The following is a 122,573-nucleotide window of genomic DNA, read 5'->3' as shown; positions in this document are numbered from 1 at the left end:
AGATTCCTGCTAGTGAAGAAGCTGGAACCCCAAGAGGGCCAGCCTGTCACCCTAAGATGTCATAGTTGGTCAAGCTCAAATTGGGGTCTTGGGTCCAAGAACCGTGTTCCAAACACATTGAGGTTTAAAGTGGGTCCGTGTCGCATATACAAAGACTAGCTCTAGAAGGATACAGAGTGTGGGCAACTGTGGCTGCTTTTGAGAAGGGGAACATGGGTGGGAGGGAAATTTAATAGTCACTGAAAACCTTTTTGTACCCTTTGAATTTTGTGGCATGTATATGTTACCTAATCAAAAAAAGAATTAATTTAGTTTTAAGAATTCAATGGAGTCCTAAGTATTGCTTTGTTTCCCCTTTGCCTCGTGTTTCTGTGAAACGGTTTCCTGACTCAGGCAATCCCAGTGTCTAAATGATTCCACGGGAGCAGGGTTAAGCACTTTGGAAGTGGTGATGGCAGTTGGTTACTGCTTTGTGGTTAGAACAAGAAGAGCCTCCTGAACCTCAAGCCAGTGCTATTCCAGAGTCCCAACTTCCTGCCAACTTTGACTGTGGCACAATCTGGCAGGATAAAACCCAGAGAAACACAAATCAATGAGCAGTCAGCGATTTCATTCACTTCAGAGCAGGATACAGTCATTAACAAACCTTGATGGAAAGGTCTCTGTTAGCCAAAACTCTGTCCTTTCCAAGACAACGGGAGATGCAAAGGCGGGAATCTACTGTAATTCACTGGTAAGCCCATTCACTGTGTAGAGCCTTGTGCTAGAAGCACCGAGCGGCTCCTTGACCCAAGGAGCTGTTGCCCAGTAGAGACAGTGAAAATGTCTGTGTCCAGAGGGCAGTGTAACAGTGGAAGAGCTAACCATCTGTGGAGAGTTTTTCCAAAAATAGTATTCACTGGAGAGAATAGTATGTGAGGTATTCCAAGGAGATTTAATGCATGAATCTCATTGAATGAGTAAGATAACCTGGCTCAAATTTTCCAAGCTAGTTTTTCAATTGGGATTCAATTGAAACTAGGTGACGTGGAAAATTAGAATGTATATGTAAGACTTAAAATACTACTTCCTGGGCAGTAGTGAAAATACTTATTCTCTCACTGGGTATTGAGAATCTGTGGCATGTTGAAGGATACAAAGGTGAGATTCACTTTCCTTTCAGGTTTCTGCATATACCTCCCTATTGTGTACAAAAGCAATATTTTAGTGGCTGTTAACTGATAAATCTAGAGCTATCCTTACTCGCTATTTAGCCTACAGTAGGTCTTCTAAATGATGTCCTTGAAACAATCTAGTAATACTAGCATTTATTAGTTGCTCGATATATGCAAAGCACTGTGGTAAGTGCTTTATATTATGTTTTTCACTCAATTCTCACTTCAATCCCATGAGATACTTACATGGAAGCCTCACAGACACCAAGTATTTTTGCTGGTTCACACATGGGAGAACAAGGATTCAAATCCCAGGTTGTTATTCAGCCAGTATTTAATGACTGCACACCTGCCAGGCAAGAAAGGTAGAGGATAAACTACACAGCTAATCCTGCCCTTTTGAAGCTTGTGACCTGTGGAAGTCTCTGATTCCAAAGTCCGTAGTTTTGACGTCGACCTTATACTACTTCTCTAGATCTGTGCAAAGATGAGCCACATTTCAAAGCAATTACTCCTAGGAGAAAACTGACATCCTAGGAGAAAATTGGCCAAGCCTTTCTGCTCCCTAATCCAATATTCCCTATGCTTAAGGTCAGATTTCTGGTCTGTGCTCAAAATGCATAGTCTGAGACCTTAAGAAGTCCAAAGAGCAGTCTGGAAGCACAAGCTGTGATAGCTGGATCATTTACTAGCTGCCTGACCTTAAGCAAATAACTTAATCCCTCTGAGTTTTTATTTCTCCATCTGAAAGTTGATATATTACCAGTACATGTGCTTGTAAGGATAACTAGATAAGGTGATAAGCCCACCCCATAGGACACGTTCAATAATAAAGGATCACTGTTGTTGTTATAGGATTAGGGAGCCCAAGAAGACCTCAAGCCACTATGTTATGAAGACTTGAAATTGTGTATAGTTCTCTCTCTCTGTCAAAGGTGCACGCAATCTGATCCCTGGGTCTGGGACAGCCTTACACAATGAATAGTAGTTGAATGACTGAACGAACGAACTGAAGGCAAGGTCAGTCTCTCAGTGACTTAAGTTCAGATGGACAGGGCATTTATAAAACAAAGTCCATACAGTCCCCCTTTAAATGAATGCCCACTGTTCCCGCGGACCCCTTCAAGTTTCAGAGAACTTAAACTGTAAAATGGGCATGCCGACACTTGAGGCCCACCCGCGTAGTGTGCGATCAGAGAAAACACTGGACGCGAAAGCTTTGCAAAGGAATATCCACAAGGTGAGTGTGGCGGGTAGCGGCGACGGCCCCGCCCACGCCGCCCCGGCCCGCGCCGAGCTCCCGCTCCGCCCCCTCTTCCTGGTTTCTCCCGGCAACCCGCCCCTCCGGCGTCATGTGACAGGGGTGCCCTGCCAGGCCGCGCTCCGGATTGGCCGGGCTGCAGGACGCCTCGTGATTGGCCCGGAGCTGGCGGGCCCCCGCCTCCCGCCACCGCCTCCTCGCCGCGGCCCACGTGAGGGGGGCGAGTCACGCGATTTCCGGGAACCCGTCAGGAAGGACATAAACAAAACAAACCCGAGGCAGCATGGAGAGGGGCCGCGGCCCCTGCAGCGGGACCGGACCCAGTCCCTGAGCCGCCCGCACCCACAGGTGAGCACCGCTGCCGGCCGCCCGGGCCCCGCAGGGGCCTGGACTGAAGGACGAGCCGGGCGGGGGGCGGAGGAGGGCCGCCGGCCTAGGGAGCAGCGGCGCCGGAGCTGCGGGCCGGGCCGGCGCGGGGCGGGGGCCGGGACCAGGGCCGAGTCCGGGGCGCGCGGGCCGCGGGCTGCCGCCTGCCGGTCACGGGGGCTCCGGCCCCCTCCCCCACCCCCGGCCCGGGACGGTTATGTAAAAGCGCGGGGCGGCGGTGGAAGGGACCCCCAGGCGGGAGGCAGGCTAGGTCAGGGGTGGGCAGCGCCGGGCGTACGCCCTGCCGGGCCGCCCGGCTCTTCGCTGCCGCCTCGGAGCCCGGGGTCGTGGCTGCCGGCAACCGGCCTGTCAGAGAAGCGAGCGGGTGGGAGGGGCCGGGGAAGGGAGGGGAGGCGAGGCTGGCGGGGGAGGAGGAGAGAGAGAGGGGGGCGTGTGAGGAAGGGCCGGGGCTGCGAAGGTGTAACCGGGCTGGCAGTGGACGGGGAGGCGCGGGCTGGGAACGGGGGGTTCAGGCAGGGGTGTCTCGGGGGTAGCCGCTCCCCCTTCCCGTCCCCGCCCCAGCGCCAGGCTAGAGGGGCCTCCCTCCGGGGATTTGTTTATATGTCTTCTCACAGCAGCTTGAAGCGGCGCGGGGGCCGAGCCCGCAGCGCGGAGTGGCAGGCCGTGCCGGCCAATGGGGCAGGCGGACGGAGGCAGCCTGGCCAATGGGTGTGGGAGGGGCGGGGCAGAGGCCCCCCCCACCCCCAGTTGGTTAGGCTGTGCCGGGAGTGGGCCGGGCGGTGCGGCCATGTTAGATGGGAGGGGACCGGCGGTGGTGGGTCACTGAGAGGGGAGGAGACGGGGCAAAGGGCGAGGGAGCCGGGCCGGGGGCGTTTCGGGTGTCCGAAGGCGAGTCCGCTTGGGCCGGGAAATAGCTCAGGGGAGCCTGACCCTGACCCGCCGCCCTCCCCACCCGAGCGGAGGAGGCAGGGAAGTACCGCGGGCAGCCCAGCCGTCCCTGGGGTGGTTCCTGGGACTCGATGGAGCTCAGTCTCCGGATTCTCCCTCTTTCTCGGCCCTACGCTTCCCGACAAACCCAGCCGCCAAACCCCGCAATTGCCCTCCTCTAACCCAGGAAAGCAAACCTTTGGCTGTTTCTGAGCGGACTTGAGCGTTAAGACTACCTTAAGAAGGTACATGGCTATCTAGCGGTCTGAATTTCTGCACCAGGCCTCTCAGAGGCAGCAGCGAGGAGGAAGTTCTGCTTTTCTAGGTTTTGCAGAGAAGACTAGGTTAGGACAAGCAAGGAAAGTTAAGGGCGGGATTTCCATTCCCCCCCGACTGTCCCCCATCAGAAAACCCTCTAAAGACGAGGCCCTCCGGTGTTCGCTCCTCCTCACAGTGGTAGCTCATGTAAATGACCCTCATGAGAAAACTGAGCCTTGAGAAAAGTGTTTATGTTTGAAGGTTCTTTAGGATTTTGTCTTGTGAATGAACACAGGCGAGAAATAGGATCAAGATCTGACTTTTTCTTTTAAAAAGGCAGAATTAAGACGTCTATATAAATCTTGTGATCTGTGGTAAACTGGTTGGCTTATACTTTTAAATATTTTCCCTCTTGCCTTTTAATACAAAATAGTCAGGAAAAACACCCCCCCCCTCCACCCCCCAAAAAAGGTGGAGGGGGAAATGGCATGTGTAATTATTGATAGAAAATCACTAATTTTAATTTTTCTCGTGGTTATTTTGGCATCATGTTGCCCTTGTGAAATGCTTAATTTGGCTTTATGTTAACATCAGCTTAGGAGCTGTGACTGCATTGGTGTTGTCAAGGGTACCAGGCTGTTGATGCTTCTTTGGTTAAGCACTTAGGGGTGGTGGGAACACACCTTAGATATATCATATTGTGAATAGCAGGGACTATTCAAGAGTTGACTGTATTTATTTAGGAATTTGCATTATCTCCTATTTTTTTTAACTGGAGAACAATAATAATTGGTGAATAAATGATTTATTGATGTCTATTAATTTGACATGATTGACTCTGTTAAGAAATTGTGAAAATATAAGCTGATTATTTGATAGACTTCAGTTCTTAAATACAACAGCAAGTAAAAAATATTAGCTTGTTTTTTCTCTTATTCTAAGAACGGCAAGTATATCCAGCAGGAGTCATTTGGGTGTAATTCTTTGATATGGCTGAGACAGCAGCGTTGACATTTTTAGGCTATTAAGCATAAAAGAGACTAAATCCAGAAGAAGAGATTTCTTCACTTATGATCCCAGTCTCCGTCATAACATGTGAAAACAGACTTTTAAAAGACTGTGTCCTACTTAGTTTACCTAGTTCATGGTGGGTGGGTTCTTGGACGTCATGGTACTGAGTAAAGGAGTAACTAATATGGTTCCTGGTGGTGCTTAACTGAGTACACGTGACACAAAAGTACATTGAACTTGTATGTTGATTCTACGAACACGGCACAGATCTTAAAAGATTAAGAGAACTAAATTCACTGTTTGCCTTTAAAGTTTAGTTTTTAGTTAAGATGGACAGTGTGACTTTGAATGAATTAGTAGAGATGGTTACATGTGGGTTTCTATTTGGATGTTTTGGGCAAGAATTCTTTTCACTGTATTCAGTGGTTCATCCACTGGGGTAGATAAGCTCTTAGACTAGACATATATTAGATCATTGGTTCTGCTGATTCTAATATAAGAGATCAACAGACTTTTCTGTACATGGTCAAGCAGTAAATATTTAGGCTTTGTGGGCCATATCGTTTCCGTAACAAAGACTTAACTCTGCAAACTGTAGCATGAAAACAGCCATAGACAGTATGTTTGGGGCTCTATTCCAATAAAACTTTTGTTTGTAAGAACAGCCTGTGGTCAAATGCTGTAGTATGTCAACCCGTGTTCCAAGACATCAGTCAGTCATTGGGTTTTGAGAACTTCGATGGTCAGAACATGACTTGCACTAATATTTATTTGAGCACGTGCATAATGTACATATCTTAAAGCACAAGCCCTGAAGAGGTTTTAGAATTAGAGCACATGGCAATATTGTGTTCTCTGTTTTTATTCCCTTTGCAAATAGTTTTCATGACAAAACATTTAAAGCAAATGTTGGAATATTAGGTTATAATTAAGAAATGCATACTGATTGAAAAAACTTTGTCTTTAAGGTAGGATATCTAAGAATCTTAATATATTCAAGCGTATGGTCCTATTGAGTTTTAAAAGTGCATTTAGCATTTCATTCCTTACAAAACCATGTATAGCTGTTTTAACCATGTGTACACCATAAGCGCCTACAGACGCAAGTGGCGGACCTTTTTTAATTCAAAATATCGTGGCAGTTACTTGGTTGAGTGTTGTTAGTCACATGACTAGTCAACACACTTGGCTCATATAAATGTCATAAAGTTAATTTGGAAGCCACATTGATTGTGCCAGAGCCTGAGATGTTTGAAGGGTAGGGTACTTTTCCAAACAGAACCTTAAAAAGACACAGGTTGCTCCTTTCCCCTCCTTTGGAAAATGAAGCAGAGATATACCATAACCTAAAAATAATAATTACACAGGCAATACTTTGTCATGGGTAGCTTTCGGCTTTGTTTTGATGTGCTATTTTGCCAGTTTTGTTGTCGTGAACTGGATTTCAAGTGCAAGCCTGAGAGTTTAGAAAGGAGACTATAATGACTTATTCATTAAAACTGTTTCATCATGTGGCCTTTCACCTTGTTTCTAGTTTTAGTTAACCTGTTGGCTGGGGGACCATGAGGAACTTAATGAATTTGTAATGGTAGGGATTAATGGTGATCTCTAGCTCACAGATATTGGACAATTGCTTGTTGTTGTACTTGGAATATGCTAATACTCGGGGCTGCTTATACTTCAGTCTGATTGAAACCCCCTCTGCAATATGGATTCGCTTTTCTCTTAGCTTTTACTGCCTCTCAGCACTAATCTTTTTAGCATTTGCCCCACTTGACAGTATTTCTCTACCCATTTAACGTGGGCTTAAGGTCAGAGTCAGTCAGCTTCTTGTTCTATATCCCCACGCTTACCACTGTGCCTCACGCTTTTTAGTGCTTCTGAGCAGTTGAAATAGATGATGCTAAAACTGCTTATCTGGAAGGTAGCAAAGTCGATCTGCTATTAGCAGAGATGTTGGACTTTTCTTGGTTAGAAGGGAGGAACTAATCACCATCTGCTCAAATAAAAAAAATAAAAAAACGTTCTTTTAAAAAATTGGCTCTTCTAAGAAGGTTTACGTAGAAGCTATTTTGATGATATCTGAAAATCCCTTGAATTCTTTTGCTAACTTTTTTCAGTGTAATTGTGTTAGTTAGACTTGTTGAATACTCCTTCCAGGCACAAAAAAAACCCTTGTCTTTTGTGCTTTGGATTTGTCTTTAGCTCTTGGCACACTGGTTCTCCAGGTGTTTGGCAAATGTGAACAGAATCTTATTTCTTAGAGGTTTGGGGTTATTGCTCACCTATACATCAGAGACTCCTGTGGGTTAGCGCTGTAAACCATTCTTGCTAATAATCCCGTTTCAGCGCTGTGGGGCGGGCTGCAGTTTGCTGCAGGTACTTCAGCGGTTACTTTGTGGCACTGCCCATCCATCTCCAGCCAAGCCTCGTGTGCCTTTTCTCCAGTTCATGGCCTTCCTTCTAAAACCTGGTGTTTGGGAGCTGTCCTCCCTACACAGCTTTCTAAATTAGTCACCTCCCCGCTAATTCACAGCAGCTCTGCTCTTCCAGTCACCCTGTCCTTTTAGCTCCAAAACCACCGTCCCCTCTTTCGTTACAAAGTCAAGTTGTTGCTTATTTATCTTCGGGAGTTGTTGGCTGTAGGTTTCCCAGAAAGCTTTGTGAGCTTGCTGACTTCTTGTCTTGCTCCAGTTTTCTTCAGGCTCTTGTACGTTTATTTTCTTCAGGAAGATCTTCTGTCGGTAAGAGTTTAAGGAGCTCCTGTTATTTATAGAGGAATTCCTTCTTTGACTGCTATGTGCCATTCCTGAGGCAGTTTGCTTTGCTCTCCATTATGTGTGCCACTCACTGAGAATTTCAAGCATTACAGAAATCAGACTTTCAGAAGGTAGGGCAGATGTGCTCTTGTTCAAACAATTCACCGTAGAATCCCTTCCAACAGCGAGGCTTCTAGCATTCTACTTGAGTTGGGTAAGGTGAGGAACTCGACAGGTTTGGAACTGCTTTTCAGTAAGGGTTTTGTTCTTACTATTGAATCTTCTATTGGAGCTGCCTGCGGACTAGCAGAGGAGACAGACAGTATGACATTTGGAACAACATATTCTGGAAATGAAGAGGAGGGACTGCGAACTCTGCATGGGAAAGCTGGGGAAGCTCCCCAGGAAAGGCAGCGTAGGAATGGGGTTAAGATCCGGGAAGGAAGCACCTAGTGAAGGCCAGGGGTTTGAACGGTGTGCAGGATGTGTGGGATGGGGTTAGGAACGAGGGGGCTTCCCCTAAGGCAGGGGCGGAGGTGGGAAGCAGACGGAAGAGGAGGCGACTGCTCTATGCGATTTCGGAGAGAAGAACTTTCTTGCCTTCCCCCTTTCCTCTCATCCTCCTGAGCCTGCTGTCAGGTCTCTGGTCTCGTCTCTGTAGCTCTGACTTTGGTTGGCTGGTCTCTTTTTTCCTAGTTTTTAGTTTTACTTTCAGTCTCTCATCAAGTTCTGATGCACCTCCCTCCCTTCTCAGTTGTAATCTGTCAGTGTCAACATACTTTGCATTCTGACCCAGTGCATTTCTTGCCTCCCTTTCCCCTCCTTGTTTGACTTTTCATTTTGCTTTATTTAAAAAAAAAAAAAAATTCTTTCACACTGTCTGCTTATATTACATATGAACAGCAATATATATCTGAGTTGACACCCTCTTGGGAAATCTTGTAAGTTCAGCTTGTCTTTGATACCTATCCAAGTACAATACTAATTATCCATCTCTATGAATTAATTTCCTTTGGTGAAGCATTTTCCTTTGTGTTCAGAGATACCATTTCTCAGAGGCTGCAGTACAGAATATGACTACTTATATGCTGTTTCCTACTTATTTTGCACCATAAAATTGTTACTGTGATTAGATCCAATTCAAAGTTCACCTTTTCCCTAGCTTTCCCAAACTTTCCTAGGTTGAGATGGTAGTACTATTGTCTGTAGTTTTGAAGTATTTTCTAACTCTCTTAAAAATCAGCTTTATAGAAGTATAATTTACATAAAATAAAATTCACCCAACTTTTAGTTTTGACAAATGTATGCAGCCATCTAACCACCTCTGTAGTCATGATGGAACATTTCCATCACCACAGAAAGTCCCCTCATGCAGCGTGCCCCCTTCTCCCCGACCCCAAGTACTGATTTACTGTCTATCTCTATCATTTTGTCTTTTCTGGAATTTCACATAAAGGCAGTTACAGAGTTGTTGTTTGTTGAGTCTGGCTGCTTTTAATTAACAGGATGTTTGTGAGATTTATTCATGTTGTTTTGAGTATCAGTTGAGTACTTATTGTATGGATGTGCCACAATTTGTCTATCCCTTTACCAGTCAATGGATGTTTGGGTTGCTTCCAGATTGTAGGCTAATGTGAATAAAGCTGCGGTAAACATTCATGTGTGGTTTTTTAAATACCTCTTTTAACATTAACTGCCTTTTATTTGGAGGTCAAGAGTGAACTCCCTGGAGTTAGTAGCTATAATCACAAAGGGGCTTTTTGCTAGCTCTGGTTTTGAGAATCTATAAGCTTAAATTCCCCGTTTGTAAAATGGGACTGGGTGGAGATCGGAGAGCACCGGCCAGTTAAAGGAATAACTGACTTCAGTGCAAGAGATTCAGTTCAAGTGATCTTGCCAGGACTATGTACCCAGTGTTATCACATCTAATTTCTTTCTCCCTAAGACAGTGGCATTTGATAGTAGGATTTAGAAATTTTATATGAAATTTCCAGTTTAAGTACTGGAAGTTAAAATTTAATGTTTTAGAAGTATTAATGTGTAACTCGAACAAAAATCCATATGTAAGCATTGATTTATGGCTGCAAGACAGTTTGAGACTTTTGCTTTAAATCTTCAGCTAATTTTGTCTTTTAAAGTGCGCATACTTCTAGTAGAATGAACTTGAACTTGTTAGGATTGTGTTACCTTTGTTTTATAGATTAGCATCATAATTTGCTGGTTGTCTAAACTTCCAAGTTGAAAACTAATGAATTTCTCTAAGTGAATTCTGTTCTTTCCTTAGATTGGAGGGCGGGATCAGGTTCTTGTTACACTTTGTACTTCTCTGATAGCTGGTGATTCTATTCCAAGATAAGTTTTCCCAGCATTTGGGATAGTCAGCTGCTTTTGTTTGATTTTCTCAGAACCCTGTTGAGACAAATACGGTATACATTAAACTGTGTGTGTGTGTGTGTGTGTGTGTGTGTGTGTGTGTGTGTGTATTAGAAACTGTGTAAGCTGTTATGATATAAAGATAAATTTTGTGTAAGTGCATTCTCTCGAGTTGCCCAGAATCTCTAGTGAAGCCAGTATAACTATAAAAAAAGATTAATTGTTTGAACAGTAATAACAGTAATCTTTCCGGAGAAGCTCTTTCCCCTTGTAATGTATCTGCCAGTTCCTTATTGTGTATAGAGATGACTAGTTTGCAGCTTTATGAATTAATTACTCTGCGAACCCAAAGATCTTTTGCTGATTAAACCAGCATAATTGACATTCACCCATTTAAAGCTGGGTGTTATGACCTGTACTGCCTGCATATCCCTTATTCACCCTCGTTCCAGGTGGTTGGGTTTTTGTGATAAAGTTTGGAATTTAAATATTATATATTTTATTGATTTTTTTACAGAGAGGAAGGGAGAGAGATAGAGAGCTAGAAACGCCGATGAGACAGAAACATCGACCAGTTGCCTCTTGCACACCCTCTACCGGGGACATGCCCGAAACCCATGTACATGCCCTTGACCAGAATCGAACCTGGGACCTTTCAGTCCGCAGACCGACGCTCTACCACTGAGCCAAACCGGCTTTGGCAAAGTTTGGAATTTAGATAACCTGAGATTCTGAGTTGCGTTTGGATTTATATTGTCAGTAGCAGCAACATTCCAGAACACCTTATTCCAAGGAAGGATTCTGAGAAGAAAAAACAGCCACCATTTATTGAGTGGTTTTTTGTTTTTTTTTGTGCCAGGGCTAGATACTTTACACAACATCATGAATCACAATATCGCTACAAAGAAAGAAGTGGAATTCTTGTATTTACAAATAAAAGAAGGCAAGCAAGAATCAGGAATGAAGCTCCAAATATTCAATTACAAAGGAGAACCTTCTATCATGAATCTAGAGTTTTCTTCTCATTCAACAAGCCTTTTAGGAGCATTGAAGTCAAAGAGGCAGCCAGCTTTTCTCAGGGTTGAAAGAAATGACTTTAAAACTCTCTTAGTAATCTCTCTGTGTCCCTAGCCCATAACCTCTGTATCAGCTTTTCTATAGTCTTGGCTGGGAATAGCCCAGTGGTTGGCAAACTCATTAGTCAACAGAGCCAAATATCAACAGTACAATGATTGAAATTTCTTTTGAGAGCCTAATTTTTTAAACTTTTTCTAATGCCACTTCTTCAAAATAGACTTGCCCAGGCCTTGGTATTTTGTGGAAGAGCCACACTTAAGGGGCCAAAGAGCCGTGTGTGGCTCGCGAGCCGTGGTTTGCTGACCACTGGTATAGCCCATTTCGCAGAATAGGGGGGAATTTCAAAATTGTCTCTAGTCTATATTCATGCTACTTTTGAAAAGTTCAAATCTAAGAAAGGTGACAGTACATCTTGTGGAAGATCCCAGATCCTTGCTAACATGAGTACCGAGGTTGTTAGGTATGTCCAGGTTGTCCTGTGGTGGATATTTCCACAGAATCTTGCTGTATGGCTCAAATGAGTTCCCACCTGCGCCATTGTCTTCCTGTGCTGCTCACTGTCATTGCATTATTCGCTTTTTACATTTTGTAGATTTCTGCAAAACGGCTCCTCAAACAAAATGATTCTTTAAAGCTCCAGTCTTCAGCTGAATTGACTATTTTGTTTTAATTTTAAAAATTTGTGGGGGGTAGGGGGCGGGGAGGAAGAGTTGGGGAGGGATAGAGTGTAACTTGTGGATTCCATAAATTTTAATCCTCCTCTTTCCTCTGCCCTCTCCTCCCTATACAAAAATTACCCCAGGTCTTTAAAGTTGAAATTCAAATAGCACTCTCCCTGGAAATTTAAAAGAAAACTAAGGGGTACAATTTAAAATATGTTTACTGTATGATACTGAAATGTTTGAAGCCTCAAATTAACAAGCTACTTATAAGATACTTCAGAGCACATAAAAGATGTTCAGCAAATATATATTGAATGACTGACTTATTTGCAGTGTCTTTGTATATGAAGATCATCGAACCTCATCTATTAATAGAAGGACCTGTGATCTTAGGGACTTCCTATTTGTTGTCAGTCAGCTTTTGTCTGGGCAAGGCATTGCTTTTGGCATTGGAGTGGAACATGCATGAAACATAATGGCTGTCAAAGATTTTACAATCTGGTAGAGGAAGAAGAGGGAAAACATAAAAAAAAAAAAAAAAAAAGGCAGCATGAAAGGCCAGAGTCTCGTTGTTAGAAATCCTTAGTGAAGTGGGATTGTAAGACCTCAAGGATTTGTTGGAAATTGTAAGATCAAGTGAATATTAGTGTTAAATTGATAGAAGAGTAGTAGAAGATGGGGTTGGGAAGATATTTCATTGTGTCTGAGTATCTTGAACATTATCCAAGATGATGTTTGAGAGTTGCTGAAAACATGAGCACAGTGCTAACATGATGTGTTAGTTTAGGAAGAATAAATTTTATGATGGGACATAACTGAAACAAGGGGGAGGCCAGAGGCAGGAAGAGAGATATATAGGTCAAATATTGGGTTAGTAAATATAAAATGAGGAGGCAAGTAAGCATTGAGAAAGTGTGAAGGGCCAAGGGAAACATACATGTACCCTTGCTACAAGAGAGCTGGCATGATTTAACAAAGCGAGTGGGGAGGAGGAAGACCCAAGTCAAGGCTGAGATCCATGTTGCATGCCTGGATGGCTGAGAATGATGGAATGTTTGGGGAGGTAGCATGTTGTGTCTGAGGTATGTGATGTGAATGAACATGGAAATACATGGATCTCAGATGGCAGGGTTTGTGTATTTGGATGTTTAACTATTTTTAAAAATACGTTTTTATTTTTCGAGAGAGAGGGGAAGGGAGAGGGAAAAAGAGATAGATGACAGAGAAACATTGAGTGGCTGCCTTCTGCAGGCCCCCTACCAAGGATTGAGCCCGCAACCCAGGCATGTGCCCTGACCGGAATGGATCTTGTGACCGGTTCATGGGTCAACGCTCAACCACTGGGCCATACCAGCCAGACTGCACTTGGGTGTTTAAGATGAAGGTGTAGATTTGGGTGTCCTCTAGATAGGATCTTTGAGACACTGAGCGTAGAGATGGTCTCTCTGATGATAGGCTTGCACAGAGGCATCCATTTACTGACTGACCTTGGGCAAATCTCTTATCCTTGCTGAACTTTTTTATTAATATGAAAATAGTTAGATGGTGGGAGATGGTAATGATGCTAATACTTACTCTACTTCACCAAATATGAAATGACATAGCAATGTGCCTTAGTAATCTATAAACAGCTACACAAATAACTATTTGTGAATATTTTATTGCCAGTGGTAACCAAGTGTGGCTGGGGTTATAAATGCATTCTTTGGTTCTGTCTAAAACTGTCCAATGCTTTTATTCTTGTACTCTGATCAACTTAATTGACAGGTATCATGGCGTCAGAAAGCCCCTGATATCTTACAGTGAATAGTCTTCAGAATAAAATTAGCTCTTCCAGAAGCCCTGCTTTCATGGTCTTTCCCGAAGCATTTTAACCAAGCTTCCATATGTTACTTCTGTAGCCCAGAGGTTAACATTGGGCAAAGCCTTTGGATAGGAATCGAATACAATCCTGAGAGGTCTTGTGTCTTCCTCCAAAACCGCATTCCAAGGAGAGATCGTTTTTGAGATTTAGTGTCTTAGCTCCTTAGGATTTTCAGTAAAATTACTTTAACTACTAAGTTTTTGTGGCAAAACCAAGCCTCATATTTTTTAAACTCTCGCAACCTGAGGATAAAAGGAGACTGACCCAGAGACAGAGTCCACTAGGTAGTATGGTGGAAGGCTCACATTGCTCACATCGTAAGTGCTCGTTGGCTAGGAAAATGCTTTTCCTCACCCAATCTGAGGGGAAAGCTATGCCTTCTTTCTTCCTTCCCTCTTTCCCCCACTTTCCCCCCTTAAAGACCAGCAGCAGCAGGATTGGGGAAATAAGTAATGCAGGTCTTGTGCTAATAATTCCTGACATCTTGCTTGAACTTTACTTGCCTGCTTTATAAAATTTGGCGTTTAGAAGACTGCTGTTGAAATATTTTTTAAAATTGATTTCAGAGAGGAAGGAAAAGGGAGAAGAGAGAAATAGAAACATCAATGTTGAGAATCATTTATCAGCTGCCTCCTGCAGGCCCCACGCCCCCTACTGGAGATCGATTCTGCAATCTGGGGATGTGCTCTTGATTGGAATGGAACCTGGGACCCTTCAGTCCGCAAGCCAATGGTCAACCCACTGAGCAAAACCAGCCAGGGCATAGTCACAGGATTTGTATTATGTAATACAGGGAGAGCCAGGCCCCACCTTCCCTCCAGTGTGCTCCTTGCGGAAGCAGCCCCCGCTTCCGCAGGGGTTTAGAGATTTGGGGATCTCTGCTGCTGATCCATCAAACAGGAGTAGCTTGATTTAGTAAACACGGGAAGGATTGTTTGGTTCAACTTTTGCTGAATCGTTTTCCAAAGGAAAGGAATTATTGAATGGGACGGGACATACAGAGTTTAGCAGAATGGATGGACTGTGTGGTTGATGGGCCCTGGTCTGTTAAAGAGCTTGGGCAAATGAATAATTGTCCTTCTTGTCAAACAAGGGAATCTCATGGGGTGTGCATATTGTGGAAATGTTTAGATTACCAAGTCATTGGTTCTTCCTTTGTCCCCCTCTCTCCCGCTCTCCCTCCCCTTTCTTCCCTTTCTTTCAACTTTTCTTGGGGATTAAGCTTCAAATGATTTATTTAAATTGGGGTCAGAACAGTTACCATCTCTCAGAATTGTGAATCTGGCACAGTTTAAAGACAATAAAGAAAGAACCCAAGAACTCTGTCGACATGAAAGAAATGATGAGCATGAACCAGCAAAGATTACGAAAGATCAAAATAAACCATGGTATATGAATTATATAACATTGCAAATGTGTCGGCATTTCTTACCTCAAAAAAATGTTATCCCTGGCTGGTGTGGCTCGGTTGGGCATCATTCTGTGCACCGAAAAGTTGCTGGTTAGCTTCCTAGTCAGGGTACATGCCCAGGTTGTGGGCTTGATCCCCGTTCGGGGGCACACAGGAAGCAACCAATCGATCAATGGTTCATTTGGTAATATAAACAAATTCTTCCATTTAAACCATTTTTTAAGTGAACAGTTAAGTACATTGACAATCTTGTGTAACTTATCACCACTGTCTATTTCTAGAACATTATCATCCTAAACAGCCTCTGGTAACCTCTATTCTATTTCCTATCTCTCTGAGTTTGCCTCTTCTGGTACCTCATATAATTGGAATCATATTATATTTGTCCTTTTGTGTCTGGTTTATTTTACTTAGCATAATATTTTCAAGGTTCATCCATGATGTAGTATGTATCAGCACTCCATCCCTTTTTATGGGCATGGTTGTGTCTGTACCTGTTTGAATTCCTACTTTCATTTCCTTTGGGTGTATATCCAGATGTGGACTTAGTTCATGCGGAGCTGCTGAACTGTTTCCCAGCCGCACCATTTTACATTCCCACCAGCAGCTCACACATGGTTTCCGATTTTTCCATGTCCTCACCAACACTTGTTATTTTCTTTCTTTCTTTTTCTTTTTTTAAATTAATTTATTTTTTGATAATAGCCATTCTAATGGGTGTGGCAAAAATTTTGACCGCCTACTCTGATGAATGCTGGATGACTCGGAGTGCTTTTGCCATCGTGAGGATCCAGTTACCTCCAGTTTCTAAAGGGAACAGTGGCCTACACCAGTGCCCTCCGAGAGGGGAGCCGCAGGGAGATGTTGGCCATCCTAGACAGTATCTGCTTGTTCACAAGACATTTTCGTTTACAAAGAGGTTGGTGCCTACCTTTTTCCTCTCTGTGGCTCAGGGATCAGCGGAAGCTCTCAGACTCAGAAGGGCAATGGCTTAGGAGCTCTCGGATATGTGTGAGCTTCTGGGGCATAGCAGGCAGCTTTCGGGGGACTTTTAAAGACGGGATTAGTGGTTTGAGCAGTCCCAGGGAAGAGCTTGTTTTCCCCCTAAGAAGTCCTTTGAATTTACGTAAAACCTTACTTTACCTTTTGCCTTACCTGATGTAGTAAGCCTCAAGATATTTTCAAATGGAGAATCAAAAAACCCTAGAGTAGGACCTGGTGGGAAAGGGCTATTAGGAAAAAGATGGAAACTCTGGGTGTCTTCACGTGGTACCATTGCTGCTCATAAAGCAATCATTTCCCCTTTCATTGCTCCAGAGTATTCTTGCACCGAGGAGCTGCTGTTGCATAGTTTTGAATGAGTCCTGGTATAGAAAATCTGTTGGTAAACATTATTTCTGATGGGTCACAGGCTTCTTTAAGTCTTTCCCCCTAGTTAATTTTTTCAGAAACACTAGTCTTGAGTTCAGCTTGAGGGTAGAGTAGAGGATTTTATGATCAAATAAGTTTGGGACATGGCATCTGTTCTGTTTATCTATTGGTGATTTATAACGAGCATTAGCAACACCCTAGAATTTCCAGGAAGTCCTGCATAAAGGCAATATAACAGATTTGTTTAGTATGGTATTTTCCAATACCACCCTTCTGGTGAATAAACATCTGCCATTCCTTGGAACAATTATTCCTTAGGTCACACGGTAAGACTGTTATTTTTCATGGGCTTTAATATTAAGCCTTGAGTAGAATAGAGATTTTCTTGAGCCCAACAACGTGTAAAGGCATCCAGAAAAGCAAGTTACTGCACCTTCCCCTCGGTGTCACTGCCATCTCAGCATTAATGTACCCTTATCTCTGGCTCCCTGGTATAGGCTAGTTTTGTGTCGTTATGGAAAACGCAGTGTGATGGTAACTACTACAGAAGCTTTCTTCTGTGTAATGGTGATTGCAGTAGAAGCCTTTTTGTTTTTGTTTTTGTTTTTTTGTCCCCTTTCACTTTTGTTCTTCATGTTTCTCAGTACATATTTGGAAGGTACCAAGCATTCCTGGGAAATGGGTGCAAAACTTTGGGGGTGAGGATGCTTTGTTGTGAAGTTGGGTCATTAGTTTTAGAGACTGTAAGAGTTTATCACTGAAAAGAGGTTCTACTGCTTGGGGTAGAGTTGGCCTTTCCCTCTCATCCTGTTTGCCGCTGAGAGACTGGGAGAGAGGCCACTAAGGACCTTGATATATCCCAGGTGAATGAGCTCAACCTTTACATAGTGGATGCCCTCTGGGAACGGGTCTCTCTAATACATTCAGCCTTGCTTGCATAGCTATCACAGATGTTGAGTTTCTGAGCTGGATTAGCTGTGGGACAAAAGAAATAATTGGCGTAATATACCTATTAGAAATAATCATCTTTTAGAATTATTTTATTACTGTATCCTAATTTAATATCTCATTTAATTCTCATAACATCCCTATTACATGTTAAAGGAGAATAATTATAATTCCTCAGTCCGCAAGCTAAGACAAAAAAATTTAAACTCTAAATTCCTAAGTCTGTTTAGTTTTAAGTATGGGATCAAAACTGGGATCCAGGTCTCCTATTTCCCAAATAGATGGTCTTTTTGCTAACTGCATTGACTGAAGTTTTCTTTGAGGCCAAGTGTTTAAGTACAATTTTAAATAAATACTTAGTATTTGTATGAAGGTATTATGGCATAGAAAATTCAGTAGCCAGAGAGATGAAAAAAATGAGGCTTAGAAAGATTTGTATAGTTTGCAAGTGAAAGCTGCAACTACATTTAGCCCCTTTTTAATCCAGTGTTTCCCTGATAAACTGAGCTTTTGATAGATGTTGTCTTTAGTAGATGCCAATAAATATATGTTGAATACAACTCAATCTCTTAAGTCTTCGACCCTTGCTAGGAAGGCTAAGTTTCAGGTTTCCCGGAGTATCAGACTTTTCTCTCAGATCCAGGTTGTAGACCAGGATTACACTGGCCCACTTTGTGGAATGCATCACTTGAATCATATGCCTTTTGGGGGTCTAAGTAATAGTTCTAGATTATGCACATGACCTTCTCACAGGAATTGGGGGGAAGAGTTAGGACTGAGAATACATATCAGCAACAGGACCAACCATGAAGCCACAAGAGGAGAAGCTGGGCCAGAACTGGCCTTTGGCAGGAGCAGGGATCAGTCATTCCACTTAGAATCTTAGACTGCAGCTCTGGATGAAGATGCACAACTAACTGACTTCGTAGGCCCAGGCTGGGCACTTGATGGTGTTTCTTAGGCTAGAACAAATGGCTCAGAATGACGGCCCACCAGAGGGGAGAGGCCAATGAAGAGCCAGGAAATACAAATGGCAGTCAGTGTCATTAACCTAATTAAGAGGAGCAGTGATTGATGCCTATCTCTTATTTATTCAGCAAGATATCTTTGAAATAATGTACCACTCTAACCTTTAGTTTAGAGAGTATATTAACTATAGAGGGCAGCTCAGCTTAACACACTGCAGACCAGTAGTTTTATTGCTAGCTTTACCCAGTGGCCAGATAACTTTCTATTGAACGAGTACAAAAAACATTTTACATAAATGTTAAAGGGACACTTTAAAATTAAATACCCATTGCTTTTTGAAGTTATTTATTACATGTTCTTACAAGCTAATATCTTTTTAAAGAATTCTCTTGATCCGTCGGCAATGTGTTAAGTTGACTCTCAGTCTAAGAAATGATGCTGCATCTAGACTGAATGAGAGCAGAGCTCATTGTAGGCAGTGGCTCTCAGCCTTTAGGGGGATCAGAGTCACCTGGAGGAACAGGCTGGTTAAAACAGGGCTCGGCCCCGCTTCCAGAGCTCCTGCTTTAGCAAGTCTGGGCTGGGCCCAAGCTTTTGCACTTCTGAGAATTTCCAGGTTGGCGCTGATGGTGCTGTGCCTGAGATCACACTTTGGGGACCACTGATCTAGGAAAAAAAATGATGAAAGGGGTATAGCTGTTTAGTTCCTAGTGATTAAGGCCTTCACAGAGGAGGTTTAAGGGGGCTAACATTTAAGTCTCTACCACTGTCGAGACCCTTTGCTGAGTGATTTGCAATCATTGTTTAACCCTGAAAAGCACTCTGCAAAGGAATCCTTCCTTCTCCCTAGAGTAGCGGTCGCCAACCATGGGTCCATGGACCACTGGTGGTGCAGCAAGGTCTGAAAGGTTGACGACCGCTGCCTTAGAGCTTACACATTTAAAAACTTGCATGAATAATTCTTACTTCAAGGCAGCTTTCACTTAGAGCTGAAAGAATAATGTTACACATACCACTCTATGAATATGATTGTATTTCATGTAGAGGTATGTTATATTGCATCGTTCACTGTTCACTGCTTTTCTTGTAGCTTTATGAGTGATGTAAATGTAGATTAACAGTAATGATTATACAATGGATGGAATTAAATGTTGCAGTGTTTTTTCTCATGCAGAACAGAAAGTGAATGGGAGCTTTACTTTAACATTAAGTATAGTACATCTTTTATATCACAAGAAAAATCAGCCTATGAATTTTTTTAATGTCTCTAGTTGTTAATGACCAATTCTACTGTAGAATAAATAAAGGAAGGAATGGTGAATTTCAGAATAGTTGGTACTAAGAAAGGACCAAATTCTTGACCACAAGACTTGCTTCTTTAAAGTGTTCTTTGTTAAGGTCGCTTTGAAAGGTCAGCTTGTTTCTTAACGGTGCTCAGTGAAGTTGCGGTGTGTTCTGTTTGACAGATCCGCGCAGAAGAGAAAACCAGGGATCTCAGCAGTTGAACTGAAGGCACTCCAGGGAAACCTGCCGCTTATTGTGAAAATCATCTTTGATCCTGAAATTAAAAGTAAAGCTGGAAAGGAATTTACAGACAAGAAAAAAAAGAAGTTTGGGATCGGACTTACAGGATCTGGGCTTGGAAATGCCTCAGGTAAGTCATCCAGAGCGAGTGTAAGGTTTTCTGTTTTCCCACGGCAGAAAGTCAGTGTCATTGCTTCTGTAAGTTCTCCAATTCTTGACACAGCTGGACACACTATCTTTTTAAGGCATTTTCCTTCTGACTTTAGCTAGTTTTAAAGATAAACTTTCTCCCATTGCTTCTATTTTCTGCTTTGCGATATATAGCTTTAAATAACGAGCATGGCACAGGGCACGTGGTGAGTGGAAATTTAGTGAGAGGCGTACAGATCTGCTGGCTTCATGGGAGCTAAACCAACTGCCCTGAAATTAACCTGCCACCAAAAGCCTATTTTGTTGTTCTCCGCCTTCTTTCTGTTTCACAATTGTTCCTTTCCATTCATGCCTGTTGAATTTAAAAGTAATGAAGAGGAAATGGTGTCTGTCTTCCATACACATACATCCCCACACACATATATACAGGAGTAGGCAAATGTGGTCTACAGTTGTGAGTATGCAAACGTTTATTCTTGTATTATTTACTCTATTTCCCAAACAACTGTAAGCCTACTTTTGCCCACCTCTGTATATACCTCTCACAAAACATGTTTAAGAGTGATTATATCCGTTTATTTTTTTAAATTTCTTTATTGATTAAGTAGATCCATTTATATTACTACTTCGAATTCATCAGTTCTGGTTTCAGGCAATCACTGAAACAATAAATGAAGCCCTGTTAGTCCCCACTCAGCATATACAGCTTCTTCCCTTACTCCTGCCATTATCTTTCACCCTCTCCCCTCTGTGTGTTCAGTGCTGAGGAGAGATCTAAAAATAATGAGAAGGCATGGGCTCTTCGGTGCTCTGTGTGAGGCCAAGCAGAACTATGCCTTGAGCAAAGGAAGTTAGGAACTTGCTGGGACTGTGCAGCGACTCGGAGGCAGGCAGCAGAGGCACAGAAGGGAATTTGCTGGCTGATGTTAAAAAGACCAGCGGCCTGCCTCCACCCCAACCTCCCTGCCAAGTGGGCCGCACATACCCATTCAGAGTTCTTTCCCATTCAAGTTGTAATTTGCTGTTTATCAAATACTTGAATTTGGGACTATAAGACACTTATTTTGAGTTTGCAGTCTTGTAGAGTTGGGGAAAATCAGAAAGGAATGGGGTGGGATGTTCCAATGAAGGAAAACATGACGAGAGAGTATGTATGATAAAGGTGTATGTATACAAAAATGTAAACAAGCGGACTAATAATTTTTTAATGTTTCAGCAGAAACTTACTGAATAAGAACAAAAAGGCAAAGAGGGAATATTCACTCTAGAGTGGTTTATAGAGACGTTGAAATGGAAAAGGAGGATGGATTAACTCTGGGTGCCTCGGCTTTTCCCCTTTCTTATTTATTATAGAACAAATTGCACACTTTTCAGGAGTCAGGATTAAAGCTGCTGAGCTCTAAGTCACTGGTCTCACCCAGGGGATTTGGGGATATTTGGCTGGTTGTATCTCCATCACGTTCCTGGAGGCATTCGTTGACTAGAGATGCCCACGTTCTCTTCCAGCCTGTTTTGAGGACTCACTCAGGAGTCCAGAGTTAGACTGACCCAGGAAATGGCAGCTCTCCTCTTCAGGGAGAGTTAGTACAGAGAGTTAGTACTTAGAGATGGACTTGAAGAATATTTATAGCCTACTAAAAGTATTCATTAGGTACTGTATGCTGACTGGTGGCTAAATGAGCTTTAGTTTTTAGAGGTTAAGTATTATGAACAATTGACACTCGTTTTGTTTTTACATATCTTAGTTATTTTCGTAACTAAACCCACAGCTAAATGCTAAATGTCTTAGATGTACTAACAGGAGAAGAAACACAATTGTTTTCTGAAAATAGTAGGTGTGGGGATGGGGCAAATGTGTAATGAATTGTCTTGAGTAGTCTTCCACGAGCTAAAACTAACCCTCTCTGTGTAGCCCAGTGTGAGCGGAATGGACCCGCCTTTCGGGGATGCCTTCCGAAGCCACACTTTCTCGGAACAGACTCTGATGAGCACAGACCTCTTAGCAAACAGCTCAGATCCAGATTTCATGTATGAACTGGTAAGTAACATGTGCTTGTATTCTTTGATTTGTGGTAAAAGTGTTTTGGTAGAGTTTTTTTATTTATAAAGGCCAAATTTGATTCTTGTGATTGTGAGTCTAGTCATTTTAGAAGGACGTATGAGCCCATTGAAAATAGTAAGAGGAATGGTTTTCTGAATACCCTGAGTCTGGTTTTCGATGAGGAGGATGGGAAGCAGTCTTTCTTTCATATATCTAAAGACTAAAAGACTTTTGAACTGGAAAATTTACAAATGGTAACATTGAGCAAGGCATACGACAAAATGTGAGACAAAAATTAGCAATTCCAAGCAATATCTGCTTTTTAACATGAAAGTATATGATGACGCAGCCTTTCATGTTAGTCCATTAGAGCTTAACTGAATTCTTTGTAATGGCTGCACAGTCTTAATCACATCTCTACTCATGAGGAGTATTTTATTTGCCAAGCCTGAAAGTTGTTACAAGGTCTTCCAGAGAGCTTCTTAGTCTGTGGCTGAGTTCCAGCTCTCTTTGGCTTGCTCTTTGCCTCTAGCTTTAAGTTCATTTAAGAAGGCATATTCTTCTGTGATGAAGGTGAGGTCTTTACTGTTTGCTTTGTAAATGAGCCTGTTTCTAAGGAGGTACCAATATCCTTTAGGTCAAAGATCAGGAAATATAAACTTTTTTTCAGGAAGAGTGTTTATAGTAAAGTTTAATAGGCCTTGATATTTGCACCGTACTTCAACCTCTCAAGGGACATGTTTTCCCTCTTTTTTTTTCTTGCCCAAGGAAATGATGTTACCTATATGGAATGGTAAAGTTTCATGTAAGTAGCCTTTATCTTAAAATAAACAGAGCAGAGTTCAAGCACTTGTTTATCAATTTAATATATGGACGAGGATGGAGGTGGATATTTATTTCCTAAAATATGTGTGTAATTTTTTTAAACCTTTCTCAGGATAGAGAGATGAACTACCAGCAGAATCCTAGAGACAGCTTCCTTTCTTTGGAGGACTGCAAAGACATTGAAAACCTGGAGTCTTTCACAGATGTCCTGGATAACGAGGGCACTTTAACTTCAAACTGGGAACAGTGGGATACATACTGTGAAGACTTAACAAAGTACACCAAGCTAACCAGCTGTGACATCTGGGGAACAAAAGAAGTGGATTACTTGGGTCTTGATGACTTTTCCAGCCCTTACCAAGATGAAGAGGTCATAAGCAAAACTCCAACTCTGGCCCAGCTTAATAGTGAAGACTCCCAGTCTGTTTCTGATTCCCTGTACTACCCAGATTCCCTTTTCAGTGTCAAACAAAATCCCTTGCCCTCTTCATTCCCTGGTAAAAAGATCGCAAGCAGAGCAGCTGCCCCGGTGTGTTCTTTTAAGATTCTTCAAGCTGAGGTCCCTTTGTCAGACTGTGTCCAAAAAGCCAGTAAACCCACTTCAAGCACACAAATCATGGTAAAGACCAACATGCATCTTACTGAGAAGGTGAACTTTCACGTTGAATGTAAAGACTATGTTAAAAAGGCAAAAGTAAGGATCAGCCCCGTGCAGCAGAGCCGGCCGTTGCTGAGCCAGGCTCACGCAGACGCCGCAAAGGAGAACACCTGCTACTGTGGGGTGGTGGCAAAGAGGCCAGAAAAGAAAGGGACGGAGCCTCTTCAGGGTCATGCCACTCCAGCTTTGCCTTTTAAAGAAACCCAGGAACTACTACTCAGTCCCCTGCCCCAAGAGGGCCCGGGGGCAATTGCTGCAGGAGAGAGCAGCAGCCTTTCTGCCAGCACATCGGCCTCAGATTCATCCCAGAAGAAAGAAGAGCACAACTACTCCCTCTTCGTCTCCGACAGCCTGGGTGAGCAGCCAGCCAAGTGCAGCCCCGAGGGAGAGGAGGAGGACGACGACGATGTCGATGATGAGGACCACGATGAAGGGTTTGGCAGCGAGCACGAACTTTCCGAAAATGAGGAGGAGGAGGAGGAAGAGGAGGAAGATTATGAAGATGACAAGGATGATGATATTAGTGACACTTTCTCTGAACCAGGTATTCTAATGCTTAGAGGCTTACAGACTGCTGTCTCCTCCTGTGTGGAAATAGGAAGTTTTGCTGGGGATGCTTTCTTTGTCTTAGTGTGAGGATTGAATGACTTAATATCTTGGCTCGGATATGTAAGTGGTTTTTAGCTATTCAGACAGCTCTAAAATAATCACTTTTGCTCATATTGTGGCTCATATGCTGATTTCCTCGAGGGCTACTTCTAAATTTATTTCATGCTAAGTGACCTGATTTATCACTCTCTTGAGCAGCTGTGCAACGATGCCAAGAATTGATTGGCTTAAAAATATTCCCTTTTTATGCACGAGTCGTTCTGTTATTGTTGAGGTAAGTTAGGAGTCCCTAGAATGAGGAACCAAGGGATGATGGTTTATGTTACTCATGACAATAACCAACCGAGCCTACTGGGTGAATAATGTAGAAGAGAGCTTTTTCTCTGTCTGCTGCATCTTTTGTTTGCACAGTATTTTTCCGCTGAAGAAAAATACCTGCTATCACTGAATAAGCACGAAGGAGACTGTTTTATTTATATATAGCCCTTACAAATAGAGGGAGAAAGAAAGAGACCTGTGGGGAGCTGGTCCACTCCAGCATTTACATGCTTGGGCTGTTGCTGCTGTTGGCTTGTGCCGTTTATTTATGAAAATGGCATTGCCAATTGGAACACAGTTAACACACAAAGAAGTGAAGATCTTCAAGTTTAAGCAAGAGTTATTTTCTTCAGAAATAATGTTGATACTGTAACACCTACATGAAAAATCAAGTTATTCAAAAACGTTAACATTGTCAAAGAAATGCCTTCCCGTTTGTTATGATGATTGCTGGAATTGCCAGCAGTGTAAACATTGGCATTTAATTTTTGGAAGGGTTTTGAAGGCATAGTAGCTGTATTGTAGGCACTGGAGCACTGTTATTACTGAAAGACTCCTTTTAGTGCACTCTTACTATTACACACATGCTTAGCTTGATGCATTTGATACAACCACGTTGTTTGACTTGGGTGGGGTTGCAACTAAGGAAAAGGTACATTAAGTTTAATATGGAGGAAAGGAGGTTTCGCCTTGTCTTTGGTTTACTTTTGAATGCTATATAGTCTAGATAGAACAATCGTCTTTCCTCCTCAGCAGGAGAATTTTTCAACAAACTAATAAAATCTGCTTTGAATGTTTCAAGGGAAGTTGTCTTTGTAGCGGTGGTTTACTTAGCCTCCCTCCCCTAGGAAGACGAGTGTGGTCCTGGGTCTGGCAGCTCAGCCCTGTGGCTTGAGGACATGTTTGGAATTAGGATAGGAGGCGGGGAGGAGGGAGGCCAGCAGGAGACAGGTAGTAACGGAGGGAAATGGAAAGTGTAGGGAAGGAAATCCCTTTGCCAGCTGGCGTTTAAAGGAATAGATAAATCAGTGAGCAAGGCCCTCCACCGCAGCCAGGCAAGGACCGATGTGTGCTGCCTGCCCCACTTCTGGTGTTAGCTTTTCTCTTCTTTGACTTCTAACTCCCCTGTACATTCATTCTTGAGCTTTTGACTTGGTTTTGTGTTGGGGGGTGAGTGAGTCCATGAAGAGAGGCCATTGGTAGATTGGGGGGTGAGTGGGTCCATGAAGAGAGGCCATTGGTAGATTGGGGGGTGAGTGGGTCCATGAAGAGAGGCCATTGGTAGATTGGGGGGTGAGTGGGTCCATGAAGAGAGGCCATTGGTAGATTGGGGGTGAGTGGGTCCATGAAGAGAGGCCATTGGTAGATTGGGTGAGTGGGTCCATGAAGAGAGGCCATTTCCGTTTTCTCTGTTCCAGCCGGGAACAGTGTCAGAGTTGGTATTGTCCTGGTAGGCCGCATTTCCGTGCTGGTGTTAAGAAGCAACCGGCGCTGCCCTAAGACTCTGCAGGGCTGGCTCTCCTCTTGGTGCAACTTAACATGCTGAGTGTTTGGATGGCATTGAATTCGCTTACTTTCATTTGACTTCAAGTCCAACCTCCTTGGGTTAGGATCACTTATTAGTTCTCACAAACGTTAAAAGTATGATAGTCTTAAATCAGCACAATTTGGTGGTTATAACTGGGCTTTATTCATATTTGCTAATGAAAATGTCCCCTTTTCTTGAAAGAATGAGTTAAACAAGCGACTTCAGGGGTGCACAAGTGAGTTATTGGTGAGAAGCAGGAAGGAATTCTTTGAAGCTGAAAAGTGGAATAGTTATAGTTTCTTCAGAGTACTAGTTTTAGAGTGGGTTGATTGGTTTAATTTGCAGCAGACAGTTTATAAAGGCCCTTTTGTGGTGACTAGCTCCCTGGATGCTGGTTCTTGGCACTCCGCTGCTACAGTGCCCGAGCCTACAAAGCTCTAGGAGAGGTGTAAATGGAGTTTCAGTCCCCACTCTGGACCTGCTGCCAAGTTTTAATAGAGCCTATTCTGTGGTCGGGCTCCATTGCTTGGGGTCACGGAGTTCCATGGGGTAAGATTAAGAACTGGGCCCCCAGAATGAGAGTTCACTTTGTAATCCCTAGTAAACATTTTTACCATAGACTTTACCAGCTTAATGGCAGTAATGCTCGCCAACCAAAGATGTGGGCTTGGAATTTTAGGCAATAAATAATCCTTTTTGACTTTCTTTTGATAATCATGTCAGGAAGGAATGAGATCAGTATGGTGACCCATTAAATGAAAAAAAGAGGGGGGAGGGCTGGTGGGAAATGTTGAGTGCCTCCTTTGTGTCTGGCACTGTGTGCATTAGGCATTGGCTGTACAGAGATGAGCAGAATAGACATGATCCTCATCTTCATGGGCTCAGAGTTGACTGGATCTATTTACTGTTGTGATTTCTGTCTTCTAATACATTTCTCTGTGCTGGGACTCGGCCAGAGAGAGGTGCAGGATGAGTTTCTAACACCTTATTTGACCGTAGAACTCACTTGGGGATGAAGGCATATCTTATAGTAATAGTGCTTCTCAGAACATACTTAAAGAGATAGTTACAGACATTAAATGCTCAACCAGTGAGCTGGGAATATAATATTTCTGCATTTTACTGGATCACGGTAGTCTCTGTATTAAAAGATGGATGACTTTAGCTAATAAGTCCATTGTGTGTGTGTGCGCGCGTGCGCTCGAACGTGTACTGTAGTGTATGCTCTTAGAAAATAGCCTTAACCCCGTGGTCAGCAAACTGTGGCTCTTTGGCCCCTTGAGTGTGGCTCCTCCACAAAATACCATGGCCTGGGAAAGTCTATTTTGAAGAAGTGTCATTAGAAGAAGTTTAAGTTTAAAAAATTTGGCTCTCAGAAGAAATTTCAATCGTTGTCCTGTTGATATTTAGCTCTGTTGACTAATGAGTTTGCCGACCACTGCTCTAACTGATTTAGCTCAGCGGATAGAGCGTGGTCCTGAGGACTGAAGAGTCCCAGGTTTGATTCCGGTCAAGGGCATGTACCCTTGGTTGTGGTCACATACCCAGTAGGGAGTGTGCAAGAGGCAGCTGAATCGATGTTTCTCTCTCATCAATGTTTCTAAGTCCCTATCCCTCTCCTCTCCTCTCTGTAAAAAATAAAAATATGTATATTTTTAAAAAGAAAGAAAACGTGAAAATATTAGGTCAAAGAAAACAGATTATACAACAGTAAATAAAACTGGTAATTAATTTGGGTGGGATAGAAGAAATAAAAATCTTCATGACTCTTTGAATTTAGACATGTCTAAATCCATTTAGACATTTCAACTGGAGAAGCACAGGGAAAGGGAGACATTCCGTTGGAGCTAAACTCCTTGAGTCCTGGGGCCTCAGTCAGTCCCAGGCTCTGCCCAGTCATTTAAGCCCTCCATGTGTGTGTTTCTTTGTGAGAGCGGGCTAATGATCTTTTCCTATCAGGTTCAGAAATGAAGTATCTTGAATGAAACATATAAGGACAAGTTGCTAGCTAAGGGAGCATATCATGTAGTGTTGGGGATATGGGTTCACCCCTTTAAGCCCCCACTTCTGTGGGCTCTCAGAAGTACACATAATCTCCACCCCCTGAGGAAGCTGTACATACACGTGTCCGCCCGATGCTTGGGCTGGAATAGACCTAATGTGGAACACCAGTTCTTGACGCTGGTGGGAAGATGGGAGTGTTGGGGTGGTCCGTCTGCCAGTGTTAGGTGTTCCTAGGCCTGTGAGGGTAATCACTGCGAGCCGGTGATTTTTGGTTGGCCGGGACAAGGGCTGTTTTAAAAGGCCATTTCAGGTGGCACAGTGAGGCCCTTGCATCTTTTCCAAAGCTACATGGCAAACTGGGAACAAGATAAAATCCTTCCGTTGGAAGCAAAGCATTCACACAAGTAAAAAGGCCAAAGCTATATAACAATTTTTAAAAATTGAACTTCTAGAAATTATTGTGTCGCTGAACTTGGGCATTATTTCTTATAAAAGATTGCGGTCCCACTGCCTGCCACTGTGTTCTAAAGAACCACAGGTGCACGCTAATGCCGTCCCGCACTTGTCCTCACTGCTGCCTCGAAATCATTTGCTGCTTCCAACTGATTCTCTTTTTAAAGGTCATGTGTTTTGAGGCATAATTTTCACACAGTAAAATCCACTCCCTTTGTGCCCAAACCCTGCAGTGAGTTTTCACAAAATGCACGTCATAATGTAATCACACTCAAGACAGAAGAATTTGATATCTATCTCTCTCTCTCTCTCTTTCCCTCTCTCTGTCTCTCTCTCTCTCTCTCTCTCTCTCTCTCTCTCTCTCTCACACACACACACACACACACACACACACACACACACACACCAGTTTCTCTCGTTTCTTTATAGTTAGTCCCTCCACCCCCAGCTCCTGGCAATCACTTTGTCCTTATAATGTTGCCTTTTCTAGAATGTCATATAAGTGGAATCATATTCTTAATTCTTAATCTGAACAAAACCTGTTAAAATTCTACCCCCCTACCCCCAAACGCTTGGATGTCATCACTTTCTTAGTGTCAGTTGCAGAGGAGTCACATTTTTAGTAGGGAAAGTGGTCCCTCTGCTTGGCCAGTGCAGCCCAGTTTTTTCTGGCTACCTTAGGTTTGGGGTTGTGGGCGTCCTGTGCCTGGCCCATCCCCACCACCCCAGGTGCCCAGCCCTAGTGCATAGGACACATACACGGTGGGCGTTCTCTGGGGGTATGTGCGAGTGAGAGGTCAGCCTGTATTGGGACTGATCAGTCGTTCTAGCAGCTCAGAATTACGTATTTTCGGAAATTTCCTATTAGTAAGGAAAACAACTTCTTAAAAAATGAAGTAAATGCAGATTGTTTCCAGTAAAACATTAGAATAGGCATTTACATTTTATTTGTTTTTAATATGGAACGCTTCACGAATTTGCACGTCATCCTTGCGCAGGGGCTATGCTAATCTTCTCTGTATCGTTACAGTTTTAGTATATGTGCTGCAGAAGCAAGCATGGCGTATACACTTTTAATAGCCTCTGTAGAACTGCCCTTTGTGTGCTTTCAATGCCTAGTACGATATCACCCCAGAAATGCACACAGCTTTCTGTTGGGGTGTTTGAGAGGCGTTGGTATTAAAAAGACATTTTAAGGTCACAGTATAGTCACTAAGTACCATTATCTTATGGTCCTTTTGAGATTTCTGTAGTTGTATTTCATTATTCTCTCAATCCTATGTGAAAATACAGAGTGTCACATAGTAACTTATAAAAACCAAAGAGAAACACCAACAAGATAGTATAGTCATCTATGTTTCTTATCTTTGTCTGAATATTTTATGAGTTAGAGATTTCCATTGGAAAGGGTATTGTATAGACCTGGTTCATAATCTTTGACATGCCAGTGATTAGCAATGATGTTTTCAGATGAAAGGAAGTGTTTCAAGGGACAAATAGAAGGGTCTTTTTGTTTGTCCTGGTCGGTTTATTGAGATCCGTGGCATTAAAAACTGGGGTGGGGCTTTCTTCTCTTTAAGGGTATGAAAATGACTCCGTGGAAGACTTGAAGGAGATGACTGCGGTGTCCTCTCGGAAGAGAGGTAAAAGGAGATACTTCTGGGAGTACAGTGAACAGCTCACCCCGTCACAGCCAGAGAGGATGCTCAGGCCGTCTGAATGGAACCGAGACACCTTGCCAAGTAATGTGTATCAGAAAAATGGCTTGCATCACGGTAAGAGGGTATTGTGGTCAAATGTTTTGTGTCACTTTGCGTAGATGCTAAGCCATGTTTAATCATTGTATGTAGGTGTTCACCCCTTCCTAGCAAGCTGGAGAGCGAAGCAGTAGAGCTGCTGTGTTTGCGCAAAGAGCTTGACCAGGGTTGAGAACCATTACCTAGACAGGGAGGCAAGCCTGTGCAAAATGATTTCATTTCCGGCTACTTCCAGGAAATGATCAGGAAGCTCTGATTCCTGACCCGTCACAGTTGCTATGAATCGCAGGGTTGGGAAGGAGAACGGGCTACAGCACTCACTTTCATTCTCATTCAGTCTCCAGGCCTAATATGGACGGGAGATTGGGATCCACAGGGTCGGGGGAAGAAAGGAGGGGGAGGAAAAGAGGAGAAATAGTCGTATGAAAAGGAATGGAGAGAGAAGAGTGGGAAATAAGGGTTGAGAGAAGCTTATAATCTTAGGCAGGTCAAATTTGGAATTGTGAACCCAGGGCGATGTAATTAAATAGAATTCCTTCTGCAAAAACGTGATTTTTTATGTTAATCCAAAAATCTGTTCCATACTTTTACATTAACCCATAGAGGAGGGCGTTAGTCAGATTGGTGCTCAGTACGCGGTCTAGTAATCACTCCTGCAGCAGACTTCAGTTGCTCAGCATTTTGACACTGGAGTTGGATCAGAAGTATGCATGTGCCTCATTTTCCCTGGTACCCAGGCCTGTACTTTACTGTCTCTCAATGAAGGAAAACTCAGTTTTTGCCTTCAGATCAATTTTTCTACCTCATTGAAAAGACAGGACCAGTAAATAGGTCCACAAAGCATGTGGGGAGCACTAGGAAAGTTGTGTGGTGGTTCCGAGGCCAGAGCCAGCCCTCATGCCTGCAGTGACGGGCAGGAGCCCTGGAGTCTTCTGTGAGTTATATGCCAAACCAACCTTTCAAAAAAGGCAACCTTTACTGATGGACTTTTCAGTCCAACACAAGACTCTATATAATCTGACACATTTCAGTCAGAGCACCAAAGCATCTAAAATCTCCAAAATCTTTTTCTGACCATATACGGTATTAGACCCTAGCCCTGATTTTTCTGTGCAGGTGAGCTTGCATTCCAGGCCTAAAGTTTGAGATGCTTTTCACTGCCATGCAGATAATAAGAACCTGTCATACTGGGGCTGGAAACCTAGAGGTGGGAAGGAATGGAAATCATATCACCGCCATTTCTTGCAGTCACAGGGCGGGAAAGAGAGAAGGCCATGGTTCTAGCAGAGGGTGTTAGCATTCTGAGACTTCGGAAACGTGCCAAGACTTCTGGATAAGAAAAGGGGGGGGGCGGGGGGAGATGTGGTTTTAAAACCACAGGGCTTGTCACAGGGCTGCAGAAAATGTACCTCTTGTTAAATAAGACGGTGTCATTTACTCTTCTTTTAAACCACCTGTAGGCAAATACGCGGTAAAGAAGTCCCGGAGGACTGACGTCGAAGACCTGACTCCCAACCCGAAGAAGCTGCTGCAGATAGGCAACGAGCTGCGCAAGCTGAACAAAGTCATCAGCGACCTGACGCCCGTCAGCGAGCTGCCCCTGACCGCCCGGCCCCGGTCCCGGAAGGAGAAGAACAAGCTGGCCTCCCGGTTAGCGCTGGGCATGCTCGTGGTGGGAGTGAAGGCCAGGAGGGGGGCTGGCCTCGCCGCCAGCCTATGTGGAAGCTCACGTGCCCCTCCACCAGTTATTCAGAAATGGACTTTTATAAATGCTTCGAGAGAATTATAATCTTCCCTTTGAAAGTAAAAGGCACTGTCGATGCTTGGTGGGAAAAGTTTTTAAAGGGGAGAGGTAAACGGACTCCAGTCTAGTATAACAATGAACATTTTCATCGTAGCCTCGTGCTTTATTGTGTAGTAATTAAAATTCACCCCTTTTAGCGTACACTTCTATGACTTTTGGCAAACACCCTGATCATATAAGCACCGCCACAATCAAGATATTGAACATTTTCATTACCTTAAAAAATGTCCTCATGGTCCTTCGTAAACCCTTCTCCCGCCCTTAACCCCTCCCCACCACCCATCTGTGTTTTATTTGTAGTTTGTAGAACGTCATAGAGGTGGAGTCGTACAACAGATAGCCTTTTGACTCTGAGTTCTTTGGTTCGCCACGATGCATTTGACATTCACCCGTGTTGCTGTGCGGAGGAATAGTCTGTTCCTTTGCATTGCTGAGTGTGGTCCTTTGGAGGGCTGTCTGCAGTTCACCCGTTCACCAGCGGAAGGACATTTGGGTCGTTTCCAGTTTGGGGCAATTATGAGTAAAGCCACCATAAACACTCACTCACAGGTGTTTGTGTGAACATGAGATTTCATCTCTCTAGGAAATGAATGTTTATGTTTAATTTTATGAGAAAAACGGTCTTTAGTTATCTCCAAAGTATTAAAGCATATTTTTTAAAAGTTACTACTTTCAAGTTAGCTATATGTCCTATTTTATATCCCAACCAGCAATATATGAGGGCTTTATTTTTGAATATGTTTAAAATTTTTTAAAAATCAGTTTAGATCAATTATTATATTGTGGGTTTTTGGTAAATGAGTTACTGTTGTTAGGCAGTGTTTTTTGGTTACTATTAGAAAATGAAGAGAAAAAGTTCTGAATGTTCACTTAAAAAAAAGTGAACTAACTGTTTCTTCCTTTCACAGGGCTTGTCGGTTAAAGAAAAAAGCCCAGTATGAAGCTAATAAAGTGAAATTATGGGGCCTCAACACAGAATACGGTAAACCTACAGCTTTAAGAATTTGATTAACCTCCTGTTTCTTTGCTGACCACTCTTTTTCTTAGGTTTTTTGCTTTGCCTGTATTCTGCCCAGGTTTAGGCCAGCCTCCTTGTTGTTAATCCGTTCGGTAAGCTACACGCTCTTCTTACTCATTCCTGCCCCAGTGTGAGCATCTCCATCTGGGGCTTCCCGTCAGATCTCATCTCTGCCCTGAGGAGCTCATTAATTGTGAGCATAGTAATTTCTTACTTTCATAGTGGTGCTGCTGCGTTAGCCACATTTACTGACTACTGTTTATTTTAGCCTTTGAATGGATAGTTTAGATTCTGGTTTACAGGGTTGACTGCTCATGGATTTGTCTCTGTGCATGTTGAAATACAGAATCCTAGGCTTCTTCCCATATCCTCTGGATTGTAATCTGTGCAAGGAGAGCCAGGAATTTACATTTTTAACACCATCTTGGTTACTCTTATGCAACCTTCCTAGCGTATTTTGGGAATCATTGGTTTAAATCAGTACTTCCCAATCTTTCACGTCATGGCACATGCAGCGAATTATCATCTCTAAGGCATCCTGGAATGTGAGAGGGTGTCCTGCTCATAGGAAGAGGCCTCTGTGGGCGGAGAGGACCATTCTCCTTCACCTAGAACCCTGCGTAGCACGCTAGGGCGTTAGAAAGCTCTGGCGTGGGCTGTGTTCCTCCTTTCCTTTGCCTCTAAAATTGTCAACTTCAGTAAGTTGTATCAGAAAGTGGAACAGTGGCAAAGTGATTATTATTTGTATCTCGAGATTTTCTTAAATCCAGCATGATGTCTGGCACATAGATGCTCATAAACTTTGTGTAGTTTTTCTTAATCCTTGATCCTGATTATCTTGTTTCCATCTGTGAGGGCAGAAAGAGGATTTACAACTGAAGTTTATAACTTGTTAAACGAACTGATGTTATTTATTAATGGCCCCTCTAATCAAGATAAATGAATTAGATGAACCAATAGTTGGCTTCTTGGAATGGAAATCTCCATTTTCCTACTATTCTTTCTTGCTGTTGAAGCGTTTTGAGTTGAACTTTGTGAATGTGGATAGATGGGATTGCTGTAATGTCATGGCATTTGTATGTCTTTAGAGCCCAGCTGGCTCGCCCTGCAGGGGATGTGGTGGCCCCTGGGCACCTTCTGGGTCAATGTTTCTTTGGACACATGTTGGCATCTATTGTATTTCTGTGTTGTTCGGTTAATGTATTTCTCCATAATTATATACATCTCTATGGCTGTATATTTTTGCATTTGTTAAATCAATTCACCAGGTTTGTATAGGTCTACTTTTAAACACTGTTCCATTGACCTATTTGTCTATCTTTATTTTATGTAAACGATCTTGATTACTGCATTTTATAGTAAATCTTAAAGTCAGCTAGTGTTAGTCCTTGCTAATCCTCTAATTTTCTTCTTTCCTTTCAAAGTTGTTTTGGTTATTCTAGGTCTTTTGCATGACCACATAAATTTTAGAATTAATGTATCTCCTTTTTTAAAAAAAGCTTAGTGAAATTTGATTTGGATTGCTTTGAGTGTGTAAATCAGTTTGGAGAGAATTACCATTTTAACAAAATGGAGCTTTCCAATCCATTAACTTGGTATCTCTTTCCATCTAGTTAAGTCTTCTTTAATTTTTCTCCACCTTTATCATTTTCAGTATAGAGTGCTTGAACATCTTTTGTGAGATTTACTCGGGGTATTTTATATATTTTGGGGGTACTGCTGTAAATGGAATTATTTTTGAAACTTTATTTTCAAACTCTTTGCTGATTATAAATGCATATGAAATGGATTTTTGAGTATTATTCTTCTATATTGCTAAATTTGTTTATCAGTTCTAGTAGATATGTAGATGCTCTGGGATTTTTATTGAAGCCATTATCATTTTCAAATAGGAAAAGGTTGTGTGTTTTTTAATCTGCACCAGAGGATATGTTTCCATGGACCTTATAGAGAGGGGAAGAGAGAGAGAGAGAAAAACACATTGATATGAGAGAAATGCACCTCAACCGGCGGTCAAACCCTCAACCTTTCGGTGTGTGGGACAATGCTCCAGCCAACTGAGCCACACCAGCCAGGGCTAACTAGGGAAGGTTTTATTTCTTCCTTTCTGATCTTATGCCTTTTATTTATTTTCATTCCCTATTGCAGTGTGTAGGATATTGAATACAAGTGGTGATTACTTTGCAATTTTGGGGTGGGGGTCAGGAACTTTTCACCTTTAATTATGGTACCAGCTCTAGGCTTTTTTTGTAGATGAGATGCCTCTATCATTTGGAGTAAGTTGAATTTTTTTCTAGTTTCATTGATCATGAATAGCTATTGAATATTGTCATATAAGGGATTTTTTTGCATTTATTAGAATGATCATGTTGTATTATCCTTTTTTCCTTAGTAATATATCACATATTCACCTGTTAATACCGTGAATTACATTAACCGATTTTTAAATATTAAATCAACCTTGCATTATTAATAAACTACTTGGTTATGGTGTATTTTCCTTTTTATAGTAGAGTCTATTGCAAATAATTTGTTAAAGATTTTTGTGTCTATATTTAAGAGGGATATTAGTCTATAATTTTTCTTTTTTATAACGTGTTGGTCAGATTTAGGTGTTGGGCTATACTTGCCTTATGGAATGAATTGAGCCATAATCTTTATCTTTTTAAAAAACTTTAAGATGAATTTTATTTCTTCATTGTATGTTTGATAGAATTTGTCCTTAAAACCACCTGTATTTTTTTTTGGGGGGGGGATATTTTTTTTTATAAATTGAACTCCTTACTAGAAATAGGTGTTAGATTTTCCATTTCTTCTTGTTTTTAAGAAATTTGTCCATTTCATCCAAGTTGTTAAATTTGTTGGCATAGCATTTTCTTATTATCTTTTTAATGGCTCTAGATTCTGAAGTAATGACCCCTTTTTCATTCTAGATACAATCTATCAGTCTAGCTGGGGATGGGGATTGGGGGTAGGAGGAGGTATCCATTTTGTTGGTGTTTTCAAAGAACCAGCTTTAGGCTTTGTTAACTCTCTCTGTTACATGTTTGTGTTCAGCTTCATTGATTTTTGCTATTATATTTATTATTTTCCTCTTATTTACTTTTGGTTAATTTTGCTCTTTCTCTTTAAGCTTTTTAAGATAGGGAAATTAGTTCTTAAAGCTTTAGTCTTTGAAGGACTTTGATTTATTTAATAAACATTTACTAAGATCTTAAGAATCGATACAGCAGGCACTGCCATAGGTCTTACAGCTATGAGGAAAAATAGGGCAAGTTCTTTACAGCAGTGTTTTTCAACCTTTTTTTGGGCAAAGGCACACTTGTTTCATGAAAAAAATCACGAGGCACACCACCATTAGAAAATGTTAAAAAGTTTAACTCTGTGCCTATATTGACTATATATAAAGTAATTCTATTGAATAGGAATCAAATAAACACAAAGAAAGTATTTTATAATTACTTTATTATGAAATATTAAGTAAACAAAATAGTGAAAAATTATAAAATTCTTGTCTTGTCTGCACCTACGGCACACCAGGCAACACCAGGAACAGCGGTTGAAAAACGCTGCTTTACAGGACAGTGGACATTGACACATGTCTGCAGTGTTTCACCCAAAGTGGCACATCAGCCCCAGTTGGTTTGGCTCAGTGGGTAGAGCATCGGCCCGCAGACTGAAGGGGCCTGGGTTCCTTCGGATCAGGGGCACATGCCTGGGTTGCATGTCCTCCCAATGGAGGACCTGCAGGATGTTTCTGTTTCTCTGCCCCTCTCCCTTCTTCTCTGAAATTAAAAAAAAAGTGGCACATCATTTGAAATTAGCCTGCTTGGATAAGAAAGCTTATAACTATCACTGCTTAATGTTTTCTTAAACATTTTCTAGTTCTTAATTGAGTATCTGTTATTACATAATTAAAAGAAAATTCTTCTATGTTAGTGACACACTCCAAGTATCTTGTTCTGTCTTACAGATAATTTGTTGTTTGTAATCAACTCCATCAAGCAAGAGATTGTAAACCGAGTACAGAATCCAAGAGAGGAGAAAGGACCCAACATGGGGCAGAAGCTTGAAATCCTCATTAAAGATACTCTTGGTAAGAAGGATACTGGATAACGAATAACAGTAATAGCATGTAGTGTAAAATGTATGCTTCAAGAGGATAAGAAAAAACTCAAGTGATCTCATTGTAGTTACTCTGTTACAAGTAGTTTTGTCTCTTTAAATATATATTTTATTTTTAAATATATTTTTATTGATTTCAGGGAGGAAAGGAGAGGGAGTGAGAAATAGAAACATGGATGATGAGAGAGAATCATTGCTTGGCTGCTTAGTTTTATCCTTTGAGATTTATCATTCATCAATACCGACTGCCTATTACTGTACTTAGATCTCATCACTGAACTATTTTAACTCTTAAGGAAGAAAAACTTCTAGCAATCTTAACTTTCTCTGGGGAGGAGGAAAACAAAGATCTCTGAGCAGTCAGGCCTGCAGTTCATACTGTAGTTGAGGTGCTCACCTATTCGTTTTACCCCTAATACACTCCACAGGATTCTGACAAACTTGGCTGTCTGAGCTCCATTCCTGAACAGATTATGTAACACTAGAAGCCCGATGCACGAAATTCGTGCAAGGGGCTCGGCCCCCACTGCAAAGGAGGCTGTCTTGGCCCCTACCACCACGGCGCCACCTCTGCCTCGGCTTTGGCTGTCTTGGCCTCTACCACCACCTCTGCTGTCTCTGCCACTGAGGCTGGGGGCCTCTGCCTCAACCCCCACCGCTGCAGCTTCCTTTGGCAGGTGTTCCAGTGTATGTCATGCTTTTATTATTATAGGTGGGGAGGAACAGAGGTAGGCATCCTAAAGTCAGGCACAGCTCCCTAACCAGGAGAGCAGGGGGAGCTCACACAGGCACCGGGCAGATCACTCAGATCAGGAGCATCCCTGGGGGTGGAGGCAGAGCCAGTCAGTGAGGAGCCTGAGGCACCAAGCAATTGCTTTGGCTGCATTATATGCTCTTTGTTTAACGGCTTTTGTTTTATGTTCTTTCAGTGCATTCTGTCTTCTGTTTCTTGTGCTCCAAAATGCTTTTCAGTCTTTGCTAAGTAAAGGGAGGAATTTAGTACTATGAGAAAATTTTCTTTTTGCCTTCTTAATTTTTAAAAAAATATATATATTTTATTGATTTTTTACAGAGAGGAAGAGAGAGGGATAGAGAGCTAGAAACATCGATGAGAGAGAATCATCGATCAGCTGCTTCTTGCACACCCCCTATTGGGGATGTGCCCGCAACCAAGGTACATGCCCTTGCCCGGAATCGAACCCGGGACCTTTCAGTCTGCAGGCCAACGCTCTATCCACTGAGCCAAACTGGTCTCGGCTTACTTTTTAATTTAAAGGCCTTCTATGTTGATAAGTTTGTGTATTCCCTTTACATCTAAAAGTCAGTTGTGCCAGATACAAAATCCTTGACTCATACTTTCTTTCTTTGAGTATGTTAGATATGTTTCTCCATTTTTCTCTGGCACTAAGTGTTGCTATTGGAAAGCTAATAATTGCCTAATTTTTTTCTATATAAGTTATTTGCTATTTTTGCCTAGAAGTCAACAGGATTTTTTTTTTTTCTTTTTCTTTAATTGAAGTAGTTTTGCTCGCCTGTATCTTGGCATTGGGAATTTTAGGTTGCTATTCTCATGTGCAGTGTGCTCTTTCAGTATGTAGTTTCCAATCTCTTTATTTTTTTTCTTTTTAAATCAGGCGTTTCTAAACAAGAGCGCATACATTCATTACACGAAAATAGCTTTTGAAGCGTAGAGTAGGTCATAGTGTCGTTAGCAGCAGCGAAGGAGAGAGGGTTGGTGGAAGAGCTGTGTTTTTTCTTAGCTGAAGGAAAGGTCATCTGCGCCTCCTGCCTGAGGAGGGACAAGCTTCCTCTGGAACAGCCCAGTCTCCTCCGTGCTTCCTCCTGGGCTCTGGCTGCTTCTATAAGACTTACTACCTGTGGGTTGGTTCTTTGCCTATTTTTGCCCATTTTTATTGTTAAATTTCTTTCTCCCCTTCCCTTCTGTTTCTCTTAAAAGCATTATCTGTTACATTTATTTGCTCTTGTGTTCCTTTTAGTTTTTCCTTAATTTCAAGGGTTATTATTTTTTTTAATTTCTAATTCTTTTCTGAGTTCTGTCATCTTATTTCTGTTTTTCTATTTCTCATTATGCTGTTCTTTCATATCTTGTATCATTTTCTTTAATGTCTTTGGTTCATTTTGAAATAATACTGGGTTATGGTTTTCATCCTTTTTATGGTTATTCGTGCCTTTTAGGCATACTTTTATTGCTTGTAGCAATCTTCTTATTTTCTTTGGTCTTATAGCAACTTTTTATGGGATTTTGACCTTGATACTTTTCTGTTATTTATTTGTATGTGAAGTTAGTTCTTTTTTAACTTTCAAAAGAAAGTTTTGTTCGTGATAGCTTTTCTAACTTCAAACTTCACAGAATCCCCCGTTTTTGGTTAAGGTAAAACAAATGGCATTTGCTCATGAGATGGTCATGCATGTGCAGCCACAAGAGAGAGGACACAGGAGAGAAGCAGGAAAAGAAAGTTTATCCTAGAGAGACAAGTCACTGCATGCCAGTGCAGCCATGTGGCCGGCGGCTAAGGGAGCACCCAAGCCAGCAGGTGGGGAGGAGACAAGAGAGAAGCAAACCAAAGTGCCTTTTCCTGGGGGTCAAAGTAGTGCAGAAGCAAAGGTGTGCGGGCATTTCTTTGATTCATTTTTGTCTTTTGGGCTGTAATTACTTGTCATCTACCCCACTTTAAACTGTTGATTAACTATTCTTTATGGTCATCCTTGATTTGACCCTTTTAATCTTAAAATTGTGGGCTCCAGTTTTAATTGTGGAGTTATTTTCTGGGCTGCAGTGGCAAGGAGCAGAGCACTCATCAGGGACCCGTGTCCACTGAGGGCCAGCACACTCCCTCCAACCCCCCCCCCCCTTTCTGTGTCTAAGTGTGCCTATTTGTGCTTTTCCTCAGGTCTCCCCGTTGCTGGGCAAACCTCAGAATTTGTTAACCAAGTGTTAGAGAAGACCGCAGAAGGCAATCCCACCGGAGGCCTTGTAGGACTAAGGATACCAGCATCAAAAGTGTAATCAGCCTCGGACCACTGGTCAGCAATGTCTGAGTTCGTTACGTTACTCATTGTAAATTTTCATTCTGTTTTGCATGTCAGTTTGGCATTATGTACACATTTACAATTAGGTTACATTGTTTTAAGAACTAAGTAGCATAAGTGACGCATGATCCAAAATACTTGATTACTGCATTTTCAGAGCATAAACCATGGTTACAACTGCTACTGGCATCAGAATTGGAACTCGTGTGTTTAAGCGTTTAGGTACAGATTTCAAAAATCTGTTAAAGAAAAACATTTTGGAGGGGTGAAGATATTAGTAAATGCCATATATTGTGGCAGGTTTATGCTCTGAACCACACAAAAAAATCGAGGAAGCATTTTTAAAAAGCAGTTTAGGTTGTTTTTAGAATTATTGCTTTTTGTTCTAATTTTCCACAACCATTAATGTCACTTGTATATGGCACAACCCAGCACTCATGCCCTTGTGCCATATTAGATATTCATTTTCTGAGCTCAATATGGTATATATAAATATATATAATATATATATATATATATATATATATATATATATATATATTGTCAGTGCAAGTAAGAAAAAAAAAAAGCATATTCTTTGTGCCTTGTATTTTGGAGAAACTATAAAACTGGTAATATTTTGTATGATGAAAACCCTAAGGAGGAAAAACAAGATATATAGATGGAAAAATTATGGGGTTTAAATGTTTTTTTGTTGCAACTCTTTTTCAGATTTTTTGAATGTATATAGGACTATGTTGAAATGTAGATAATATGCCACAGAGTCTATGTATTGTATAAAAAAAACAAAAACAAAAAACAAACAAAAAAAAGATGGCTCTAGAAAACTCATATTTCGGTACTTGGCCGGAAGAAGACACTTGCACATTATTGCGATTGTTTTATTTTTTGTACCAAAGACAAATGCAACTGATATGGCAAACTGCCAGTCTAAGTAAAGTTTTGCACAGCTTACATGATACTGTATGAATGTATGACTAAAAGAAGAAAAAAAGAAAATGGAAAGGTCAGGGTTAGGGATCTTACTGAACTGTGAATTTTATTTCTGTTGGGTCCAATTATCTACAGAAGGAGCATCTACACATACAAATATTATTTTGCTGTTCCTCTAGTTCGCTTCCATAGTAGATAAGTTGGTGGCCATTTAGATGTCTGTCTTTTTTATTTCTGCACTTATTGTAGGAAATTTTAATATATTTCATTTTAGTAAGCTATTGATAAAATAGTTTTTGACCTTGAAAACTTAAAAGTTATTTAGCTTATTGTAGTATACTTCCACCAAACAACCAAAATACAGATTATTTTTATTGTATTATGTACATATATATATGTAAAGAAAGAGAAAAGCTAAAAATATCTAATTCTTTAGTTGCCACTTTTCCAATTGATGTATTATTGTGCATGTAATATTTTCAAAGATCAACACAAGCTTAAAACAAAAACAAAATTTATAGATTTTTATATTTTTGTACAGGTATTTTCAAACTAGCTTCTCCAGACTTACATGTGACTTCTTTTATAGTTTCTAGAACTGAGAAATAGTAACACATTTAGTTTTTAGGTGCTCTGTTTTGCTCACATAAAACAGCTTCCTTAGTCAGTGTTTTAACTGTGTTAAAGCTTTACCTCTCGAGGAGGAATTTCTTTGTCAAGGCGACATTATAAACCTTTCCACAGATCTTTCCATCCTGTCTCTCTTACTGTTTTACTCTCAAATCTTGCGATTTGAACTCTGAAAAAAAAAACAACAACTATACTTTAAAAAAAAATCCCTACCTAACCAGAAAAAATAATACCAAAAATTTCAGACCTAGCTGCTGGGAGAGTATCTATTTCTCCATTACCCGTCGGAGGATTTATTCTTTAGTTATATTTTGTCTATCTAGTGTATTTCGTTTTCTTTGACTCACCTCACCCCCGCCCATTTGTAAGTGACAGCACATGAAGCTATAGCTTATAAAGGCTTGGATCTAACACACACAGCAACATCTGAGCAGTGCTTAACGAGCTTCTGGGACCTTGTGAACTGGGACGCACCGAATTTCCCGTGAGCTTGGTGGAAATGTACCTGCGTAGTGCATTCACACCGAGCAGAAGGAAAGCTCAGCTCGAGGGCTGAATAGAGTATATTAGTTCATTGTTTAAAGTTTTTCCTTTTCACTGGGAGAAGGCAAAGCACAAGTTTGTAACTTGGGAGTGTATGAAGTTTTGACGGAGTGTGTCTGGCAAACTAAAATGTATTCCAAAATCTGGCAGTTTTGCAATCAGGTGAAAATCACTCCGTGATAGAGATTCAACTGATGAGGTTTATAAAATTGCCCCTTTCTAGCTGCTCTGTTAGAAATTCTGGTTTTTGATACTTTTTTCCTCTCTGCAAACCAGAATTTGATTTTTTGGTCTTGCATTTCAAAAAAGATTTTGAATCTGTTTAGTAGATTCCATATCCTTGCATTTCAGTGTTTTATATGTACTACTTAAGTTAAATAGTTAAAAGCTTTTAAATAGTTGAGCTTTTTAATGTTGACACTTTATTTTGTACCTATTTATATATGTATGTATATCTTAGAAAAGCACTTTGTTAAAAAAAAAAAATTGCATTTTATATGATTCCTGCCATTTGCTGCTAAATCTGGGCTGGTCAGAATGCTGCAGCGATACTTGATCTCAATAAAAACCTGGCAGAAAATGTAGAGTGAAAGTGAAATCCTCTTGCTGTTTAACTTTATCATAAAGATGACATAGGCAAGCTGTGCAGCTTTACATTTTAACCAGGGGACTCTGTGGCATTTAAAACCGTCTAGAAATGGTTGTACTTTAATGCCAGTAATAATCTGCTTCCTCTATTGTCATTAAATATATCCGTTTAGTGTACCACACAAAGAGATCTTATAAGGGTAATGTAAAAACCCCAACAATTATACATGTTCTGTTTTTGAAATTGTGGCATGTGTTTTTGGGTGAAGACCCCTCTGAAGGTCTTCTGTGTTCATACATGGTATCCAGACAGTCCTAATGAAGTCCAGAATCCTACTCTCAGTGAAGGCATTGTGAATTCACCTCCAACGAACCCCTTGTTCCAGAGCAATGATAGGAACGTTGACTCTAGAACTATGATTTAAAAACAAAAACAAAAAAAAACACACAAAAAGCGTTCTTCCTTGTTTTCGATACACTGGATCTTTGTAGAGTTTGTCTCCATATGAAAGCATGCTGTCCAGTTGTTCTTGTTAAGATCTTGTCTGAGTTTTGAATTGGGTGCCACACTTTTTCAGTCAATACGATTGCTTGTTCTACTGTACCATATATGATTCTTGTCCCTTCCTGTATTCTTCATGATAGATTATGATGTGGCTTTATATTGTGCCTTACTTGTACATGAAAACAAAACGTCTTCATTCCCTCCACTTCCTCAGTCTTTCACTTTGACCTTTTTGGTAAGAAAATCAGAGCTATTACAAAAACATCATGAAGGAGTTCAGATGGGTACGGTTTCAAATTCCCTCTCTCTAGAGTTATTTTATATTTGTATGAAAGACCAGTTTTGAGTGGTCTTTGAATATGAGGGGGAAAGATGAGCGGTAATTTCACCACATCCCTTTTTTCTGACTTTCATGAGTTTGTCATACATCTTCTTTCTGATGCTTGACTTTATTTGCTCCTTCGCAATAGTCTGCATTTAAAGAAAGGTGTGTTCCATTCATCCGCTTGAAATTGACTCTTTCATTTTTCCAGAATTTTTTAGAAGCGTACCCGTTTTGTTTGTTTTATAAAACAGATGACAAGTCTCTTTTAAAAGAAACAGAAGTGCAGTACTTTTAAAATACAATGCTGTTCGTTTGGATTTCTTTTTTATATATAATATTCCTACAGTTATCCGATGTTTGCCTTCATTAATAAAGCTGTTAGTTTATTCACCAAAATGTCAAGAATGGATGTGCTTTTCTTTATTCCATACCTTTAAAAAATATTTTAGCTGCTAAGATTTAGTTCACTTTCTAAGAGACAAATTCAAGTTGCCTTCAGCAGGAATTAACAAAAACTTAGGTTCCCTTTCTTTATATAGTCTTCCTGAAAGTCTGTCTAAGTATTTTCTAGTTCATTATGTAACAGAATGTTAGCATCTCTCCGAATCTTGAAACTTGAATTTTGAGAATGCATTGAATTAAGCTTTCAGTGTTAAAGTAAAAGGTTTCAGTTATCCTTCTAGCGAAGTCTATTGTGGAATACCATTTCCCATGGAACTGAGGCCATTTCCACAACTTTGCACAAAACTCCAGTCTTGTTCTTCCCTCGAATCATGACAAATATGTCTCACACAGTGCCGTAATACTTGTGGGTTCTTTTGTAATCTTTGTAATCTTAATAAGGGCATTATGAGAAGATGACTCCATGTTTTTTTACTCTTTCAAACACATTGGGATGTACCAATGACCATCAGCTGTAGGGATGGTTGTCTCACGTTAAGGAATCGGCATGTGGGGAAAGATGATGAAATGTACTACTGAACGTGGACCGCCTCCACGGGCAGGCGGGGCTGTGTTGAAGCATAACCTTGAACCCTCACGCCTAGTGAATGGACTGGCATCGTAGACACTGCACCTAGGAACGGAATTCTGCCAAACTGCCATTTCCGTTTAGAGAAGAAAGATGTGGGGGTAGTCGTGAGGGGGACTAGAACCTTAAAACTACTTTCCAATAGTATTCCGGAGACGTGTCGGTGACCAGTGCAGAACCTGAGTCTGGTATTTCCGTGTGCCAAGTTCTAGGTGAACGAGGTTTGCCTCTCTCGTACCGATGTGAACACAGTGATGTGGCTCATTCAATTCCAGGTGGATGGGACGGGACTGACGACTGTGTCTTGCCCTTCGCCCTTCCTCCCCTCCCCCCTGAACCAAATAACAGAAATGTGTATGTGTGTACTGTACCTGCCTTCCCAGCACATTTTTATGACACTGTATTCCACTGCCTGCCCTCTTCACCTTCTGACCCTAGAGTTCGGCCTGTAACTTGGCGCTGGTGGTTAGGTGATGCTAGGGCTGACCGCGCACAAGAAGTCGCAGAGGAGCGGAAGGGCAAGAATTCAAAGCATTTGTTCATGCAATGTGGCCGCCTCTCTCGCATAGCCACACAGGATCCTGTTTGTAATGCTGTCATATTCCGTTGTTTTGTTCCCCTGTCCCCTTCCCCACAACTGGAGCTATAAAACTTTATTGGATTCAGTCTTGTCTTTTGTCTAGAAAGAACTTTATCTTGTTGACGCATGAGCTGTTTAACATTTATTCTATTAAATGTTGGTTAATAGTTGTGCAGTTTTTCTTTCCACAAGAAAAGGCAACTCCAATGTTGCCTTTGTGCTCTGTCACCTTCCAACCCCTTGGCACTTCTAGTCAGATACAGACTCATCTGTGTATGCAACATCCTTTGTAATTTAAAATAAAAAAAACAAAAGATGAAAAGGTTTTGAATTGTTGGCCTCATGTTTTCGCCCTTCCCGTCTCTGTGGCTTTCTCGAGGCTTACCAAGGCAACTGCATCCTCTTCAGGGTAACCCACTGCAAGGGATCTCCCGGCCGGAGGCAGCGGGGACCTTGAGGGACATGGAGTTGTTATGTAGATGTATTTATTGACAAACATTTGCATTTTTCATAGCTCAGAGCATAGTTTTGTTCATACTTATTTCTCTTCGATTCTTTGGGCAAGTGATTTCTCCGTGGGGAATAAAACATTTTGAGTCTCTCCTCACTCGAACATGTGTATGTTTAATAATTTAAGTGAGAGTACACAGAGTCTGAGCCGGGACGGGAGTGAACTCCACCATAGCGGAGTGTTCCCTCTGCCAGGGCCTCTGCTAGGTTCTGGGCTCCAAGGAGACTCAAGACCCCAGGAACTTCCGGTCTGCCGAGCGGGGCAGTTGTGACCAGGATGGCAGAACAACACAGGAGTTGTTACATGCCCAGAGGGCTCTAGGCATGTTACCACCACCCAAGTATTTGTGCGGACGCGGGTGCCACGTCCAGCGGGTGTCGGAGGAGAACTGACAGGCCTGGGTGCCTGGGCCCTGGAAGAAGCCCTCTGCTCCATTGGAGCGACATAGGCTGTCAGGAAGCAAATGGATGTGGCTGGCACCGACTCCTCCTGCGTCAGGACCTGCCCCCTGAGACCGCCCCTCACGGGAGCCTCTGCCATGGCCCCGGGAGCGGGGGAGCCAGGCCATACAGTTCTCCGGAAACCAGCGCTTCTGTGAGTGGTCTGCAGCTCCCGGGCATGGACTGGGAACCAGGAGAGCTCCTTAGCCACCAAAGAAAGCACTTTAGTGTCTGGACTGGAAGGTTCGGAGCAGCAAGAAGGAGCTACAGTCCTAGAAGGCTAGGGTGGTGCCCATGAAGCCCCCTAGGTGCTGGCCCATCAGGGAGCCCCCACCTCGCTGGCTGCTCTCAATGGCCCAGCAAGGTGGGGACTCATCAGACTAGACCCATGGTCGGCAAACCGCGGCTCGCGAGCCACATGCGGTTCTTTGGCCCCTTGAGTGTGGCTCTTCCACAAAATACCACGGCCTAGGCGAATCTATTTTGAAGAAGTGGTGTTAGAAGAAGTTTAAATTTAAAAAATGTGGCTCTCCAAAGAAATTTTAATCGTCGTCCTGTTGATACTTGGCTCTGTCGACTAATGAGTTTGCTGACCACTGGACTAGTCTTAGAGGAGGGGACCCGCCCAGACCCAGCGGACGTGAGACGGTTCATGTTCATCTCTAAGGGACCAGGCACTGCTGGGAAATAAAGGGCTTAGAATCTGGAAACCAGGAAGAACCAAAGCCCAAGTGTAGCAGTTGGAGGAACCAAAGGCTAGCCTCCGGATGGGTGGGGAAAGGTGGAGGAAACAAAACAGCCCTGGCAGTTTCATTGGGACTGAGGGTCCCAGATCGCAGACCTGTGCCTCCAAGAAGGTTTCTAGCCGGCGGGCTTAGACCTGGATCCCTTTGCCAGAAGGGGCTGTGTGGAAGGGTGGAGGAAAGGGGAGCTGGGCTTTCCTTACTTGCAGAGAAAGGCAATTGGAGACTGTCGATTGCATAGGAATTCCCAGCAGAAGCAGGATGTGAGAGGGGCCCAAGGTCACGCGGGCAGATCTGCTTGCCAACTTCGGGCTTCTTCGCTGTCCTAAATAGGGAGCGTCTGTTTTAGGATCCAGAACGTTTGACCTGAAAAAATGTCAACCTCCATCTCTTTAAAAAGTTTTCATCTTAAGATAACAGCCAGGAATTAACAGAAAATGTCCAAGGTCCAAAGAAATCTTGAAAATACTATGAAAGACACAGAAAACTTGAACAAATGCAAAGATAGACCAAGTTCTTGAATAGGGATCAGTCAGTAACACAAAGCTGTCTTGTCTTCCCGCATTAAATAAAAAATTGCCGACCCAGTAAGGACATAACAATGGGGTTAAAAAACAAACTGTAACCCAAGTTCACATGGGAAAAACTACGGGTGGGAGCTACTCGGGGCAAAGCAGCTGGTGTCCAATCCCCAACAGATAGTAAGACACACAAAACTATAATTATTAAAAGTGTCATTTTGCTGCTTGAATGACTTGGTAGACCAACAGACTAGAAATACATTCAAACTTAAGAAGTTAGTGTGTAAATGTGGCGTCCCGAACCAGTGAGAAAAGATGGATTATTCAGAAAACGGTGGTGGGTAACCCCTCTGGAAAAAGTCAAGGCTCCAGACCTCATACCAATAAGCTGCCATACATTTCAAAGTGGGTAAAGATCCAGATGGGGAAAAAAAAAAAAAAAAAAAATGGAGCAAGCAGAGAAACGATTCCTGTTGAGGGGGGTGGAGAGGAAGGCCTTCTCTAACTTGGACCCCAAATCCAGGAGTCATAAAAGAAGAGTGATAACGTCTATGTGAAACAAAAATTTAAAAACAGTGTAAGGTTAAGAAGCACTAAGCCAATTAAAAATTCTATAGACTAAGAAAAAAGCCCATAGGTAAGAGCTAAATCCTTCAGTAAATAAAGAGCTCCCAGGAATTGAAATGAGCAGACAATGAATACAAATACAAATGAGTGCCGTGCATTTATGATCAGAGAAATGCAAAGTTTTAAAAATGGCGTTTTCCGCTCAATCAGATGGGCACACATCCCAGTGTTGAACACACCGTACTGCCCAGGGGGGCGGGGGGAGCAGGCATGCTGTGGGAGTGCCAAGCCCCACAGATAGGGCCTCCGTGGAGAGCGGTTTGTTGGCCACGGTCAGGATTCTTACATGCCCACGTCCTTGGCCTGCGCTGGCCGAGTCGTCCTTGCCTGCGCCCGTTTCCTCACGTGTAAAACGGGATCATTCTACCCCCCGGGGCTGTCGTGAGCGTTGTTAGATGGTACACAGACAGCACAGGGTACAGAGAGCCTGCCCCCCAGGAAGTGCTCCAAACGTCGGTGTACTCCAGTCACACAGCCAGCGCCCTGGGCTCCGGCAGAGGCCACTCTCCACACTGTGCTGGGGGCTGTGCTGGGGGCTGTGCTGCGGGCTTCTCCCCTCTTATCCCACCAGGTGGCCTCTGAGGGGACTGGGGCACAGAGGTGGGATGTGGGTTCACTGTCAAATATGCAACATATGAGAAAGCTTAAAGAAATAGAAAACAGCCGAAACCGGTTTGGCTCAGTGGTAGAGCATCGATCTGCAGACTGAAAGGTCCCAGGTTTGATTCTGGTCAAGGGCATGTACCTTGGTTGCGGGCACATCCCCAGTAGGGGTTGTGCAAGAGGCAACTGGTCGATGTTTCTCTCTCATCGACGTTTCTAGCTCTCTCTCTCTCCCCCCCCCCCTTCCTCTCTGTAAAAAAGAAGAAAGAAAAAAAAAAAGAAATAGAAAACACTGTCAATGCCACCTTCCAGGGACATCCCAATGGATACTGTTCCAGTCTTTCTCTTCCTCTCTATGAGAGAGAGAGAGAGAGAGAGAGAGAGAGAGAGAGAGAGAGAGAGAGAGAGAGAGAGAGAGAGGAAGATCTGTAATCCTTAGAATGGCTAGTCTGCGGGCGATGGGGAGAGGCCACCGTGAACGTGTTCTTGATGCTCCCTCTTCTTTCCTCTCTGTTTTGTTTTTCCTTAGGGCCACACGGAAAGGCGAGGCTGAACTCCCCCTGCGAGTGGAGTGAGGCGCGTCCTGGTTTCAGCGCCGCCACCCCCGCTGGCCTCGGGCCGGCCTCCAGGGGGCGCTGTGGCGAAGGCCGGGCGGGCGGCACGGAAACGCGTTTGAACTTGGCCCCCGCCGCTGCCCGTAGCCGGCGTCTCCAACATGGCGGCGGCCCAAGATGTCCACGTCCGGATCTGTAACCAAGAGATTGTCAAATTCGACCTGGAGGTGAAGGCGCTGATCCAGGTACCGGTTCCCGGGGCCCCTGCCGGGCTCCAGCTGCCCTGAGCGCGGGCTCCGCCGGCCGGCTCGGCGCCGGCTCGGCCAGGCCTCCCTCTCCGGCGCCGCCCCGCTCCGTGGCGGCTCCCTTCTCTCCGGCCCCCTCGGGCCCTAACCCTTGACCCTTGGTCTTGAGCCTCCATCTGTCCGGGCGACGTTGGCTTGGCTCCTCCGGGACCCCATGGCCCTCGCCCCTGCCCAGGCTTCCCCTTTGCGTAAGGTGACCGGGCGCCCCGCTTTGGGCGGGACAGTCCCGATTCCGAACAATTTGTCCCGCGTCCCGAGGCGTTTTTAAAAAAGCCCCGAGTTTTGGACAGTCCCGATTTTTAACAATTCGTCCCGCGTCGCTTTAAAACAGTCCCGATTTTTTTTTTTTTTTTAAAGGCAGGACTGTTTTAAAACGCCGCGGGACGAAATTGTTAAAAGTCGGGACTTCTGGTCACCTCACCTTTGCGGCCCCGCTGGGCCCCTCCCACAGGGAGCCTCGCCGGGACCCCCTCACCGGGTACCTGTCACCCCGGGGGCCCCGCCTCCTGCCCCGCCGGTGGGTGGCGCTCCGGAAGCGGCAGCCTCGCCCCCTGCTGGCCAGCTCCCCTGGGTCTGGGGCCCGGGGCGCCCGAGGCCGCCTGGCCATGGGGGGCGCCGGGCCTGAGTCTGAGGGCAGGTGGTGGCAGAGCTGGGACCCGGGCCACCGGCGGAGTCAATCTAGAGGAGGGATTTGGGGCACCGAGGTCCCATAAATAGTATATAAGCCATTGAAGGTGGAAGGTAAATAGTGCAATAAACCAGTTGGCATAGGCAAGAGGTAGGAATGTGAAGACAGTTCCTCAAGTTCAGCAGAAAAGAAACCAGAGTTGTTGTTTTTTTGGTGTGTTTTTTTACAGAGAGGAAGGGAGAGAGAGAGAGAATTAGAAACATCGATGAGAGAGAAACATCCATCAGCTGCCTCCTGCACACCTCCTACTGGGGATGTGCCCGCAACCAAGGTACATGCCCTTGACCACAATCGAACCTGGGACCCTTCAGTCCGCAGGCCGACACTCCATCCACTGATCCAAACTGGTCAGGGCAGAAACCAAGAGTTTTAAACCTGGGTTTTGGGCAAATCGTTTCCATTTCCAATAAGCGTTCCTAAACATGACATGTAGATTCAGAGCTGGGACAAAAAGTCAAGAAAAGTAGCCCTCCCCATCCCCTCTCCACCCCACCCAAACCAGATGTAAAATAAACCTAACGAGTTGCCAGGAAGTGTGATTTAATGATTAAGCCAGAGAGCAAGTGAGGACATTTTAATGCAAACATTTACACTTCCCTTCTTCCGAGTGTAAACTATAAACTGTCGGGCCAGTTCTGAAATCTAATGAGAAGAGTGATCATAGAGCTAGGTTCATTACATTCTTACTGTGCTTCAGTTCCTCTGCTAAATGCCTTCTGTGCATACATGGTCTGTGCGGCAGGTAATATGATGAGGGACAGACCTGAGGCTCAGAACTCAACTGATTGTTTCTTTTCGAGGTTGCACGGCTAAGAAATACACAGCCAGAATCTGAATCCGCGTGGTCTGGCCCTAGGGCCCACTCTAAAACCTGGCTCCACTCATCCTGACAGTCCAGAAATGAATTCTAAACCTGTCCTTGAGTCTCTCTATAAACACTGCGCTCTCTGATAGAGGGTTTGTAGGATCAGATTGAAGCTCATCTTGTCATCTGATGTCAGGAATCCAGCGCCCCTGTTTCCAAAGATCTGAAGTTTGTAGGATCTGCATCCACATGAGCCTAACCAGTGGTCAAAGGCAACAGGAGGTGGGGGCATGCGTGGGGAGGGTTTTGGGATGGCAATGGGGAGATGTGGACAAATATGTGATACCTTAATCAATAGAGAAATTTAAACACACACACACAAATAGTAGCATCTACACCTTTTGATAGCCTAAGGGCAAGTTTACATGTAAACAAGTTTGCTTCTCGATTCCCAGAGCAGAAAAAAAACAAGGTTTAAAATTATTAGATTTTAAAATTTATTCTTAGAAGTGTAAAAATTTATTAATTAAAAACAACAACAACAACAAAAGGAGATTGAAAAACCTGATGAACAATATTAGCTGTTGATTGTAGTAGAGTCGGAGATACAGGGAGTGGACTGACTGTTCTCGGGGAAAGGGGGAGTGGTGGATGCGGGAAGAGACTGAACATAAACTGCACCTATGGATGAGGACAATGGGGGATGGGGAGGGGGCGGAGGGTGGGGAGGGAACCTGGTGGAGGGGGGAAGAAATGAGGAACCTTTGTAATAATATGAACAATAAAGATTGAGTTAAAAAAAAAAAAGTAGCATCTGCTTTGGATTTACATTTTCGTTGAGTACACAAACTACTCTAAAGCTTTCATACTTGCCACGTGGCGTTTTGTTAAACTTTAGGAACTAATAAGTCAAGACAGAGTTGTGTCTCTCTCTAAGCTTTTATGTTACCTGTTCCCAATCAGCTTAAAGAGGGATGAGAAAAGTGTGAAGGATGATGTGTTAGCCTGTGTCGCAGAGGTAGACAGCAGAGACCGGGCTGAGTGACGGTCGGTGGCGTGAGCCAGCTCTCCCCGTACTGATGGTGTCAGATTCTCCCGCTGCCCCGAGACCGCCCCTCATCTCGTCACTGTCTCCTAGGATATCCGGGATTGCTCGGGACCACTGAGTGCACTTACTGAGCTGAATGCTAAAGTGAAGGAGAAGTTTCAGCAGCTGCGGCACAGGATACAGGTGAGCGCGCAGACCTGAGGCGCTGAGGGAAGGGGGCAGGAGTGGGGGGCTCGGTCCTAGGACTGGCCTCTGCCTGAGAGCTGTGCAGTGAGGGAGCTGGACTGACCTGTAACCGGGTCACAGCTGGGAACTTGGGCACGCAGCGCCCGCCAGCTGTGAGAGACGGTGGCAGGGACGCCGTTGTCCTTGGAATTTTTCAGCTTAAAAACTCTGCGGTCCTTTAACTCCTTTCTTTCCTCTCCCACTCTCCACCCCGTGCCCCCAGTCCAGCACCGGTGTCTCCTGGGAGATTTCTGGGACTGCCGCTTTGCCCAGCCTCCTCCCCCGTTTTGTCATCACAGTCACAGCATATGCCCAGTACGCTCCTGGATTCGACTCCGGTGTATGTGCCGTCTCAAAAGCACTCAGCGGGAAGTGCCGGTTTGGATAACGGACGTGTTTCCACGCTGTGCCTTCAGTGCGGGTGGCGGAGAGCCGCCCACCTCTCAGAAGGTGGCGGGCACCTGCGCTGCCTGCAGGTGGAGCTGGGGTGTAAAGCCGTATGGTTTTCATATTGCGAGGCCCCGATGCCAGCCAACAACTGAACCCAATGGGACAGTCTGCTCCGGAGCTGGGGAAACCGGCTGTTGGACGCTCAGAAACAGCGGCTGCCCTGTGTGCTGTCTTCCCCGGGAGCTTCCCAGGGCAGTTTGGAGAATGGCGTGTTTTGGTGTTCCCATGACGGCTAAGTGGGGTCAGGCTCCTGGTTAGTGTTTTCGTGCTACATGGAAGACGTACATCGTCCTCTCTGCAGCCTGCACCGCTCACGGGCTGTCTGCGCTGGTTCGGTCTCCTCCTCACTCTGGGGTCTTGGATTGTCCTTATTTTCTCTCTTTAAAAAAAAACAAAAAACATTTTAATTCAGAGAAGCAGGGAGAGGGGAGAGAGATAGAAAGAAACATCAATGGTGAGAAAGGATCATTGATCAGCTGCCTCCTGCAGGCCCCCTGTGGGGATCCAGCCCACAATGGGCACGTGCCCTTGACTGGAATTGAACCTGGGACCCTTCTGTCCGCAGGCTGATGCTCTATCCACTGAGCCGGACCAGCTAGGGCTGTCCTTATTTCCTTATAGACTCGCTCTGTGTCTAAGGATGTTTGGCCTTCCGAAGTGCCCTGCAGGAGGAGGGTCCCAGTGCTGTGGACGGCCTGGCTAGACCGGAAGTGCGCTCTGGTTTTCCAGTTGGCTTTGCAGTGGGTTTCACACAGAGCTGCTTCCCCCGTAGGAGCTGGAGCAGTCAGCGAAAGAACAAGACAGAGAGTCGGACAAGCAGGTTCTGCTCCAGGAGGTGGAGAACCACAAGAAGCAGATGCTCAGGTAGGCGGCCTGGCTCCCGCAGTGGCCTCTGCCGGTCTCGTGCTCCCGGGAGCCTCCTGGGTTTGCCTCGACACCTGAGGTTGGAGACTTAACTGTGTCGTTTGTACACGGCCTGCATGTCCTCTCAGGGTGATAATTCTCACAGGGGAGGGTGCGCAGGGGCTGCTGGGCAGGCGGGATGGGCACAGATTACAAAAGCATATTGGTGCATATTTGCTTTGTTACACTGTATTTATATTTTTAAAACAAAACCAAAAAAATATTACATTTGCTATTGTAATCTAGGTCCTTTTTATCTAAGGAGAATTGGTCCACTGTAAGTGAACCTATTTAAGATGGACCAAAATTTAGAAAATTTTGAAAGGGAAACAAGAACATGTAAATAAGCTCATCTTACATAAGAAAAGCCCAGTGACTGAATGGCAGAATGACCAGAATGACTGGGACAACCTTGGCCCCTTGCCCTGGCTGGCTCTGCCCCCTGTCATCTTCTGGGGTGGGGGGGGGGGCGCCAACTGGACCCCACCAGGGCACACATTTGTGCACCAGGCCTCTAGTGTTTATTGTGACTGTGTGCTAATACTGGATTCTGTAATTGAAGGTGTGCGCTAATTCTTGGTATTGAATTGGGGGACTTTTCCAACAAAATTGTCTGAAACAGTACCTCTCCCTTCACTTTTGACTTTTGTACCATAACAATAAGAGGGATTTTATTGTGAAAGTATTTGAGGGCACCCTCGCCGGTTTGGCTCAGTGGATAGAATGTTGGCCTGTGGACTGAAGGGTCCTGGGCTCGATTCTGGTCAGGGCACATGCCTGGGTTGCGATCCCCAGTGTGGGGAGTGCAGGAGGCAACTGATCAATGATTCTCTCTCATCATTGATGTTTTTGTCTCCCTCCCCCTTTCTGAAATAAAATGTTAAAAAATAAAATAAAAGCTTTCGTGAGGGCTCCATCACCTATCCCAGCCCTACGGGAGCCAGTTCTTTCTCTTTGAAAGCCCCTGCTGCGCGCACACACACACACACACACACACACACACACCCCTGCTGCACACACACACACACACACACACACACACACACCCCTGCTGCACACACACACACACACACACACACACCCCTGCTGCACACACACACACACACACACACACGCCCCTGCTGCACGCGCACACACACACACACACGCCCCAGGCGTCCCCTTCATCCTCTGTAGGTGGTCGAACTCTGCCACATCGTGTTTGTCTGCGGCTTTGCTTCCAGTTTGAGAGCCTTCCAGCCTCCTCCCCGCCGACAGCAGCTGTTTGTGACACTCAGATCAGGAGGCGGCTGAGCCGGCCGTGGGGCGCAGGCCGTGGGGCGCAGGCCGTGGGGCGCAGGCCGTGGGGCGCAGGCCGTGGGGGTGCTGGAGGGAGGTGTGAGCAGTGACAGGAGCTAAAGTGGTTGGCTCGGTGATACTTCGTGTCAGGATGCCCTTTGCTTCCCAGGGCCACCACGAGCACTAGACTACAAACCCTGTCTAGAGAGGATCGTCATGATGTGTAGCAAGTGATGCCAGACAGTCCCTGAGTGTGGGTTGGAAGTTGGGAACGGCCGTTCATGCTGGGAGTCGAGGGCAGAGGAGCGAGCAGAGAGGAAGGCTGTGGCGATGGTGTGTGGGAGCAGTCGCTGGGCCTGCTGGGTGCCCGTGCTGGTCCCGGACCAGTGACTGAGGGCTTGTCTTCCTCCGCATAAACGTGAGCCCCTCGGCGGGCACTGTGCAGACTGCCTGCTAATAGCGGTTTGGAAGGGTCTCGGATTGTGTAAAATGTTAGGCATGAGATGGCATAGCAGCCGCTGGTCAGGCGCCGGGGACTCTTCTGAAAACTCAGCCTCGGTGCTGGTGGAGGACCGCCTGTCAGTTCACACTCTCTGTGTGACGTGAAGGTTTCAGGGGGCACGGTGGGCGTGAGCGCATGCGCTTGGTCCTGGGGACCCAGTTCGCCTTTTTCCGGTCACAAAGGCTGACTGCTTAACACATCATTGTCCCTCCCAGAGAGCGGGTACATGTAAGTAAATCACGTCCCACCAGCCTGCTGGCTCCTGTTTGTTCCTCCGCGATCTGTCTGTGGTGTGTAAAGAACAGCAGACCTTGGAGAAATGTTGAGGGAAACTGCCTTTTGATGCTTTTTCTACTTCTTACAACGTACACTGAACAGCTGCTGGGCCAGAACTGTCAGTTTGGTGCTGGTGACGCACACACGGTGAGGCACGGTCTCGGGGGCAGAGCCAGTGCGTGCAGGCAGCGCAGTGAAGTGTGGGGAGAGCTGGCAGAGCCGGGCCTCGTGTGCCCAGCTGGGGTCAGAGGTTACCTTGAAGTCTGGAGCCATACGGGCTGCATAGATGGCTGAGCCAGGACCAGACTGCTCTCTCGGGCTGCCGGGCACAGGGGCAGTGCGGGCAGTAAGAGACTATCCCGGAGGCGGCCGGGGTCCAGGCGAGAGGTGCCGGGCCTGGGCTGCTGCGGTTGCTGGGGCCACAGGAGGAGGAAGGGCGGGAGGGGGGATGGACTCCGTGGGCCACCCCTGCGAGCGCTCCCCCCCCCCCCCCCCCCCCCCGCCCGAGAGAAGACCTGCTCTGACTGGGACTGTCAGAAACTCACACGTGCCCCTTCTGATTCCAGCAATCAGACGTCCTGGAGGAAAGCGAATCTCACCTGCAAAATAGCCATCGACAACCTAGAGAAGGCAGAGCTGCTCCAGGGAGGAGACCTCTTGAGGCAAAGGTACTGTGTCTGCTGCAGAGGGCGCACCGGACGCCCTGCTGGCCGCTGTAGGAGGCTCGGCATGCTCCTGGCACTGACCGGAACATGTGACAGCAGGCGTGCGCGGAGAGGGTGAAGCATGGGTCTCCTTTGCCTGCGGGCTTCCCCGCAGCCGGGCCTTTGCTGACCCTCCTCCTCCTCTGGACTCCTAGGAAAACCGCCAAGGAGAACCTGGCGCAGACGTCCAGCACCATCACCGAGAACCTCATGGGGATCAGCAGGGTGATGTCCCAGCAGGTGCAGCAGAGCGAGGAAGCCATGCAGACGCTGGGTAAGGCCGGGCTGGCGGGAAGCTGCTCCCGGGACACGGCCCTGCCCCAGACCCCTCCCACCGCCTCCCGCCCACACTGCCTGCCATGCCCACGGTCCCGTTTCCTCTGTCATCCTGCCGTCTCCACACGGATGGCGTCGCATATGAAGTGTTATCCACCCGCCTCTTTCTTCCAACTCACATGCCTCTTTCATGCCTCGCTGTCCACGTGACAGCACGTGGCATTCCGTGGCTGCTCCAGTGATGCTTTGTTTTCCTTTGTGGGGGGATCTTGCCTGGCGACCTTCTTCCCCAAGTGGCAGGCCCAGCGTCAGGTGGACTCCTGGGCACAGCCACCCTGAGGGGACAGGGCCTCCTCGTAGGTGTCACTCAGTGTCCAAGCACAGGTGCCCCCTCTGTATAGCCTCAGCCGTGTCCCGGGGCCCGAGGGCTGCTGCAGGGCCGAGCCCCGCCTCTCCGACCCCACAGAGCGGCCTGGCCGCCAGGTGTCCTGGCTGGGCGCCCCACAGGGTGAAGGCCTGGCCCTCCAGCTCTGTCCCATACGGACCTCGGGGGGCCCGTCCCCAGTCTCGGGTTTGGTTTTGTGGCCGGCAGCTGCAGGAGGCTCTCTGCCCTTCTCCCTGGGGTGTCCACTGGGCTCCCCGCTGGGGCCGTGGCGCTGTAGGTGGGAAAGGACGGCTCTCTGAGCTGGTGCGGCCCAGGGGGGTTTTGTCCCGTTCTCCCTCCGGCTGTCTGCTCGGTCCCTGCTCTGGAACCTGCTGCAGAGAGAGTGTGTGCCGGGAGCCCGTCTGCGGGGCCAGCTTCGGGCTCCGCTCTGCAGCCTCCGAGTCAGGCTCCCTCCCTCTTATGTTTCAGTCAACTCTTCCCGGACCATCCTGGACGCCAACGAAGAGTTCAAGTCCATGTCAGGGACCATCCAGCTGGGGCGGAAGCTCATCACAAAGTACAACCGCCGGGAGCTGACGGACAAGCTGCTCATCTTCCTGGCCCTGGCCCTTTTCCTGGCTACGGTTCTCTACATTGTCAAAAAGCGGCTCTTCCCGTTTCTGTGAGAGCCCAGAACTGCCAGCGGCTGCCCTTCAAGCTCCGGGTCAGGACCCAGCCGGGCTCCTGAGCTCTGGCCCCGCTGCCAGCCGACCCAGCCCCCGGGGTCCAGGTGCTGAGCAGGCGGGTGGAGACGCTCCGCTCCGGGTTTTGCAGGCGGCTGCCTCTGAAGGACAACAGAGCAAGGGGAGGCTGTGCCAGGTGCCTACAGGCACAGGGATCCTACAGGCACAGGGATCCTACAGGCACGGGGATCCTACAGGCACGGGGATCCTACAGGCACGGGGATCCCAGAGCCACCACACTGGGAGGCTGCTACGTGGGGCACTCGGAGCCACCCTCTGGGATGTGAGGTTCCCCTCTCTCCCTCTCTCCCGCTGTGGTCTTCAAGCCCGATCAGGGGGCGAAGAGAAACGGTGGGCGGATGACGACTTGGGTCCATTCCTGAATAAACTTGACTGTACTGAGTAGAGTGAATGCATTGGCTTTACAAGACCTCCCCCGGGAACTTGTGTGCCTCTGTGTTTGGTGCCCAGGTTTCTAGGACATGGACTTCAGTCATTTATTTGTTCTTGCAACAAAGCAGCCTGGAGCCCCGGCACACGCCTGTTGTGGACAGGCTGACTGTCACAGATACAGTGACCAGCAGCCGCGGCCCCTCCCGCAGGGAGAGGAGACAGCCTCTTTACGCCAGCAGCCCGCCTGGCCAGGGCGCCGTGTGGCAGGGCTGGCCCACCTTTCCCTTTGAGGTCCGGAGCTAAATATAACCAGGAGCGTGAAGCGGTGATAGTGAGGCTGTCTGGGCCCGAGTCCTGGGGTGCCAGGGGATGGGCCGTGGCCAGGCCAGGCTGAGACGTCGGTGTCTGCGGAGTCTGCGGCGGGCCTGGCTAACCTCGCACACTCGTCCCAGCCTCCCACTATTTATAGCCCGGAGGCCCGGGAGGGGAACCTGGAGGCAGAGGGGCAAGTGGGGGGAGCACAGACTTTGAAGCTTGGCTCTTAATAATGGACCATGTGGCCATGGCAAGTGACCTGATGCCACTAAGCCTCAGTTTCCCCACTTGTAACGAGGAACCATCGTCCCAATAGATGCTCGCAGCGGCCGTTTGAGAATCAAAGGAGGAGGAAAGGAGCGAGTGCAGCTCCCGGGAGACAGCAGCGGGAGTCCCAGGTGCGGAGCTCTGGGCCGAGGGCCCGGGGGAGCCACCGGGCCTGCGGGGGGCGGGCCGGGCAGCTGGGCTCCCATTTAGATGTGGTCGGGCGGCGGGGCCACAGTTAGGGCCTCGGCTCTGAAGTGCCAGGTGGTCACGGGACCGAGCAGAGCTTGGCTGCGCTGCTGGCTGTTGAGTCAGAGTGTGGCAGGCATTTATACTTCATCGCTGACATCCTTAAACACATGTGTCTTGTTATGTTAAGCTGAAGCTGAGAGTAAAGCACAGATGGAGAGTCCCGCTCAGATTCCAGCTGTAAGAGCAGCAGATGGAGGCTATCAAGTCAGGATTTTCTTGTCCTAACATTTTCCTTCACTGCTTCCCACAAATTGTCAACATCCCCCTCACAATATGGAAATGTGTGGGCCCCGTACTCCTACACATTCTTCCTTTGACACTCTATTCCTCTTTTACTTGCCTTCTGAAAATAGTGCTGAATTTGATCTATTTTGAACTGTCATCAATAACATTTATCTTACAACTCCTTCCTATCAGCACTGGGGTTGTAAGTCACCCTGCCCATCAGGAAGCAGCCGCTCCACTTCCAGCCATGAGGGGGCACTGTTCACATTCGCTCTATGGTCTCCGAGAATGTAGGACTAACCCCATCAGTCCCTATGAAATGCTCTTATGGACTTAAAATAAATAAATAAATCAAGTGTCTGTTTTTTAAAAGCAAATGTTCAAAACTTGCTTATATGTCTCGTTTTTGGAGGACCTTTCATAAATGACTATTTTCGCTGTTAAACAGTAAGGCACGCTTGTATTCTGCATTTTAATTAGCTCACAATCAAGGAATTAAAAGTATAGAGCCGTCAGGAGGGCTTTCATTCAGATATTTACTCAGCACAGACTTTGTGCCAGGCTCTGTGCTAGGACACACAGCGCACAGACAGATTCCCTGGGCCTGGAGCTGACAGTGTGGGGACTTACAGGCTGGCAGGGGATCAGTTACTGTGGGAACATAAGCGTTTGGGGGAAGTGCAGCAGGCTAGTGGAGATCTGGAATGTAGGCATGGCCGTTTAGTAGGGTGGTTAGAGTCGGCCTCATTGAAGAGGTAAGATTTGAGCAAAGACTTGGGGGTGGGGGAACGGGACACACACACACACACACTCACACATTAAAGGGAAAGGGGTGTCACACAGGGACCAGCTAGGCAAAGGCCTGCAGTGGAAGCATCTATGATACTGTGATTTATAAGAAGAAGTACACATTTGGCCTTCGTCTTGCTCCTGCTCAAAGCCCCTGACACCGTGTAAGTCCTGTGAGGAGTGGGACCACCATGCCTGTGCTGTGTTAATGGGGCTTTGCAGCCACCGAGGCGGGCTGGCCGCCGAGAGGCCAACCTTGTGATGGAGGGCTGGAGCTGCCAGGCCCACCTCCGGCCTCGGGGCAGGGAGAGGATGAAGATGGGGTCAGTCACCGTTCCTTTGTGCGGAGGCCTCCAGGCCAAAGGCAGGTGCGGAGAGCTGGGGACACCTGCAGGTGCGGGAGAGTCAGGTGTGCTGGGGAGAAGGGGGGCACGGGAGCTCCACCCCCTTCCCGTGCCCGGCCCCGGCGTCTTCATCGGGCTCTTCCTGAGCTGCATCCTCTCACTTAAACCAGTGGCTTGGCGCGCTCTGACTCCTGTGAATTAACGACCCAAGCAGTGGCCATGGGAACCTCCAATCCACAGCCGCCTCCTCCTCCTCCTTCTTTTTCTTTAAACGCTTTTACTGATTTTAGAGAGAGAGGAAGATAGAGATAGAAACATCAACGATGAGAGGAAATCATTGGCCAGCTGCCTTCTACATGCCCCCTACCCGGGATCGAGCCCACAACCCGGGTGACCTCCTGGTTCACGGGTCCACGCTCAGCCACGGAGCCAGGGCACTAGCCTCTCTTCCTGACGCCTCCTCCCGCTCCCCAAGGTGAGCCCGAGCAGGTCCAGGCCAGCCGCTCTGTGCGGGTGAGTGTGGGGAGCCCGGCCCTGCGGACGGCACTCTGCCAGGTGCTCCCTTCGGAGATGCTCCTGAAGAAGAAGGGTGTGAAGTTGGTTCTGTTTTCGCCGATGACGGCTCCCTGGGGCCCTGCTGCCCACACCGCCTTTCCTCCAGCAAGGGCAGAGCAAAAATAGCTGGCTAATCTAAGAGATAGCGCACGGAGTCCCAGCCTGCTGTCAGGGACGAGGGCTGCGTGTGTGTGTGTGTGTGTTAATGTGTTATCACCCCCTCAGTCCCCAGCGGCCAACCTCAGGGTCCGGGAGCACGTGGTCCGAGTGTGGCCGTGGTGGCAGCGAGGCCTGGGTTCGAGGGTACCCTTCCTGGCCAAACGCCCGAGACCGGCCCTCTGTTGTCGCTCATGGGGAAGGAACACTGGGACAGCCATGGCAGTGACCCTGAGGGCGCCTGGGGATGGATGGACAGGCGTTTGGGTCGTTTCCACCTTGGGCTGCTATGAACATGTGACACACCTGTGTGAGGACATGTGCTGTCACTTTCCTTGGCTGTCCACCTGGGAGGGGGGCTCCCGAGCTGGTGCGTGGAGGGAGGGCCGGCCCGCGCTCCGCCGGCGGCACCAGGGCTGCCCATCGCTGAGCTTGTGCCTTTAGAAGCGGCTCCGCTGTTGTTGGTGGCACCAGCTGGGGCGCTTTTTAAGGAGGCTTTGGTGGGTGTTTGATATGCTAATGCCCAGCAGGTTTACACAGCTGGGAGGGGTGGCCGTGACCCTGAGGAGCTGAGACAGACGTGCCCTCTGCCCCTCCTCCCTCCTCTTCCCAAGCCCACCCCCCCGCCCCCCTGCCCACCTGCAGCCCCCTCAGCACCGGCTTCCCATTCAGCTGCTGGACTTGGGCAGAACAGCCTTGCCAGCCAGGGAGTGAGTGTGCTGCCACCTCTCCTCTAGGTGGGGCTGCGCCCACCGGCTCCTGAGGGGCACTTGGCAGTAACTTGAGTTTCAGAACGTGCACCCCTCTCCCCAAGGGACGCGGCTGCTGGGGGTCAGTCCAGGGCTGTCTGCGCGCGTCCATGCCCGGGCGGGCGGGGCCTTTGCAGACCCCTGGCCACGGGAGACGGGCAGAGTGAGGACGGGGCAGGCATGTGGAGGCAGCAGCCCGCTGGATACATGAATTAGCAACAACTTTAAAGCGGACAGACGGAAGCAGCAAGGCGCAGGCGGAGCGAGAGGCCTGTGTGTCCGGCACCGTGTCCGCAGCCGGAGGCCCTGGTCCCTGCTGGTCACTGACGCCAAGTGCACGCGGAAGGCCGGGCTGGTGGGGAGCGCAGAGCTCGGACTGAGTTGGGGGAATGGCAGGCGGGCAGCTGGGAAGGACAGGGGGAGAGGTGTCACACGTGGCCGCAGTGCCTCCTGGGTGGGGGAGCGGAGCGTGTGGGACTCTGGGCCGCGGGGTGCCCAGGGCAGAGGGTGGAAGGGCCCAGCGGAGCGAGCGGTGTGGAGCACGGAGAGCAGGGGCCCAGGGGGCGGGTGGAGAGGAGGGAAGGGTGCAGGTGCAGAGGCCAGGGAGGCCAGGAGTCCGGTCTGAGGCCTGGGTGCCTGCTCAGTGGTTGCAGGAGGCGGAGGCGGCCGTGGTGTGCACCAGCCCACCAGGAGGCTTGGCGGAGATGGCCGGGAGGCTGGCGGAGGGGCGTGAGAAAGGAGGCTTACATTTTACAAACAATAAAGCGTTTACTGGGGAGCAGTATGGCGGCTCCTCAGAGACGTGACCACAGAATCACCGCTCCGGGAGCTGCCTGCTGAGACATCCCCGAAGGGATGGACAGCGGGCACGCGGGCACACACAGTGCCCGGACGCACCCCGGCCATAAAAGACGGCAAACACCCCCTTCTGGAAGGTGGGTGTGCAGGAAGGCGGGCTTCCAGGGACAATATTTACCCCCATCTGTCAGTCCGGTGCTCATGTTTCCCCGACTTCAAACACTCCTGTCCCGGCACAGGCGTGGCCGCCGTCCCTCAGGAACAGACGGTGTGAAATCCTAGGGCCTTCCAGGAATGCGGTGCAGCGGGCTGAGTTTTAACCATTTTCTACACCGAAAACCTGGAACGCAAAGAGCAGGTCACATTGAATCCAGAACGTACCCGCCCGCCAGCCCCTCTGCCCTGGAGATGCCACTCCCGGCGCTGGTCCTTGTCCTGCAGGATGCCACTGGCACCACAGGGTGAGCCGAGTTCTAGGGCGCCTCCCTCCCTCCCTCGGGCAGCCTTCCCTCCTCTCCCTGGCGATGGGTGGGCTAAGGACGGGGAGTTAGCTGTGTTGGGGACGGGCTCTGCAATGGTTTGCTTCCTCAGCTAAGTGGCGGGTGCATGGAGGTGCCCTCATTGCTCTCTCTGCCAAGCTGTCCCCGGATACAGGTGTGCCCGAGACACTGACCCCGTCCTTGGGGCACCTGGCAGACCGGGCTGGGAGCAGCTTCAGGGAGCCCGGCCGAGCAGCGGGCCTGATGGTGGCCCTGCAGTGCCCCAGAGGCCCCAGGAGCTGCGAGCCTCAGCGCCAGGCCTGCCGCCTGCCGCCAGCAACGGGAGCCAGCCCGAGAGTGTCCGTGGAGCTGGGGCTGGTGTCCCAGGCGCTCAGAAGCTGTGGGGAGGGCAGGGGCAGGGACGTGCCCCGCAGGCCCAGCGCCCAGCGGCCGGCTTGAGTCTCCATCTTCACAGTCACTTGTGCTGTGTGCCCATGTGTCCCCCTTAGGGACAGCCGTGTCGCCTGCAGGCAGCCCCAGCCAGGCCCGCGTGGGAGCCCAGGCTTCTCTGATGATCTGGGGCTGGGGGCTGGGGGCTGGGGGATGGGGGCGGGGTCCTGGTCACCTGGAACCTCCAGCGCTGAGCCAGCAGGGAAGGAACAAGTGAATGATGCCTGACTGAATGAAGGAAGGGAAGGAGGGAGGGAAGAGGAAGAGAGCCCGGCCTCAGAGAGTGAGGGTCCTTTTCCTCTTTCATCACTGTCCACCAGGAAAAGGTCTGGCTGCCGCTCGTCACTGAAATGAGAAGCAGCTCTGTTTCCGCCCGCGCCCCCACCCCTCTGGTCCCAGGGTCATCCATCCAGCTGGGTCCAGAGGGCAGTGAGGCGGGAGTGCCCTCTCCCGCCTCTCCCCGCCCTCCTGGCAGCGCTCAGGGTCCTCCCTCCCAGCCACAGCGCCTCCAGGGTCCCTCCCAGCCACAGCGCCTCCAGGGTCCTCCCAGCCACAGCGCCTCCAGGTGCGGCCTCCGGCTCAGGGCCCACCCCACCTCTGGCTTCAAAGCGCCTCTCAGGGAGCAGCCGGGCTCAGCTGCGTGGGGAGCAGGGATGGGTTTGGGCCGGTTCTGTCCCAGCGCCGCCCCACCACCCGCCCCCTGTGCAGCCCAGCGGGGCGCCTGTGCAGCCCAGCGGGCAGGGCTGGGGAAGCAGGCAGAGGCCGCACCGCAGGCCAGAGCCGGGTGGTGCCAGCGGTTTCTGCATTGCCCTGGACGCCCGCCCGGAGCCTCCGGGAGAGTAACTCCGGTGCTGCCTGTCCTGATGGCGCCCTCCGCAGTCAGGGCGGAGTGGCTCCGGGTGTTCTCAGGACGCCGGGCAGAGGGGGTGAGGGCTCACCTCAGCTAGCTATGTCGGCAACGACCCTGATTCCAGACAAGGTCACGTTCTGAGGTCCTGGGATCAAGCCTTCCCATTCTTTATGGGGACACGGCTCAACCCACAAAATCCAGGGCGACCTGAGTGACGTAAGTCCACCCCCGAGGCAGGATCTGCTCCCAGGAGGCCCCAGACCTTTGTACAAGATGAGGTGAGAACCACGGGGGCTCACCAGGTTACCAGGCGAGCACCCCCTCATGCACCCAGAGAGCCCAGTCCATCAGCTACGCCGGGAGCTGGCCCCCCAACTAGAGGTGCCTCCCCTCCCTCCGCTTTAAGATTACTCAGTGTATGTTTTACATATTTATTTATTATATTTTATTGATTTCAGAGAGGAAGGGAGAGGGAGAGAGAAACATCAACGATGAGACAGAATCACTGATTGCTGCCTCCTGCACAGCCCACACTGGGGATCGAGCCTGCAACCGGGGCCTGTGCCCTCACCGGGAATCGAACCATGACCTCCGGGTTCATAGGTCAATGCTCAACCACTGAGCCAGGCCAGCCGGAAGGTGCTCCTCCCTCTTATTGTCTTTCTGCCCGTCTCCTCCTATGGCCGCGCTCATTCCCACCTGCCAACGTCTTATTCACTGTGAGCTCCAGGGGGGCAGGCCCCTGTGTATGCGGTAAACGCCTCTCCCAGCCGCCAGCACGGCTCGAACCGGACTGAGCGTGTGCGCGCCTGCCTGGTGACGCGGAGGCTCCCCGTGAACGCGATGGAGGGCAGGGACCAGCCGGGGAGCCGGCCGGGGGTGGGGGGAGGGATGGGGCGCAGCCACAGGCTATCGCAGAGCATGGGGACTGTGATCGGTGGGGGTTTCAACCTGAAAGCAGAGTCGCCGCCTGGGCCTCTCAGGAGATAAGGCGTCTGTGTCGGCGATAGCGGCCGGGGAGGCGCTGGGCAGGGATCAGCGCACACCCGGGCCGCGCAGGCCGGCGGGGGTAAATATAGAACCACAGGCAACGGCCGGCCCCTCTTCCCACTGGGGCGGTCAAGCAGGACGGAGCGGGCTGGTCAACCCGCCCCCCAGCCTCTCTGGCCTCCGGACACAGCCAAGGTCACCAGGCCCAGGGACAGCAGAGCCTCTGCCAGAGCAGCCCCAGGGGCCCGCGTGGCCAGAGGCCAGGCAGCGAACGCGGTGATATCTCTCTCTTCAGCACAGTTAGAAGCCCCACTCGGTGACTTGTGAACTCTGACGGCTCCGTGGAGTGGGTGTGTCCGTGTGAGTGTCACGGCGGCAGCGAGGACGTCAGGAGCCGGTGACGCACAGGAACGCGGCCCGCGGGGAGAGGCGTGGGGCCAAGGTCACGCAGCTAGAAGCAGTGTTTCACTCCCACCCCCACCGCACAATTGCACGGCCTGGGGCTGTCCGTGAGGGGTCTCGGCTCTGGGACTCTGCCTCTGCCGTAGGCCCGTCTCCTGCTGGAGATCCGGACCCCAGGCAGCGGGGGAAGAGAGCTGGTGTACAGGAGCCTGCATCACCACGTTTTACCCTCCCACAGCATGCGCGGGGCTGTATCAGCCCGTGTTACAGCCAGGGAATCCAGGCTCCCAGAGGCTGCCCGAGGGGCACGATGCAGAGCTGGGGTACCACCCGGGCCCTCCCAGGTCTCCTGCCTCCTCAGGGCCTGGTCTGACCCACAGCCTCCTGCCCCAGGCCTGCCAGTCATGGCCGGCTCCCCGGCTGGAGGATGTGGTCGCTCCTCCGGCGGGCGGGTTCTGTGCCCGGGAGGGTGCAGGGGGCATTAGGGACAGGGCAGGGGGCACCCCATCCGCACATCGCCCTTGGGGGCGGGGGCGGGGCTGAGGCCGCCTGCTCGAGGCCTGATTGGGCCTCAGGGGAAGGACATTTGCCAAATGCTGTGCTGAGCACCTGCTGGGGCTGATCAGGGGTCCCTGCAGGGACAGCCAGATATTTTTTTTGGTTTTTCAACATAAAATGTGCTCTTTTTCCGTTTTCCAAGGAGATGTCTGGCCACGGTACAAATTCAGAAAGAAGAGAGATAACCGCACACATGTCCCCTCGAGAGGACCGCTGTCCGTGGCAGGCAGGCACTCCGGGCCACGTCCGCCCCTCGGGGTCCCGACAAGCATCTCTGCCCCTTCGGAGCAACGCCCCCTCCCTCGCCACCAGGCTGCCTCCCAGCCACCCAAGGACCTTCTCTCCACCTAACAGAACGCCCCCTTCCCACTCCCGGCGTGTTTCCCCACTGTCTGCGCCGAGGCCTGCGGCCCTCCGGCCGCCTCACCCCATCCGTGCAGGAGGCGCGGGCACGGAGCTGCGGCGTCAGACACCTGGCGCCCAGGGCCCGGACCGGAGGGGCCGGCGGAGGCTCAGGCACATGAAAGGGGCAGGTGTCCGGGCCCGGCTCCGGCTCCGGGGCCTCCCGCTGCGGCCCCTGCGGCTCACCCCGCACCTGACTCCGGACCGCAGGCCCCAGAGGCCGCGGATGAAAGAGGAAAAGGAGGGGAGGAATCCCAGCCGCTGGGTTTCAGCTCCCGGCTCAGACAGCTGGGAGAGCCGCCCTCGCCCCACAGCCCGCCACCTGGTTGCTGGGAGTCCGGCACCGTTAGCTGCTCCCACTTTGAAGAGGATCCCGCAGGACCAAGGTCACGTCCCGAGGGGACGCTCAGGCGTGGGGCTCTCCTGGCTGCAAACACGTGGGGGGAGGGTTAGAGGGGAGGAGGGGGGGAAGGGGCGCCTGGTTTCTGTCCTAAGGAGCTTCGCGCGGGATGGGGATGGGGACAGGGAGCAGGTGGGCCATAGTGGCCCCAAAGGGTTTTGTGTTGTCGCCTTTTGGTTTTCACCAGGCGGGGGGGGGGGGGGGGGGGGGGGCGGCTTTTAGCTGCGATCCCTGCGGGCCCACCACGTACTCGCTGTTCCACTCCTTTACGGCGTGTTCACTGAGCACCTGCTGTGTGCGGGGCGGTGGAACCGCAGAGAGTGAGGGACAGGGAGGCTCCGGGCCCCCCACCCGGGCTGAGCTCAGGCCTGGGCTGCCCTCGCTCCCCCCTGCGTCCTGCTGGCTGGCGGAGGCTGGCCTCACCTCTGACACAAAGGCTCCGCCGCCTCGTCCCCCGGGCTGTTGTGGGGCTCCCTGTGGTGCCGCCGTGCACACGGCCAGGCGAGGCCCCGGTTCCGGGGTGAAGCGGCCTGAAACCGAGGCTGCAGTTTGGAGGAGGGAAGAGGAGGAGACAGGCCAGGCCCCAGGACCGGCGGGCAGGGCCTGTCATCCTGGCTGGGAGCTCAGGCTCCCCCGCAGCAGTGGGGACCCCGGGGCCTTGTGCAGGGAGGGGGCAGTGTCTGGTTTCAGGTTTTGGTGGAGAACAGGCTCCAGGGAAATGTGCTCGTTTTCTGGCCCCTCACACTGAGCGGCTGAAAACAGTGCATATTGGATCTTCCGGTTCTGAGGGCCAGGGGTCCTGGGATCACAGGCCAGCAGGGCTGAGTCCTTCGGGGGCTCCAGGAGGCTGTGTGACCCCCGCTTCTGGTTCCAGAGCACCCTGGCTCCTGGGGCCCCACCCCCGACAACCCCGGGCTACCTCGCCCTAACTACCCCGCCTGCAGACGTGGGCGCGTTGTGCTAGGCTTGGTTTTGCCATACAAAGCAGCAGTCACGTGTCCTGGGGACCAGGAGTGGAATGGTTGGGGCTGTAATTCTAACCCAGGGCCATGGCCTCCCTGAGCCGCCTCGTGTGGGCCGGGGCGGGCTGGAATCCGGGTGTCTCCACCAGAGCCCTGGCTCCTCAAACAGGCTTGCCCAAGACACTCTTTTATTTAAAATGTATTTTTTATTGTTGGCAGTATTACAGACCCCTTCTGTTTCTCCCTCCTCCCTCCTCCCTCCTCCCCCAAGATCACCCGTAACCCCCGGAGGTCCTGTCTTTCTCTTCGGGACCCTCCTCTTGTTCTCAGCCTTCATTTCCTCTCGTCAGTGAGCTGGTCCCACCCCCAGTCCTCATCCCCCGTCACCCTGGGTGTAAGCGGACTGATGCTTCCTCGGCTTCCAGAAGGCCTGCCTCTTTTCCTTTTAAAGTTTGGGACTTCGTTCTTTAAAACTGCGGTAGCATGTACCTAACACAGTCTGTACCATGAAAGCCGTGCTTCAGTGCACAGCCAGGGGCAATAAGCACATTCACATTAGTGCACAGCCATCCCGACCATCCGTCTCCAGGGCGTTTCTCTCCTTTCCCAACTAAAGCTCTGCCCCCATTAAACACTGTGTCCCCCCGCGCCCTCCCCCCTCCCCGCACCTCCCTCCTGCCCCCTCGTAACTAACCGCTGCTCTGCATTCTGTCTCCGGGAACTGCCTCCCCAGGACCTCGTGTGAGTGGGATCATCCAGTGTCTCTGTGTCTGGCTTATCTCACCTACCGTAATGTGGTCACGGCTCATCCGCACAGCAGCGCGCCTCAAATTTCCTCCCTTTGGAGGCTGAGTGCCGTCCTGCAGTGTGTGTGTGAGGGCCGTTCTGCAGTGTGTGTATGAGGGCCGTTCTGTAGTGTGTGTATGAGGGCCGTTCTGCAGTGTGTGTATGAGGCTGAGGGCCGTTCTGTAGTGTGTGTATGAGGCTGAGTGCCATTCTGCAGTGTGTGTATGGGGCTGAGGGTCGTTCTGTAGTGTGTGTATGGGGCTGAGGGCCGTTCTGCAGTGTGTGTATAAGGGCCGTTCTGCAGTGTGTGTATGAGGCTGAGTGCCGTTCTGTAGTGTGGGTATGAGGGCCGTTCTGCAGTGTGTGTATGAGGGCCGTTCTGTAGTGTGTGTATGGGGCTGAGGGCCATTCTGTAGTGTGTGTATGAGGGCCGTTCTGTAGTGTGTGTATGGGGCTGAGGGCCGTTCTGTAGTGTGTGTATGAGGCTGAGTGCCATTCTGCAGTGTGTGTATGGGGCTGAGGGCCGTTCTGCAGTGTGTGTATGAGGGCCGTTCTGTAGTGTGTGTATGGGGCTGAGGGCCGTTCTGTAGTGTGTGTATAAGGGCCGTTCTGTAGTGTGTGTATGGGGCTGAGGGCTGTTCTACAGTGTGGGTATGAGGGCCGTTCTGCAGTGTGTGTATGAGGGCCGTTCTGTAGTGTGTGTATGGGGCTGAGGGCCATTCTGTAGTGTGTGTATGAGGGCCGTTCTGTAGTGTGTGTATGGGGCTGAGGGCCGTTCTGTAGTGTGTGTATGAGGCTGAGTGCCATTCTGCAGTGTGTGTATGGGGCTGAGGGCCGTTCTGCAGTGTGTGTATGAGGGCCGTTCTGCAGTGTGTGTATGGGGCTGAGGGCCGTTCTGTAGTGTGTGTATGAGGCTGAGTGCCATTCTGCAGTGTGTGTATGGGGCTGAGGGCCGTTCTGCAGTGTGTGTATGAGGGCCGTTCTGTAGTGTGTGTATGAGGGCCGTTCTGTAGTGTGTGTATGAGGCTGAGTGCCATTCTGCAGTGTGGGTATGAGGGCCGTTCTGCAGTGCGTGTATGAGGGCCGTTCTGTAGTGTGTGTATGGGGCTGAGGGCCGTTCTGTAGTGTGTGTATGAGGCTGAGTGCCGTTCTGCAGTGTGTGTATGGGGCTGAGGGCCGTTCTGCAGTGTGTGTATGAGGGCCGTTCTGTAGTGTGTGTATAAGGGCTGTTCTGTAGTGTGTGTATGGGGCTGAGGGCCGTTCTGCAGTGTGTGTATGAGGGCCGTTCTGTAGTGTGTGTATGAGGGCCGTTCTGTAGTGTGTGTATAAGGGCTGTTCTGTAGTGTGTGTATGGGGCTGAGGGCCGTTCTGTAGTGTGTGTATGGGGCTGAGGGCCGTTCTGCAGTGTGTGTATGGGGCTGAGGGCCGTTCTGTAGTGTGTGTATGAGGCTGAGTGCCGTTCTGTAGTGTGGGTATGAGGGCCGTTCTGCAGTGTGTGTATGAGGGCCGTTCTGTAGTGTGTGTATGGGGCTGAGGGCTGTTCTACAGTGTGTGTATGAGGCTGAGTGCCGTTCTGTAGTGTGGTTATGGGGCTGAGGGCCGTTCTGCAGTGTGTGTATAAGGGCCGTTCTGTAGTGTGTGTATGAGGGCCATTCTGTAGTGTGTGTATGGGGCTGAGGGCCGTTCTGCAGTGTGTGTATGAGGGCCGTTCTGTAGTGTGTGTATGGGGCTGAGGGCCGTTCTGTAGTGTGTGTATAAGGGCCGTTCTGTAGTGTGTGTATGGGGCTGAGGGCTGTTCTACAGTGTGTGTATGAGGGCCGTCCTGCAGTGTGTGTATGAGGGCCGTTCTGTAGTGTGTGTATGGGGCTGAGGGCCGATCTGCAGTGTGTATATGGGGCTGAGTGCCGTTCTGTAGTGTGGTTATGGGGCTGAGGGCCGTTCTGCAGTGTGTGTATAAGGGCCGTTCTGCAGTGTGTGTATGGGGCTGAGGGTCGTTCTGTAGTGTGTGTATGAAGGCCATTCTGTAGTGTGTGTATGAGGGCCGTTCTGCAGTGTGTGTATGAGGGCCGTTCTGCAGTGTGTGTATGAGGGCCGTTCTGTAGTGTGTGTATGGGGCTGAGGGCCGTTCTGTAGTGTGTGTATGAGGGCCGTTCTGTAGTGTGTGTATGGGGCTGAAGGCCGTTCTGCAGTGTGTGTATGTGCCACATCTTGTTTACTCCTCCATCGGTCAGTGGCCACGTGGGCTTCTAGCTGTGAATGCTGCTATGAACACCAGGTGGCTGCGGTGTGAGGCCTGTTGTTACATCTGTTGGGTGCAGACCCAGAAGCAGAATTGCTGGATCCTATGATCCATTCCTATTTCATTTTCTGAGGAACCGCCATACCGCTCCCAGGGCAGCTGAGCCATGTGCACTGCCGCCAGCAACACATAGAGGTCTGCACTCCGCCCCATCAGGGCCAGCGTGTGTCATTTCCTGTGTTTTTTTAAAAAAATATATATTTTATTGATTTTTTACAGAGAGGAAGGGAGAAGGATAGAGAGCTAGAAACACTGATGAGAGAGGAACATCGACCAGCTGCCTCCTGCACACCCCTACTGGGGATGTGCCCACAACCAGGGTACATGCCCTTGATCGGAATCAAACCTGGGACCTTTCAGTCTGCAGACCGACGCTCTATCCACTGAGCCACACCGGCCAGGGCCATTTCCTGTGTGCTATGTTTTGAACAGTGGCCGCCCGGTGGCAGTCTGTGTGTTTCTTCATTGCGGTTTGGATTCGAATTTCCCCCGTGATTAGCGATGTTGAGCATATTCACGTGCTTACTGCCTGCTTGTGTGTCTTCTCTGGAGAAATGTCTGCCCAAGCCCTTTCAAACCCACTTAAAACCCACGCCTTCTGTGGCAGTGACTGCTTCCTTCACGGGTACATGGCCTGTGGGCTACCCCGTGCGGACAGGCGGCCTGGCCCGGGGCCTGACGGGGGCTGCCCTCTCCTGGGGTCACCTGTGCAGGCTCTTGGACTCGGGGGTCTCGGCGCCGAGGGGCTGTTTGGAGGAGGCCTCTTGGTGAAAGCGCTCAGTTCATTAGCCATGGCTTATTTCCTGAGGTCTCCGCTTCTCCATAAAACCGAGGCCAGGGGTTTGGATAATGATACTGAGATGAAGAGGCCTCTGGTGCAGTGCTGTGTATTCTTTTTTTTTTTTTTTTTTTTTAATATATTTTATTGATTTTTTACAGAGAGGAAGAGAGAGGGACAGAGAGTCAGAAACATCGATGAGAGAGAAACATTGATCAGCTGCCTCCTGCACACCCCCCACTGGGGATGTGCCTGCAACCAAGGTACATGCCCCTGACCGGAATCAACATGGGACCTTTCAGTCCACAGGCTCTATCCACTGAGCCACACCGGTTTCGGCAGTGTTGTGTGTTCTTGCTCCTTTTGTAACTGCTCTCTTGGAACTGGGTCCCCGAAAGCAGGAGTCACCCCCCCATATTCACCGGGTTCAGCACCAGACAGGACGCAGCGCCACCCAACACCGATCGGCCGGGTTCCCTGAGGACAAACGGAATCGGGGTCCCGGGGAGGGCCTGGGGGTGGGTTTCCGTGGGCGTCGCCGTGTGTGACGTCACGGCCAAGTGTAAGACACGGAGGACGAGTGTGAAGCACAGCAGTCAATGTTTAGTCCACCTTCTGCTCAGAGCTGTCCCAGGCACTGCGGCCCACGCTCCCTGCCTGCGGAGCTGGTGGAGACCCGGAGCCTGGAGAGTGGCACTCCCCCCGGCCCTCCCCTCCGCCCACGGGCTCCAGGCCTCTCCGCTGAGGGGTCCGCACGCTGCTCTCACGCAGCCACTGGGTCTCAGCAAACAGGCAGCCGCCCGGAGCCGGGGAAACCCGCCCCCGCTCCCCCTGCCCAGGCCGGGCTCTGAGCTGCCTCCTCCATCGCCTGATGAGAGGCACCTGTCACCCGTGCAGTGCCGCAGGCCCCGCCCTGGGGAGCCCAGTTCGAGGGAGGGAGCCGCGGGCAGGGTTTGGGCCTGTCCAGCCTCCGGCAGTTGGTGTCGGGCAGGTTTGGGAACCGCTGAGAACAGCTCGAGGAGCCAGGACTCTGGTGGAACCACCTGGAGTCACGCTCGCCAGGCAGGCCGCGCCCGGAGCTGCGTTGGCTTCCTCCTGGGGCATGAGGAGGTTTGCAGGTTAGACCCTCTCCCCGGGCCTGGCCCGGCTGAGCGTGAAGACGGTGATGTCCCCACGCAGCCGGCCGGCTGTCGGAGCAGCGGGCAGAGCGGGCCAGCGTGTCAGGTCCACTCATGTCCCACCTGGCTCTTCAGGAAGCTCAGGGGGGCCGGACTGCCCCCGGAATCCCCACTGCTCTGCCCCCCACTCCACTGCGAGGTCTTCAGTGAGTCACGTCTCTCCGTGCCTCAGTTTCCCCTGGTCCCAAGGGAAGAGTAATTGTGCCTAGCTGCTGGGCTTGCTCTGCCTCTTGCAATCGGCACATTGATTGGATTTGTCTCGGCGCCTCCTTTCTGAGCTGGGACACAGACACGGAGCTCCGGGCGGGAGCCAGGCTGCGGGTCTGTAAGCAGCTGTGGCGCTGGCCAGCTGTGTGGCCGGGGTCTGGGAGCGATTTATCTGTCCCCCAAAGGGGTGAGAGGATTAGAGAGGCTCACCTTGTAAAGAGCTCAGGACAGTGCCGTAAGCTCCATGGCGAGAAGTAAATGGGATCCGAGCACCAGCCCTTTCCCAGGAGCCCATCTGGAGGGAGGTCCTCGGACCTGGGCTGCCAGCTGCCCTCTCGGGTCCAGCGGGGCCTGAGCCCGAAGACTTACCCAGGAGCAGCCGCTGGGCTCCGGGAGGGCAGGGCTGCCGTCAGCTCCGAGGTCTGCTCCTTCTTTCAAATGCAGGTATGGAAATACACAACATGGACACCTATACAGAATAAAAAGATGGAAGCTATTCTGATTTGGCAAAACCTGTTTACTGGCCGGGAAAGATGCAAGGGAGCGAGAGGACTTCCAGTCCTGGTGCCGGGAGCACCACGCGGCCTAGCCTCTGCTTCCCCGGACACCCCACCGTCCCGCCCTGGCCAGCCCGGCTCTCCCCAGTCCTCCTGCAGGGCTCCTCCCAGCTGAGCCAGCTTCTCTCTTTCAATGTCCCGGTGTAGCTCCCACTGGTTTCTCACTGTGGCGTGTGCTTGTTTGATTTTTAAAAGAACATTATAGACCCAGTGGTGGCCCAGTAGGTTGGACCATCGCCCCTGGACACCAAAAGAGTCCTGGGTTCGATTCCCGGTCAGGGCACATACCTAGGCTGTGGGTTTGTTCCCTGGAGGGGGCGATACCAGAATCAATCCATCGATGTTTCTCTCTTCCTCAAATCAATAAACACATTCTCGGGTGAGAATTAAAAAAATCATTAAATATAACTAGTCCCCTCTGTGCCCCCCAAACCCCTTCCCCCCCACCCCCCCGCTCCTGCCTCACCCCAATTTCCTAGCTCTTCGCCACCTGGAAGCACCCACAATTCTCCTTTGTTTCTCACCTCTCTGCCCTGGCTGAATTTTCTCTGCACGTGACACTTATATAATAATTGAAAAACCAAACGAATATACTACTGATTGAATTTGGGATCGGACCGCTATGTGGCCGCGGGGTTGTTAATTTAGGGGCCTTCTGACCCTGCGCCCGAAGAATGAAACCCCTGGCTCCCGGAGCAACGCCCTTGGCGGAGCGAGAGCCCCAGCTTCCCCGAGCTCCGAGCTCTCCGGTTCTCGGGGAGTGAGCCGGGCGGTGTAGCCGAGAGCCTCAGCCGAGGGAGAGGCTGAGGTCCGCCGGGCGGTGCGGCGGCCCCGGGCGCGCCCCTCGGCCTCTTTCCGGAGAGACCAACGACGTTTCTCCGCAGCCCGCCCGCCCCTGCCCTTCGGGAGAGGCGGATGCGCTTCCCAGCTCAGCGGAGAACATGCATGACCTTGACCGTTGGTTAACCTCCGGTCCTCAGTTTCCTGGCTTGCGAAGGAGGACGGATTAGACCAGAGAGTGTAAAGCTGTCAGCCCTGGCGTTGGGCGCGCCCTGCCAGCATTGTTGCCCATTGGCGAGAGACCTCCTCAGGATGGCACAGAGGAGGGCACCGTAGAAACCCCCTCCCTTGTAAGGCTGAGGGAAAGAAATATCGCCTCGAATATTACCGCGGACAAGGGAAGGCGAAAACCCAGGGCGACACGGCAAACACTGGGTCTGATGGAGAGCCCGGGCGGGTCCCAGGCAGAACTCCCGGTGCCGTGGGGGAGCTGGTCCTGCGGAGCGGAGGGTGCTCTTCCTGCGGAGGGTGCTCTTCCCGGAGGAGGGTGCTCTTCCCGGAGGAGGGTGCTCTTCCTGGAGGAGGGACCACGCCTCATGGGGCGATGGGCAGAGCGGCTGAGGCCGCAGGCTGCTCTCCGCGGGCCCAGGCGGTGAATGCCGACTGCTGGGCTGAGCCGAACAGGGCCCCCCCGGCCCTCCCGCCCGGTCCGGACCTTACAGCCGAGGGCATTCACATCAGCCGAACCCAGACCAGGGCAGCCCTTCCCCTCCTTCCCACAGCGCACCCTCCCACCCACACCGCACCCTCCCACCCACACCGCACCCTCCCACCCACACCGCACCCTACCACCCACCCCGGAGCGCGCAGCGCCCGCACGGCCCCTCCACAGCGGCTGGGCAAGCTTCAGGCCGCCCCTCTCCGAGGCGTGCTCCCGTCCGCGTCCTGTCCCTCCCGCAGCAAGAGGCTCCTGGGCCACCCGGCCAGGGCGCACCTCCAGCCTCACGAGGTCCCCGAACTCCACCAGCCACGTTCAGACTTCCGCCAGAGCTCTCGCCGCCCCATGCCCGGTGCCCCGCCAGCCCAGCGATTTCAGAAAAATCACGGAAAACCCGTATTCCGAGGAAATACAGAGCCTGGCTCCCTCCCGTTCTTTCAAAAACCGCTGTCCTCCCAGCCGGGGCGGACGGAGGAGCTGAGGGCCAGGCCAAGGGGCCTGGCTCAGAGAGACACACTCTGCCGCCCGCACTTTTCAGAGGAAAGCTGCGGCCGCCGCGGGCAGCCCTCAGCCAGGGGTTTCGGCTGGATTTCCCCAGCCTCGGTTTCTCTGTGAGCCCTGCGCAGCGACAGCACGTACAGCCAGTGTCCTGCCTGCCCCGGGGAGCGGGGACAGCGGTGGTGGGAAGGAGCTTCTGACCGTGAATTCTCCTGGTGAGGCGCTGCGGGACACTAGCTGGTGCGGACATCTCCTGGGGGCCCTGGCCGCCCGCCGCCCCGCCGAGCAGCTGCAGCCATGCCGGAAAGGGCTTTGGTTCCCGGCTTTTCCGTCTGTAAATGGGCCGAGGCCTTTTCTAAGGCAGGACGGGTACGGTGCCTCCAGCCGCCTCGGGCCTGTGTCCATTTGCTCTCCAAGTGCTGCCCAGCGCCTGGAGCAGCACCCAGCACACAGTGGGGCTGCAGGGGGCATGGCTGGGAGCTCTGGGCAGATGCTCTTGGCCCCTGAAGTGAGACCCAGAACCGAAAAGTCACTAGACCTCTTCCAGCCTGGGTTCCCTACACCTTTAAAACAGGACCCTCCGGTCTGGGTGGCTGGAGGGCCTGCCTCCTCGCTCCATCCCCAGGCGCCGGCGGAAAGAAGCACACGCAGCGTCAGCGCACTCTCTTTAATGGGGAGGTTCTGGGGACTCACAGCCACAGGTAAAAACATAAATACGGGAGGGATGGAGGGAGGAGGGAGAGAGGGGGGCGGCGGCCAGGCAGCACGCGCCCGGGCGCCGGGCCCAGGCTCCGAGGCGGCCCCATGCCCAGGCCCGGTGTTCGCCGTCGGGGACGCGGTGCGCGCTCGGAGGGCGCTCCGGGGCCGGGCGAGGGCGTCGGGCTGAGGGCCATTCGCCGCCGGTCGTGTCCATTCGGCCGCAGACGCTCCCCGCGTGGGGACCGAGGCTCGCGGCGGGGGAGCCCGCGGTCCCTGCGGGAGGCTGCGGAGTCCGGGCGGCGGGCAGGCGCGGCGGAGCCCCCTCCGGTCCGCGCCTTCGCCGGAGGGAGGGAGGGAGGGAGCCACGGGCGCCCAGCCGGTCGGTCCGTCCCTACCAGGCGCGGATGCCGTGCAGCGCGGACACGCCCGCGTTGCCCTGCGGCACCCCGGGGCTCTGCACCGCGTTCAAGTCCCCGGCGCCGCCCAAGTTCACGAAGCCGCTGCTGGCGGCGGCGGGCGCGGGGGGCGCGGCGGGGTAGGCGGCCGCGCAGCCGTAGCCGGGCCCGCAGGCCGCGCCGCCGTAGCCGGGGCAGGCGGGGTAGGCGCCGTAGCCGTAGGCGTTGAGGCCCACGCCGTAGGCCGGGCCGTAGGGCGCCGAGTCCGCCAGGCAGGGCTTGCCGTCGCGCACCAGCACGGGCACGGCGATGCGGCGCGCGGGCGGCGGCGGCGGCGGCAGCCCCACCAGCTCCAGCGTCTGGTCCTGCCGCTGCCGCTTGCACTTGTAGCGCCGGTTCTGGAACCAGATCTTCACCTGCGTGGACGTGAGCTTCAGCGCGCCGGCCAGCTGGTCGCGCTCGGGCGCCGACAGGTAGCGCTGCTGCTTGAAGCGCCGCTCCAGCTCGTACACCTGCGCCTGCGAGAAGAGCACGCGGGGCTTCCGCCGCCGCCGCGCCCGGGGCCGCTCCGCGTCCGCCGCCTCCGCCGCCGCCGGCTGCAGGCAGGGCTCTGCGGGGACAGGGGGGTGGGGGGTCAGAGCGGCCGGCCCGGCCCGGGAGCCCGCCTTTCCCCGGGGAGGGGGCCGGGCCGGGCCGCGCCGTTCATCCGCCCCGGAGCCCGGCGCGCTGCGGCCCCTCTGCCCGCGCACCGAGGACCCGCGCCCGCGCTGGTGGAGCGCTCGCCGGGCGCCGGGCACGGCTCCAGGCCCCGGGAGGAAGGGAACGGAGCGGCCCCTGCACCGGGAGCCCCATGTGGAGCGGGAGCCCCATGTGGAGCGGAGCCGCCGGACAGTGGCCTGAGGTCCGGCCGCACAGAATGCAGAGCCGGACGGGGCCCCGGGGAGTCAGGGCCAGTTTGGCTCCATAGAGAGACAGGCCTCTCCCAGGGCGGCCACAGTGTCTCCCAGTCACGGAATCACGGACACAGAGGCCGAGAGGGCCGATCGGGAGCACAGAGGCCCGCGCAGCCGGGCAGGCGGCCTGGGAACCCGCTCCAGTTGGGTTGGAATCGGTAGCGAGCACTTCAGCCCGCCGCCCCCCAGCGTCCGCGGCCCGGCTTCCCTCCCTCTCGACAGACCTCTGGGCTCAGAGCGATCCTTCCTCCCGGCTCCCTCCCTCTGGAAGACCTCCGGGGCTCAGAGCAATCCTCCTGGCTTCCCTCTGGACAGACCCCCAGGCTCAGAGCGATCCTCCCGGGCTCCCGCAGCCCGCCCGCCGGCGCCCGTCTCCCGGGTTTGCGGGCCCCGCGCCGAGCCAGGGTGCCCAGCGCCCTCCGCGCCCTCCCTGCGCGGCCCGTCTCCCAGCCGCCCGGCGGGCTCCCTGCGCGGGGACGGCCGCTGCCCAGTGACTCCGCCGCCCCCCGCACCTCTCCTGGCGCGGGGTTTTCTAACTTTTCCGGGGCGAAGCCAGCCCGGCACAGGAGGAAATGGTGCTGGAAAATCCAGCCAGTCAGTCAGGGCGGGAGCCCGCAGTGTCCCCGCTTTCAAACCCAGGCCGGGCTCCCAAGATTCCCCTTTCCTGGAACAAAGAGGGAGAGGCCCAGGAGCGCGGGTTGTGGCCCGACCCTCCTCCGATGGTGCGCAAAGCTGTCTGGTGCGCGGCATTTCAATCTGTTTATCGGTTTTCATCTGATCCTCAAAAAACAAAACAAAAACACAAAAAACAAAACCAAAAAACACCACACACACAAACAATCCCCCCCCCCCCCACACACACAAAAACCCTATTCTCCAAAGAGGTATTTAAAAACAACCCTGATACAGAGAATCTCTCTGTCCTACACAAACGGATCGTCCACTTCAGGACGAACCCAGGAGCAGGGCTGCTGCTGCCGCCTGGGCTTTGTTAGGCCGAAAAATGAAACAAACAGAAAAACACCCCACAACCCAGCATTTCCTCTGGCCCCGATGGACCGGGTGCCAGGGCCCGCCACCCGCTGCTGCTCGCACTCCGAGCCCCGGCCGGGCTCAGGGCGGCGGGTTTGGGACAAAAGCGCCGGGAAGGAGCAGGATCTGCGCCTCCTCTCACCTTTCCTGTCGGCGCGGGGGTCCTTGGCGGCGTCGGGGTCGCCGTAGGCGCGCGGGTAGAAGGCGGCGGCGGCGGGGAAGGCCGGCCCGCACTTGGCGGGCGCGGGCGCGGGCGCGGGGCCCAGCTCGGCGCGCAGCTCGGGGAGGCCGGGCGCCGCGGCCTCGGGCCCCGCGTAGGCCTCGGGCTTGAAGGCGGCCAGCATGCAGGAGGCGGGCGCCAGCGTGGCCTCCAGGCTGCGCTGCTGCTGCTCCAGGTTCAGGATGTCTTTGACGGAGAAGGGCGTGGGGGCGAGCCCGGGGCTGGGGAACATGGTGGCACCGCGCGCCTCACCAGGCCGGCGGGGCGGCCGTGCGCGCTGCTGCCCGCGGCCCCTGGCGGCCTCCCCGCATGGTGCCCGCTGCCGCCGCCGCTGCCCGCCCTCCGCTCGGCTGTGGGTTGTGGCCGGCGGCAGGTAGTGCGGGGCCCTGGGGCCGGGAGGCGGGACCAGGCCGGGGAGGGGGCTCAGCGCGCCATTGGGCCAGGGGCCGTGTTGACAGGAGCGATGAGCAGTTTCGTGTCACCTAATATAGTCATTGGGCTAAAAAAAAAAACCAATCCCGCTCAGCTTTTAAAGGGGCCTCACACCCTGGGAAGGCTCTCCCTTTGCTCCCAGAGTTCGCCTAAAACCCCACCAGACCCACTGGCAGGGAAGAACTCCATTCTGCTCCGAATCCAATGGTCCCCGCACCTAAAAGGCAGGGAGAGTGAAGGCCGGGGTGGGAGGGGCCAGGGGAGGGCCATTTCCAGGAGCCCTAAGGGCCTCATTGCTGAAGGACAGACCTGGGGAGAGTCTGAATGAGACCACAGGGGAGTGCCACCCTGGGGTGAGGGCAGGACCGGGAGGTTCCGGACAATTTGGGGGTTCTGTTTGGAGTGGTTTACAGGACCAGCCACAGCCCCGCAGTCCCCCTCTTCCCAGGGGGCTCGGGGTGGGCCAAGCAGAAGGCCAGAGGGGGCTTGTGGTGTGGGAGGGGCACCCTCACAGCTGCAGGGGCACCATCACTGCCAGTCTCCTCCCAGAGAGAGGACCCCCACCCCTCAATGAGACAAACCAGAATCCCAGCGGGCACACAGCTCCCAGGGGAGAGGGGTGTGCTAGGGGCTCTAGCTTCATCATTACTGCCTCCCTCTCTCCCACTCCCACCCTTCAGAGCAGCGAGGGCCCGGCCTCTGCCAGGCCCAAGGCCACAGGCTCCAGCCCTGGCGTGGCTCTCAGGCAGGCGGGCGGGCACCTCTGAGCACCACTGGGGGTGGGTTTCTCTGAGTTGCTGGGCCAGATCCCAGTGGGGCACCCGGCACCCGTCTGGCCAGGCGAGTCGGGGAAGCGCGGGGACGTCTGGGGTGTTAATTTGTAGCCGGGGTCAGAAAAGTGGGGATCTCCTGCAGGACAAATCTACCGCTAAGTCAGGAGTGCCAGATCCCCGGCAGGCCGCCTGGGGGTCTGGGGACCAGGAGATCTGGTGCAGGCTCTGGCCTGGCCCGCGCCCCAGGACTCTAAGGAGAGGTGTGTGCAGTTTCAAGGGGGTTCTGGCTGGCAGAACGGTCCTCCCCTAACTGTCCTGGGGATGGGAGGATTGTCAGGGGAAAAGCATCCAATTCCCAGGACCCAAGCTTCTGCGGGCAAGGCCTGGGCGGACGGGAGCTTGCTGAGAAGGGAGGCTCTGAGGGCGATGGGAACTGGGGTCAGAAACGCCTGGGCTAGAAGGAAGGCGGCCAGGGGTCTAAGGCGAGGGGAGGGCCCGCTCCGGCCCAGGCTTCCCTCAGAACTCGCCCACGGCCCAGAGGACATGCACAGAGCTGGGGACAAGGTGGCCTCTTTCTGTCTGTCTGTCCAGAAGGCTCCAGCAAAATGGTGAGCCTTGGAGCATAAGCCTAAGGTTGGGACCTTCCAGCTCCCCATCACAGCCACACTCCCAGGACCTGTGCCTCGGAGCCAGGGCGCAGGGAGCGGAGTTCGGAGGGAGGCTCGGAGCACTGTGACCCCGGCTTCTGGCACCAGTGCGGGGCCTGGGCTGTGGTGGCGGCCGGATCTCCAGCACCCACCCTGCCCACCTCCCAGCACCCCCCCTCCCAGCACCCCCCCTCCCAGCATCCCTTCCCCCTCCCCCCGCTCCCCCCTCCCCGCCCCGCCTCTGGGGCCCGGTCTGCCCGGCGGGCACCGCGGCCTCTCCTGGGCCCTTTCCGCCGGGGTTGGACCAGTGTAACAGTCTCTGCTCTCCACTCACCTCGCCTGGGCCGCTGCCTTTGGAGACGGCTTTTCGGGGAGCGGGAAAGGATGCCTCTGGCCGGGCGGTGACGTCTGGCGAACGAGCCACATCCGATTCAATTAACCGTCTCGCTGGAAAGCGCTGGGAGCGGGTCCCGGGCGCTCCGCAGGGTGAGCGGCGGCCAGGCGGCCGCGATGACAGTTTGAAAGATTAGCGTGAGCCCACGCCTGAAATGTTACCGGCTAATGGGGGCCGAGGCGCATCCGGGACCCCTGGCGTTAGCGGGGCTGTTGGGGGGAGTGTTTTTTGTTTGTTTTTAAAGAGACAGTTCTGGGGAGGGGAGGAAAAGGAGAGCATTTCCTGTGCAGATGAAGGCGGTGAGGTTTGTCACCGATTTCGGTGACGGTGATGGGGTCCAGGGCGGACAGAGCTGCGGGTCAGGTGTCAGGAAAAGGGGAGGAAAGAAAAGATTTTGTCTCCCTATTTGGACAAAATCAGTGACTTCTTCCCGCCCCAAGTCCCGGAATAATTCCTTGTGGCTCTGAAACAGTCCTCAGCGCCGCTGGGAAGAGGAAGCGGGGGCAAACACGGATACACAGGGGCAACATCGAAATTGGGGCGACCCACACTGGTCTCCGCACAGAACCTCCCAGAGCCATCTCCAGCTTTTACTTGCAGTGCTCTCTGCTTCTGAGTGACGGGGGAAAGGTTTTGTTTTCTTTAAACAGAGGTTGAAACGGTTGGGGGTGGGGAGGGGCGAAACCGGATTCTCCAGCCCCACAGGGACCGGACCGTCTCCCTTCCCAGGGGCCGCGGACGCCCTGGCCGCCCAGCTCAGCGGCGCTTCGGCCGAACCGGCGGGACAAACAGACGGCCCCAGCCCCGGGAGAGGCCGGAGGAGGGATGGGAAGTACATCCGTCTGTCTCCGCGGCTTTTACGGAACGGAGAGCGGGTGCTCTCAGAGCCCCAGGGTGACCCGGGCGCGCTCTGCGCCCATAAAATATTATTAATTGGAAAGCGATCTGCGGGCCGGGCGGCCTGCAGCGCTGCCATCAGCCGGGCCGGGCCGGCCGCACAAGGTATATATGATTAATTGAAAGATAAGCTGGCACTATAACCGGGAATGTCATTAATGCGCCGCGGAGACGTCCGCTGGAGACAGGCGGCGTTATCCGCGGCTTTATCTTCAACAAGCGCCCGCGCCGCGCCGCGCCGGCCGCGGGGCAGATGGGGGTTTCTGTCTGGGACGCTCGCCCCGTGTTTATATTTTGGGAAGAATCGCAACCCGCCGAGCCCCGGGCGGGCCCCCTGATAAATGAACATTAGCACTTTTGGGGACTACTGTATCAACAAAGGGGCCGAGGCGCGGCAATAATTGGCGAGAAAGCAAACAGAGGGCCGAGAGCGCGCTCTGCTCTTCGTCCGGCTGATGGATGAGCCGCGGCGGCTGCGGCCCGGCTCCCTCCCGGCCCTTTGGGCTCCTCCGCCGCCGCCGGGCTTCCTCCGGCCCCGGGCTGGGGGCAGGGGCGACCCCGGGGGCTGCCGCCCTCGCCCCAGGCTCCCGAAGAGTCTTGGGATGCGCCTGGTTCAGGGGGCTTAGCCGGTACCAAATCCTCCTCCGGCGGCTGCTTCTTCTCCTTTTTTAAAAAAAATACATTTTATTAATTTTTTACAGAGAGGAAGAGAGAGGGACAGAGAGTTAGAAACATCAATGAGAGAGAATCATGTATCAGCTGCCTCCTGCACACCCTCTACTGGGGATGTGCCCGAAACCAAGGTACATGCCCTTGACTGGAATCGAACCTGGGACCCTCCAGCCTACAGGCTAACGCTCTATCCACTGAGCTAAACTGGAAGGCAGTCGGGTTTTTGAACACTCCCTGGGTGTCCCTGTACTGTCCCCAGTGTCCCCGCTGACCAGCTTATCCCGATGTCTTTGCAGAAAAGAGGGAGGCCCAGAGAGGTGGTGTGACTTGCCCAAAGTCACACAGATGGAAGTATGGGGGGGGGGGCAAGACGCCCCCTTCTTCCCCCTCCACCCCCCTCAGCTAGAGAAGGCGGTCCAGGCTGCTGGATTTGGGATGCTGGGTTCCCCGAAACCTTTATGGGCAACTGGTACTAAAGCTCATTAGAGAGGAGGAGAAGTTTCAGATTCCTTCTCCTCCGTCTCTCCCACTCCTCCTCCATCCCCTCTTCCAGCTTCCCTTTCTCTGGTAACAGCCTTATTGAGATAGAATTAGCATATACAATTCACCCACTGGAAGTATGCGATTCAGTGACTTTAGGATATTTACAGTTTGTGCGACCACCACATAGTTTTAGGACATTTTCTCTCCTGCTCCCCCTCTCCCGCTTCCCCAGCTCCAGACATCCGTAAACCAACTGACTTTTTGTCCTGTGGCTTTGCCTCTTCGGGGCGTCACTTACAAATGTGACCATGTCACAGGTGGCCTCTTGTGCCTGGCTCCATCCCCTGGATACACCCAGGAGCATGAATCAGTGCGTGTTCTTTTCATGGCTGAATACTACTCTGTGGTGTGGATAGATCACGTTTCTACACTCATCGGTCATGGGCATTTGGGTTCCTTCCACCTTTTGGCTCTAATGCATGATCCCCGGCCCACTTCACCCTAAAATGGAGGCCCAGGAGGACTCGGGTCCCCACCCCCATAAGTAACCCCTCCTCCCCTGCAGGCCGGCTTCCTGGCTGGGGCTGTGTGTTTGCACAGACCTGGAGCTTAGGGGCCCCCAGCTCTGCTGCCACTGTCTCCAAATCCTGCCTACGTCCTCCTCAGGAGGCGCCACGTTTTCCTTTCACACGGGATCCCGCACTCTGCACCGCTGGCCTGCTCTCTGGCCGCTGAGCTGAGCCTGGCAATGCCATCTTTGTGCTGCCATGGCCTCCGTACCGGCTCTGGGTTTGCTGTCTCCACACCAGAGCCCCTGCTTGCCAGCTGGGTGGGGGATGTGCCCTGAGCTGCTTGACTGGCTCTCGATCCAGAGTCGCTTGGCCACGGGAGGGCCCAGGGCCCACAGAAGGGGAGCAGGGGCAGATCCGGTGGGAGGGTATTGTCTGTGTATGTGTGTGAGCGTGTGTGGAGGGGCAGTGAGGGGAAAGGCTGGAGAATGGGCTGGAACTCCCACCAACCTCCACTGACTCCATAGCCCGTCACTGTCAGTCGCTGGGCCTGATCCTGAGTCCTCCCCCCTCCTGCCTGGGCGCTCACCACCCACGAGGCAGCACTGGGGTTGCACAGTCCAAGGCATGCAGACCCCGAAGGAGGCAGAGTTGGACTACAGCAGTGGCTCCCAACCTTTTTGGCCACGCCCCCCCTAAGCACTCTAAACCGGTGTGGCTCAGTGGATAGAGTGTCAGCCTGCGGACTGAAAGGTCCCAGGTTTGATTCCGGTCAAGGACATGTACCTTGGTTGCTGGCACATCCCCAGTAGGGGGTGTGTAAGAGGCAGGTGATCTATGTTTCTCTCTCATTGATGTTTCTAACTCTCTCTCTCCCTTCCTCTTTGTAAAAAAATCAATAAAATATATTATAAAATAATAATATGAAGTGATATGAAAAAATAGCAAGTAAAGTTTCAAAACAGGTAATAGAGAACCGAAATGCATAAATATGTCACAATATATATTTATATCCTGCATATGAGGCCCTTAGGACCATAAGAGATGCCAAATATTCCCTGTTAATCACTTATTCTCCAATTGCCCCCCTTAAAAATCAAATTGCCCCCCCTGTGGGCCAGGGGCCCCACGCTGGGAACCACTGGACTGGACTCTGCACCAGCACTGGGTTCTGGTCCCGCCTCTCCCGTGGTTGGCTGACCCGAGCACCTCTTCCTCCCTCCCTGTCACCGGCTTCATGCTTGTTTCCCTGGAGATGTGAGGTCCCTCCTGGCTGCGATGTTCTGGGAAACACCTGGGTTGTCATTTGCATTCCCCTGGGCAGCGGAGGGCGTGCTGGTGGTTATTAATCTGCAGAGTGAAAGTGGTGAGATGGGATTCTGATGCTGTGCTGTTTGGGGGAGTGTGGGCCACACAGCAGCACACGTTCTAGATACAGTGACATTAGGGAGAGGGACATGGATTGTTCTTACACCAAACATGCTCAGCTGCAGACAGATTAACACTTAAACCTCAGAAACGAAACATGCACGTGCTGTAGAGGGAGTGTCTGCTTATGTGGGAGAGTAAATGAGGAGAACTAGAGACCTAGACTTGTGCACAGCCCAAATGCCACAAACAGACCCAAGAAGAGAAACATGCAGGTTAAATGCTAGAAATAATGACAAGGAGAAAAAAAAAAAAAAACCTGCTGATTTCCACAATATGGAAAGAGTTTTTGTAAATCAATAAGAAAATGATCCAAGAATATTGAATCATTGAAAATTGGCCAAGAATAGCAGAACTTTGCTGGTGGAAGTAAAAAAGAAAGAAAGAAAGAAAGAAAGAAAGAAAGAAAGAAAGAAAGAAAGAAAAAAAGAAGACTGGGATCTCAGAGGGAAGTTTGGGGTAGGAGAGGGAGGAGGAGGGGGTTGGGAGTAGGTGGGGAGGGAGAGATCAACAAAAGATCTTGTTTGCATAACCCATGGATATGGAAGATAGGGCGGTGGAGACCTGGGTGGGGGTGGTAATAAGGGGTCAATGGGAGAAAAAGGGGACATATGTAATACTTTCAACAATAAAGATTCTTAAAAAAGAAAGGAAGGAAGGAAAATGAAAACACAAAGAGACAAATGTTTTCATTGATCAGATTGGCAAACACCAAAACTTGGATAATTACTCCTCCTAGTCACTTCTTTGTATTGTTGACAATATAAGTCTCTTTGGAGCCATTTCATACTATTAAAATTAAAAAGGCATAAGCCCGTTGAATAAGTATTTCCACTTCTAGGACTATTCTATAGGCATATGCATATCAGAAGAGTATTTTTATTGAATTAAAAAAATTTAACCAAAAAAAAAAAAAATTTAACCAAAACATTAAAAAAAACAAAAAACCTACTTTAGGGGACTGCTTTTTAAAAACGCTCCCAACTGAACAGCCTGCTCAGCAGCCTGAGGAAGAACTTGTTACACCCCCGTCCTCTTATGGATACATCCTGAGATGCATTAATAGCAAACGCAGTGCATAATTTGAATGTTAAGTGGAGGATGGGCTTTGAGGTTTTGCAGGATAAAATGGTGCGGTTGCTTCTGGGGGAGAGCCTGGGGGGGAGAGGGGGAGGGGGAGAGGAAGGGGGGGGAGGGAATAAAACAGGACACTTTCCGAAGCGCGTGTATGAGCGGATTTCCTTCCCTCTTCGTTGCTGTTTTTGCCACAGGCATGTATTGCCTTAAAGAGGTTTTAAATGTGGTGAGTCAGGTTTTGCCTTCACAGAAAGGGGAGAAACTCGGGGCTGTAGGAGTATCTAGGCCACAGTCCCCTGGGTACGTGTGAAAATGCACATTGCTGGGCCCACCCCTGGCCTTGGAGTTCCGGAATCACAGTGAGTGCCGGGGGCAGGCAGCGCCCGCAGTTGGCAGTGCTGGCTGCTGGGTGTGCGTGGCTGTGATGAGTCTAACCCAGGGGCCTGGGAATCCCAGGGCTTGGTGTCCCCCCACCCCCCAGGCCCTGCCCCAGTGGAGGAGTCTGGCACTTCCTCTTTCCAGTCCTGGCCTCTGACCTGTAGTCCATCTGTCTCCTGAGGGCCAACCTCCATAAAATCTCTATGAAATAGCTTCGAATCCGGGCCAGATCAGCCGTGGGTCCTAACCATGTGACTCCCCTGTCACCAGGGTGATAAATGGAGGTATTTCATGCCTGGCTCCCCCAAACGGTGAGACCTGGGCAGCCACTAGCCCCATGGAGGCAGTGCGGCCCCGGGGCCTCTCTGGTCACCAGGGACCCACCTGGCCGCTGGGACCTGTGGGCAGCTTAGCCCCTACCTCCCTGAAACCCTGGAGCCCGTCCGCCTTCTACCCCGGCTGTGGCCCCAGGCTTCGCTCCAAGCGGGATTCACCTGCTCCTGGAGCGGGAGCGGCCGGCCTGCACCCTCCCTCTCTCCCTCCTGGCCTCTGCCTTGCCCTCAGTGGCGCCTGCCCCAAGCGGCCCTCAGGAGGGAGAGCACCCACCAGGAAACACTGGAAAACATCCCGACCTTGGCGTGTTAACCAATAAAACAAACCCGGTCACCAGAGAGACACCTCCCGTTCCAAAATAGCCCCAAGGCATGTACAGCGTGGCGTGGTGTGCGTGTGCGTGTGCGTGTGTGTGTGAACATTTTTACAGGGCTGTCAGAGTGTGGAAGCACCATCCCTTCCTGCATGTGGGTTTTCTCAATAATTGTTTTACAGCCACACCACCAAATATCCTACTTACGCATTCCGAATAAGTAATACACACTAGAAACAAAACAATGACAAAAAAAAACCACAAAAACAATTTTTAAAAATGAGATAGAATGTAAAATGCCCCACGCCTCTCCCCAGCCCCCCAGTTCCTTTCCCTGAAGGCTACATGGTTCCCGGTGTATGCACTTTTAAATCAACTTTATTAAGGCAGAATATTCCCAGAACAAATGAGCGCAGGTTAGATGCAGAGGATTACAAGCCCAGGTAAGGACCATCACAATCAGGATACAAAAAAATGCATCACCCCAAAATATACACCCCCCAAATACACAACTCCCAAAAACACATACCCCAAAACATACCACTCCCCAAAATATGCACCACCCCCAAAAATACACCACCCCAAAATACACACTCTTCCAAAAGATACACCATTCCCAAGAATATGTGTCCCCCCAATACATCACTCCCCAACATACGCACCACCTTCCCCTGGCAGTTGATTGCCACCCCGCCCAGGTGGTCGCCAGCTTTTGAAAAGCGTGTCCCTCTGGACCGTTCCTGCAGATGTAAGGGTCGCTGTGTGTTGGATTTTTTTTTTCTTTTTCTGAGCGCAGCGGAGCTGGCGGGCTTTCCTGCAGCAGCTCTGTCCTCTCGGGCTTTGGTGTGTGTGTGTGTGTGTGGGGGGGGGGGGGGTTCTAAAACCAAACTTCCCTGCGGCGGAGACGTGACCCGTTTTTGGGACCGCGTTAGGGCTCGGAGAGCGCCGCTGTCAGACACCCGGCTGTGGGTTGTCCCTGCGGTTTCTCCGGAATGGGGCGCTCCCACCTGTCTGCTCCCCCCCCCCCCCCCCCCCCGCTGCGAACCGGGGCGGCGGAGGCGTCCGAGCCGGGTCCAGCCCTCCGGGCCCCGCAGGCCAAGGTCACAGCGGAAAACCCGGTGACAGTCGTATCTGAAGGACCGCGGCCGGGACACCGGGGAGAGGAGCCGGTGCGCACCTGCGGGGGGGGGGGGGGGAGGCCGTATCCGGAGGGAGCCGCCGGGGGCAGCAGGTTTGGAGAAGCCGCAGGCGCCCCGCTGCTGCTGGGCCCGGAGTGCGGGGGCTGCGGGCCACGGCCGGCGGCGTCCGCTCCGGCGCCCGGCTCCCCGCGCCCGGCCTGTGCGCTCCGGGGCGGCCGCACCCGCAGGTCCCCGGCCTCCCCCTGGGGCCGGTCCGGTCTGGGTGGAACTGAAGCTGCAAAAGGCCGGTCAGCAGGCGATTAGGGCCCTCAGTCCCGCGCCTCCGCCTCCCGCACCTTCGTTACCTTCTCTCCGACCGGCTGCGGGGAGAGGGGTGGTGCTGACCGGCTGCGGGGAGAGGGATGGTGTGAACCAGCAAAACCAAAACACAACACCGCAGCGCTGCTTCCAGCGCGGCGAGCGCCCAGGAGGCGAATTGCTCACAGAAGCGCCTTTGCCTCCCTGCAGCGGGTCCGTGGGCATTCACGGAGCCTCCCCGGCAGGGCACCGGGCCACGGAGCTGCGGTTCCGGGCAGGTCAGTGCCCGCGGCCGGGTGTCTCCGGGGCATTTCGCCTCCAGACAAACTGGTGGGACTCCTATCAAGGGGGTGGGCACAGCCTCACACGCTCAGTGGACACATGGCAGTTGTGGACATTCAGGCCCTTATAGGAGCCCAGGACCGGCGACATTGTAGCGGATAATTGTGGCGGATAATTGTAGCGGATAATTGTGGCGGATAATTGTGGCGGTTACAACCTGTGGCCGCTTTGCCTGTGTTTACGCTTTGGAGATGCTCGAACCACACGCACCTCCAGGCACACTGTCCTGTCCGTGTGTAAGCGCACACTCCACCCGTTTTCCAAGGGCGCAGGGGTCACCGTGAAGGCCCGGCCTCCGGCCCCCGCCGCCCCGCGCTGCCCGCGGCCTGAGCTCTCCGCCCGCCCGCCCGGAGCGGGGGCCGGGGCCGGGGTCTGGGCGGGGACATCTCTGTCTCCCGGCGGGAGCTTCCTCGGGAGATAAAGTACTCGATAGGGCCTCTGAAATAGCCGGCTTCCTGCCGCGGAGCACCGGCGCGCACCCAATCTGCTGGCCTGTCACCTTATCTCCGCCGCCGCCCCGCGTCTCCGCCGCCGCCGCTGCCGCATCAGGACGCGGACGGCCCTTCCGCCCGGTCAGCGCCGCGCCCCGGCCGGGCCCTCCCGGCCCCGCGGGAGGAGGGGGAGGCGGGGGCGGCCCAGGTGGAGGTGCGGGACCTGGAACCCCCACCGGGCCGGGAGGACGCGCTGGGGAGCCTGCTGGTGACCGGGGTGGGGGTGGGGGAAGGGGGGTGGGGTGAGGGATGGGGGGTGGGGGTGGGGGTGGGGAATGGTGGGGGATGGGGTGGGGGCACGAGCTTCTCTCTCTAACCACAAAAATAGCCCGGGAAAATCCGGTTTATCAGGCGGAGAGGGCGCGGGGCTTGGGAAGCGCCTCCTGGGCGCCAGGTTAGCCTTCGCCCCGCGCTCGGGGGGGGGGGGGGGGGGGGGGGATGGGGGGTGGGGGGTGGGGGGGGTGGGGGGGGGTTCACCGTCCCCAGGCTGGTGTTGGGGAGGGAAGCGAGCACCGGGCCCTACAGATAGGCGGACAGGACGGAATCTGGCCGCGTCCTAGGCTCCCCGCCCCTGGCAAACCGGGACCCAGGCCCGGCTGCCCGGCTCTGCGCTGCGCTGTGGCCGATGGCGGTCCCTCCCCGGCTACACCCGCCGGAGTCTGCGGGCCGGGCCCTGCACAGAAGTGGTGTTTTTAAAAATATATACTTTATTGATTTTTTACAGAGAGGAAGGGAGAGGGATAGAGAGTTAGAAACCGATCAGCTGCCTCCTTCATACTTCCTCCTGGGGATGTGCCCGCAACCAAGGTGCATGCTCTTGACCAGTCCCCAGGTGGACACTCTATCCACTGAGCCACACCGGTTAGGCCACAAAAGTGTTTTTAGGGGGGTCCGAGGCCTCGGCCTCCTGCAGGATGTCTAAGCACTGTTGCCTGCATCTCCTCATGTGTTGTTTCTATATTCAAAGCCAGTTGTATCTGGTCTGTTTTTTTTTTTTTTTTTTAATCCAAACAACAATAACAAAACCTCTCAATCCTCTCCTTCCTCTCACCCCATACACGTGCGAACCAACCAGCCAGGTACCTGGGACCCCGCGTTCCTTACTCCCAGCCTCGCCTGGACCCTGTCCCTCCCCCAGCTGGGGGAATTGCTTCTTGGCTTCAGTGCAGACTCGCTCCGTCCAGCTTGCCGGGGATCATGGGATTATCGGAGTGCGGAGAGAGGACCACCCACCGAACACAGCCGGGGGTCCCGCGGGCTTGGGAAAGTGTGGGTTCCCATGTGCCAGGTCCCTTATCCAAACAGAAGCCACTGTGAGGAGGAAATGGAGCTGGGAGGGCACCTTCCCCCTCCTGGGGGAGGCGGCATTTCTGAATCTTCTACTCATCCTCTAAAAAGATACATCTTTATTGTTGAAATTATTACATATGTCTCCTTTTTCCCCCCTTGGACCCCCTCCCCCAAACTGCCCTTGTGCCGCCCCCCCCTCATCCCCAGGCCTTCACCATCCTACTGTCTGTGCCCATGGGCCATGCATACATGCATACAAGGTCTTTGGTTGGTTACCGCCCCTCCCAGATTCCGCAATCTGCTCCATGCTTCCAGTCTCCGGATCCACTCTGTTCCTCACTTTATTTTGTTCCTTAGATTCCACATGTGAGCGAGATCATGTGCTACTTGTCTCTCTCTGACTGGCTTATTCCACTGATCGGGATGCCCTCCAGGTCCCTCCATGCTGTCTCAGAGGGTCAGGGCTCCTTCTTTTCCGCAGCTGCACAGTGTTCCCTGGTGTGAATGTGCCACAGCCTTTTATCCACTCCTCTGCTGATGGGCACCGGGCTCTTTCCACACCTCAGCTATTGTAAATTGTGCTGCTGTGAACATAGGGGTGCAGACATTCTTTCTGGTTTGTATTTTGGGTTTCTTAGGATCTATTCCTAGAAGTGGGATCGCTGGGTCAAATGGCAGTTCTATATTTAGTTTTTTTAGGAAACTCCCTATTTTTCCCCCATAATGGCGGCACCAGCCTGCATTCCCACCAGCAGTGTACTGGTTCACCTGCACTGGTCCTTTGTTGGTTTGTTGATGGCAGCCAACAAATGAAGGTGTTACCTCCTTGTTTTCATTTGCATCTCTCTGATGACCAGTGACTTTGAGCATTTTTTCATATGCCTCTTGGCCTTTTGTATGTCCTCTTTGGAGAAGTGTCTATTTAGATCCTTTGCTCATTTTTATTTAACCCTCACTAGAGGATATTTTTTTCCATTGATTTTTAGAGAGAGTAGAAGAGAGAGGAAAAGATAGAGAAATATCGATGTGAGAGAAGCACATCAATTGGTTGTCTCCTGCACGCACCCCAACCAGGGCCTGGGCTGGGGAGGAGCCTGCAACCAAGGTATGTGCCCTTGGCTGGAATTAAACCCAGGACCCTTTGGTCTGCAGGCTGACGCTCTATCCACTGAGCCAAACCAGCTAGGGCTGCCCATTTTTTAATTGGATTGTTTGTCTTCCTTCTGTTAAGTTGTATGAATTCCTTATATATTTCGGATATTCACCCTTTATCAGATGTATCATTGCCAAATATGTTCTCCCATACAGTGGGCTCCCTTTTCATTTTTCTGATGGTTTCTTTTGCTGTGCAGAAGTTTTTTATTTTGATCTAGTCCCATTTGTTTATTTTCTCCTTAGTTTCCTTTGCCCTAGGAGAGGTATCTATAAACATGTTGCTACGGGAGATCTCTGAGATTTTGCTGCCTATGGTTTCTTCTAGGATTTTTTTTTTTTATATAGTTTCACGACTTACATTTAAGTCTTTTATCCATTTTGAGTTTATTGTTGTGTATGGTGTAAGTTGGTGGCCTAGTTTCATTTTTTTTTTTTTTTTTGCATGTATCTGTCCAACTTTCCCAACACCATTTATTGAAGAGACTGTCTTGACTGTCTTGTATGTTTTTGCCTTTGTCAAATATTAGTTGAGCATAATGGCTTGTGTCAATCTCTGGGTTCTCTGTTCTGCTACATTGGTCTATATGTCTGTTCTCGTCCCAGTATCAGGCTGTTTTGATTACAGTGACTTTGTAGTATTACTTGAAATTTGGTATGGTGATTCCTCCTATTTTGTTTTTCTTTCTCAAAATTGCTGGGGCTATTCAGAGGCATTTTTTATTTCATACACATTTTTGGAGTATCTGTTTTAGTTCTGTGAAACATTCTGTTGGTATTTTAATAGGGATTGTACTGAATATGTAGATTGCCTTATTTAGTATGGACATTTTAATGATGTTGATTCTACAATACCAATCCATGAACATAGTATATTTTTCCACTTGTTTATATCTTCTTCTATCTCTTTACCCAACATCCTGCAGTTTTCTGAATACAGGTCTTTGTCTCCTTGGTTAAGTTTATTCCTAAGTATTTTAATCATTTTGTTGTAATGGTAAATAGGATTGCTGGTTTTGTTTCTCTTTCTGAGAGTTCATTATTGGTGTATAAAAAATCCATCAATTTTTGGGTATTGATTTTGTATCCTGCTACATTGCCAAGATCATTTATTAAATCTAGAAATTGTTGGTGGTGTCTTTAGGATTTTCTATGAACAATATCATCTCACCTTTGAATAATAAGTTTTACTTCCTCCTTTCCAATTTGGATGCCTTTTGTTTCATCTTCTTGTTTGATCGCTGTGGTTAGGACTTTCAGTACTATGTTGAACAGGAGTGGTGAAAGCAGACATCCCTGTCTTCTTGTTCTTAGGGGAAGTGGTTTTTGTTTTTGCACATTGAGTATGATATTCGCTGTAGGTTTGTCATATATGGCCTTTACTATGTTGAGATATGCTCCCTCTATACCCACTTTGCCAAGAGTTTTATCAAAATGGGTATTGGATTTTATCAAATGCTTTTTTGGCATTTATTAATATGATCATGTGATTTTTGTCTTTCAATTTGTTTATGTGCTGTATCATGTTTATTACTTTGCGAATATTGTACCAGCCTTGCATCCCTGGAATAAATCCCACTTGGTCATGGTGTATGATCCTTTTAATATATTGCTGGATGCAATTTGCTAATACTTTGTTGAAGATTTTAACACCTATATTCATCAGGGATGTTGGCCTGTAATTCCCTTTCTTTGTAATGCCTTTATCTGGTTTTGGAATTAGGGAAATGCTGGCCTGATAAGAGTTTGGAGGAGTTCCTTCCTCTTGGATTTTTTGGAATAGTTTGAGGAGGATAGGTGTTCTTCTTTGAATGTTTGGTAAACTCCCCTGTGAAGCCGTCTGGACCCGGGCTTTTGTTTCCCGGAGCTTTTTAAAAAAAATATTTTATTGATTTTTTTACAGAGAGGAAGAAAGAGGGATAGAGAGTTAGAAACATCGAAGAGAGAGAAAGATCCATCAGCTGCCTCTGTCGCCACCAGGGTTGTGTTCACCAGCTGTGAGCCAGGCTTCTGGCTGACTGACCACCAGGGGGCAGCTCCTGCATTGAGCATTGAATGATAGCCTTGCTGGATACAGTAATCTTGGTTTCAGATCCTTACTTTCCATTACCTTGAGTACTTCATGCCATTCCCTCTGGCCTGTAGAGTTTCTGATAAGAAATCAGGTGTCAGCTTTATGGAGACTCCTTTGTAGGTAACAATTTGTTTTACTCTTGCTGCCTTTTAGATTCTCTCTTTGTCTTTAATTTTTGGCATTTTAATTATGTCATGTCTGGGCGTGGCTCTGTTTGGGTTCTTCTTGGTTAGGGTTCTCTGTGCCTCTTGGACTTGTGTGACTTTTTCCTTTACCATTTTTCTGCCATTATTTCTTCGCTTTCTCCATCCCCTTCTCCCTTTCTGCCTCTTCTGATATACTTGCTATTTGATTATTGTTACATTTCACATTGTCCCACAGATCCCTTAAGCTGTCCTCCTGTTTTTTAATTTTTTTTTTTTTTTCTTTTTGGTTCTTTGAGTGATAGTTTCAACTCTGTCTTCTAATTCCCTGATTTGATCTTCAGCTTCCCCTAATCTGCTGTGTATTCCTTCCAATGTTTTCTATGTCATTATTTCTGTTTTTATAGTTACTATATCTTTTTTCATGTCGTTGAGCATCTTTACCATCATTATTCTGAACTCTCAGATAAATTTGTTATCTCCATTTCATTTATCTCTGCTTCTGGAGAATTCTCTAGTTCTTTCAGCTGGGGGTTGTTTCTTTGCTTCCTCCTTTCGGCTGCCTGTTTGGGTTTGTGACTGTGTATCGGTAGATCTGCTGTGCCTCTCAACCTGTAGTCCAGGACAGTGTCAAATGCTGTTTTGACCAGTTAGATCAGGCAAAGATTCAAAGCCTCCAGACACCAACTCTGTGTACCGATAGGATTTGGTCTTGAATTTCCCTCAGGCAATCGTCCACAGGTGTGGCAAGAGGTCTTTCCACAGGGCGAGTCTATTGCTTCTGCCTGGAGGCTAATTGTTCTTCTCAGCCTCTTAATGGGCTTGAGCATCACCTGAACGGCAAGGCTTGGCAAGATGTTTTCTGATAGAGTGGGCCAGCTGTCTACCCTCAGGCTCAGCTGTCTTTTTAGCTAATGCCTGCGTGAGGAAGATGGCTCCCCAGCTTGAGGAGGTGTCTCAGCACAGGGAAGCAGGGTGTTTGCCTTCTGAGCTCTAACTCCTGAGCCCCCTGATTTTGGCTTCTGCTTGCCCAGCTCCAGTCCACTCTCCCCCGTCTGCCGGAGCAAAGGTGAGTGGTCGGACAGGAAGTGTTGTGCATTGGTTTTTTAAGAGGGTGCCTGCATTTCCAGCCGTCTCTCCCTGCTGACAGCAACTCTGCTGCTTTTCACAGCCCGGTGTTATGTGGGTGCCCTTCTCCGTTCTGGTGCTCCCTGCTGGGGGCCCAGCTTGGGGATTAGACCGCAGAGTTCTCCGTGGCAACCCCCACAGCTGAGAGATCTCTCTGGAACTTCGGTTGCCATCTGTGGGTGCCTGGCCAGCCCTTCTGCGTCTCTGTCTCCGCTTTCCTCGGCTATGAGGGTTCTCACCAGCGAGTCTTCTGTTGTTTCAGAAGTTTTTCTGTATTGTAGTTGCAGTTCCAGTTTGGTCCTGAGAGAGCATGTTTCTGCAGCCTTTTTTTCTTTTTTTTTATTCTCACCAGGATTGAAAATTGCTTTTCTTTCTTTCTGTCTGTCTTTCTGTCTTCCTCTCTCTCTCTCTCTCTCTCCCTTCCTTCTTTTATTTTCAGTAACTTTATTTTTATGCATTTACTTATTTTTGTTGTTCCACAGCCATTTTTAATCCTTATCTTTTTCTCATCCTTTATGGCCCTGGCCTAGCTGTCCTTCTCTCTGTGGGCCCTTCCTTATTCTCTCAGCCTTGGTTGAAAATGCTGAATTTGATTATTATTGGTAACCACAGTTTGGTGGCAGTGGAGAGAAACTCTTGCTGTTTTCTTTTTTGTTTCATTTTATTAAATTTCTATTGGGCTGCCATTGGTTAATGAGATTATGTAGGATTCAAGCGCACATTTCTATCACACACGACCTGCATGTTACACTGTGTGCCAGCGGCCACGGCTGTGCTTTCTTGCTGGGTAGCATGTGCTGGGCGGGTGTGGCCGCAACCAAGGTACATGCCCTTGACCGGAATCGAACCCGGGACCTTTAGGTCCAAAGGCTGACGCTCTATCCACTGAGCCGAACCGGTTTCGACTATTTTTTGTAATCTTTATCATTGTTTGTAAAATTTATAATTTTTTAATTCGACGTGTCCATTTTTTTTTGTCGGTATTCTTTTCTATTTTTTTTGTAATTTTGTATTTTCCTTTGTGCTTTATATATATAAATAAACATATATATATATATTTCATTTATTTTCATTAAGTATAAATAAAAAATAATATGAAATTACGTCCTCCGGGCGTGACGTACTGACACGTCCTAGTGAAAGAGTACGTGCCCGTTACAGGTTTCGTCATTAAAAAGGGAACTCCCCGGTTAACAGGTTAACCAGTAACTTTTGTTATTCTATGCTCCAAATATTTTTACCATTTCCCTATTTGTCTCCTTATAGCCTTCATTTTCGCTTGAAGGCGCCTGGTGATGATGTATGAAGGAGCTACTCAAACTCAGGTGGGGCTTTGTTACCCAATTAAGACTGGCCGCAGGCCGGGCTGATGCAGAGCGAAGGCTGGGTGCTTGGGGTGGGGTGGGGGCTCAGCCCACCACAGCAGCTGTCCGGATGCAGTGAGGACTCCACAGGACAAAGGCCTCAAGGGAGCTGACACTGGAAGTGGCCGTACCTGGGGGACTGCCTCTTTGAGATTTCCATCTTTGTCTCAGGTGCAGACGGGAGGAAGAGGGGGTCTCACTGGCTACTGGCAGGGCAGAAGCCAACAAGAAGCTAAGGAAAAAGGGGGCCTAGGGCTGGGGATGTGGGGAGCATCCAGAACAGAGAAGGGCTAAGCAATGGCAGGCAGTGATTTGGAGCTCAGGTCATGGAGTAGGATAGATTGAATTGTTTAACCTTCTTGAACCTCAGTGCTCCCATCTGTAAAATGGGGATAATACACTTCCTTAAAAAAATTGTGATGTGGGAGTGAAATAAGACAGCGCTGTGGGACGGAGCTGCGGATCCCCTGACACGGGCTCAGGGAGAAGCGGGTGAGCAGAACCACACGGTTCTTCTCATGCCGTTAAGCTTGGGGTCTGCTGTCTCTCTTTAGGTAGTGGATAAGCAGCCGTTGTGGAAGCAAATGGCTTTGCACACGGGGTGCTGGGGGCAGGTGCTGGGGGCAGGTGCTGGGCAGGTGCTCTCTGCGGCAGCCTTGGGGACAGCGTCCCAGCGGAGAGAAAGGCCGGAGGGAAGCCGCAGGGACCAGCCTGCCCGCGGCGGAGAGCGGAGCACCGCCCGCCCAGGCCAGGGGCTCGGTGTGGCTGCACATCACCCCCTCAGCGCAGACAGCTCACCTGCTTTCCCCCCACTAACCCCCAGGGGAGGCAGCTGAGGGACAAACTGGGGCAAAAAGGGCAGAATTTCAAGTGGCAGCAGAACTGTCCTTTCCTTTTCTCTGGAGAGGGTGTCCTGGTGGCAGCATCCCCAGGGTCCAGTATTCCCGTGGGCCCAGCGTCCTCAGGGATCTGTGGACCACTGGGCTGGGATCTCAGGTTTCTGTGGTGGGCACTGCTCCTCGCTCCTCAGACCCTCCAGGCTGCTCCTCCCTCTGCGGAGGCAGGAAGAGTGGCACCAGGAAGCTTCCACAGCTCTCCCAGCACCTGGGCACATCTGTGCCTCGGCCACGCCAGCTCCCGGCTTGGTCGGCACCTTCACGGCTCCTGCACCTCACCTGGACCCTCAGCCTCCTCCGGAGGCCGCCCAGACAGGGTCCCTACCCACGCTTCCGCTTCCGTCTGCTTTGCTGCCTTTGTTGCTGGCTGCTTTCCCTAAAGAATGGAAGAGAGGGAAGGGGGTTGAAGGAGAAAAGACAGATTGAGAGAGAAGATAGAAGTAGATTGAAATGGAGAGAGAGATAGAGAGAGAAAGGGGGGAGAGAGAAAGAAGTGATGGAGGGAGGGAGGGGAGAGAGAGAGAGAGATGATAAATAGAAGAGACTCAAAGACAGAGGAGCTATTAGAAGAGATTTAGAGAGAGACACAGAGATAGAAAAACGGAGACAGAAATGGGGGAGGAGGGGAGGCGGGTGAGCGGGAGAGTGATGGAGATAGAGATAGCGATGGGGGCGGGAGGGAGACCTTCCCGGGAAGGAGGGTCTGTGTGGGGGACACCCCAGTGGGCGGGGGCGGGGGACACGGGAGAGCTGCTCCCATCCAGAGACTGACAGCAGCCAGGTGTGGGCGGAAGATGGGCATCAGATTGTGAAGGCCTTTAGCTTTGATGAAAGTGGCCCTCCTCGTCCCTCCCCCCACTGGGCTAGCTGTGGGGGGAGGGCCTTTCTCTAACCAGCGACCTGGGCTCAGTGGGGGGGAAGAGAGCCACATCCTCTGTGTTGGGGGAGGAGCACCCTGGGTGCCGGGAGGAGCCCACGGGCCCAGGATGGGGGTCTCACAGCGCTGCGAGCCACCAACCCTCGGCCAGCGGCCAGCGGGTACGGGGGACAGGGACTGTCCCAGCACCCGGCCCGGGCCCCGCCCCCCCCCCCCCCCAGCTCACAGCCAAGCCCGGGGCAGCTCCCTAAGGGAAACTTCAGTTTCTCCCTCCCCTCCCCCCCCCTCCCCCGTCCCTTCTCTGTCTTGTTAAAGGGGACAGTGCTCCTGTGAGCTTCCTGGCTGCTGAGATGTCCCAGGGCCGATGCACGTCGGAAAGACGGTGTGCACGTGGCGGCAGTCATTGTTCAGGCGTGAGAGGCTGCCTTTGAGAAACTGCCCTCCCTTCTCAAAGCAGTGAATCGCATCTTTGGTTTTCCTTGAAAAGGACAGCCGAACCCGGTTTGGCTCAGTGGATAGAGCGTCGGACTGCGGACTGAAAGGTCCCAGGTTCGATTCCGGTCAAGGGTCAAGGGCATGCACCTGGGTTGTGGGCACATCCCCAGTAGGGGGTGTGCAAGAGGCAGCTGGTCGATGATTCTCTCTCATCGATGTTTCTAATTCTCTATCCCTCTCCCTTCCTCTCTATAAAAAAAAAATCAATAGAATATATTAAAAAAAGAAAAGAAAAGAAGGAAGAAAGGCATGTAAACAAAAAACAGCCATAAAAAAACAAACAGATGGGAGATCTCACCTTGTTGAGCCCCCTGCACGCCCCATGCTGGCTCCTGGGAGTGGGAGTGGAAGGAGGGCTGGGTGACCCCCGCTGGCTGGCGGAAGGCCCCCTGGGTCTCCCAGCCCGGCTCGCTCTGTTCTGGAGGCAGGGCCGGCTCTGGACAAGGCAGCCTGTGTGAGGACACGGCCTGCCTTTTAGTTGTGAGTGTGTGTGTCTAAGCATCATCCTTATGAATGTGCGGTGGAAGGGGAGTCCAGGCGGCTGCTGGTGGGGCCGGGCGGGCCCAGGGTTTGGGTTGCCTGTCTTACCGAGTTCTCATCATCATGATTTAGGGGACACCAGGCTCCAGACAGCCATTGGCCGTGGGGAGCTGGAGAGAGGAGAATTCGATCTGTTTGTGTCTTGGGTAAACCCATATCACCCCGAGTTCTTGTTCACTGAGATTCTTGCCCCCCGCCCCCGGAAAGTTCTCTTCTAAAATAAAAAACACTAATTTGAAAAGACATATACCCCCGACCCCAAAAGAAAAGACGTAAGCATTCCCACCTACATGGCGGCATTGTTTATAACAGCCGCAGAGAAGCACGCTGAGTCTGCGTTGGTAGATGAATGAGTGCAGATGTGGCACACATACACCATGGGACATCACTCAGCCATGAAAAGAGGGAAATCTCGCCATTTGCGACAACATGGCTGGACTGGAGGGCGCTGTGCCGAGTGAGGCGGTCGGAGAAAGCCGTCTTCTGAGGATGGGGTGGGGGATGGTTGAACGTCTCCCAGGAAAGAGAGGCTCCAGGCACGGAGGCCCGTTGGCTGGAGGCCCGGCCTCACGGAGGCTCTTAGTAGAGGGCAGTGGTCGGCAAGCTCATGAGTCAACCGTACAACGATTGACATTTCTTTGGAGAGCCACATGCTTTAAACTTAAACTTCTTCTAATGCCACTTCTGCAAAATAGACTCGCCCAGGCCGTGGTGTTTTGTGGAAGAGCCACACCCAAGGGGCCAAAGAGCCGCATGTGGCTCGAGAGCTGCAGTTTGCCAACTAGGGGTATAGTGGATGGTGGGTACGTCAGCAGAGGTTGATCTCATTCTTTTTAAATTTTTTTAAAAGTGATCTTTGGCGAGGAAGGGAGAGAGAAACATCGATGTGAGAGCAGAACCTTGGTCGGCTGCCTCCTGCAAGCCCCACACCTGGGAAGGAGCCGGATGTGCTGTGACCGGAAGTGAAACCTGCAGCCTCTGGTCCATGGGACGATGTCTGACCAGGAGCCACGGCCAGTCAGGGCTGATTTCAATCTTGACCATCGCCGCTGAGCTGCCGTGACCCTGAGGTGAAACAGCCCAGATCTTGTTACTGGTTCCTCCAGGAATCCCCCTCTCTCTTCCCGCCCTCCTTCCTGTGACTAATTTCTGAAATCTCTGTAACCGAGAGGCATTGGATGAGGTTTCCCGCGCTGGGAGGGCTGTGGGTGCCCGGCGGGGGCGGCGGGGGCGGGGGCGGGGTGCTGGTGGGTGAGGGGCAGGACCCCGGGACGGTCACATGCCATCCCTCAAGAGCAGGAGCAGAGCCTGCGGGTTGGGTGGCAGCAGCTGGCGGGGTGTTGGGCTAATCTCACTGATGACGGGGCAGATAGCAGCTCTTGTGTCCGGGGATTCCAGAAAGCAGCGCGCTGGCTGACGAGAAGGCCATGGTCATTGTCCTGGGGGACCCGCCTGGCGCGGCTCTGACAGTTCTCAGCTGCCCCATAAATCTCCATCGGCTGCATCTGGCCAGAAAGATGTCATCGCCACTTCCTCGTAGCGACGGGGGTGAGAGGTCAGCACCGACGGCTCTGCCACCGCTCAGACCGGAGCGCGGGCGGGCTTCCCGGTGGGAGGGAGGGAGTGTGAAGTGCGGTGGGTGTTTATGCTGCGGGGACGGTTTGTGTTCCTGCACTGGGTGCTACTACCAGGAGGGTGATTCTGGTTTTACTGGACATTCGGGGGGCGCAGATGCTTAAGCCAGACGACCTTGGCATCTGACAGAAGGCGCATCAACTGCAACTCAACTCAGTGTTTTGTTTTATTTTTTAAATTATTATTATTCTTATTCTTATTCTTTATTGATTAAGGTGTTACATATGTGTCCTTATTCCCCATTTCTCCCCTCCACCCCCCCCACACTCATGCCCTCACTCCCCTGGTGTCTGTGTCCATTGGTCAGGCATCTATGCAGGCATGCAGGTCCTTTGGTTGATCTCTTCCCCTGACCCCCACCCTCCCCTGCCTTCCCTCTGAGGTTTGACAGTCTGGTCGATGCTTCCCTGTCACTGGATCTGTTTTTTTGTTGTTTTTTTAAAAAAAATACATTTTATTGATTTTTTGCAGAGAGGAAGGGAAAGGAAGGGAAACATCGATGAGAGAGAAACATCGACCAGCTGCCTCCTGCACACCCCCTACCGGGGATGTGCCCGCAACCAAGGTACATGCCCTTGACCGGAATCGAGTGGATCTGATTTTGTTCGCCAGTCTCTGTGGTTTCAGTTCGGTGGTTTTCATGCTTTTGTTTTAAGGCAGCGGGACCCCAGTGCGAGTGCCAAACTAGGACCTCGTGCACGGAGTCCACGCCTGTCCTCCCGGTCGCTCCCGTGGGAAACCTCGTGTTTAAATTCTCTTCTCCCCTGAATTCCCAGGGTGGCACCCCCACGATCGCTTCTTAACGTCCTACCTCTTCCCACCACACCTCCAGGGAGGGCGCTGCCTCGGAAAGCGGTCCCTACGATGCGGAGACGGGGCCAGTGCCGGCAAAGTCCTCCGACCTCCTCCCCCAGCTCTGGGGCCCAGGGGCTCCGGAGCCCGGGTGCCTGCCCTGAGATGTGCCTGTGCCAGGCTCGGCCCCCCGTCTGCGCTTCCCAGGGACCGGGTCCATCCCAGTGGGGGGCCTGCAGGAGGCAGCAGTCTGTGATTCCCTCTCATCATGGATGTTTCTCTCTCTTTCCCTCTCCCTTCCTCTCTGCAATCAATAAAGATATATTAAAAAATCACACACTGTCCTAGCAGGTTCAGCTCAGTGGGTAGAGCATCAGCTGCAGACTGAAGGGTCTTGGGTTCAATTCTGTTCAAGGGCACATGCCCTGGTTGCAAGCTCAATCCCCAGTAGGGGGCGTGCAAGAGGCAGCCGATCCACGATTCTCTCTCATCACTGATGTTTCTCTTTCCCTCTCCCTTTCTCTGAATCAGTAAAAAAATGTATTAAGCACACACACACACACACACACAGACACACACACACACACACACACACACACAAAAAAAAAAAAAAAAAAAGAAAAAAAAAAGAAGAAAAAAAAAAAGAAAAAGAAAAAAAGGAATGGGGTCCTTCTGTTGGACTGTGTGGTTCCTGGGATCTGGTCAAGTTCACTCGATGTGGACCGACTAGGACCTCGTAAGGTGCAGTGTCCTTGAGGCTCACTGGCTCTGGGTGGGGTGCCGAGGGGGTGGGGGAGAGGCGGTGGGTGTCACACCTGTTCCTGCAGGATCTCCTCACCCAGGCTCCCTGGACAGGGCCCCGCATGGCCGTCCATGCTCTCAGCGGGCGGGGCACAGGTCACAGCAGTCTCAGTGACGTCCACAGTGTCGACAGAACCACGAAACTGAAAATCCAAACCAGCGGCGTAGTCATCAGAGGGCCCTCTGGCAGGCAGCTTGGGAACTAAATTCTCTGAGGCTGCTGAGCAAGGCGGTGCTGGAAGTCAGGGGTTTTAGCTTCCGGGGCTCTGACCTTCTCCCCTGGCCGTCACCAGTAATGGCTCAGTCTGATTCTACTTCTTGATCGATGGTGTATTTGCGTTCTGGGCCAAGGAGAAACCCAGAAACCTCTGTGTCCCCGCCCCGTGCCGAGGAGCCCGGCTGCCTGCTGACCAGGTGGGCCTGCCCAGTGCCCCTCCCCGCGGGCTCCCGGCCAGCAGCTGCCGCGGGTTCCTGCCCACTCGCTGGCCACACACGTTTCTGCTGAGAATGTGAGGGCTGTTCCCGCTAACCCCCCGGGTCAGAGAGTTTGGTCGCAGGAGAATGGCCGGGACCCAGGGAGCGGTGGGCAGAGCGGGGGGAGGTGTTTTGGTTTCTGCCCACACCCACGCCGGTGCCCGGGGCAGGGGGAGGTGTCTGCCCTGGCTGCCTCCCTGAGGCCGTGCCCTGGCACTGGCCCGCAGCGAGCTCCCGGGAGGCGTGTTGGCACCAGAGCCCCTGTCACTCCGGGGTTCTGACGCCGTTGGGTGGCCAGGCCCGGGGCTCTGGCATTTCTCACAGGACCTCCCGGGGCGGGCCTGGGGCCGCTCTCAGACGCTGGCCTACGCGGTCCTCTGGGCCGTGGCGCTCCGGCCGGGACAGACTGAATCTCACGTTTTGTGGCAGGTGGTTTCGGAGCCAGCTTCCTGCCGTCCGTGGGCGTGACTGCCGCTCCTCCCGGTCCCGTGGGCCGCTCCTCTGCGGTCTGGAGACCGGGCGGCCTTGGGACTGGCTTTGGCCGATAGAGTACGACAGAGGCCACCCTGTGTGAGCTCAGAGCCTCAGGCTCGGGCCGGGCAGGTCACTTAACTTACCGGATCCTCCGTTTCTTCACCGTAACGAGGAAAGGAATGTCCTCCTGGGTTTTTTAAAAAAATAACTTTTAAAAATCTCGTGTGCTTTTTACTGGGCTTTCATGAGCTAGGGCGTGGTTCAGCCCCTGTTCCTGCAGAGGGTCCGAGAGTAAGTATTTTTGGCTTTGCAGACTGTATAGTTTCTATGACAACCACTCAGATGCTGGGGCAGGCGAGTCGCCATGACAGTAGGTGTGGAGCGGGTGTGACGGCGAAGACTGTGTTCACACAGGCCGATGGGGACAGGCCTGGCCCCTGTGCCTTCACCTGCCAACGTCTGAGCTCAGACGCGGGACGCCGATGGCCCTTGTCCGGTGTCAGGGCGACACGCGGTAAATGATGGCTGTTGCTGTTATTCTGCGTCATCGCTACTTCACTCCTTCCGCAGGCCTGCTCCGCTCTCTGCGTTTGCACGTTCTTTTAGCGTTGTTAGTTAGTTCCACCTGTTGAGGTGGGAGGCGAAATTCAGTCCTGTGTGGCCAGCTGCCAAGATGGCCCCGGGAGCCTCCAGTTGGGCTGTTCTGGAAGGATGGAGGCCATGTGGAGGAGAGTGAGACCCCCGGCCCTCCTCCCGGCTCCCCCCCTCCACCCCCCCCCCCCCGGCCCCTCAGGACGAGCAGGGCTGACGTAGGAGTGGCTGGGTGTGCCCTCCGGAGCTGGCCATTGCCGCTCCCTCCTTTGGATTGCTTGCTCTGGGGAAACGAGTGGCCACAGAGCGAGGACACTCAAGCAGCCCGAGGTCTACACGGCACGTGACTAAGGCCTGCTGCCCACAGCCAGCCTGAACCTGCCCGCCCGCGACCAGCCTGGCAGTGCATCTTCCAGCCCCGTCAGGCCCTCAGTGGCTGCAGGTGACTTCCTTCTCATGGGAGACCCCGAGCCTGAGTGACCCAGCTTCGCTGTTCCTGCCTCGTGGCCGCAGAAGCTGTTTGAGACGAGAATTGTCCGGCGAAGTTCTAAGCAGCCGAGGGGTGGGGTCCTGCCCTCTGCCGCAGGAGGCAGTTAAAGCACGGCGCTCACCGCTATTAACCGACTGCCTTCACGTGAGGTTAGCTGGTCAGCTGACGCTTTGTGTGACAGGCTCAGCTGCCAAGTCGTGAGCACTCGCTGCCACCCAGTGCTGAGAACCCGCTGATCCCAAGTGATCTGACCCCCTCCTCACCATCTGGCCACGCCTCCCAGGGGCTGCTCACACAGCCTCTATCCTAGCCATTCCGAATTACTACAACGGCACATACAGATGTGCATGATTTATTATAATATGAATAAAGCTATCCATTCGTTGCATATTCATAGTGTGCTGTGCCCATTCTTACTTAATTCCCGGGACAGCCCTATGAGGAACTTGTGCAAGAATAAAACAGAGAAGGGGAACAGAATTGATCAATGGTGGTTATTGGGTGGGCTATCAAAGTCTGAGGAAGGGAGGATTAAAAAAATGAAGAAGCTGGGGTTCAGTTTTGTTGAGCAGCTGCTGAGTGCCAGGTGGTTTATATAAACGTGCTACTGAATCAAATGTGTTTTACAGAGAGAAAGCAGAGGCTGGACTTCAAACAGCTAGTGTTTGAGCTCAGGTTTGTCCAGCGCCAGGAGCCACGGAGAAAGGAAAGCTGGAGGGGCATGAAGGAGAGAATTAGACTCCTATCAGGCCCGAGTTCTCTGAGCAAATCCAAGAGGCAGTCTCACTGTTGTCTGGTTTCCACTGTGGATGGTGGAGAGTCAGCTGTCCGTCCACCCCGTCTCTTTAAGGCAGTCCGTTTCCCCCTGTAGATACTTTAAGGTTTTCCTCTCATCTTCGGTGTTCAGCATCTTTTTTGGCCCTGCTCCTAGGGGTGGACTGCTCTTTATTTATCCTGCTTCTTGAATCCGTGTGATGATGATGTCTTTCATCGCTTTTGGAAAATTCTCAGCTGTTATCTCTCCGCCTATTGCTTCTGTCATATTCCCTCTCTCCCCACGCTGGACCCTCAATAAACACATGTTATCTCTCAATGTGTCCTCTCTGTCTCTTGCTGTCTCTTCTGTGTTGTTTATCCTTTTGTCTCGCCTGTTGTCTGTGCTCTGATCATTTCTTCCGAACAAAAATAATTCACCCGTGTTTTTGGAAAAACAAACTGTCCTTGAGGAGTTAATTATTAGTTATTGTATTTTTCAGTTCCAAGATCTCCCTTTGGTTCCTTTTTTATAGTTTCCCGTTCTCTGCCAGAAGTCTCAGTTTTACCTTTCTTTTATTTCCTAGAATGTGGTAAGCATATGTATTTTATTTTTTAGTTTTTTAATTAAAAATATATTTTATTGATTTTTTTACAGAGAGGAAGAGAGAGGGATAGAGAGTTAGAAACATTGATGAGAAAGAATCATCAATCAGCTGCCTCTTATACACACCCTACTGGGGATGTGCCTGCAACCAAGGTACATGCTCTTGACCGGAATCGGACCTGGGACTCTTCAGTCCGCAGGCCAACGCTCTATCCACTGAGCCAAATCGGCCAGGGCTCTACTTTGTATCTCTGTGCCTCATTATGTCTTATTGTGTCTCGGGCATTGCAGCTGCAAACTCGTTTGCAGACCTCACTTGAGGTCTCCGATGAGATTTCCTCCCACGGAGATTAGCGTTTATTCTGCCAGGTTCCTGGCCACCAACAGGCCGGGATCACTGGGATCTAATCTCAGTGCTTGAAGCGGAGCTGGAGTCTTTGCACGGGCCCGCCTGCCTCTGGTCACACTGACACACAGAGCATCCCTCTGTGTCTCCACCAGAGCAAGGCCCAGCCTGCTCCTGACGGCCCCCAATGCCAGCCCTGCTCCTGACCACCCCCGATGCTAGCCCTGCTCCTGACGGCCCCCAATGCCAGCCCTGCTCCTGACGGCCCCCAATGCCAGCCCTGCTCCTGACGGCCCCCAATGCCAGCCCTGCTCCTGACGGCCCCCGATGCCAGCTCTGCTCCTGGCGGCCCCCGATGCCAGCCCTGCTCCTGATGGCCCCCGATGCCAGCTCTGCTCCTGGCGGCCCCCGATGCCAGCCCTGCTCCTGGCGGCCCCTGATGCCAGCCCTGCTCCTGACGGTCCCTGATGCCAGCTCTGCTCCTGACGGCCCCCGATGCCAGCTCTGCTCCTGACGGCCCCCGATGCCAGCTCTGCTCCTCAGGGCCCCGATGCCAGCCCTGCTCTGTGGCCAGGGGGTGGGGAGGGAGGCTGTCACAGGGGTCACTCTGCCGCCCACTGCCCCTCGCAGAGCTAGCAAAGCCCCCGGCTCCAAACAGCTGGGAGAACAGACCCACTGCCCGGCCTCCCGCTCCCCTTGGGTGGCCCGAGGGCCGGTGATGCTTTCCTCAGCTCTCTGGTGTCCGTAAGCAGGTTTTTGTTTGTTTGTTTTTTAATCTTCAGTTTGATTAGAGCTCAAAACCGATATTTATAAGCAGCTTTAAAGTGAGCCGACCATGGATTTCACCCCTTTTCTTCCTCAAATATTGCGGGGGCAGACAAACTCCTCACAGAAAAGCCACTTCTAAGGAACACACGCAGCTCCTGCTCAGCGTGCGCCTTCGCCTGCTTCCGTGACACATCTCCCGGAGGCACAGCCGTCCCGTTTGGGACCGATAACACTAAACATAGTGTGGATTCACACTTTCCGAGGAGAGGGCAGGGCCTCTGTTCCCGCCTCTGAGTCCATGAATAACCCCCTCGTTCTGACTGCCAGGGACACCAGAGCACAGCCGCGCCCTCTGCTCTATCTGCTCTAGAAATTCTCGCACAAGGCTTTGCTGGTCCTGCGGTTTTTCTGTTCGTCCCCAGAGGCCCGGTGGTGGGTCTGAAGGACCCAGTTTGCTATTCCCAGTCATGGGAGTTTATTTACCAAAAAAAAAATAAATATTGATTTCAGAGAGGAAGAGAGAGAGAGAAACATCAGTGATGAGAGAGAAGCATTGATTGGCTGCCTCCTGCATGCAATGATTGAGCCCCCAACCTGGGCAGGTGCCCTTGACCAGATTTTTGAACTCGGGATCCTTCAGTTTGCAGGCCGACGCTCTATCCACTGAGCCAAACCAGCCAGGGCCCCTTTCCGGGAGTTCAGCCTCCACATTTTACTCTCACCTCGGCTCTGCCACTACTGCTTGCAGGCCCAGGGGTCCCATGTCCTTCTGTTTCCTCGTGAACCAGAAAAGGACATGATGACTGTGGGAGGGAATGAGAGCCGCTGCCGGGAACGGAACCCAGTGTGCGCTCACATGCTGAGGCGGCTGCCCGGCCCCAGCCCGGCTCTGCAGGAGCAGCTGAGCGCTCCGAGAGGAGGGGCTGCCCTGGCAGTGTGCACCAGGCAGCCTGTTTTGTGACTTAAAAAATATATATATATTATTGATTTTTTACATAGAGGAAGGGAGAGGGATAGAGAGTTAGAAACATCAATGAGAGAGAGACACCGACCAGCTGCCTCCTGCACACCCCCTGCCCACAACCAATGTACATGCCCTTGACCGGAATCGAAGCTGGGATCTTTCAATCCACAGACTGACGCTCTATCCACTGAGCCAAACCGGCTTCGGCTGTTCTTTGACTTTCTAAGCAGCAGGCTGGTTACTGGTGCCCTGTGCAGGACAGCAGCCAAATCTGGCTCATCGGACAAACAAGGCTTTACTATACTGTTTCATTCCTTCTTCTGAATAATTGCAGATCGGGAAGCATCCCGGGTTATTCTCATTCTTTAGTTTGTGTCGCTAATAACGCTCCATGAGCAGAGAGCCACGTGTGCACCAGCAGGGCCCTGGGCCGCAGCTGGAGGGAGCCGCCAAGCCTGGCCTTCCACCAGCCAGGCTGCCCTCACCCCCGGGCCCCTCCGGGCCGCGTCTTATGTGGCCTCCGTGACTGTGCAGGACCAGGCTGACCTGCCCATCTCTGGATGTGTGGGCGAGACGGGTCCCAGCATCCCGCCGACCGGGCGTGCGGGGGGAGCTGGGATGCGACGTGATGGCATGTGTGACAGGGTGAGGGAGAGACCGCCTGCCGGGCTGGAGGGCGCGATTAGATTACAGAGCACGGCCCGTCCGGCAGGGCTGGGAGGCCTGGCCGCTCAGTCCACAGGCAGGGACCACGCTTCCTCCCGGCGGGAGGGTTCGGCTCTGGGCAGCAGGCGGAGGCCCGGGGGACAGAGCCGGGCGGCCTCGGGCCTTGGCTGTGTAGCCGGTTTCTCTCTTCCTGCCTGGCATCCTTTTCCCCGGCTCATGTGTGTCCCCAGAGCCGCACGTCTGGTGAGAAAGGAGGTCCGTCCCCCCATCCTGTCAGCCTCAGCGCGTGCCCGCCTCCTCTCGGTGGATAGAAGGATCTCGTCCCCGGAGGCAGGAGCCGCGGGGCTGGTGCAGCCGGTGGCGGTGGCGTCAGGTTCACCAGGCTCCGATCTTTGCTTTACTCCTTCTGGCCGGGTGATGGGTGAACTGCTTACCCTCCCAGGCTCAGCTTTCTCTCTCTCTCTCTCTCTCTCTCTCTCTCTCTCTCTCTCTCTCTCTCTCTCTCTCTCAATATATTTTATTGATTTTTACAGAGAGGAAGGGAGAAGGTTAGAGAGTTAGAAATATCAATGAGAGAGAGACACTGATCAGTGCCTCCTGCACACCCCCTACTGGGGATGTGCCCGCAGCCAAGGCACATGCCCTTGACCAGAATCGAACCCAGGACAATTCAGTCCACAGGCAGACGCTCTCTCCACTGAGCCAAACTGGTCAGGGCTGAAGGTTGTTTTTAAAGATGAATGTGCTCATGTAGAGTTTCCTAAGCCTCCTCTGTCCATCATAACTAGGCAATATCTGCATTATTTTTACTTACTTATTTTAATGTAAATCCGACTCACCTTTTTCCCACCTGAAAACTTACTTCAGCCTCAGGGGATTAGCAAGCATTTCAAGGAAATCACGGCTTCTGTCACTCACAGGTGACTCACCCCCGTGCCCCTTCTCCAGAGGGAGGGATATTCGGGAGAGGCCGTGCGAGATGCGTTCACGTGAAAGAAGGAAACAACTGTCTTAGCAAGAAATGGAACGCGCAGGCAGCGCCGGGGCAAGGCTCTCGGGCCTCCCTCCGTGTGCGCTCACACAGCCGAGGCCTCTTCATGCGCAGTTTCCTCTTTGTCTGAATTTCTTTTATTTATTTATTTACTTAAATATATTTTATTGATTTTTTACAGAGAGGAAGGGAGAGAGATAGTTAGAAACATCGATGAGAGAGAGTCATCAATCAGCTGCCTTTTTAAAATTTTTTTAGTGGTACTCTTTTTTTAATTTTAAATATTTTTTTTATTAAATTATTATCTGTGTACATATTTTAACATTGCCCCTCCCTTTTTAAAAAAAATATATTTTTATTGATTTCAGAGAGGAAGGGAGAGGGAGAGAGAGAGAAACATCAATGATGAGAGAGGGTCATTAGCAGCAGCCTCCTGCACACCCTCTCCTGGGGATCGAGCCTGCAACCCGGGCATGTGCCCTGACGGGGAATCGAACCGTGATCGCCTGGCTCATAGGTCGACAATCAGCCACTGGGCCACACCAGCCGGGTCATATTCTTTTCCGATTCCACCTTGGTGGCTGAGCTTCCTGGGGTGGCCTGGGGTGGTGGTTCAACCTCCCAGGCCCCCTGTCCACAGGCTCCCCACCCCCCCAGCCCTCCAAGGAGGGTAACTCTGCCCCCCCCCCCCCACCCCGGCCTTGTGCTCAGGGCTCAGAGGTTGGTGCAGCTCACAGTCTGCCTTTCACCGAGCTGTGTCTGGGTGATCCGGTGCCCCCGCTGGGGCAGAGCACAGGGACCTCCATCTGACGGCTCTCTCCTGTGACGCAGTGACGTGAAGACCCCGAACGGAGGACCGTTATGTGCCATCGGCGGGCTCTCGCAGCCGGTCAGAGCGGGGAGCCTCTCACCGCCCCCGAAGGCGCGGGGGACACGCTCCGTTTCCTTCCTCCTGGCCTGCTCTGGAACGTTCTCCCGCCCTCCCCGCATGCACCAGGGGGCAGTGACAGGTCCGCCGGAGGGGGACGCGCCGAGGGCCCAGGTCTGAGCCCCCTGCTTCTGCGTCCCTCTGGCCGGTCACATGTGGTCACACCCGTGTCCTCCCACGCGGCCGCTCTGTCCGGGCGAGGCGGCGCCTCCCGGCCCGGCACGGCACAGGACTGAGCGGCCGGGGCCCTGCGGAGGCCGGGAGCCGGGACGCGCGGCCCAGAGCGAGGAGAGCCGGGGCGCTGGGCCTCGCCGCCGGCAGCCGCAGCCGCAGCGGGGTAGGGCCGCCCGGGGACAGAGGAGGCCGAGCCCGAGCCCGTCCGGTGTGGACACCGGCTGAGGCGCAGCCCAGGAGCTTCCGGCCACGGGGGTCACCATGGCCGCACTGGCTGCTCTGGGGACCCGGGCCAGGCCGGTGCCCACGGGGTCCCTGGGCTCAGAGCCAGAATGGGCCCCTCCCAGTGAGGACAGTAACAGCCGAAGCTCAGCCCGAGCCCGAGGGTCCGCGTGTCTCACCAGGCGCCTCAGCAGGAGCGGGTGCAGGCCCGTCCCTGCAGGGGCCGATTTCCCGGAGCTTCTGGAAGGATCAGCTCGTCCTGCAGGGCGGCGTGGGAGGTGCTTTCCACCAGCTTCTCCGGCTCCCACTGGCGGCCGGGCCACCCCACCCAGGGGCAGCAGGCCGGTGTGGGGGGCGGCAGGCCGGTGTGGGGGGCAGCAGGCTGGTGTGGGGGCTGGTGTGGGGGGCGGCAGGCCGGTTTTGGGGGGCGGCGGGCCGGAGCGGGGGCTGGTGCGGGGGGCGGTGTTGGGGGCAGCAGGCTGGTGCGGGGGGGCGGTATGGGGGACACCAGGCCGGTGTGGGGGGCGGTGAGCTGGTGCGGGGGGCGGTGTGGGGGGCTGGTGCGGGGGGCGGTGTTGGGGGCAGCAGGCTGGTGCGGGGGGGCGGTATGGGGGACACCAGGCCGGTGTGGGGGGCGGTGGGCTGGTGTGGGGGGCGGTGTGGGGGGCTGGTGCGGGGGGGCGGTATGGGGGACACCAGGCCGGTGTGGGGGGCGGTGTGGGGGGCTGGTGCGGGAGGCGGTGTGGGGGGCGGCAGGCTGGTGCGGGGGGGCGGTATGGGGGACACCAGGCCGGTGTGGGGGGCGGTGGGCTGGTACGGGGGGCGGTGTGGGGGGCTGGTGCGGGGGGCGGTGTGGGAGGTGGCGGGCTGGTGGCAGGTGCGCGGGGCGGTGTGAGGGGCGGTGGGCCGGTGCGGGGGGCCAGTATGGGGGACACCAGGCCGGTGTGGGGGGCGGTGGGCTGGTGCGGGGGGCGGTGTGGGGGGCTGGTGCGGGAAGCGGTGTGGGGGGCGGCCCGCAGCTGCCGCTCCGAATGCCCCGGGATGGCAGGGCACGGGCGCTGGCCGCTGTCGTGTGGGATTAGCTATTTTCGCTCCGTATTTATATCTCGGGCCGCAGCCCGGTGCTGCCAGATGCCGGCCGGGCACCCTGCCCGCCTCCTGGGCCACCTGCCTCCTCGCACACCGGCAAGGTGGCAGTTGGTGGCCACCGGACCTGCCGAGCCCTCTGTCCCCTCCCCAGTGTCCGGAGTCCCGGATGAGGCCCGGACAGGCTGGCCCCGGGCTGGGGGAGGGGGTGGGGGGAGGGGGCGGGCTGGCAGCGGCCCAGAAGGAGCCGCCTGTCACTTCCCTAATCCCCTGAAGCCTCCGAGTCTAGGACCCCCCCCCCCCCCCCCACGGCTCCCCGGCTCGCACGCACGTGAGGAGCGCCGAGGGCCGGGCCGGGCCGGGCCGCCCAGAAAAGCCCCCGGGCCCGCTCTCAAGTGCAGGGATTAGAAGGCCGCTCTGTGAGCGGTCCCTCTCTGTCTGCCCCCTTCCCTCCGCCCACCCCGCCTGGGGGACCCCCCCGCCTGTGGGCCCCCCCCCGCCTGTGGGACCCCCCCACCTGTGGGACCCCCCCGCCTGTGGGACCCCCCCGCCTGTGGGACCCCCCCACCTGTGGGACCCCCCGCCTGTGGGACCCCCCCGCCTGTGGGGACCCCCCCGCCTGTGGGACCCCCCCTGCCTGTGGGACCCCCCCGCCTGTGGGACCCCCCCGCCTGTGGGACCGCCCCGCCTGTGGGACCCCCCCCCCGCCTGTGGGACCCCCCCGCCTGTGGGACCCCCCGCCTGGGGGACCCCCCTGCCTGTGGGACCCCCCTGCCTGGGGGACCCCCCCGCCTGTGGGACCCCCCTGCCTGGGGGACCCCCCTGCCTGTGGGACCCCCCTGCCTGGGGGACCCCCCTGCCTGTGGGAGGCGGGGGGAGGCTCTGAGTGCCGGTCTCGGAGCGAGAGGGTTAAAGGCATGCCCCCCCCCCCCAGCGGACTGGCCTCAGCAGGCGGGAAAGGCCCCCGCTGGCCCTGGGCTGCTCCCGCCTGGGGCGGTGCGTGGGCTTCTCGCCCAGCAGAGGGCGCTGCAGGCTCAGCCCCTCTCCCGGGCGGGCGTGGACGATGCCAGCCGTGGCCGCCCACCCCGGGTCGGGACGTGCCCCGGGAAGGCCCAGGGGAGACGGCGTGGCCGTGCGGTGCCTGCTGCCCCCCCCGCCCCCCCGGGCCCCGTGGGAGCTCCGCCGCTGCCTGTGCTGAGCCCAGGCCCTCCTCTAGGGCGGCGACCTCAGGGCAGCGGACTGCCGTCCGCCCGGGCCTGTGTGAGCGCGCGGAGTCCTCAGTCCCCAGGCAGACTCTCCAGACCTCAGCTTGTCCACCCGCAGGAGACGGACGAGGAACAGGAGGAACTGAGGCCGGGACGGGGAGGGGTCCCTCCAGGCCACCCTGCCACACGGATGCGGAGCCGGTCACACCCGTGTCGGACGTGAAAGCCAGGGCACGATGGCCCGGCCGGCCTGGCTCAGTGTTGACCAGGAAGTCACAGTTCGATTCCCGATCAGGTTGTGGGCTCCATCCCCCGTGGGGGGCGAGCAGGAGGCAACCGACCAATGAATCTGTTTCCTCATGGATGTTTCTCTCTCTCCCTCTCCCTTCTGCTCTGAGATACGTAAAAACACATTACAAAAAGCCAGTGCAGGTGAAATGATTTTAATTTTTTTGTCAAATTTATCTTGCTCTATCTCCCTCCCCCGTGGCTACTCCACTCATGCTGACACCCCTCTCCCAGAACCAGATCCTTCAGCCCAGGTGACTGTGCGTTCCGGCACTGGCTTTCCTGGTTCCCAGTGATGTGTCTCTGCAGCCACCCCTCTGACCACGACGTCCTGTCACTGCAGGGGAGGGTTTTAGCTCGCTCAGGCCTTTTCTCTCCCCCTTTCCCTCCGATTTCCCTCCGTGTTTTCAAAGCCCTTAGCTATGTTATTGTGACTCTGTCAGCCTGGCTCACACTCCTCAGTCCGCTGAGTCTGCTGTGATTACATTTCCTTCACTGGACAGTTTCCTCACCCCGGGGGAGCTCTGCAAACCGCCCTGCACCCCTTCATGGGGTGTCCGCTTGCCTTCTCTCATGCTGACTCCTTTTCTCTTTGACCCTCTCTGCCTCCCTTGTTTCCTTGGAGCATGTCCTTCAGTAGTTTTCTCAGAAAGGCTGTACAAAAGGTGATTTCTTGAGATCTTACAAGCTTTAAAATGTCCTACCTTTAATCTGTTTAACTTATAGTCTGGCTGGATAGAGGCTAACATTCCATTTTCCCAAGATCTTAAAGTCATTTCTCCCTTTTTCTCCAATTATTAAGAAGTTGGCGGACATTTATTCCCTGATCTTTTTCTATATGATTTTTTTTTTTCTCTTCTCTCTGTGGATGCTTCGGTCGGTATCTTTTTAATTTTTTTTTAATCCTTGCTGTTCTGAAAATGCAGAACGCTGTTCCTAGGAGTAGTGACTTCTTCATTTGTTGTGCGGGAACGTGGAGAGGATTTAAAATCTGGAGACGCGCGTCCTTTGACTCGATGAGATGCTTGCGTTGTTTTTGTGATAATTTCCGCTTCACTGTTACCCGCTCTGATTTTCTGGTTTTCCCATTTAGGCTCATTGAATCGATCCCCTGTTTTCTCTTCAACGTTCCTCACCTGTGGTCACCTCGTTGGCTTTTTTTTTGTTTCCCGGGAGAGCCGTCTGTCTTCTCTGCACACACAGAGGACGTCACGTCGAATTCCTGGACGTTTCCTCCTGAGCCCTGCATCCGCTCTGGGCATTTCTGTGGTCTTCGTACATTTTGGTCTTTTCAGGATTCCGATAATCCCTGCCTCTCAGTTCCTATCTGAATCCAAAGCGGATGGGAAGCTCTATGTACTTTTTTTTAAACAGATATAATCCACACGTTACAAAATGCATTCCGTTAAAGCGTGCAGTTCAGTTGTGTTTAATATGTTTACAAGGTGGGACAACCATCACCACTGTCTGATTCCAGAATGTTCTCATCAAAGAGAAACCCTGAACCCAGGATCAGTCACTCCCCATTCCTTCCCCTCTGTCTCTCCCCTCGTCCGTCCCCCGCCAGCCCTGGCACCACTAATGTGCTCGCTTCCCTATAGACCTGCCTGCTCTGGACGCTTTCTGTAAATAGGGTCATACAACATGTCCGCCATGTCCTCAAGGCTCACCTGCCATCAGCGTGGATCCGTGCTTCGTTCCTGTGGATGGCAGAATAGTACTCACCGCACGGACAGGTCTCATTTTGTCTATCCACCTATCCGTTGATGGCTGTGTATATTCTCTAGAGAGGTCTTTCCATTCCTGTTTTCATTCCCCGGGCGGCCTGGATCTCCTGTGAGAGCACGGTGCCTCCTATTCCGGAGCCTTTGGGGATTTTCTAGAACAAATTGTGGGCCCCTCCGCCCAGCCCTGCGGGCAGGCCCCTGAGTCAGACTGGCTTCCTCTCGGTGGGGCCGGGCCTCACCCCTGGGCGCAGGGCCCAGGGTTTCTCGTCCTCGCAGGATTGCTGAGAGGAAACGTCTGTCCCCCCGGAGAGGAACGTCCCGGGGCCTCTCGGCGGGAGCCGGGCCCAGCGGAACCCTCGGCACACACGGCTGTGCCCCACTGCCCGGGGGGGCCTGCGGGTTCCCACCCTCCGGGAGCTCACACGTGAGGGGAGACGCCGGGGCCTTAGTTGTTGTCAATCCTCAGCAGAGGGCATTTCCCGCTGATTGTTGGAGGGAGGGGAGGGAGGAGGAGAAACTGGAACCAGTCGATGTGAGAGCGACACATCGATGGGTTGCCTCCTGCACACACCGGACCAGGGCCTGGAACCTGCCACCGAGGCACGTGCCCTTGACCGGAATCAAACCCAGGACCCTTCAGTCCATGGGCCGACGCTCTATCCACCGAGCCACACCGGCCAGGGCGTTTAGGGGAAGACCCGGACGAGTGAATGGACCTAGCGATGACGCGCTAAGATGGCCCGGGAACGGGTGCGTGGGGGAAGAGCTTGGAATAAAGCGGGAACTTCCCCCAACACGTCCCCAGCTCCAAAGACTCCCCATCGGGTTAGAGAGGAGTCCCCCCTGCCCCCCCCTGTGCTGCTCCTGGGGCTGGGTCCGTTTCACAGAGGAGGAGCCGAGGGTCCGAGAGGGCCGGGTGTTTGTTCTTTTTATCCGTCAGGGCGGCCGCAGAGGGAAAGGCACGGCTGTCGTGGCTGAGAGCGTGGGCTCCGGGGGCGCGGGCTCCGGGCGGCGTGGGCTCCGGGGGCGTGGGCTCCGGGGGGCACGGGCTGGAGTCTGTCGCTCCCAGAGGAGCAGCCTGGGGAAGCCCCTCCCTGCCTCTGGGCCTCAGTTTGCTCCTCAGGGAAACGGGACAATCTCGGTGCCTCCCTGGTTAGTCCCTCCCTGCTCCTGAGGCCGGGAACACACCCCCCCCCCTCCCGGTCCTGGCGGATGCCCTGGGGCCTCGCTGCCAGGGCCGCCCGCGTAGCCGAGTCATTATTGGCCGGTAAGTCTGCAAAGATCCCCGCCCCCCCCCGCCTTTGTCTCCTTTTCTCCTGGCGTCCACTGTCTTCCCGGCGGACACCCCGTGGCCCGCGGTGGGAGCCCCCGTGTTTTCCATGTCCCCGGGCTGCTCCGGCCTTCAGTGGGGCCCGTGAGGCCTGGGATGTGGTTTGGGGCCGGGAACTGGCAGGTCCATCCCTCCTGGCCGGCCGGAACCCGAGGCCCGCTGTCGCCTTCCCGTGGGAGCTCGGGGAACTGCAGGCTGGCAGCCGGGGCTGCACCGGCTGTGGGGAGGGGGGCCCTTTGGGGTTGGGTGAGGGGTCGGGAGGCGCGGGAGGGCCTTCGGGCTCAGGGAGACGCCCATCTGGGCCAGCTGGACCCACCAGGCTACAGTCACCGGCCTCCGCTCTGTGTTCGCGCCTCCAGTTTACGGCAAGTTCCCCTCTGGAGGGCGAGGGGGAGCCGCTGGGAATGACCGTGGCCCGGCACCAAGGGCTGCCACAGCCGGTCTGTGGGAGGGGGCTGACCAACGGCAGCTTTCACAGTCGTGCTCTGACAGTGCTGCCTGACAGATGGGGAAATCGAGGCCCAGAGGGGTCACTGGCCCCAAACCACCCAGCTGTGGGATGCAGGAGCAGGCTCAAGTCCCCTCTGTCCAAAGCCTTGCCCCTTAGACTACCCCACAACCCACACCACCCCGATGACCTGCGAGCTGCCCCGGGCGCTGTCAGGACGGCGCTGACCCGGGCTGGAAGGGTGAGTCCCGGCTCACACCCGTGGCTTTCCCAGCCCCGGCCCACTGTGGCTATTTCCATGGGGGGCGCACTCCACGCACAGACGGGGCGCGCTCCACGCCCGCCCACATTGGCTTTCTCTCCTTCCAGTGTACGCTGGGGACCTTTCTGTGTTCGCAGGGGCCACGCAGAGGGCTGAGCTGGACAGGCACCCTCTAGCGGTGGGCACTGAGGCTTGGTGGCTCCAGTGTTTGTATTTTTAATATTTTTTATTGATGTTTTACAGAGAGGAAGGGAGAGGGAGAGTTAGAAACATGGATGAGAGGAAACATTGATCAGCTGCCTCTTGCACACCCCCCACTGGGGATGTGCCCGCAACCAAGGTACATGCCCTTGACTGGAATCAAACCTGGGACCCTTCAATCTGCAGGCTGATGCTCTATCCACTGAGCAAACTGGTTAAGAGTCCAGTGTTTTCTTAAGAACTCTCAGCGTGGACCCTCTACCTCAACAGCGGTTGCAGGAATGCCCCCCACCCCCACCCCTACCCCTGGCCCCTGAGTACCTTCCCTACTGACTCCCCCACTCCTCCTCCCCCACCCCTCCGCCTGCTGGGGCACCTGGCAGCAGCCTCCTTACCTCCTTACCCAGCCCTGGTGTGGGCGGATACCAGGAGATGCTGAGCTGCTGCCCCCTTGTGGCCTGGCTAGGGAAGCCTCTGGCCAGTGTGCCCAATAATCAGAATCCCCCCAGCCAAGCTCAGCTCCCCAGCCCAGCCTCGGTGTGCCAGGGAGCAGAATCCTGGGTTCTCTCCTCCGTGGCTCTGCCTGCCCGTGACCCAGCACCCGGCGGTGGGCGGTGGCCGTGGAAACCGTTGGGAACAAGGATGCTTGTCTGGTCCTGTGCGTTGGGGACGGTGTGAGAGTGATTGGGCCCCTGCAGTGTGGCTCCTCTGGGCGCTGAAGAGCAGACCCCACCCCTCTTCCCTGTCTCCCCCGCTGGCTGGCATGGCTCCTGGGCTGCAGGGTACGCCATAGAAAGAGTGAGTAACACATGGACTTGAGCCAGAGTATCTGGGTTTAAATTTTACCTGCTGGCTGTGTGATGTGGACAAGCTAGCTGCTTGCTGCCTTTGTTTACAGACCTGCGAAATGGGGACGATAAAAAGTCCTACCTCCCTCACAGGGACATTAAGTCCGTGACTTAATATCCATAACAAGTGCCTGGACCGGATTATGCAAATGCTCACTACCATTGTCATTGTTTTCTGGTGTCAGTGTTTGCACTGCAGGGGCTTGCTGCTGATCCCTTAAAGCCACAGCTGCCTTTCCTTCTCGCGGTTTCCCTCTGAGCTGGCGGAGGAGTTTGCAGGGGGCGCCATGAACTTGCCTGGGGTGCTGGGCGCAGCGGGCCGAGGCCGGCAGAGAGAGGAGACCAGCTCCACCCTCGGCCGGCCGCCTCCTCCCGTGGCCGTGGTGTGGGTGCCGCTGCTCCCGGCCAGGAGCCCGCTGTGACCCGGGGAACCACTGCGCAGGCTGTCACTCAGCGTCCCCGACACCCCTGCCTGTCAGGCCAGCCCGGCCGCTCCGCTCAGCACCAGACACCTCCGGCCGGAGCCGGGAGGCAACCAAAACAAAGCGGTTATCTCTCCCGCCAGCCCGCCCTCCCCGCTGGCAGCTGGGCCGGCTGCTCTGGACAGCGTAAAGCCCGCGGGGTGACAGGCAGGACCCGGGCCCTGTGGAGGGCAGCTGGGCCCGAGCTGTCAGCCCCGGCCCGCGGCCTGTGGGCTGGGAGCCTGGGAGCTGGGCGTGCGCCGCTGAGGCGGTGATGCTGTGCAGGGCCGTCCCCCTCCCGGCTATTTATAACCCCCGATAACGGCCGCTCCCCCGCCCCCAGGCCCCTAATTGCTCCGGGCCGGGGGATGACAGCCTCATTATTAACTTCACAAAAATTGGGGTTGGCCCGTGTCAACAGCGTCCATCCGCTGTCACCCAGACGCAGTCCGGGCCCTTCCTCGGGGCAAAGGGCAGCGGGAAAAAGGAAGGGGCTGGCCGGCGTCCAGCCGGCAGACTTTTCTCCTCCGGCCTCAGATTATCGCCGGGAGGCTCCACGTCAGGGAGACAGACGCCTCCCTCCCTCGGCCGGGTCTGCCTGGACCCGCTCCCCTCCCTGGAACCGAGGGAGCGGAGTGTCCGAGGGCTCGAGGGACAGTAAACCCGGCAGCTGCTTGGGCCAGCTCGGCCCGCAGACGTGTGTCCTTGGTGAGCAGAGCGGCTAAGAAGCGCCTTAAAAAGCAGAGGTGACATTCGCAGGACCTGCAGTTAGCCGTTTGAACGTGTGCACATCAGGGGCCCTTGGTACGGAATGTGGAGCAGCCATCGCTGCTCTCGGTTCGAGACATTTTCATTCGCCACCAGCAAACGTCCGTCACTCCCCGTCACCCCAGACCCTGTCCCCCCATCTGCTCTCCCCTGTCCTGGGTGACATGAATGGAATCATACGCTAGGGGCCTTGGGGGACTGGCTTCCCTTGGCAGGCTTGTCGGGTCCGTCCATGCCACAGCACACACCAGCACTCCAATCCTTTTTTTTAAAAAAATCCTCACCCGAGGGTATTTTTTCCATTGATTTTTAGAGAGAGTGGGAGAGAGAGAAACATCAATGCGAGAGAGACACATGGATTGGTTCCCTCCCACATGCGCCCTGACAGGGGCCTGGGATCGAACCTGCAGCCCAGAGACGTGCCCGTGCCCTTGACCGGGAATCGACCCGAGACCCTTCGGTGCACAGGCAGACACGCTGACCGCTGAGCACACCGGCCAGGGCTGCTCTGTTCTTCTTTAGAAAGCTCTGGGTCGGTGTGCAGCAGCCTTGTCCAGACACAGCCCGGTTCACCTGCTGAAGTCGGCAGCGCAGCGGCCTTCACCATCCAGCGCTGTGTGACCGTAACTAGCTCTTCACTGGAAAATGGGGTTGTGAAGGGGGGGGGGGGGGCACTCCCTGCTGTGCCGAACAGGCCTCGGCTGTCACTCCCTCACTTGCTACCCGCCTGGGCCTGGGGCATGCGAGTGTGTGAGCCTGGGTCCCCGCCCAGCTCCCGGGGGGACAGATGAGGGAGTGAGCCCCCTGGGGCCACCGCAGGACGGGCTGCGAGTAGAACGCAGGCTGTCCGCTCCCAGCGGGCACCGCTCCCAGCGGGCTCCCTGCCCAGCCCAGAGGCGACGTGTCCGAGCTCCAGCCCAGGGCAGCGTGGCCCGGTGTGAGGACAGCCTCGCACGAGGTCATTTATGTCCATGTTGGGGATGCTGGCCGCTGCTGCCTTCCTCTGGTACCTGTACCCCAAGTTTCCTTTGGGGAAATATCCCCGATAGTGACGTGGTGTGGATAGAGCCGGCCCTGACCCCCCTTCCCGGGAGGGGGTGGAGGGGGGGCCGCTGTGATCCCGGGCGTGGCCGGCAGGCCCCTGCGCTGGTGTGTGGGCGAGGGCTGAGATTTCTGCTGGGATGCCTGGCCCGGGGCAGCTCTCCTGCTGAGACTCCTACAGCCAGAGGCCCGAGATGGCGAGAGCGACGGAGCCTGCCGAGGCCGTCCCGCACTGCCAGGAAGAGCTGCCTGAGGCCCGAGGCAGCACAAGGGAAAGAGGAGCGGAGATGGAGAGAGCAGGTCATCATGTGAGCACGGACATCATGTGAGCACCCTGATACAGCTGTGCCTGAAACCCCAACGTCTCCAGTGTTATAACCTGAGAAACAGAGGCCCTCTCTCTTCCTGATCGGGATTGAGTGGCTCCATCCTGCATATAGAAAACACTGTTACCCCGAGAACGTGTGCTGAGCACTGACCCCACGCGGTGCGTCACATACACCGTCTCCTTCAGCCCTCGCCGTGGTGCTGGGGGTGGGGGGAGCTCTGATTCTGGGTTAGGGAGGACAGGGCGAGGGTGGTTAGGGAGGTGACCGACCCCAGGACACTCAGCCTGTCCGTGGATGACCTGGACTTTCAGCTTCACGTTGAAGGCTAGTTCTACAGCACAGCCCCCCCCCCCCGGTGCATCATGGGAAATGTTTCCAATTTTCCAAAGAGTGCAGTCTTGCCTTCTGCCTCCCCTCCATGATAAAAGCGCTCTAGGACATGTGGGAAAGTGGAATATATATATAAAAAAAGTATATTAAAAACCCCGCTCACAACTACCATCTGAACAAATGTGCAATGCTGTAACATCGGAAGTTTATGTGAGATGTATAAAGCACGCCCAGTGTGTACAATTTGCCATTCTGCATTCGTCACTTAAAATGATGCCGGCAGAATGGGCCGCCTGAGGAGGCTTCGGGGTACCCTAGAACTGACCGCCGCCAGCTGCCTCAGAGCCGCGCGCATGGCCCCTCTGCTGCTGGGGTCCCTGCTTCGGGCCGGACTGTGCCAGCAGCTGCCGGAACCGACCAGCGACCGCCTGTGAGGAAGGGCGGTCTCTGTGCTGTTCCCTACGGCTGCCAGGCGGGTCACAGGGAATCGGTGCCGATGTGAGTCCAGGGCAGGGGAGCGGGCTGTGCCCCGGCCACTGGCTGTGGCTGTGACATCCGCATGGTCTCCCTCTGCCCCCT

The 122,573-nt window shown here is 52.1% G+C and overlaps 3 protein-coding genes across 6 annotated transcripts; 2 read left to right on the top strand and 1 right to left on the bottom strand.

Moving 5' to 3' along the window:
• The first annotated feature begins 2,619 nt into the window (after positions 1–2,619).
• On the top strand, positions 2,620–49,535 carry CREBRF (CREB3 regulatory factor). Of its 3 annotated transcripts, XM_084886174.1 has the most exons (10): positions 2,627–2,763; positions 19,899–20,086; positions 22,019–22,144; positions 23,085–24,174; positions 30,123–30,317; positions 31,760–31,949; positions 33,012–33,085; positions 37,095–37,217; positions 40,159–40,291; positions 49,406–49,535. In XM_084886174.1, the coding sequence occupies exons 2-9, from the start codon at positions 20,078–20,080 to the stop codon at positions 40,272–40,274; spliced, it is 1,923 nt and encodes a 640-aa protein (XP_084742300.1). In that variant the 5' UTR covers positions 2,627–2,763; positions 19,899–20,077; the 3' UTR covers positions 40,275–40,291; positions 49,406–49,535. The 3 variants fall into 3 exon arrangements, with proteins under 3 accessions (XP_084742299.1, XP_084742300.1, XP_084742301.1); XM_084886173.1 differs by lacking the exon at positions 49,406–49,535 and having other exon boundaries at positions 2,620–2,763; positions 40,159–45,753; XM_084886175.1 differs by lacking the exons at positions 2,627–2,763; positions 49,406–49,535 and adding an exon at positions 3,647–3,974 and having other exon boundaries at positions 40,159–45,753.
• A 2-nt stretch (positions 49,536–49,537) lies between these two features.
• BNIP1 (BCL2 interacting protein 1) lies at positions 49,538–58,404 on the top strand. Of its 2 annotated transcripts, XR_014795207.1 has the most exons (7): positions 49,538–49,675; positions 52,367–52,459; positions 53,724–53,815; positions 56,477–56,578; positions 56,770–56,888; positions 57,744–58,143; positions 58,178–58,404. XR_014795207.1 is itself a non-coding variant. In XM_084886226.1 (6 exons), exons 1-6 carry the CDS (start codon positions 49,592–49,594, stop codon positions 57,938–57,940), a joined length of 687 nt encoding a protein of 228 aa, XP_084742352.1. In that variant the 5' UTR covers positions 49,538–49,591; the 3' UTR covers positions 57,941–58,404. The 2 variants fall into 2 exon arrangements, 1 of the variants encoding a protein (XP_084742352.1); XM_084886226.1 differs by having other exon boundaries at positions 57,744–58,404.
• An 18,384-nt stretch (positions 58,405–76,788) lies between these two features.
• Positions 76,789–81,933, bottom strand: NKX2-5 (NK2 homeobox 5). Its single transcript, XM_084886110.1, has 3 exons — positions 81,617–81,933; positions 79,353–79,929; positions 76,789–77,835 (listed from the first exon to the last, which is right to left on the bottom strand). Exons 2-3 carry the CDS (start codon positions 79,660–79,662, stop codon positions 77,222–77,224), a joined length of 924 nt encoding a protein of 307 aa, XP_084742236.1. The 5' UTR covers positions 79,663–79,929; positions 81,617–81,933; the 3' UTR covers positions 76,789–77,221.
• Between the last annotated feature and the right edge of the window lie 40,640 nt (positions 81,934–122,573).

The sequence above is a fragment of the Pipistrellus hanaki genome, assembly GCF_964339955.1.
Source record: "Pipistrellus hanaki genome assembly, chromosome: 5".
Classification (NCBI taxonomy): Eukaryota; Metazoa; Chordata; class Mammalia; order Chiroptera; family Vespertilionidae; genus Pipistrellus; species Pipistrellus hanaki.
Note: the sequence above shows the minus strand (reverse complement) of the source record. Positions and strands in the feature narration are given on the sequence as shown.

Excerpts from the sequence above, each read along its gene's own strand:
- CREBRF (XM_084886174.1), top strand. Across the intron at positions 31,950-33,011 it reads AAGAACAAGCTGGCCTCCCG|GGCTTGTCGGTTAAAGAAAA; the intron begins GTTAGCGCTGGG and ends TTCCTTTCACAG. Across the intron at positions 33,086-37,094 it reads GGGCCTCAACACAGAATACG|ATAATTTGTTGTTTGTAATC; the intron begins GTAAACCTACAG and ends TCTGTCTTACAG.
- BNIP1 (XM_084886226.1), top strand. The coding sequence starts at position 49,592 with ATGGCGGCGGCCCAAGATGTCCACGTCCGGATCTGTAACCAAGAGATT. Across the intron at positions 49,676-52,366 it reads AGGTGAAGGCGCTGATCCAG|GATATCCGGGATTGCTCGGG; the intron begins GTACCGGTTCCC and ends ACTGTCTCCTAG. Across the intron at positions 53,816-56,476 it reads CACAAGAAGCAGATGCTCAG|CAATCAGACGTCCTGGAGGA; the intron begins GTAGGCGGCCTG and ends TTCTGATTCCAG.
- NKX2-5 (XM_084886110.1), bottom strand. The coding sequence starts at position 79,662 with ATGTTCCCCAGCCCCGGGCTCGCCCCCACGCCCTTCTCCGTCAAAGAC. Across the intron at positions 77,836-79,352 it reads CCCCCGCGCCGACAGGAAAG|AGCCCTGCCTGCAGCCGGCG; the intron begins GTGAGAGGAGGC and ends CTGTCCCCGCAG.